The sequence below is a fragment of the Serinus canaria genome, chromosome 4, assembly GCF_022539315.1.
Source record: "Serinus canaria isolate serCan28SL12 chromosome 4, serCan2020, whole genome shotgun sequence".
NCBI lineage: Eukaryota > Metazoa > Chordata > Aves > Passeriformes > Fringillidae > Serinus > Serinus canaria.
The window spans coordinates 26,771,483-26,913,942 of NC_066317.1; the positions used below are offsets into that span (position 1 = coordinate 26,771,483).

Genomic DNA, 142,460 nt, shown 5'->3' on the forward strand with positions numbered 1-142,460 from the left:
TTATGGGGTTTTTTGTTTATTTTGAGTTCCTTAGACTTGGTGTTTAATAGGTGCATGTCCCAGTGAGATACCTTTGGACTTGGTTGACTGCTTTTTTTTCTGGCTTGGTCAGTGGATCAGAAATTGGGGGAAGACCCTGAAGGTTAGTCTTACAGGATTTAAGAGCAGCTTTTCTTAGTTTCTATACACTCAGCACTGGTTGAATACATTTGGTTCTCCAGTCCCTCTGGGTTTAACTCTGACCATGAGTTCATTTGCATTTCAGATTTTTTGCAGATGCACCATGACAATTTTCATCACTTTTTCTATCTATGGTCATAAGTGAGGCCTCATCCAATGATTTGAGTGAGCTTCTTCCAAATTAGTCTGTGTCATTGAGGTTAGAGAGGATGGGACTATAAATCTGCTTGTGAGAGCTGCTGACCTGTATAGGTTGTGTTTCATGGGAGACCCTTGGGATGTGTAGTGATTGCCCAGAGCTATGCTGCAGTTAACCAAATGGGTCTTCTCAGCGATAGCAAGGAGGTACCATGTAGCTTACAGTTGAATGCAGCCCTGAAATGTGTACCAAAAAGATCCATTTGTCCATTAGGCTAAAGAGCATCTGGTGATGATGAAAGATGGATAGGAGTTATGTTTGGGAACAAGTGAAGGACTTTGGCACTGGAGGGTATTAACTTTCTTATTCCTGAGACATTTTCTAGGTAGCTCCCTTAATTGCCTGTGATGGCAGGAAAAATTGGCTACTCCTAATCATTGAGTTTTTTATGTTGCTTACCTTGTCTGCAAGTTCTAATGCCACTTCTCCTTCTAGGCTATAGTGTTAATCAGCTTCGACAAGCAGAAGTGAGAATTATAAGTACTGAGGTTTGTAATAGGAGACAAGTGTATGGTGGAGCGATAACAGCTGGAATGGTGTGTGCTGGATACTTGGATGGGCAGGTGGATGCTTGCCAGGTAAATCTCTTTATTGGTAGGAGTAAAAAGGAAACAGGTGGGGTGGAAGGTGATGTTTTCTAGAAATAAAATGTACTTTGGGCAATGTTTTCTAGAAATAAGATGTACTTTGGTACTTAAGTTTATGAGTTTCAATATCTTGATAGATACAAATTAAGAGCTTCAAGGCTCAACGCTGGAGTCTGCACTTCAGTTTGAAGTTTCACTTCAGCATGAAATTTATATACAATGCATAAGTGAGAGAATGCAGATGTGAGGGTGTGAATTAGACATAGTCTGTGATCCTCTGTCTTGTCAGTAAACTGTGTGAAACTTGAATTATAGCTGAGGTCTACAGAAAAATACCCACCAATTGTACCAGAAGAATTTGAGAATTTGAGTTCATGGCTGTTTACTTTTTTTCTGTCTGTTGACATTTTTTTCCTTAGGGTGACTCTGGTGGACCACTGGTGAATGCGAATTCCAGAGGAATCTGGTATCTTGTGGGAATAGTGAGCTGGGGAGATGATTGTGGCAAGCCAAATAAGCCAGGAGTATACACACGAGTGACTTACTATAGAAACTGGATCAACTCCAAAACGGGCATCTGAAACATGGAGCAGGTTAAGTCATGTGGGCTGTGTACAGCTATTCCTCTGACACATCCTGCTCTATGGTCACCCTCTAAGCAGCTGCTGGCTTAGCTTGTGGTCGTGTATAAAGTACCTGTAAGCTTGGAGCAGTCTGGGACTTGAAATTGATTTGGCCTACAGCCAGACAGGAATGGACTTGATCCATGTGACATTTGTTTGTTCAGGAAGCAGTCTGTCAGAGGAACAACTGCCTTCATCTATATGCAATATATTGACCTTTTTTCCTACACGGCCACATGTCTTGGCCCCAGCTTTTATACCCAAGCAAAGTGTTTGAGTCCAAACAATCATCTACCAGCATCCAAGACAAGCTTTAACTGAAACCTGGCCTATCCATTTCCTGTGTGCTCACAAGGCCCTATCTATCCATAGAAAAGCTATAATCCAGGCCCTGACTCCAAGGCTTCTGTACTTCTGAAATCTTGAGCTTTCTCCTGCATCATTCCAGGGAGTGCACTATAATGAAGAATGGAAGATGGCTTAGAGAAGTTCTGGTTCATAATATCACATGGGACTATTAATTAAGTGAATTGAGAACTTTTCCTTGCCTGAGAAAGAAATCAGTGGGAAACACCAGCTTGTGTCCACCTTCTTTGAACAAGTGAACATATGCCTGTTCGTCGTTTCATATAAAAAGTCTCTACCACAGCACAGTGATTGCTGGACTTAAGACCAAACACCACCTTAAGTTCATACCAGTTTGTTGCCATAGTACAATATTTGGCTGAATTAATTTCCAGTTTTATCTTTCCAGACTGTATTTTTCTGAATAAAAGTCCTTTGCCTTTTGTGCAGGATGGATGATTGAAACAATCTTAGTATGACCTTTGTAAAAAAAACTCAAACTTCTTATTCTTGTGAATGCTGCTTTCAAGTCTTTATAGTTTTATATGTACATCTTTAGCTATATTCTATTAAAAAACCCCTAGCTTTTGCATTACAGTGGAAATATCCAGGTCCTTCAGAGCAACAGAACTGACAGACCCAGAAATCTTATGTACAGAGCTCTCTCTTCTCACAGGAAGTAAGAATTGCCTGTGTTGCATTGCCAGACTGTAGCTGACTCATTTGATCTCAGCCACACAAACCTCACATTCTGTCTGGCTTCATGTTTTCAGGAGCCCATGTTTCTGTCAGCCAGGTAGATATCCAATGTCCGATGCTTTCTTCAACCCAGCAGCAGAACACACCTCTCCTTGGTGGGGATGCTCTCCTTGGTGTGTCTGAAAGCTTTCCAATTTCATGTGGATCCTGATCCTAACAACAGCAAGTGCTGTGGGTTTAATTGCTGGATAATGAGCCACTCAACTGCTCTTTTCTCCCTCTGTGGTCAGAAGGGGAAAGAACTGAGGAGAGGAGATACTGGCCACACTGCCAAGATTCAGAGCTGGTCCAGCATGGCAAGCAGGAAAGAAGAACCTTCTGCCAGGCTAGAAAAGGCAAAGAGCAGGCTTTCAATGTGCTCTTAGTTAGAAGGGCTGGGGGAAACAGCCCTCGGTGGTTATAGTCTTGGGGTCAGAGTGTCATTCAAGTTGAGCAGCAGTCAGCTGGCAAAGTCAATGGCAGCTCAGGGATCCCCTCTGGACTGTGCAGCTCACTGCCAGTGCTGCCCAAATAAAGCTGTGATCCCTACAGAGCAGTGATAACAGAAATATTTTGATTACATGTCCTGTGATCTGTTTGTCATCCAGAGAACAGTTTTTCTAGAGCCTCACTGGAGGTACTGGAATAGTTGGAAACCCACAGAAGGTCTGTAGCTGTTCTGTGCTCTATACTTGTGTATACCTGCCACTTGATTTTTTTTTTTTCCCCCTCCAGGAACTTTTCTTGTGGAATGCTGTGAGCTTCAGAAACAAACTTGGTGGTTTAATTTCTACATAGGGAATAAACACTGGTTCTATAGGCCTCAGCCTAACAAATTTCATTTCAACTTCTTTAGCTGAACATGTCTTTGACATATATTGCTTGTTAGAGGAAGCTTAATACTGACATATGACAAATATATATGAATTTTTTTTCTTGGTTGTAGCACTTGTCTTGCCAGGATGGTGAATGAAATTTTATACTTCATAAATATCATTACAAAATACTATGAATTTTCAGTTTTCAAACCACTTTAGGCTTGGGTTTTCAAAGGACATCATGGTTTTTCCATCTGCTGTATTTCATTGTAACTTGCAAACTTCACATTTTTAGGATTGCAAATACCAACTTTCTCACTGATTCCCCAAAATAGGTCCAAAAAATTAACTTTGAATCTGTGAACTTCCCAATTTGCTTCTTTTGGGTACTATATCAGAAAGCCTTAAGCATTTAGCTCAGTCTCAAGGGCTGTAGTAAATCTTATTCTCCAAAGTGGTTCAAACAAAACTTTAAAACTCAACTTGTCATTTGCTTAAGGAACTGCCATTTCTGAGGGTCTACTTGTAGAGATACAGTACCTGTTCTCCCTTATTGCTGAGTACCAGCACAGTGCAGCCAGGAGGAGCAGGGTTTAAGAGAATCTGGCATCTACTTGGTGTATGTTTTGGAAGGCTTTATTTTGGACTACCCTCTGGAGATTCTCCTTATGGGACCTGGAAATTTTGGTTCTAGTTTCTTCTGGAAGAATGTAGTTCACATGCTCTGAGGCTTCTTGGTGATGCAAAGCAGTACAAATGGTGACAATCAAGAAGAGCATCTGAAAGAACAGACTTCATTCAAGAGAATATTGATGCGGTTGAACATGATGGGCCTGAATCCCTTACTTGTGGCAAAAGTACACTGATGACAACCTTGTCTGGCTTTTCATGAGGGAAATTAAGGAAACCTGAAGCCAAAACTTTTTATTTGGTTTAGGTGGTCTGGCAAACTTGCATTTCTTTGAAGCTGCATCTTCACCAGTTTGTGAAGCTACAAGCTGCAGTTTCTATCAACCATGTTTTTAGAGCAATTAACATCTTTACTTAAGGCAGAATGGATATATCTAACTATACAATCATTCATGACACACAGGAATGTAATTTATATGTAAATTTATTAAAATCTGTTAAATTTACCTTCTGTTTCATGTACTTACTAATTTCCTGCATCACACCAACTGGAAGTTGGAGACTCCTCTGTTTTAGAACCTTATACTGATTCTATATAATGGATTTTTATGTGCTGGCTTTTATGTTCTCTTAATCATCTGGCTTTTTTGATTGTTAGAAGCTGTTAAATGAGTAAAATTTCATCCAGACTGGGACAGATTTTGCCTACCTGGCCAACGGTAACCCAAATTTATGTGCAGGTAAACAGCTCCTGTGTCATCCACTAGAGGGTGAATCGCATTGAACAAGAGCCTTACAACCGTGACACCTGGTGGTGCTCTGCTTCAACTCACTGGAGAGGAGCTGGAGGACAAGGCACTGTGCTCCTGCTGCCTTGAAGATGCAGATGCTACACAGTTTGCTTGCAAAATCTGGGGAGGCTCCAGCTGCTTAAAGCTGGAGGCTTTAAGCACAGGCATCTGCAGCACCACAAGAGTTTCAAGCCTCTCCCACTGGAAAGCTTGCCATCCCTCTCTCCCCTCTAAGTGTGTTAAATGCAGCAGGCTGTGGCTGTGAGAGCAAGGGCTGAGCAGGTTTTGTCTGCTTATCTGCAGCAACAAAGCCAGAGCTTTGTCCTGGGAAAGAGTAGACTGGGAAGGCACATGGTCAGGTATTTTTGGCATTGTGAGTCAGTTTTCTGAGCTTATCAGCCTTATTGCAAACAAGATAGCAGAGCAGCAGTAATTTTGAGAGCTTGATAGGATAAAGATAGTGAGGTTTGCAGTGGCATGCTTTGGTCTCCCATATTGACAGCTCCCAATGATTCTTGTAGATTGAAGGCACTGATCAGATTTCTTCTCGTCTGTTTCCTGTCATAATGGGAAATTGTACACGGTACCAATTGTACCGTGTTCTGAGCTGGAAGGGAACTACATGCTGGAGTTCATCAATCCTGGTCTATAATACCTAACAGACAGCAGGATGAACTTGGAAATTGAGGTTATTTAAGAGGATAAAAAGGAGTTTTAAAGCAACAGCTTTAATGCAGTATTAGAGGACATACCATCTTGGCTATAGATGGTAAGGTGGCCATTTGTTTGAAAGAAGAGTAGTCCTTTTGTCACATTTTACTGGGTTTACAGTGCAAGAAAGGGAGTGTCAGAGACAGACTTCTTAAAGGACATAATTTTAAAAAATATTTTTTATGGCTTAGAAAACAGCTTTGTGCTGATTTTCTGACAGAGCCTGTGTTATGTATGAAACACATAAAGCATTTATGAGCATTTAGATACATGGGTAACTGTGCCATGACCCAAAGATATGCTCAGCTGGTGTGGTTGAATTTGGCTATGTGGGTAGAGTTTCTGTCAAAGGGTTTGAAGTGAAGAACTGAAGAGAGGAATAATTCTTATGAACTTCTGTATGCATGGCTGAACAGCATCCTTCTATAAAACAAAGCTGTCAGTATTTCAGCTTGCTGAGTGTCTGATCTATTATTGCTGCAAAGAAAACTTTTCAAAACTCATCTGGTTAGAAGACTTCAGAAATTAATAGAGCAAATGGCAGTTAATCTGCTTTATCTTTAATTTTATATCTAATTGAAACCTTTCTTAAATCACACTTCCTTTGAAGAACACTTTGTTTGTCATTCATTGTTTGTGGCTTTTTCTCAGGTGCAAAAAAAAATGTTTCAATTAAGAAAGAGAAAAAGCTTTGAGGAACTTATCACCCAAAAAATGCAGCTTTATCTTTTATATGAGCATGCATAAGTCTGAGAAATACATGGCATATCTCCAATTCACTTGATTAGCTAATGAATTCCTTCCTCCCTGCAGTAAACCAGAGTTGTGCTGGCTATGTGATGTTTGTCCCTTCTGTGCCTGTGCTTTCCACCTTCCAGTTGTACCACTGGGCTGGTCCCTTACTTGAGGAAGGACTTGCCATCAGCCTGGCATCCAGAGCCTTTTTCAACCACAGATTGTTATTTGCAAATCAATACAAACAAGCAGCAATTGTCACACATCTCTGACCTTCACCAGGCTCTTGGGATCACCTGCAGCCTTTGGAGCTGTGACTCAGACTGTCTGGCACTGTTCTCCAGGTCAGCAGATGACCTGCATACCAAAGGGGGCTGCTGGTGGCAACATTCCTTCTCCAGTGGACAGACCAGATGGAGGGACTGTGCTAGGAAGTGATATCCCCTATGCTAGAGCATGATGAAAACGTAAGAAAAAACTTATTCACCGTGAGAGTACTTGAACTTTGAACCAGATTGTCAGGAGAAGTTATGGAGTCTCCATCCTTGGAGATACTCAAAACACAATTGGACACGATCCGCAGCACCCTCATCCAGCTATGCTTGTATGGAGCAGTGGTTTTGGGCTAGATGATTTCCAGAGTTCCCTTTCTGCCGTAGCTGCTCTGTAATTCTGTTCTCTCCAAGTGCCTTAGCAGCTTCAGGGAAAGGCACATGGCCATGGCTGAGGGGTGGGTACTCTCTCAGGTGAACTGACTGTCCCCCTCAGCTGTGTCTGTGACAGCCAAGTTCTCTGGTAGCCAGCCTAAAGAAGCCTAAAGCACCAGGTCCTTTTCATGCTTGACCCTTAGATGCCATAACAGTGCTCTTGTTCCAAACAGTGCCTGGCACTGTTGCCTTTGAATAATCAATGGAAACAGCAGGGCCTGGAAGGGAAAACAATCCATTCTGTGCCACCTAAGTAGGAAGAAAGTTACCCGAGAGAGAACTTAGACAGAAGGTCTCACAGGGAGGCAGCAAACCAACTGGGACCTTCATTTGGTACCCTGAGGGACTGATCTCCTGAACTGTGGCTGAAAGTACAGCTAGAGTCAAAACAGCTGCAGCATGGAGGTCTTGGACGTGATTTTCATTATGTCAAATTTAGTCCATGGAGCCTTGAAGGCTAATGCAGTGTATGATAAATCAGGAGCCCACCGACAAGAATGCTATGTAGGATCCTGCATGCTGCGGCAGAGTAAACTGGAACAGGTAATATCTGTGGCAGAAAGCATCTCAGACTCTGACTTCTACCAGGCAACTTATCTGCTGACAAATAGTATGAGATCAAATCCAAGCTACCTATTTTCTGGGGATGCAGAGATGTAGGAAAAGCCTTGTTTTGTGTGTACTGCCATCTGCGGAGGTCTACGTGCTCCCAGCAAGTCCCTCCAGCACGTCAGATGAGTGAAACAATGCTGCTCTTCCTTTCTTCATTTGGAACTGTGTCTATAAAAGATTTATTTGTATTTTAAAGTGCTCTGTTTCTTTATAGGCCTAGTCTATGCCATGTGAAGACCTGCTGTCTCTTTGGAGATGCTGTGTGCCTTAACAGGGAGTGAAGGATTCATGCACTGGATGTGGAGAGAGGCTTGTTAGCCTGACAGAAGAAAATGCAGGCTGCCCTGTTTCACTGCACCAAGCAGCAGCTCTGTCTGAGCAGTGGCAGAGGGCAGGCACCCGTGTGCCACCTTTTTGCCTCAAACAGGGTGATGGGCTATGAATTTGTTTTCAAAGACTCTGGCATTGGGGGACATCTGTTGTTCAAGGGCGTTGCTGGTATTCTGGGCTGGCCTCCCTGGCTGCAACTCAGACGGGTGTAGCAGTTTCTGTTACAAGGGCCTGGAAAGAGGGACTGTTTGGAAAGCAGCCAGGGCAGGATCTAGCATACTTCAGAGCCTGAGGCCATTGCTGCAGCATCCCAGAGTCTCCATGCATTCAGTATCTCAAAGCTGCATGGGCATGTAATAAAATCTTGCCCCAAGTGACTGTTCAGGGCTCAAGAAAAAGGCCCCCAGCCCTCACACTGGCAGTGGAGAATATGTCTATTTTTTTAATGGATTTTCTGCTTTTGTTTTTCCACTTATCAGTTATTAACTGCCATCAGTTATCAAAAGCCATGGCTGCAATTTCCTGTATCACAGGAAAGCATAGGATAATAAACTGGTGACCTGTTTCGGTCAAAAGAGTAAAGTTGTGCAGCATGTCCACAGCTGAAATGAAAAAGTATAATGAAATGCAGCTCATTTAGGGCTTCTCCTGATTTTTGCAGGCCAAATGCAAGATATTTTTTGTGTTTTTCAGGAGGGAGAGGCCTGAAGCCATAACTGAGCTGTCCAGGTGTGCTGATGGAAAAAGGGGTGGGCTTGTCCAAGGGAAGGATTTCCTCGCAGTGTACCAGTTTGGTCTTGTCAGATGCTCACAGAGAATCACAGAGTAATTTAGACTGGGAGGGATGTACAGAGGTCATCTTGTCTAACCCCCTGCTCAGAGCAGCTCTAATTAATTCAGGTTGTTTAACATTCAGGCTGTTCAACAGAGCTTCTGTCAGTTCTGTTAAACATCACTGACGGGAGCACTCACTTCTCAGTTTAAAAGTAATGATTGACTGCTGTCTTTGGTCTGAAATTCACGGCCTGGCTTGAGGAACTGCTAGACAGTTATGCAAAACATCTTTGCTTGTAAATTCCGGAGAAGTTATTGCTACAGGACTGGCCAGTGGTCTTCTCTGAAGGTGTTCTTTGTCTCTGGAGCCCACGAGGCTGTGTGAGTGTGCAAACACAAACCCGGGTACTCTGTCATTACCCTTCTTAGGCAAGCAGTCTGTCTGACCGGCTGGGCTGACTTTGCAGGGTTAAACGGAGAGAATGGTCATTACATCTTTTTACACTTTCATTCACAAAATCCTGTGCACCCACATTCTTGGATTTCTACCCCACGCCTTGATAGCTAGTTTCCGTACTGCTTCCCTAGTATTAACCAAAAAAGGTTACTAATTGCCTGGCTTACTGAATGACACCCTAATACCAAACACTTTGCAACTTGATAATTTATTGTGAGGAATATTATTTGTTAATTATTGTCTTTTCTTGGTCTGTCTGCACCATTGTTCCTGGGGCACAGGTATGTGTAAATTGATTTTGCATCATCTGAAAGAAGCAAGTGTATTTCCTTATTTCACACTATTTCGCAGGGCAGTTCATTTTGATGTGTAATTAATTTGCAAACAAAGGCAACCTACCTAAAGTTTTATTAGTCAGGTTACAAAGTATTCTTGATTGTAAGAAAATTAAATAATTTTTTAGGAATATCTTTGTTATTCATACTGTGGAATAACAATAGGAATAGTCTGTCCTAGCGTGACCTGAAAGCTACCAGAAGTTCATTCATCTGTTGTCCAATTCCTTTTCTCTGGCACTTCCTCCTGAGAACCTTTGCAATTCCAAGGAATGTTTTTCATCCTTGTTTCAGGGCTCAAGATTTCAGATAAACGATGTATCAAAATCTAGCTGTTTGCTAAAACCTGCTTCTCCTGTAATACATTTTTTACTTGATCCAGGTGGTCAGAGTTTGCCACTGAACCTCTGCACACATCAGGGAGGATTCTCTGCAGCTCACAGGGTAAACACTTTGAGAGCCACTTTTTCCCAGCATAAAAAAGAAAAAAGAAAAACCAAAAACAACAAACAAACAAATGGAAAAAAAAAAAGGAGGAAAAAGATCCCAACAAGGAATTCTAAGGTATTTTCTTGACTTGTGTATTGAAGGAGGAATCAATCAATCTCCATCACTCCATCAAGTGCTTGAGTTCCTGGGGGATGTGTGTGTTTCTGGGCGGAGCAGTGATTCCTTTGTGCACAATCTTTTTAGAGTTTTACTAACTTTGAACAGGAAAATAACAGGGTGGGTGGTAGGGAATGGAAGGTACAGCCCAGGGAGGGTATTAGTGCTTGACATGTACCTGTGTACTCAGTCAGTAAAGCCTCAGGTAAGGCAGGCAGCTGCAACAATGCCCCTTCCCCAGGGAACTCGGAAAAGCCAAAAAACCCAACTGATTTAATCAAAGCAAATGAAGAAATCACTGTTGCAGGAACAGCAGATGCTGCTCAGCAGTGATCAGCTTTTCCAACTATCAAAAGGGTCTGCCCAGATGCTCCGACAATTGCATTGAAATGCCTGTGAATGGATAACTTTGGAAAAAGATGGAAAATGACTTGGTATGTTTTGGTAAAATTTTCCTCAAATTTTCCTCCTGTCTTTTTTCTTTCCTCCCCTCCCTTTATGCTGAGGCTGTTTCTGGAAGAGAGTGAATGTTCCAACAAAAATAACTTGAAATCTTGAGACTTTATGGGAAAATCAAATGCTTCAAGCTTTTTGGCACAAATGCAAGTGCATCAAACAACAGAAAACAGATTTGCTTTCTTGTAATTTTAATTTTTGGCTTGTGATTTTCGATTTTCAATGTAAATGCACATTTTCTCACTAGTGAATCTCCATTTTTCCCCCTTTCCAGATGGCTCTGAAGAATCACGTTTGTGCTGGGAGAAGGGAATTCCAAGGAGATTGGTGGCCCTTTTCACAGAGTAAGCATTTTCCACAGGCGGGGTTATGCCAACCATTAAATGACTAACATGTAATTAGGAGGCTGGATACTTATAGTTGTCTTGTCCCTGATGCCAAGGGAGTCCAGGACAGCTGTGGATGAGTGAGCACCGAGGTAGATCAGGCTTGGCTGACCAAGCTATTTATGTCCATATTTGTTTTTGTGTTGGCTCTCTCAGAAGACAAGTGACTTAGCGTTGTGGACAGTGTGGTGCCTTTCCGCTGTGGGTTTTACATGAGCATGAGGTAGAAGGTGCAGCCACTCAGGGCAAGGCCTGCAGCAGGGATAAAAGCTGGACAGAAAGGGAGTGCTGGAAAAGGGAAATCTCACGCACTTCCTGTTTCGCTGTAGTGAAGAACGAGTCTTCTTGCTTGGGCCGGTTTATCTGCTCACTCCATCTCTGCCTGGGGAGCTCTTTGATGCGGAGCTGATCGGAAGGTTGCAGTCTCCTTATCAACTCCATGCTTACCTCTGTTTGTTTTTATTCTGAAGTTCATTCCCTCATTTTGCAATAACCCACAGGGTGCTGGGTGTTGCGCCAACCGTGCCTCAATGAAGGATCTTCATTCAACAGCTTTCCCTTCCCGTCACACCAGTCAATGCGACTCCTGCGTTTTCCAGCACCATTCTCTGCGCAGCCCAGACTTTAGCCAAGCCTTCATTGGTGGGCAGAAAGGCTACCAGGCCTACCGGGACCTACCATGGGATCTTCAAAAGTAGGTGGCATGTTTGAACCTGGCAACTTTAATTTGGAGGCGTGATGGTGGTAAAGGGTACTGTCTATGGGAAGGCTTTAGGGCTCCAAGGACATAGATCCAGAGGAGAAATCTGTTTTTTCTCTTACCTTTACTGCTCAATGCTCTGTCTATGCCTCTTTCATCATTTTAGAACTGGGGTACATCCTGGATCTGTTTGAAATGTGCAGCCTGAAAAGGGATGATAAACAGAGGGAAAGCTGAAGAGGAAATTGCAGGATGAAAGGGTGGTTTTGGAGGTTGTGGTCTGGATGTAAAGAGTAACATGGCTGGAGTGAGAAATGCAGAAGGAAATCCTTCTCTACCATGGCCAGGAGTACAATGATTTGCTGTCTGTTTAGAAAGATGATGTCAGGTTGACACTTATCTTTTCTTCCTTCTGATCATCTTAATCTGCCTACAGAAGAGCAGTGCAGAAACCAAGAAGCTCTTTTGTGTCAAAATCAAGTGCTAGTAACATGATTTTTGAAAAACTTGGGGTTTAGTCAGGTGTAGTTGCAATATAATTTGCCCCCAAATCCTGCAAAAAATCCTGGTTAAATAAGTGATGGCAGCACAACTAGATAAGGGGAACACTGTACGTGTTCATCATTCTGGTTTTAACCCTTGTATTTTAACAAAGAAGCCATGATTTTCAGGGAGGACTGAGTAGGTGGTTTGCATCAGAAAGTATTTCAGGCAGTCAGAGGTGCTGGATATCCTTAGTTTTGTTTTACCATAACAATATTTCAGACAGCACTGGAAAGTTCAGAGTATTTTTACAAAAATAAGTCTTCCAGGTGCAACACTCTACTATTGTCTCTTGGGTTAGAAGAGAGATTGGGTTCTAGATGTATAGGAAACATCTTGGAATTTGTAATTTCTGTTTAACTCACTGGGTTCTGTATTCCTGTGGCAATAGGGGAATGCTCAGTCTCCCATGAGTGTGTTTCTTGTTGTTGTCTTGGCAGTTGATGAACCTTAAAAGTATGACCTCAGGGACAAAATTCAAAATAAATTGAATTATTTTTTAACATCCTAATGATTTGGCAGGATGGTTGAATTTTTGTGTGGGATTGTTAAAGACTACAACATTAATCTTCTCTCTGTGTTGCTTTGGGCAAATGGCTGTGGATGATTGCAAGATACTACTTATTTTTTCCATCCTCGGTATTTTTAAAAGTTGGGGTTTTAAAATAATTTCAGGCCATGCTGAAATAGAAACATTGTTTCTGGGTGGACAAAATTTATTCTTTGTGCCCACTGAAGTGTTGTTCTCATTTTGTGGAAACAATATCATTTTAGTCAATAGTCCTGACTTTGCCAGGAGAGGATGAAGTTCATCTTTGGGCTCTGTGCTGCTTAGTAGTACCCTGTTCAATACCCAAAGATTTTCTGCCCCATTTAATATCCATGACATAAAATATATGCTACTCTATCTGTCTATCTGAGAAGGAAGAAATCCCCATCAGTTGTGATTACCAGTTTGTGTTTGTTACATAAGCAGGGAAAACTAAAAGAGAGTTCTCCACCTAACAGAATTGAAAAGCTTTTTTTTTTTCTAGTTAGATGTAAATCTACTTGCCATGTCCTTGTGATATCAGCAGTGGTGTAAATAATTTTAATGACAGTATGCTAGAGGGTAGTTAAATAACCTCTGAGTACAGTTTGCTTGCTTCCTATTTAGGAAAGGATTTATTGTTTAAATGGTTGTTTAAATTATTGTAACATCTAAAGTACATTGGGGAAAATCTGTGTTGAATATTTACATGTTTGGGAAGGGATGAAAACTGCCTAGTCTTAATCAAAGCCTCTGTGTAACCAGAGTTCTTTGCTGGGCAGGATGTGGATCTGAGTGTGGAGCTGTAAGCTTTTCTGTTTGAGCTCATCGCCCTCCACCTTAGTCCCTTGTAAGAGTGGAGTTTCACTATTAGCTCTATCCAGTTCCAAGATGCCTCTTTTTAAAACATTTCAAGCTAAGTTGGAACATGTGCCCTGTAAAATCCTTCAGGAAGCAAAGCTGCTGAGGAAAACTGGGTGGAGTAGACAGCCTTGCTAGTCTTGTCCTGCTGTTGTGCTGTGTCCTGCACTCTGGGAAGCAGGTGCAGTGTCCTCTCTGCAGCTTCCTTGTGAAGCTCCCGTGCCCTGGCAGGGTGAGGTGCAGAGAAGCTGGTGTGGTATACGACAGTCTAAAAGTGAATATGCAGGTGGAAATGCAGTGCCACTTGCACCAATTTGTCATGCAGTAGGTGGGCAAAATGAATGCAAATTACAGGCTGCTGAGGTGTAGCAGGAAATAGATGCCAGCCCTGGTGCAAGGACACTCATGTTGCACTGGCATTAGTGGGAGTTTACCTCGATTATTGCAGGAGGCAGATGTGGTTCCTGCATGGTGTCAAAGAGAAACCCATCCTGCTCAGTTTGTTCCAGAGCAGATCCTAAATTCAGGAAACCCTAAAAGAAATACTTTTGCTTCTGGTACACAACACAGCTGATTTGACTGATATGGAATTGGAACCATTGATGTTTCCTTGCTGATTTCCCTCAGTTTCTGGCCAATTTAGACAGGAAAACTAGAATGAGACAAAACCTCCTCCTGAGCCTTAAAATCTTGTCATCTTCATTCCCTCAGCAAGCCTCAGAGTAATCCCAGCAGCTTTTCTGGCCTCTGCTTTTCCTTTGAGAGGGTGTTTCCAAAGTGTTTCCCTTTATTGTTTTTTCCCCATGCAGATTTTATGATTGGGCACGTTGGGTCAGCACAAGCTTTGCAAATCAAGGCATTCTGCTTCCACCACATGCTCCTTCCGTGTTTGTGGGGTTTTTTTATTAAATATAGACCCTCCTTTTGAATGAAGCCAAGCTAACACAAAGACTGGGATGGCTTAATTTGACATGCTTCTGATATTAGACAATCTGAAAGCTTCATGTAGTCTGTGGACAAATTTGGTGATAACAGGGAGACAGATTTTATACAGAATTGAACACAGAAATTATCCAATTTCTCTGCCACTGGAGAGTTGCCTGGGGTTTCAATATCAGCTGAACCACCTGTCTAGGGAGTTTTCTCTAATTTAAACAGCATTTTTCCCATGAAGACATTTGTCCCCATCTCTGTCCAGTGAAAATGCATTGCTAGATTACATCATTTCACTGTTTTTCTAGCCAGCCTAGCAGCTGTTTATTATATATTGTGGTTTAACCTCAAACACCAGCTAAGTGCCGTGCAGCCACTCACACCCCACACATATCACTCCTCATCCCAGTGGGATGGGGAGGATATTTAGGAAAGAAAAGGTAAAAAACAATAGGTTGAGATAAGAGCAGTTGATTAATTGAAATTCTTATTATTAATAATAGAGAGGGAACAAAATATCCATAATCTCAAGAAAGACAACTGATGTACAATACAAATGCTCACCCACTGACCAATGCCCAGCCCATGTTACAGCAGGGAATGGCCCCTTCCAGCCAACCTTCCCCCCATTTATATACTGAGCAGGATGTTCTGTGGTATGGAATATCCCTGTGGCCAGTTCAGGTCAGCTGTCCTGGCCATGCTCCTTCTCAGCTCCTTTCACATCTGCTTGCTGCCAGAGTGTGGCAAACTGAAAAGTCCTTGTCTGACAGTGAGCACTACTGAGTCACAACTAAATCATCACTGTGTTACCCACATTATTCTCACACTAAGCCTAAACCACGGCTCTGTACCGGCCATTAAAAAGAAAATTAGCTGTATCTCAGTCAAAACCAGGACATAAAGTATAAAGCACAGAAATAGGCATTATTATCCAGAAATATGAGCATTTAAACTACAGAGGAAGGTGGAGGCTTTGGGTCAGGTTCTGAGTCCACATAAACTGTCACAGATGCAGACCAGCAGAAGAGCTGTATCACACTTGCAGAGCTCCTTGGGAGAGATGGTAAGAATAGTTTTCATGTACCAGTAAAGAGATTTATTTCAGCAAACAAATTGAAGCACATCACTGTCCTACTATTTGTGTATTTGTTTTATTACATTACATTGCAATGTAATATTTCAACTACTGCTATAGTGATTTTTATCTCTTTTTTCCTCAAAGCACCTTAAGAAATAGATAGTAAATGTGTCCTAAAGCAGTGGTGAAGGTTTGTCAATCTAAGCATGCCTCTCTTATAGGAAGGACTAAAAGCAGAGGATGTGTAATAGTCCACAGGAGATCATCTCTAGATGACTGGTTTGGGTTTGGCTTTTCATCAGCCTGTCCTGTCAGCACCTTTCCTGAGCAGCCACTGCCAGTGGGTGGGTGCCAAAGTAGAGCTTGGGCTCTCTTTCCTGGTGCATGCTGACTTAGCTGGACACTGCCTCTGGCACAAAGTTCACTGCATATAATGGAGGACCTCCACTGGTGCTTCCAGCCCTGCTGAGGAAAACCTTGGAGGCTTTTCCTCTGAAGCAGACACTTTGACTCCTAGATGGCAGTTTTAATTCTGCTTCTTTGCAAGAAGTCAATCTGAATTTCAGTAGGTAGAAGATACTGATTTCTTCTATAAACTAAGAGTTTCAAGATGCAGTGAGGCAAGCGCATTTATGATTTATTTAATGCAATGTTTATCATTTGTTTATTAAACATCCTTAAAAACCCAAGTTAGGATATTAGGCAATATTTTAAATTTCCCTTTGAGACTGACATTTTTCTTTTGATACTCTTCTGTTACTAAGAGTCAGACATAATTGTGTCCTTTTTATGCCTTCTGTAATGCAAACAGGAGGGATCTCTCTGGCTCTGCATTCATTGGTGTGAGCTCCTTGTTGAGGAAAATGTTCCTGAAAGGCTTCTTAGTGCATGATGTGAAGGAACCCAAGTATGGAATGCAGGGCTCCAAATCACATACCATTGTTCAGGAAAGGTCTCAGTGGCTATTTCTGGGAAAATGTCAGCTGAATTTCAGTTGAAAAAGCTGAGACAATGTTGGGAATTACTAGGAAACCAAGAGAGGAAAAAGAAGTAAAATCATTATGTCAGTGTAAAAACTTCTGTGGCAGTTTTTGTTGTTTCTCTTTGCCAGCAAGTATTTCACTCCTCTTCCTCACTGGAAACATCTTAATCTGAGACATAGCAGTCTTCTGTCAAGAAATGAAATCCAGTCCTTGTTTGCAGTGCATTTAAGATTACAGCACAGACACAGTTTCCTGTGAAAGAGCAGAGTTCCTGGGGAAGAGGGACAGGCCACTTAAGCTGCAAGCAGAAGGGACCTTGTCAGAAAGCCCTCTGAGGTCAGTGGGGAGCTTTCATCTTCAGGTATTTGGTTCAGGCATAGAATTTCCACTTCTACTCTGGAGGACTTCAGTGACTTTCCCAGCTGGAGTGCTTTTAATCTTAGTGTGCATTTCAGCCCCTGCTCCCTTGCTTTGAGCACGTAGCTCCCATGGAGTAAGCAAAGACTGCTTGACTCTTGGTCTGAGAAAAACAAATTCAGTGTTGAACTTTTATCAGCTCTCTCCAGAGTGTTCAAGCCCTGAGAGGTCATCACATGGATCTCACTTGGTTCAGTCCTGGCATAGTTCTTTCTCTTGTGTGCACTGAATCCCTGTAAGTGCTGTTCAAGTTTACAGAGTGTCAGACATGTCAGATAAAATAATTAATTTTTGAGGAATGAACCTTAGAAGGTACAGCAAAGCAGTAATAAAGTTCAAAGTTAATGGGAATAAAAATTATCAGTTCAATAATCTTTGTGGGTTTGTCTCATACATATCTTTGAAAACCTGGATTAAAAATCCTCTCAGTCTGCAGCATGTCTATTTAAGATGTTTATCCAGATGGTGCAGCCTAACCAAGGATATTTTGCTCAAAAATACCTTTTGTTTTTAAAACTGATTTTCATTTTTAAAATAAATTTGGAGTGGAGGATAAAATTTAACAGCTGTTTCTTGTTTATATATAAAAGGAAGGGGAAAAGTTTAGGATAAAAATCAAGAAAAAGGCATCCAAGTCCCAAACAGCACCTCCTCCTCCCTTTAAGTGACTTTCTAAGATGAATTTGTCAAACAGCTTCTTGTTTGAAGAAATTCAGTTTAGAAGTTGGTGCTGAAACCCCTCTGCACCTCTTTGAAATGATGTTCTCAAACAGGTTTCATGAATTAGGTGAAAGTCATGTGTGTGAGTAGAATTACATGTGTGAGTAACTGTTGTGGACTGGGGCTTCTGTTTCTTAAAGATAACATGCAACTTGAAATAGAAGAAATAAAGAATAAGAGTTACAAAAAGTTTTACACTATATACCAGAGAATGCTGAAAAGGTTTCAAATTTATAGTACTCTATTTAACTGTATCCCAGCCATGTTACTTCTGGTCTGAAACTGCTGTTTCACTGATATGATAGGCAGTAATTTCTTCAGGCTCACCCTATTGTGGTTCAGAGGTGGCATTCAGCCTTTCAAATGGGCTTCTCTAACCCAGCATTTTGGTTTGAGGTTATGCCAGGATCATTACAGCTGGAAGATCTTCCAAGTGTTTTGTTTCGGTGCAGCCTAATCAAGACAACTGCTTTTTAAATGAGAGTATCTACAAGAAGACAAGAGTAGGTTGTCTTAAGTTAAATGCATTTTTGTGTTTGTTTTGTTGGCTTTTCTTGTAACTCAGTCTCATTTCAAACAGAACAGATACATTTGCAAAGCACATAAGCCATACAAAAGACTTTTACCTGGAGCGAGGGGGAAAAAACCCAAGAAACCATAAAACAACAAATGCATGTTGAACTCACCACTGACTTTATGATTTCACCTAAAAGCTACAACTTAGAAATATTCTTGTTAGTGAGGTAGAGTCCTGACTATTTATACTTCCATATTTTTTATTTCTCCAGTTGAAGTTTTAAGGCAATTTTCATACTGTAGTCTCAGGAATAATTTTGGAGGTGCTCATCTCTGAATTGTTAACAGGACTATTCAATTTCAGTCTTTGTTTTTTTGGGGCTCTTCTTGGTTGGTTGGTTGCTGTTTTTTGTTTGTTTGGCATTTTGGGGGTGGTTTTTTTTTGCTATGGAGTCACCAATGAGTTTTGACGCAAACTTGATGAGAGCTTAATGGCTGTTATAAAGGATAGCAGGAGGGAAGGAATCACTAAATAGGACATGCAGAACAAGTCAGAACAGATCCAAGTGACAAATTATTACTCCCATTTTCATTCAATCACGTATCATGATATTTGGCCTGAGTCAGTTGTTTTCCAAGCCAAAGTAATAAGATTGTAATTGTAAGGCATCACACTGGAATTAGAATGAAATATCAGGATCTGCTTTGCTATTTATGAGCCATGCACAGTTCCTTGCTGTCCTTTTCCCGTGCCAGCTGCAGGGGTCACTTGCAAATATTTCAACTTATTTGAATGTATTTAAACTTTTGGCTCATGGGGTGTGTGCTCTGGGAGTGAGCTGTGTGTACTTTGTGTGTGGGAACTCACTGAGGCACCTCTCCACACCCTGGAAGGTGTGCAGGAAGAGGATCCCTGCAGCCTGCTTTCCTGAGGTGGGCTAGAGTAATGTATCTTAACCTGAAGGAGTGCATGTCTGCATGAGTGAGGTGTCTGAAACAGAATGAAGGACTCTTTACAAAAAATAATGGCTTCTTGTTCTGTGTTTTGTAATGGCTGATAATAGAAAAAATGGCTTTAAGGTTCTTAAGGGGTCTTTGAGTTTATAGACAAAGACAGAATTTGCTGTAACTAACTTTTTTTTCAGGGAGTTTTAAAAATAATACCTACTGTCCATTTGCTTTCCATGAGTTAATTTGGACTAGTACCCACATAATTAAGAGCACAGCAGAAAGAAGAATCTGGTGAGGTTCCTACTCACATGTCTTTGCCCATCCCTGTCATTCTATCACTGTAGCAAATATGCTTAAAGCAGTATTTTCCTTTGTGTTTAGATTCAGTCTGAATAACACAGGAAGCAGAGGCTGGCCCTCTGAAATCTCTTTCCCTTTTTGTTCAGCTCTGTTTTGAAGGCTGAAGTGGACTGAGCAGCTGGAATAATGTATAGATATGTACTATGCAAATTATGAGGTGCTTTTTCCCAATTTTACTGCAGAAAGCAGTTTTGGGAGCTAAGGTGCCAGTGTGTCTGATAACTGATTTGCTTAACCAATTGAAAGCTGTTTACATTGCTGTGTGAAAGTTCACCTAGCTGAAAAATTAATTTTGGTCTTGCAAATTTCTAGTTGGGAGTCACATGAGAATCTTAGTAAGACTCCTGTTTGATTTGGCCCTAATAATACCTAAAACTGTCAAACCTGTCTGTGTTCTTTGACTTTTAGCACATCCCAACACCTATTTCAAAATAGTCTTGTGTCATGGTTTCATTTTCAAGGGTGTTGGGTGAAAAGTCAGTTGGTATTGCTGGGAAGAATCAACTGATGTTGAGGGAGAAAACTTTAGCTTAATTTTTTTGGGGAGAGATGGGGGCCTTAAATAAAAGGGGTCTCTTAATAATGTCCCTTTGTTATTATTTTTCCCCAGAATTCATCAGTCACCTATCAAAATAAGACATCTTGAGCCCTGGAAAATTGCTGTGATCGTTATTGGAACAGCAGTGGCAGCAGCTATCACCATTGGTCTCCTAGTTTATTTTCTGGCATATGGTAAGTTTTGCACAATGTATCACTATTTCTATGCTTAGTGAATTTCTTCTGTGCCTGTTGTGCCACATGACACTGTGAGTTTTCACCAGTCTGCCTAAAACTTGTTTTGGGGAAAAAACACTGGCTTCTCTAGAGCTCTCTTTCCTTCCTCATGTAGCATCTTTTCAGATCTCCTAGGAACACTTCCTGCTCTGCAGGGTGATTTAGGGCTGTGGTTTCTGTTGGTTTTCATTTACTTTCCCTCGTTTCACATTTTTCTCATGATCTACTTCTGGGATGAAGTCAACACACAAGTGTCTGGTCTCCCTTACATGAGTGGCAAACAGAGCTTTCTGCATGTCTCTCTAAGGTGTTTCTCTGTTCCCTTTCTCTGACCACTAGGAGCTTCCTGACAGGGCTTGATGTAGAGTGGACGGGCCAGGAAGGAAGGTAACCAAGCAGCAAGGTGCAACTTGTGATTCTGTGTGAGCCCCAAGTGCTGTTGGTCGGCCAGAAACGTCACTGCTGGGAAAACTTGGATTAGATCACCTAAATGAATCAAGTGATTGTTCCTAGCTTTTGGAAGCTTTATTTGAATGGGTTGGATACAGGTGAAGGCTCATCCACTCCCTAGATGTCAGGATATCAGTCAGTGCCAGGTGTTTCTCTAAAGTTCATTCATCCTGGTACTTTGAGTATTGCCTGTTCCTCTTCTTTCCCTTACAGATCAGAAGCTGTTCTATTACAGTGCCAATGTAAAAATCACCAACATCCGGTACAAGAATGAATTTTCCAGACAATCCTCAGGGAGGTTTAGAGACCTGAGCGAGAGGGTTGAGAGACTGGTAAGTTTGGATCATTGTGCCTTTCCATTAAGGACTGAGTGAAAATACTAGAGTCATTAATGTCAACAGCACACTCGGAGACCACAGGGTCTGGTGTACCCTCAGTCTAGTCCCCTGGTGGGCAGACCTGGGAAATGGATAGCAGGAGAGGCATGATCATACCTGGCACACCAGGCGCTTGCCACTTCTAGTCTGTCACTTCTCTCTGTCTCTGCAGTGGTGAAGCAGATATTCAAAATAATCTCAGCTTCCTCCTATATCACTGATCATAGGATCACAGAATACTTTCAGCTGAAAGGGTCTCACAAGGACTGTGAACTCCAGCTCTTAAGTGAAATGCCCATACAGTGATTGAACCCACAACCTTGGTGATTTTAGCAAGAGGCTCTAATCAGCTGAGCTAATCTCATCATTGGTGCATGTTCTGTTTCCATGCCCTAAGCCTGGCTTTGTGATTTATGTCCCATTGTCTCAAAGGAAAGCATTCTTTTACACCCTCTCCTTTACAGGGTGGAGAACTCTACCTGTTGGGCTGTTTCTGTGTGTCGAGAAAACAACACACAGGCCCTTTTCCTGCGCCTTTGGTATGTTTTGTTGGGAAACCCTCCTACAAATAGCAGAGGTTGCTGAGAGGCTCTCAGTCATACAGTAGCTATGGAAATAAATAGACACACTGCAATTTCCTTTCTTGTTTTCTCTTTGGGACACTACCCCAGAGATGCTAATTACAGAGTTCATCTCTATACAACAATAAGCACGTGATTGTGCTCGTATCTTTTTTGTGTTTCATTCATCAGAATCCGATGCATATCTCTTACCTCCTGTTTGGCAATCATGTACAGATACCCAGTTAATAGGACAATGCTTTGCCCCTCACTATAATTTAATTTAGGGCAATGTCACTTTCCACAACAAAATGTGAGCTGTGCTGGACATTGCTCTGGAGAAGTAGCATGCTGTGTAGGGACTTGACATCTCTTCACAGCTCCACTGCTGAGGGCTTCTGTGATCTTAGTCAAGTTTTCCTCTTCTCTGTATGTGTCTGTTCTCTTTCTGCCCTCTTTGTCTAAATCTGGGACCCATAGCAGATTTCCCAGGATGTACTTCTGGTGCATATCTGTATGCATAGAGTCTTACACGAGCTGTGTTTTCTTAGCTGGTACCACTTTACAGCTATTGCCTAATAATTGCAATAATTTTCACCTTGTGATATAGGACCTTGGAGAGGGAATGTTCTCCCTGACCAAGAAGACACAGTGTATTGCTGAGGGGGAAACGAAGGCAAGAACTGAGAAGGAGTCTGAGGAATGATGCTTCACTGAGTATAGTTGTATCCCTTCCTCCCACTCCATTCCTTCTTCATTTCCTTTAAAAAACATGTGCCTCCTTTGGCAAAGAAACACTCATTTTAGCTAAGGAGTCCTTTCAGACAGTGTCCAATGCAATCAGATTTCCTCTGAACATGGCTATCAATTTAGATGCTTGAATGGAAGCCAATGCTTTAGAAACCCCATCTCCTCTCTGGGTGTTGAGCAGTTCTGACAGTAGTGACAGTAAATACCAGTGCAGGTTGAGCAGTGAGAACCATTATATCAGGGCATGTTAATTGTACCTGATAAGTGACACCATAACAAACATACACAGAACTGTGCTGTCTTTCCTTCATTCCTGTAATCTTTCTTAAGAGCTGTCCTTAATTCAGCCATTAAATTCTATGTTCCTCTCTGAAATTTTATGAATTCTTTGCTTATATAAATGGTCCCTGCCATAAGTTTGACGTTTTGTGGTTTTAGTTCCAGGCGTTCCATTTAACAAGGATGTATGAGATGGAGAATTGTCTGTAACCTTATTGAAAGCAACTCCATACAGTAATGAAACAATGTGTTCCTTGTAAGTCTGATTTTATAACAGCAAAACTCATCTTGTGGTGATAAAAATCAAAGCAATCTTTCCAAACAGATGTATCCTCTTGATATCTTGACAGACAGCTGTCTCAAAACAATTGCATTTTTACTCTCAGCATCTTCATAGCAACTCTGTGATAGAGGAGGAGAGACTTGAGTTCTTTATCACATTTTCTAATTTGTCTGGATTTACCAAAACCCCTTGCAGTCTTTCCCTGGTTGGTTTTGGATGTCCAAGCCTTCCCATTGTCATAGTAGTAACGATACCTTAAGCTCACATTGTGAAACAGTGAGTCAGTGCAGATAAATGCAATGTCTTTCTCAATACTTGGTGCAAAGTGAACAGAAGTGAATCATCTCTGATAATCAGAAGCACTCAAATTACCTGAGTTAGTGCAACTCCCTGCCAAGTGTTCCCTTGTCTGACTCCTTCCTGATGAAGCCCTCCTTCATTTGTCTCCAGAAAGACCCAGAAAAGAGCTCATTTCAGAGCTGGTGTTTCACCATGAAAAATGTTTTTGCTTCCATATGGAAGCCATATCATGACTTCCTTGAGACCTGCAGCAAGTGCCCGATGTTTGCTTTGGTTTCCAGATTTGAATAGTAACACCCATTGTGTGAACAACATTCCTGACTCTTATCTCATTGAAGGTGGGAGGGAATGCAGCCAGATCATGCCAGAGAGCTGATGAAGCTGGTGCACCAGTCAACATCTCAGGGCTGACTGGAAAGTCTGGAAAATGTATTGTGGGGTGGAGCTGGGGGGACTGAGGAACAGATGATGAAAGGTTTTTGCTCCTTGACTGGCTTCCTGTAAGTGTCTGTGAGTGTTTCCTTTGTGCTCTCTTGAAAAATCAGACTTGAATGAATGCCACTAGGGAAAGAGAGATTCCAGCTCACCAGAGCCTCCTCACTTTTCGAGTTGGACCAGTCCCTCTTCACTTGCCAAGCTAAAATGCTCTGTGCCAGACTGTCTCTTAACACTGGATAAAAAGGGCATAGTCACAGCCTTATGGCTCCTTCTCCAAGGAGCTTCTGGTTTATAGTGGGTTTGCTTATTGTGTGGCTCATCTGCACAACTTTTACACATTGTTTTTCTCCAACTACTTCACCAGACTTGGATTTCTTTTTCTTCTACCACAAAATGTATTAATTCTTTTGGATTTCCCAAGAATGCCTTGGAGACACTAACTACCCTCTTACTAACAGTATCCTGGGGGAGATTTCCAAGGCCCTGCTTTAAGCTTTGCTTCTTCAGCCTCTCTGGCATGCCAAAGAGGGGAGGGAGCTGTGACAATCAGATAGACCCAGGTGACTGGGATGATCCCAGTTGCCTACTCTGGGCAGCTGCAGTAACTGCCCTGTGTGCAGGAAAAAGGGTGTAGGGGTGTTGTGTCTTGTGTAAAAAGTCATCTTTGACCCCAAGGGAATGGGATGTGCAGTTAGGAGAACTTGAAATGAGTGCATCAGTCTCAGTGGAAGTTGTCTCAGCTGAAGGCTGGCAAGTTTCTAGCTGTGAGAGAAAGGTGGATATCAAGCAGCCACTGGTTGCTCAACAGAAACAGACATCAGCTTTTATCAGGGGTTTGTAAATGTACCTGTTGGCTCTTTTTTGCCACTACGATAAATTTCTGATACTTCCTCCTAGAAGTGGTGGGCTTTCCCCTCTTCAAGGAGAGCCTATGCAACTCTTCTCCTTTCTCAGGCACCTTATTATCTCCCTGTCTCCTTCTCTGGCCAGAGCTCTTCCCAGCCCTGCTGTGTGGCTGCTTCTCCCTGTCTGAGTCTGTATGTCTCTGTGGAACCTTGTGCTGGACACTGTACCCTTCCCAGCTTCAGGGGCTTTGTCCTGTCATTCCCTACTCACTCCTGCTCCCATGTGCTAGTAAGCCTGGCTACAAGCTGGGTGGATGGATGTTCCTCAGGCATGAGTGTAGCATGGCTCCCTCCTTAGCTGGTTGGGTGGCTAGGGAAGAGTTGAGGTGTTTGTTTTCCCTCCTGGAGTGCCTTGAGCCATGGAATGGACTGACATGGTTTTTCCCTTTTGTCTCATAATCCAGAAGGCACCTGGACTACCCCCTTGTCCTTCCACCATCTGAAACCAGCACAGAACTATCTGGGTGGATCTGGGCAGAGGGGTTGGGCACTATATTAAAAAAATACCTGGACATGTCCCCTGGGAAACTACTGCCTATCCAAATATTTCTATTGAATTAATGGAATTTAATTAATAATTTTCACCTCAAAACTCAGCATTGTGTGCCAGGACATCTCCTTTAAAACAGATGTCTTGCTTCAGCTACTTCAAGTGATAAGAGAATCTTCTATGTCCTTGGGTACAGGTGTTGGGGGAAAGTTTTTAATTAAGACAGCTCTTGAAGTTTGTCCTATCTGGTAGAGCTAAATTAATGTGGGTTTAATTTAATGTCTCTACTGGGTATTGCAGAGGCATTTGAGATTCCACTGGAAAATGCTGCACAACAGTTCTGGTAATGGTGCCTGTTCTCAGCAGGCTGAAGGGCTCACTGCTGAGTCCCTCTACTGAGGCTTTTAAGACACATCTCTCACTATGAATTGGGTGGAGAAGAAACAGAGGAGCAAGCAGGTGTCCTGCACCTCCTTCCCTCCCCCCAGCTCTGACACCTGATAACCCTGTTTGTTGGAGGGGATAGAATCCTGTAACTGGTGCTTGTAACTGAAAGGCTCTCTGCTTTATACCCAGGGATAAGCTTGCATCTTCCCAATACTGGGAAGTATCTTGGATCCTCTAAGTTGTGAACAGATAACTGTCACATCTGCAGGGCCAAATGGACAGTCAGAGTTCTGATTAAGGTTTCCATTTGAGCTGAGCTATCTGAAAACACCAAGAACACTGGTGAGTGAGGAGATGAGGCTGCTGTTTTACAGCACTTGGCCTTTTAGGGTCACATGTGACTCAAGTCTTCCTGGGGAGCAGAAGTGTGTGTATTTGGGAGAGAGAGGGTGGTGAAATACAAATCCCTTCAGAGCACATAGCTGCGAAGCCAGGTGAAACTGTGCATGAGGTGTGTTTGTCACACCTTCCACGTGGGTGTTTAGATAAAGCTCAAAAGTCTGGGGCTTGCTCCATCAGTGCCTCATGGTCCTTGGGTCGGGAGGTTAATTCAGTAGGAGCAGATCCCCAAGGCAGCAGGTTTATGAAACACTCCTAAAGAATATTTGTTCTGTGAGACCAGACAGTGAGGATTGTTTTAGGGATGATAAGTAAACATGCCCTGAGAAAGGGAGTATGCTAAAGTTCAAGGGAGTCCAACATGACTCTCATTTTTACAGCAAATGGAAAAGTGCAGGTATCTACAAGTATCACGTAGCTTCATTTGCTGTGTGTGCAAAACCCCCACTTATTTTCCCCTCCTAGCCCCTAAAAACAAAGAAAATTTAATATAAATTAGCCAAATAGGAAATGATGGTATCTGCAGCAGCCAGATCTTTCCAAGGACTTCTCAGAGTTTTTCAGCACCCAGAACAGAGTGAGTAAGAATGTTCTCTATGTAATAAATTTCAAAAGAGATTTGGTAGTGTTTACAGATAAAGATCCCCAAATCTAAAACCTAAGTCTCTATTTAAACTCAAGCATTCCTAGGCTTTATATGTGTTCCCTCAAGTAATTACATAGTACCAATATGAGGTGAAAAGAGTAGAACTTTTATTGACAGATTTTCTTGTTCATCACTAAAGGTAATTTTATTTACAAATGCATCTCTAGTACAAAAGCCAGAATAATTAAACTTAAAATTCAGCTTTTGAGAGACTTTTAGAGTAATAGTCTCCTTTTTTTTCTTCTGAAAAACAGTATTGTAAAATCAGGAAAAAAATATTTTATCTATGTAAAATATGTTATTTGAGGAACATTTTGAGAAGAAAAGTACCAAAATAAATTCAGGGGATTTGACAACTTCTGCTTTGTAAACTTAGTTTTAAGGGAATGACTCTCTCAAATAGGAAGGATTGTCCTTGGACTAGCGTCGTACAATCGGGGTGCCCTCTATGGGTGGCTGGGGCTAGAAACAAAGCAGAAAGGATTTTCCACGGTAATTCAGCTAAGAGGGAAACAGCAGCGGATCAGTGGCCAAGATGACAGCCTGGCAACATGTTTGTTTAGCTCTGGAATTAGAGGGTGACAGCACACTTGACTGTCAGTATGTATATGTACAGGTGTAAAGAGATGGGTGAAATGCTGTACTCTGAGAGCAGAATTAACTCACAGGAAACACCTGCATCTCACTTGTGATGCTGTTTTTAGAAGTTCCTACTGAAATTAAAAGAAGAAAAAGACCATTGGTGTAGCTACAGATATAAAAACAGCATAGATTTAAAAACTGGCATGCTTTCTTGCTTTTTCATTTTGTTTCCAGTTTTTCCTGTTTACATAGATCACATGGAAACAGGAAAAACTAGCACAGGAAACTAAATATTGAAGAAAATACAAAGCACTTTTAAATGCTGGTGTGAGTTGATGCAGTGTAGCACATGGGCCTATGTCTTAGTGCTTTTCATCACCGCTAAGAGCTCAAACTTTCAGTGAGCTCTACCTAAATTTAATTAATTTTCAAGATGAAATCATTAGTTATCAAAAATATGCCTAATATCCAACTTTTTTCCCATGTAAATTCAGTGATCCTTCAACTTCTTTCATTCTTTGACTTACTAATGCAATACAATTTTCTCAAGTAAAAGGCATGAAAGCTGATTTTTCTTTTTCATTTTTTTTCTTGGTTCATCAAAGCAGAAGTTGTAATATGCATGTACAAATCCAGAAAAATCATAAGACACTTCACCCCCAATAAACAAGTAACTTTAGCACTGATCCAGTGTACGTGATGAAAAGCTCTAAAATGTGCACAAAGAGAATGGATGTGGAAAAAGGAATTCAAAATGAAGCAAAGCACAGCTATCGATAGTGCGTGTGATTAAGGGTAGAACCTTATCTTAATTACAGACTCACAATCCAGAATTACTGCATTGTTTGCAAGTAATTATATCAATGAAGTGGTTCAAGATGCAAACCAGTGATCAAAATCTGGCCAGTCAAGAGAGAGGCTGCTTAGATCCTGGTGTTGTCCAAAGGCAGAATCTAAATTCAGTACTGAGGATGTGTAGTTGGTGGTATTTGGGCACTTGTAAGCTGAACACATAACTAACGATTTTCCTTAGATTTCACAAACCTGTTATTTTCCTAAGAGGTATTTGCTCTTGTATTTCCACTCCTTACCTCTAAGTATTATATAAAAAAAATCCAGAATGCACATAATAATTTTCCTGAGGAAAGTGTGCTCTTTTGGGAAGAAGAAAATCCCCAACCACTAAGCCCTTCTCTGGATATTGGCATAGATGCCTTTCGTACCAAACCTGATTTTCTCTCCCAAAGTTGGAAATCGCCCCCCTAAATGGACAAAATTTTAATAGCTGCGTGAAAGTTTTAGGAAGCTAATTATGGATAATTGAAAGCAGGGAATAGGAATGAGAATACTTAGGTGACCTTAATTCCAGCTGTCACTAATACACATAACTATAATGAAACACCCATGTCATTACATGCCTTTGAAATTGGTTGCACCAAGCATAAGCATGGTACTTTAAATCCTGACGTTATCCCATGTATTAGTCCTCTTAATTTCTTTTATCCGAAAGACCAATCTTTTTAGGAACTACAATTGTACAAGGATAATTATTCCTCTTTTGCAGATGTGGCCTCTGGGAGCCATCCAGCTGAGCTCCTTATTTCAGTGCAGTCAGGCAGTGCTTACTCACCCCTCAGCTTTAGCAGCCCTGTTAACTTAAACCCCGTGAGGAGTTTGTGATGCCGTTTGCAGATGTTTGGGATCACACAGCTCTTGCCCACTGTGAGACCTGCTGTCTTTGTGTGTGTGGTTTCTGATGGGCAGATTTCTGGTCCTCTGGTTTGCTGGAGACAAGGGGACAATTGCACTTGCTCTCCTTCAGGTCTGTTTTCTTCATCTTAGGCAAGGACTGTAGGGTTGTGGTAGTAATTGGAATGTCTGTTTCCAAGGAGAGTATGATGTCCACATCCTGGTTTGGAACAGTGCCACACTCTTTTTTTTTGCTGTCCCTGTCAGTCTTTCTCCCTGTGTCCTCTCTCAACCCCTTAGCTGAATGCAGGGTACTAAAAATGTCAGGTTCTCAAAGTAGCAGCTACTGGATTTGCATTATGGTCAGCTCTAGGGGTGTCAGCATGTTGAGCTGTAAACTGGGGAGAATCACTGAATCAAGTGGTATGTTACAATTTCTATTTATGGTCAAAAAAGCTTTAGATATCACTAATAATAGGCTTCACATCCTAAGTAGCTACTGAGGTAAGAGGAAGAATGTGGTATGAGGATAGCTGTTGAAAGACTAATCTGGCAGCAGGCAAAAAAGCAATACTATTGAGCAACAAGAGGCTTTGTGCTCCCATGCCTACTGAATGCTTTGGAATATCCCATGCAAATAACAGTGCATTCAGCAAATATTCCTGAGGAGAGTTCTGCCAAACTAGATTTCAGATAACTTTTTGATAAACCCTGTGACCCAGTGTGCGGTGGCAGAGCAGCGTGTGGTGGGAGAAAGCGAGGGCTTGACACAGCCAGCCTTGCTGGGTCACTTCCAGACACAGCCACACATCTGGGCAAGGCCAGCTCATGTCAGTTCCTACTACCCTGGAGCAATGGGATCCCTGTCGTGACCTAGTTCCAGAGCTTGGGTATTTTTTGAGTCCCAGGGAGGAAGGACATATTGTGTGACTCTGAAATAACAAAGACTTTTACAAAAAGAATCACAAAGATTTCAGTAGATTACTCATGGGCCTTAGGAGGTTGAGCATGGTACCACACAAGAAAAAGAGTATGATGATGAGATCTGGAGGTTTTTGAAACAGAATAGGAAAATAAGTCCTGTTCATCAAAATATAAAACAACTTCTGGCTACAAGGAACAAGGAAGAATTTCTTTTTTGTCTGGGTTTGTACAGGTGGAAATGTTTTGCCCTCTTACTGCATTTGCAGTGCTAGCCACTATTTGTTACTGTATTGGATGGAGCAGCACTCAGGAACAAAGTCCAGTTTGTCTAAGAAAATTGTTCTGCATAGAGAGAAGTGTAGTAAAAAGATTTGGAGAATATGAAATTAAACTGAGGAAATTAGAAATGTCATTTCTAAATAAAGACTGTCAGGAAAATGCTTCTCACTTGAAAGGAGCAGGACTTGGCACTTGGTTCAGAATGCTCATAGACCTTGGCTCCAGCAACAGCTGTCACAGTTGAGCTGGTGCTAGACAAGGGCCAGGAAAAACAGTGAGATGCATTTAAACAGTGGTGAATTTAAGGGATCTGGTCACAACAGTGTCACTTTTGAGGAGCTGTAATCAAAGCAAAACATTTAAAATTAGTTTAAATGCTTCTCGCAAACAGGACCAGGCCACACCTAGTCACTGGACAAAGTCCTAGTTGCTTTTGCTCCAAAGGTTGTGACTCAAGCTGAAAAGAAAGCTGTTAGCAGGCTGGAGAGAAAGGTTTTCTGTTTGGTGTGTGAAAGGCTTCACCAAAAAAAGAACTGTAAAAATATAACTGTAAAAATATAATTAATCTCTGAAAGTTTTTATCTGACAGCATCTTCCTACATACTTTCCTCTTATAGAAACTCAGTATGAATATAAAAATAACTTTTAATAATTCAGGTTACCAAAATCATAGTTGAAGGAAAGAAAAGATTTGGGTCATATTTGCCAAATTAATTCATCAGCAGGTGAGCACTAGGCCACACTGCAGAGGTTTGGCTAGGGCTTCTTTCATGATAAGACACAGTAGATTGAAAAAGTAAAAAATGTTTTTTACTCACATTTGAAGGTGTTAAAGGCCCTGCGAGGTTCACTGAAAACAAAGCCACCCTTCAGTTATTTTTTTGTCTGTGGAAGATATAGTGCTAAGGCAACTCTTAAGGGTGGGAAAGTTAGTGACAATGTGTAATGGAAAAAGTGTCTACTTTCTCATTCAGATATGAAAGTGTGAAAGAGGATGGAAGTAACACAGATTTGGTATAATTTTAAATCATATGCTTCCTGTTCTCCCCATGAAAATAACTAACACACCTTCTGGATTGAGTGTTCTGAAAACAGTGTCTGTTGCTGATAGTTTAGTTGTGATTGGACTCCATAGATTCTTTTAGTTAAAAGCACTGTGTGTAGTTGTGTTTTGTGAGCCCCCACTGGAAGTCTTTGTCTCTGCTGCAGCACATGGAGTTCCTAATCAGACTGAATGGAACAACTAGGAAGTGGTCCAGGCTGAGGAGAAAAGGAGAAAGCTGAACATGTCTGGAGTACAAAACCCACTATCACACAAGCTGCTTAGGCTGTAACAGAGACACACATGAGAATGGGTGATAGAAGTAAGGATCCCTGTATCTGCTGCAGAGGTGCAGGTGGAAAGTGTAGCAAAACCACTTGACATCTGAGACAGTAAGGTATCTTGAGAATCCAGCTGTCAGGAGGAGATAAAGGATTTGGGAATATCAAATGGACACAACCCTCTCTTGCAAGGGATTGTGAATTCCTGCCTTCTTCACTCCCAAGCTGAAAGTCACTCTGCTTTCACTGTGCCTGTTAGCAATGCAGCAGCTTGAGGTGTATCTCAGCCCAGCTCAAGGCTCTTTTTTGATTGCAAAGCACTCCTCAAAGAAGTTTCTGTCCCAAAGATCTCAAAAGTTCTCAAAAACAAGGCAGCTGAAGATAGCTCATGCCACTGCATGCCACAAAGCTGGCAGTGCTGCTCAGCCACATGCTTCTGCTTACCCAATAACTGGTGCAGCAGTTAACACTGCAACAGAGATGATAAGCAAATATTATCATTAAAGAAAAACAAAGCAAACCCCCCCCCTTTTTGTCTAAGGGCAACTGCTTCCAATAATCAGGGGAGATTGTGGTGGAACAGGATATGGAGTTATAGGAAATAAAAGTCTTTTTAACTGGATGCATCATAAAATGCAATGATAGCAGCTGGCAATCTGCAAAGTGAGGGGATTAAATGCATTCTGCATATCTACAGCAGCTTGTTGAAGTTGACATGTCTTTTTCCATAGAATTTTGTGCCAAACTAATTGCAGATAATTGCCTGTAAGAGCAAGGTAAAACACCAGCTAAATGCATGACCATTAAAAATGTTTCTTTTTTTCCTTACTAATATAAGCTTAAAATCACCTTAAAATAATAATTTTGCAGTTTTCATCTTATCCTTATTCTGCTTTAATATCCCTGTGTAATGCCACAAAGTTTCATCTTGTGACAGCCAAGGCTGGAAAACAGGGGGTTTGTGTTCCTTGGGAGGAATCACCCCCAGATTTCATACTTACATGCTTGTTTCTGTATCTGATATATTTCAACATATTAATAGTTTGAGTACCATTATTTTTTCCTTTCCTTTGGGAAACAGAACATCTTGAGACTTGGCTAAAATAGACTGCCTTTAAGGGCTAAAAACTTTAAAAAACCAGTTTTCCCTGTAATGCATTTGATGTTTACAGGATATGTTCAATTTACTGGGTCTTGATGGTAGGAGGAGTTGCTGCATAACTCACCAGTGACTCTGCTATTTCTCAATCCTCCAGTGATCCCGAGCCATTCCTGGCAGAATTTCATGCCATGTTATATCACACTGAGCTGTCTCAGACTGATCCTGCAATCTTGAGATGACATCCTGACAGGATGTAGTTGAGCAGGAACTGGTAAAGATGTTATTTGGGGATCGATTCCTTAGGAGTCCTGGATTTCCAGTTTCCAATGAGAATTCCTTGACGATTGTCCAAACACGTGAAAAATCACAAGGGTGATGGGGGAGCATGATAATCGAATAATAATTTGAAATTATTAGTGCCTTTGCTATAGATTTCTATAAGACCAAGGGTAAATGCTGTGTCAGAAAGGACCCCTACAAGAGACGCTGAGGGCACTGCAGAGCACAGCATGCTGCATGTGTTCTGTGGGCAGCCTTTAGGAAGCTGTGCTTTGGAAGAGTGCAGCAGTGTATTCCAAGGATGTTTATGTATTTCTCATTACGCCTGGGAGTGGATGAGACAGCACTGCAGTGGCACACTGATGTAGCTATAGGACATTTAGAAAAATGAGCCAGCTTTTTTATGATATGCCTTAGGTCAAAGGGGAAATGGTTAGAAAAGGTCTGGGACAAATGTTATCTAGAGGCTGGGCTGCATTGTGTTTCTTGGCTCTGTAAGCTGTGAGTCTGTAACTGAGTGCTGTTTTCTGAATGCTCCTTCCAGCTATATGTCCGCTTCCCTTCTTTTTTGGTGTTATCTTATATTTTTCTTTTTTCAACAGATCGACAAGACATTTTACAATTCCATTTTAAGGAAAAAATACATCCGTTCACGCTTAATCAGAGTGAGGTATGTGAGATTATAATAAATGCAAGCAGCTGAGATAAAATTAAATGTACACCAAGCCCAGCTAGATCTGATTCAGCAAAGTGTATTGTGTGTAAAACCAGAGCATAACCCCTAACTGAGCATAATCTGGTTCTGAACCCTACTCTCCTTTGGATCTTAATGCAGAAGATACCCTTCAGTCAGTCAGTCCAAATTCCAACAAGTTTGTGTTCAAATCCTGAGCAAGCTTTAGTTATTAAAGCAGAGATAACTAAAGCTATCTAAAACCAAAAGGGATTTCCAAAATGATTTCTTACAGTGTAATGCAGATGTCATTTCTAGCATTGCTATTGCACTGGGCTTGTCAAGTAAAACCTGGCTGTGCTGGCTCAGAAAGTCCCACTTATCACTGTGGCTCTAAGAATGGGCATAAGTAGGTGCCCAGGAAACAGTAGCAGCACAACAGACCTGTGATAACTACTTCTTGGTATGCTCCCTGCCTCCAGGTATTTACCACTTGGGAGTTCTTGAAGTGGTTGTGGTTTGTTTAGCAGCCCTCGCTGCATTATTTCCCAAGGACTTGTCTGGTTTCTCCTGGGCTCTTGAAATCCATGCACCTTGGTCCTTTAGGAAGGAGACACTTGTGAAGAGCCACCTTCTGCAGATCATTCAATGACCCCTAGCTCTTGTGCTTGAAGAGATGATAAAAAGTTGATCACTACCCCTCCTCTCCATGCAATTACTGATACTGGATGCTCCCATCATATGCCTTTTCTCTCTTGTATTCAATAAGATCCACTCTTTTTTAATTTTTCTTTTTTCAGTTGGAAATCCCAGTCTACTCAGCATTCTTTGCATTTCAAACTGCTTCTTATCATCCCGTTCCGTACATCTCTCAGGTCTGCTGCTCCTGCTTTTATGAGATGAAGGGGTCAGACCCATAGTTGAGATTATCACTGAGCAATGTGGAGCTTTTTTTCCTTTTTTACTCTCTGTTCAACTGCCAATAATACATAATGTTTAATTTGATTTTTTTTAACCACTGTTACGTGCTGAAAATGATCTTTTTTTATAACAGTCTATTGTAGTACTAAGATCTTGTTCCTGAGTGACAGTGCCCAACACTTTGCAAATAAATCTTGAATGCCTTCATAATCACAGACTAAAGCTGCAAGACTAAGATCTAGAGTGCTGAATGTGCTCCTCTTTGTTCTTGCATGGTTTGTGACATCCTGCCTCTTCCTCTACCTTAGCTTAATCCCCAATTACACACAAGCTTTAAGGATATTTTTGATACTGACTAGAGTGTTGCAAGCCTAGGCAGGGTGATTTAGGGATCTGAGAGGCCAATATGTAGGGATAAGTGGTATTTTTCATTAATTTCTTTTTCCCAAGGACAGACTGAGGTACTTGTGATGCTTGCTGTGTTGGATGCAAGATTTGCATGCGCCAAAGCTTGTTTGCTTTTTCAGATATACACTCTTTATGCCTCTTCAAGGGCTCAGACTGCGTGTTCTTTTGAGCAGGGTCATGGTTGTGAATTTACTTGGAAAGGACTGTGCAGATCTTTTGGCTCAGTATAAGCAATGCATTAATAATAATGCCCACTGCTCACTGAGAAAGACAATACTGATCTTGACGAAGTGTCCTTGGCTCTGGATCTCTGCTATATAATAAGTGAATCAGGGTGGGCAGGACTTACCTGAGGGTTTCGAGAGGTGTGGTTTGCTTGCAAGAGTTGATATGGTAATTCCAGTGTGGCATAGCACAGGAAGAGGAGTCGGGGGAGAGGTGAGGGAACACCTCAGAAATGCAGAGCAACACCCACAGTTGGATCAGATAATATCTGGAAAATAAACCAAGTGGCAATCACGCTGAAGTTGGAACAAATGGAAAAAACAGTCTATTGAAAAGTTCACATGTGCCTTCTCAGTCTCAATTATGAGATCCTCGAGGCAAGTAGTGTGTCTTTCTGCTTACCTACGAACCACTTGGCATGCCTTGGTGTGCTTAAAGCATTTGGCCTTTTCTTTCCCTTCACTGGCAATAGCAGGAATGTCTGTTTCAATCTGGCATGCGTGCCTTTCAAAGACTAAAGCCTGATCGCATGAGTTCTGTTTAAGCTGTCTGTCTTCTATTTTTCCTTTATGTAATTACAAATTGCCAAGACAGTGAGATATAACTAGAAGATCTTCTCTTTTCCTTTCCTATCTAAAAAAAAAACAACCTGCTTTTAGTTTTTCCCCTGTATGAAGTAACTGTGATTTCATCTGTTGGGGCTTGGGTCTCATTGCTTCTTGGTTCAGGTGGGAGGAGGCACAGGAGAGAAGGTTCCTGGTGCAAGCTCTCACCTTCCCTTTGTGATGACCAGGGATAAGACATCTGCAAGTACAGAGCAAGATTTACTATGCCAGATTAGTCAGTTTGATGTTTGTAGTCTATTATTCCATCTCGTGCAGTATCTGATGCTTTAAGGAAAACGAAATACAACTACCAGGTGAATTCAACCTGTTACAAGACTTTTGTCCCTTTTCTTTCCTCTGACCTTACATGAAAACTGTGGAATTGTGTGTCTCAATGTGTGTGCTGCTTGCTCTTTTCAATGAGGTGTTAAAGGCCCCTTTCGTGATCCATCTCTTTGACTTTAATAAATATACTGTGGGTATGCTGCCAAGTTTCATTTATTGTTGCACAACATGAGGTTATTAGGAACATTCTCCAAGAGGTTGCTACGGTGGAATTAGGTTGTGTGGTCTCTCCCCATCTCCCAATAAGGTCCAAGTATCTTTTTGATGATGATTATAAATTTTTATTCTGCGTGTGTACAGGGCCATTGAAAGGTCTGTGTAGATTCTGTTAATCACCTGAATCATGTTTCTCAATGATGTTTATCCAGCTTTTCATTGCAATCAAGTAAATTCCTTCCTCTCTTCTGTCTCAGGCGTGTAGTCAGTGGCTGCTTTTCAGACTCTATTATAAAATTGGTCTGGCCATTTGTTCACAGAAAGCACCATGCCACCTTCTAGCCTATGATGCATTTGACCATTCAGTGTCCTTGGATTTCTTTTAGTAATTCCTTCTCACAAATGTTTGAAAATGTATCTAATCTTGTATGTTACATTGCCATTGCTAGAGGAGCTAAGATAAAAGCTAAGAAATGCAGAAGTGGGCTGGAGGTAATGAGACTCTTTCATTGGTTTGTAGCCCAGATACTGATGGTGTGATGGCAGAGGCTTTGCTCACATTCTGGTTCTCCGCTACGGATTCTAGAGAAGCACTGCGGGAAAGAGTTGGGAAGATCTTACGGAGGGGCCTGAAAAAATACACAGGGCCTCTGCGGATCAATGTCCGATCTTCTTCCGTCTCAAGTAAGTATATTATAGTTCTTTTAAAAGTAATTCTTTCCATTTTCTGATGGATGGGACTTGGTTTTTTTCCTTTTGAAGACAGCTTTTGATGTTACTGTGTCTGAATGACATTCTTTCATGCTCCTTAAGTTAGACCAAAATCAGCGGCAAACCCCCCAAAATCTTTAAAAAATATCTTAAATATGGATAACTGGGAGCAGTTCCTTGGTTGTTTTGCCTCCAAGTACAGCCTCAGCCTTCCTCCAAACTGCAGTACCAACTTTATGTTACTGTCATGGAGCCTGAAAGTGCAGGAAGTATACTTGGATGACAAGAAGAAAGAACCAATGCAGTGAAAAAGTAATATTTGGTGTGAGGATCAAAATCCTTGCAAATTCCCCACAGGAAAGGAAAGAAAGGCATAATGTTCTTATCTACATGACTTCTCAGCTAGGGATTCTTCTCAGCTAGGGATTCTATCCCCTTCTTCACAAAGCAGACATAAATTTGCAGGGTATGACCATTAACTGCACTACCTTCTACACTTTGGTTCTGCTACAGAATTTTTGTGCAGGCTTAGAATTTTGTCTCTGTCTTGGCTTCAGTCATATATAGTCAGCAATTTTTCTGTGCGTCAAAGTTTTCAAGGATGAGTTGCTGGTTGACAGCTAGGCACAGATACTTGCTCCATTTGTTTTTGCAGGACTGCTTGCTCCATGTGCAAGGGTGACAGTACAGTAAGAGGGTGGGTGCTTGCTGCTTGCTCTTCCACACTCGACTACTTGAACCAGCAGAAATCTGCAGCAGTTAGACAGCTGTATTTAGAGAACAAGATACCTGGGCCAGATTCCATACTGGATGGATCCAGACTTCCTCCCACTCAGAAATGAGTAGAAGTAACTTCTTGTTCTTCCTCTTGGTGCTTGAACTGGGCACATATTTGCATTGTGGTAATGCAATGAAACTCAAATATGAGCTGTCACACTCCCGTTGTTTCTTGATGGGCCAACCAGCCTTCCCCTTTGGAATGGCTCAGGATGATAGGTGACATCCCTCTGGGCAAGTAATCACCATTTCTCTGCAGTGTTATTTATATGCCTGTAGTTCCTGTTCAACAAAGTGCACATGTAAATTCTCCCAGATAAAAATACTGTGTGGATATCAGAGAGATTTGAAGAGATTTGTTTTTGTTTACAGAGTTGGGTGATGAGTTAGTGAATTTTGAATCTTCAGTTTAATTTGATGCTTTACATAAAGGATAAAATTGGAAAGAGTACAAAAATCATTGTTAAAAAAAGCCTGTGATCTTATCTAGTCAAGCTGCTTTTATTCAGTCTGGTAAATATGGGAAGAGAATCAAAATTGTTTTAGTTAACCTTGAACTGCACCAGGAATGTTACAGTAATGCAATAATAGCTAATTAAAAAATTGGCTAATGCAATTAATTGCAATGTTTTCATTAAATAGTCTCACTAAGAGATGGCATCTGTATTACTTTATCAAAGTTGTGTGACAAACTTTGTGTTGCTTTTCTTGGCTTTCCCAGCCTAACCATAAAACACTGACTGCACAGGTCAGCTACTCATTAGAGGACTAGCATTGTGCAAGTGCTGTGAGTGACACAAAGGAACATAAACAATACCTTGGCATTTCTAAGAGACAACAATAAAAGGATGTCCAAAAATTTTTTTTGATCTTTCTTTGCTAATAGGATTTCAGCAGTGGTATGAAGCTTAGGCCAGATCCTATATGGTGCTGACATTTCAGGTGGACTCAGGAGAAGAGTATAGAATGGAGAGCTCCTGTGCTGTTAGTGGAGGTGCTGGTCTCAATTTATAAAACCCATTCCTCACACCTGGGAGAAGTGACAATTTTCAACAGATCCTGGAGGTCCAGAGAAGAATCTAGGTTTTGCATTTTCTACTTTTCTCTCCCCTCCTGAAATATCTTGTCAACTATTAGTACTTAAGCCATGGGACCTAAGAAGCCCTAGATTTTTTCCATGCTCTGCAGGCACCTTTCTGAATATTGCTTCATAGTACCTTTTTGCCAGCTGGAATCCTTATTTATCCTAAGGCATTTTCAGAATGACATTAACATAATGGCTTGTAAAAAATCATTAACCTGTTCTTCGTAACCACCTTATCAAAATATTCTAATTTAGGGGCCATGATATAGCTCACTTTAGCAAAGCATAGCTCACTAGTTGAACAAATCCAGGTCAGGCACTTATTTATATCACGTGCTAGGGGGAGTCTGATAAAGGGAACCTCCTTAAATCTTCCTCCCCTGAAATAATCACCTTGTTGTTCAACACCATGTCTCAACCTGCACTTCACTTACAAGTATTTGCATTGAGAATCAGTTCCAACACACTCCTCCAAACTGGGTGCTACACTTGGGACCTTCAAGCTGCAGTTAAGGGTAGAACTACAACATTAAGCAGTCTGCCAGTCCAGGGGTAGAACTTGCTTTGCCTCTGCCTTCCTGAGGACTGGGAGTAAAGAGGGGATAAAGTCTACACGGACAATATTTTCTTAGTTTTTTTGGGGTTTTTCCTAAGAGAGAAGCCTGATCATACACATGTGAGAAAATAGAAAATGTGCAGAACTTCAAGGAAAACAACATAATATTGTCTCTGTTTTTTCTGTCACTAAACTGTAGATGTTCTTTACAAAGGACTGCAAAAATACAGTTTTGTCAAATGTATTATTACCTTCAAATGTATTATTACTGAAGTTCCTGCTTTCTTATTTAGCCAGACATCAGAGTCCCCTGGTCAAGGATTTTATATCCACACATTTCCTCTTATTTAGATAGAAAATAAGAACTGATAGAATTCTTTGCACTTGTGTACAAACCCCACTAGAAGCCAAATTTTCAGTGAAGAACTAAGCAAACCTTCCCTGAAGAGCAGTGCAAGGGCAATCAAAGTGAGATATCAAAGTGTCAGATGGCTTGGAAACACCCATGTTAGGACTTGCTCTTCCACTGGCACTAAAAGAAGATGTTGCAGTTTGCCTTCTGTATAGTTCTGGCAACAAAGAGTTCTCCTGCAAGGGTGATTTATTTTCCTGAGGGTTTCTTGGTTAGAAGTAGAGTCACCTGACAGGTGACTCTGGATCCGTATTAAGTAAAGTGTAGAGCAGCTTGCCAGACTATTTCCCTTTGTCAGGTAGGTTGGAAGTATCCCAAAATGTATTTTTGGGAATGTACTTCTGATGTCAGAAAGAAGCTGGTTGCAAGATCACTGGCACTGTTCAAAGTGAGTAGGAAGGATTCCCATCTGTTGCACAGCCAGAGGTTTTGACCATGAATAATGAGTCATGAATTGGTTTTGATCAGCAAGCCAACTGTTATTGTTTCTGTTCATCTGGAATCTGGGGCTTGCTAAAGCTCCTAACAACTACAAAGTACAGGACCTGGCAGACAGATTCTTACTTCTTTATCAAGTCTTCTGTGGGAGTCATGCAGATGAGTGGTTGACAGGGTTGATGAGGAATGTTCCATTTCAAATAATGCGTGGAGCAGTCTGGATATTTGCCTTTATCAGCCACAACAGCATCTCTGGGGAGTGGAACTGAACATGCATCTGTACATTGGGAAACAGTGGAGATCTGATATTTCTACAGTTTGAGGTCACTAGTGTGGCACAAGGTGGTACATTTCAGTAAGAGTCTCGAGAGAATGATTGAAATGGGAGGGACTGAAATGTATTTTAAAATTAGTATTTTGCAAGGATATGCTTGTGTAAAGGCATTAAGCAGAAAGTCATCTTGACCTCTCTTCTCATGACCCAGATACATTAATTTAATTGATTTTCTCACTCAAACCATGGTTTTTCCCTGCCTTGACTGCGGAGGTTGAGAGCAATTTGGGCTGCCTTTACTGTAGTAAGACATTGATTGCAGCTCAGGCATGAGTGTAGGTCAGGAAGAAAAGAAATGCTAAAAATTTTATCTGTTTTGATGCCTGCTACAGAACTGGTACACAGTAGATTCCTCCTCAGACTGCAGGACAGCCAGACGGAGTTGTGAGGTATGGACCTATGTCTGCCTCATGGACAGAATTAAGATGCTGATGGGGGACAGTGGAGGGAATCACAGATGTGAGGACAGGTGCAGTGAACATCAGCAGGGAGGGAACAGCTGGGTGACAGGGACAATTAGAGGCACAAAGCAGTTGTCATGTCTCTGTCAGGTTACTCTACTCCATTGAAGGAATCAGCATTGCATCACCTGTATCTAAGCCATGTTTTGCTGCTTTACAAGGGTGCAGATCTGGAGAGGTAATTCCCATTGTGAGCAGTGAGAATATTGGAAGGTTAGTTGAGAGATATTTTAGGATGTATATGAGCTATGTAACCACAAAAGGACGTACCTTTCCTGCTAAACCCTAAGCTCATGTTTTGCCATCTTTCAGGAAACTCCTGCAGTTCCTTTAAGGTACACAGTTTTTGGAACACAACTGAATCTGCTCCTCAGCGCTCTTATTCCCATTTCCCCCAGTACTTCAGACCTTTCTGGTCTTCACCATAAGTAAAGAGCATAGGGTACAGCTATTATCCCCACCTCTGTCTGCTCTGCAGGACATGCACTCTGTGACATTCCTCTCAGCTGCCCAGTTTGGTGACCTACTAAAACTTGCCAGTGATCTTCTCTTTTTCTGCATGTGCAGTTGCTACCCTGCATAACTCTGGATGAGGCCCCTCTTTCTGATGTAGCTGAGATTTTTTTTAATTTTCACTCTTCAAGAAAGTTGTTATTAAAATGTGGTGAAGGACAGTGGGAAAAATGCTTTCTCTGCTCCCTGGTGCATTTCCCAAACTTTTGCTTCAAAGGAATTTCCAAGAATGTGTTATAAGTATGGAAGAACATACTCTTTCATTTCTTCCATTTATATCCCTTTTAAGATAATCTCTACCTTATATTCTGTGTGAAAAAACATCTAAGCAAGATGCAGGAACTTGATACAATAGAAGATGGAACATGCAGTTTGCTTTTGAGACTAGAAGTTATGTTTTCACATCTAGAAAATCTTTAAGTGTAGAAACCTATAAAGAAAATCAAGTTTCTTATATGAATCAGCACCTGTGAAAACGTATGTAATTCGGTAAAATTTCATCAGTCTTTTAAAGCATGTGTCATCTTTAATTTTGCAGCCATCTCTGGCCCTTTCTATGCTGAAAATGCATAATATCCCCTAATAATTCATTTGGTTGCCTTGCTTGCACTATGTCAGTATAATGTCTGATACTCTTATGTCATAGAGTTCTGTCTGATCTCTTCCTTTTAACATAAACACTGTGCTCTGTAGATAGAATGAAATGAGGCAGTGGGCACATGACTGATTCCTCTGATGCAGTGACACTGACAGTATTTGGAGATGTAGCAGAGTGAGCACATTTTTCCATAGGAACCTCTGAACCCCTCACAAATAAGATCTCCCATTCACTCTGCAGTTAACTATGAGCATTTCCTTCCAAGTTTACTCAAACACATATGTTGAGGAGTAAAAGTTTTTTACTGATAATTTATTAGCCTTAAATAGTAAGTGCAAGTTAATCAGAAATTAAGAATTTAGGTGTGTTTTAGAGTTATTTTGTTTAATAAATATATAAAAGAACTATATTAACAAAATTGCTTGTCCAGTTGGAGAACAGAGCCTTCTTCTGAGAGATGGAATCCCTAAGCTGCATTTCAATAGATTGCTGCCATTTTAATTTAAACATTTGTTTTATCATTAAAGTTAAGTAAGCTTGAATTCATTAGCAAGCTCCATTTTACAGGTATTCAATGCAGGTTCAAGTCAAACTTGTTTACAGTAGAATCTTGAACACTGTTTTCCTAAATGTGGCACAAACAACTACTTTTGCAGCCATATGCGGTTGGGACAAGACATGACACTTTAATTGTTACTAATTGATGCCTTTTCTTGGTAGTGCAAACAACTAGGGCAACTAGTAAATGAGCAAGGCAGCAAAATTTTCTCTCGTGCCTTACAAGTGACTGCTTCAAGGCAGGGCTTGCAACATGTTGGCTGGCACAATATGAACATCTGTGCCCTTCAACAGGCCAAAATGTGAAGCTGGTAAGAAATGAAGGCAAGCCCCTAGCAAGGTAAACCAGTTAGCAACTTTATTTTCAGTGGTATCATGTAACCCAAAGTGCTCCCTGCTTTTGATCTACTGTGGGCTCAGCTTATCTGAAAATAGGGTCAGTTTCTTCAGTTTTGCAAACACGTGCATGTGTTCTGCATTTGGGACCCTACCCTAGTGAATACAGCACTGACTTTGCTAACAGTAATTAAACCAGGGTATCACTGGCTTTTTTCCTTCAGCAGTGGATGGGTAGGAGAGTAGAGCAGTTGCATAGTAGTGATATATTATAAGACATGCCAACATTTAGAGCAGTACAGACTGGCAGTGTGTGCGTGGAAGGCTTGTTTCTCCAATTACACAGAAGTTGATCCAACTGGAAGCAATGGGTAAAATTTTGCCCATGTGAGGTTTGTACTTTTTTCTAGGTGCCTCATAAAAAGGCAAACAGAGATCCATGCAGGTGCCTTGCAGAGCACCTGTGACTCACAGCAAAACTCGATGCAGTGGGAACATGCCAGTTGAATTGCTTCCGGCACTGCACTTGAACAAGCTGGTTGCTCCCTTTGTCTTCTCAATGAGCTTTGCAACATAATGTAAGTGATAATAATTGGCTGCAGGCTTTATAATTATGAATTATGAGGTAAATGTCTCTCCACCCAGAGAAAAGCTAAAAAACATTGTTGTCAGTATTGCACTTAAAGGCAAAAGGTCCTCTTTAATTGTGAATTCTATTGTTGGTTTCTTACCAGTTTCCAGATATAAAGTATTGATGTGACTCAAACGATGAACTAGTTCTGAAGGTTGTATGAATTTCTAGGAAAACACTGGATGCTCACCATAGTTGAAAGAAACAAGTAGGGCCAGATTTTTCAAAGCACTTCTAGCTAACATAAATGTACAGGGGAAGTGGCCAGAGCCTTAGTACAGTTTAGCAAACAGTAATGTTTACATCACTGCTGAATCCCTCAGCTGACCTAGCTTTTGCTCTGTGGTGTTATTCCATTTTGATATAAGGGTTCTAAGAGACAACCAACCATACTATCCAGGGAAATTCACTGAATACAATTAGTGTTACTGAAATGCAAAAGTACATGTATTTTCAGTGTTTTCTTCCTTTTTTCATATGAATTGAGAAAATACAAATGAGCATTTTTATTTGAAAGAGGTCCTTGGAAGTTTTGTCTTGCCCACCAGTGAAATGTAATTATCTTCATCATGTGAACAGTTCCTGTTCATAGTGAATAAGACTTCAGTTCCTTCTATAGTGATTAGCCTGTATTGCTATATAAATGTCCAATTTTAACCCATCTCCCATCCTTATAAAAGAAAGCAGCTGTTGCACACACACATGGCAGCCCTAGAGCTGCCTTTAGTCTGTAACATTCCCTGCAGACAAGCTGTACATATGCTGGAGTTCTGCTTGTTTCCTTTTTTCTGTCACAATCTGCTTACTGTCATATTAAGAAATGAGTGACACATGTCTGGTACTGGTGGATTGCAAACAGATAATTCATCCAGCATACCTAAGGGAGTGTCAAGCCTGCATGCAAAACACATGTGAGACAAACCCAACAGGTGACAAGTGTGAGCCAGAGCCCTTTGCATTCAAAAGAGAGTCCTCATGACTTGGTGTGGGTTTGGCTCAAAACTAGGATATTATTCTGTGTAGCAGCAAAGAGAAACAAAGGAATTGGATAAGGATAGGAATTTGCTGAGAAACCCTATCCAGACTCAAAATATGAAGTTCTTGACACTAGTATAGAATCACTATATCATTAAAAAACTATATTGAAATTATGATTTTTTAAGAATTAGTATTATTTTTTAAATTGTTTTGAGTGCTGGAAACTACAGTGGTAGCTCTAGTGAAAAACAGCATTCTGGAAGAAAAGGGATGGATTTAAACCTTGAGCCAATGCTTGCTATTGTCAGCATGGGCATGCCGTATTTTCAGTGAACATACAACATGCATGTTAAAGGAGGGAATGTATTGCTAGAACTTGCTGTGCCATGCAATAAATTGCTATGAACTATCTATTTTAGTATTATTAGTGTACCAATAAGATAGGAGAAAGGAGAGTGAGCCACTGCTATTGTAAGCTTCCATTGCTGCAGTGAAGTGAGGGCCTTCTGATCTTGAAGAGGACACAGAGTACCAGCTCTCCTCCGACCCTCTGACCCTCTCTTGGATGTAATATGTGAACTGTGGAATTTTTTTTTTTTTTTTTTTTTTTTTTTTTTGTAAAAAAGAGGAGCTTCAAAAATTTCCACGATAAAAATTTCTCCCCAACAAAATTGCAGATTTTGAGTAATACGAGGCTTGTTTTGTCCATACTGCCCTCCAGAAACAGCGGGGGCCAGCAGGATGGGCTGGATGAGTGCCTGGTCCTCAGACAACGCCGACTGCAGAGGAGGCCAACAGCCAGCACTTGAACATGGACACATATGAGCTACCCTGGTTTCTCTAGCAGCTCCCTCAGCTATGCCTCCTGTGTGCCCTGTGCTCAAATAGCTGTTGAGGGGATGACCATGAGGATGGGGAACCTTGTCTGTGCTGGCCTGGCCTTACCCTGATTGTTTCTTTGTTTCAGATGTGGAGCCAGTAAGAGCAGAAGCCATCTTCAATGACAGTAAGTAAGGCTTTTTTTAAACCTCAGAAATCTCATCTCCAACTGTTTAAATTAACGTTAGGAGTCCCTGAGCACTTTTCCTGGCCCTTAAGAGCCTTTTCTCATCCTTCTGTCTAATGAATGTGACCTTGTACTCTCAGAAACTGGGAGTTTGTAATTTTCTTTAGCACCTATTGAAAGGAGAGAGGTACCACAAGGAAATGTATGGAAGTTACATCAGCCTGTGATTATAATCAAAATGTTCTGGAATTTGGAATGGCTGACAGCACAAAATTGTTCCTCATGGAAATACATGGAAATGTGACTGGTCTTCTCAACACATTGCTGTAGGGGTTAGATAGAGACAGCTTGTTTTAGAAATGTTTTTTAAGTTTTCAGAGAAAGAAGTCAGCTTGCTTGGAGATAAAATAGTCATGAAAGCTCTCTTTGCTTACAAGTTGTGTTTCATTTAACTCTGAGAAGGTTTGATCAGTTCCTTAGCAATAAGCTGTCAAACAATGGAAGATTAAATTACATCACTTTTGGGGTCTGATGTAGGTGCTGATGTTCTGGGGCACTGATAGAACTGAGTTTATTCCCTGTGTTTTGAACATTGACTGCTCAGGTGGTCGAAAGGATTGTGCAGTTTTAGGACCAGTTACTGAGGATTACAAAGAGCTTTCAGGAGGGAAAAACGTTTGTTCAGACAGTCTTATGAACTATGGTATATTCTGAAGTTTGTCTTTTACACAAAACTTTTGAACAGGTACATTAAGGTTTCACTTATTTCCTTCATTTTGGTTTTAAATATCAGAAGAGGGCAGACTCTACACTGAGCTCATGAACTCCTCAATGTGGTGTAACTTTTCTTCTTCTAAATTATGGACAGCTTTCAGTCTGCTGTGGTGTTTCTCCTGCTTTTGACCATGAAGTACTGTTAAATAATATTGTGTAGATCCTAGCAGGAAAGGGATGAGATAACACTCTCTGTGGCTCCAGCTTTTCACTTCTGAGGACTTCAAGGGCCCTGGGGCTGGCAGCTCCTCAGTGATGAATTACCAAGTTCTGGTTTGGCCCCCTCCCAGGTCACTGTCTGGGAGAGGAGCCATACAGCAATGGTTTGGACTGGGTGGTCATTATGCAAATAATTCTCATCTCTGTCTCTTTTTCAATTAATTGGGATAGTCCTATGTGTCAACTTTCCTAATGTCTAGCTGAATCTGGGACCTGGATGAAAACTAGTGGGTCTTGGTCCAGGTAGGATGGATTTGATGCTATTTGGATGGGAGAAGACTGCTGAAGTAGGTCTGTTCATCAAGGAAGTTTCTAAAGCTATGCAGGAGCTTCAGCTGCTCCTGAATATCCTGAGTTTAGTAGCTGAAACTATGGATATTTCAGTTTCTCTCTGGATTTGGATAAAAATGCTCATTTTGTGTCATGGATGCATGCCATGCTGGAGGTATCCATGTCTTTTGTCATCTCTGGTTGAAGTAGTGTGATGCCCTTTGCTTGAAGTGCTTCTCCAAGTCCACTTGCAGACTGCAGTGATCAGTTGCCTGTCTCCAGGTGACATCTTGCTTGATGCAATCTGTATGCATGCACGGTAAAACCCCACGACATGGATCATTCCAATTCTAGATTTTGCCTTTTTCATATTTTATCCTAATGAAAAAGACACTAAAGTTGGCAATGTCTCTATTTGGGAATTGTCTTGGATGCATGGTGAAGGTTTTGATTCCTGAGTCAGGCTGCTCACACAGCTAAGCTTGAGTGCTTGACCATCATGGCTTTCCATGATAGTCCATTGTGCATGGGTTGTGCATGAGAAGCTCGGATTTGGGGGCACTGGTGGAAGCTATGTTTTCTTGTTGATGTCAAAAATCTTGTTTATTTTTTACAGAACATAGGTGGTGTGGAATTTTACACGTTTTCCACAGCCATTCGCAGGATTTACTAAACAGAAGAATAGCTAATACTGTCTTTGTCCTTCCTGACAGTCTGTGGGTTACGGCAGAATAGATCAGTCAAGTCCATGGCAAAATCCTCATCGCTGCGAATCGTTGGCGGATTGTCTTCTGCAGAGACCGGGGACTGGCCGTGGCAGGCCAGTCTGCAGTACAACAACATCCATCGCTGTGGTGCAACACTCATCAGCAACACATGGCTGGTGTCTGCAGCTCACTGCTTCAGAGAGTAAGTTCCCACCTTAGAATCTGCAGCAGAATGTGGCCCTTCTGTATCAAGTTGTGTGGCTTTCCATGTTTGCACCACACCTCTGACTCTTTCCCAGACAAACAATTTTGGAAGAGAAAAGTCAGAGTTAAGTAGGCCAATCAGCTGGATGTTTCAATGAGAAACTAAAGACTGGCTCTCAGGAGCAGAACTGGCAATTTTATGAGTGAAAATCAATAGTCACTTGGCATACTGACCAAAAAAGTGCAGAAAAGGTAAAGTGAGTGAAATGGTGGAGTATTTGTTTCCTGTTATATTTTACATTTCTTAAACATATGCCTTCGTGTTACAATGGGGTTGCTGCCACTGCAGACTGCTACCAGCAGCTACCATCCCATGTTCCTGTCCTCTGCTCAGCCATGCACACCCAGCATTTTTTGTTTAAAGCATGGGAATTGTGAAGCTGCAAGGTACTTTAAGATGGAACAGTTGATTGAATAGACTACCAATGTGCAAAAAGAGTGAGTGAAATGAAGAGTTGACAGCAGAAGAGCTTTTGGATTTGATGACACCCTATGGCCACACAATGGTTAGATCAGGGACAAGGAGCAGGGGAAGAGTACAAGACCATGGCTGAGGAGGGAATGCAGGAGTGCCCTCTCCTAGCAGCAGCCCACAGGTCTGTTATGGAAAGTGATGGATGCCACAACTGTCTAGTAGGGAGCTAGCTTGAAGGAGTTTTACAGTAAAGATACTCTGCAAATTTAAAGCCCCAAACACATATTTACAGCAAAATTCTTAAAGCACTCTAACCTTTTTCAGCATGACTCACCCTCAGAAGTGGACTGCTACTTTTGGAGCTCTTTTGAAGCCACCAAGCTTGAAGCGATCAGTCAAGACAATTATTATCCATGAGAAGTACCTCTACCCAGAACACGACTATGACATTGCGCTGGTGCAGCTCTCCAAACGAGTGGAGTTCACGAGCAGCATACACCGGGTCTGTCTGCCAGAGCCATCTCAGACCTTTCCCTACAATATTTACGCTGTCATCACAGGCTGGGGAGCTCTCACCAATGATGGTGAGTTCTGAGTCTGCCAGGTGACCTGCATGGTCCATAAACAGCAGCTCTGAGTGAACTGATATGACTTCTGTAGCCTCATGTGGTATGACAGCAAGCCTAATGTTTGCAATAGGTTTGTTTAGTTGTAGGCATCAGTTTCTTTTTCTAAAACTTGAGTGGATAAAGACAGAACTACAGTCCACTGGAGAAAAAAAAAAAAAAAGAAGACTCCTGTTTTCCCAGCCTTTCCATTTCATATTGTAAATTCTTTAGACAGTAGTCCAGCCATGTACATGTTTATATAGAACCTAAAAAACTATTTTGCCAGCACTAGTCAGAAGCTACAGATAACTGTGAGCTTTCAGGTAAATGTGCAGAGTGAGTTGTGAATTACCCAAGCTCACACTCTTACCAGGCCACACTGAGTACATTAGCAATGGAATCAAGATGTCTTCATTTTGTATCGTCTCCTCAAATTGCTAGGGAATTTGTGTTCCATGGAACATGTGTAAAATATATGGCTTTACACTTAAGGCACTGTGTACCAGTTTTAATGGTACAGTTCCATTAAGTGAGTCTGTGATTCTATGTACATTCTCCTTAAGGGCCTGACCTAGGCAGATCAACAAGCAAAACCTCCATATTAAACCAAGTCATGCTGGTCCTCCATAAGAGGACATTAAACACTCCTCCTGTATATTAACTGCTGCGAAGTAATTATGTTGATAAATACCCAAACTGTATTTTCTCTCAGGTCCAGCCCCAAATGCTCTTCAGGAGGCAACAGTGAAACTTATTGACTCAGACACTTGCAACAGAAAAGAAGTGTATGATGGGGACATAACACCCAGGATGTTGTGTGCGGGATACTTGGAAGGAGGAGTAGATGCTTGTCAGGTAATTGTAGCTGAAAATTAGAAAGGAAAACTATTTTAATGCTGACTGCAGTATCTGGTTGACCACATCTTAATGGACAGTGTATTAGTCCTTTAAATAAGCTCCATTCAAACAGGAATTTAGGTGTAAAGTGAAATAGCATTTAGCATACATCATTTAGCACTAAATGCTGTTATACTAATTATGAGCTAAAAATCAAATGTCTTAAGTAGCTAACACCAGACATCTGTAGAGATGAGAAGGAAGAAGGTTAAGAATGTTAAGTTACCAGAAAAAATGCATTGTCACTCACTGAAATTAAATTCTGGACCGGATCATATCATAACAGATCTGTTACAATGTGATCTTTGGTAACAGACTTGGCTCAGTGACAGGAAAACTGTCTGAAACAAAGATAACTATAAGGATGGTAGGTGTAAAAGAATGGGAAGGAAACATGCATGCTGCAGGTTTGCAAATGTTGCAGGAAATGCTTATGTTCAAACAAAAATATTTCCATAGCGACAACTTTTAAAAACGTAATTTCTATTTATGTTATTTTTAAAGATTTTACTCCTAAAGTGCTGATTTAATACAGATTCTTCCCTTAGTCCTAGTCCTACAGATTTTTGTCCAGAGACAAACTCCCTGCAGAATAAGCCTGGGTAGCTCATTCCTCTGTTCCTGGCTCAGCACAGAAAAGACCTAAGCAGAAGGGTTCAACTGCTGTTTAGTTCAGTAAATAATGTTGGTGAAAGTTGGGAAATTTGGTCTGTTTTGTGAGGATTGCCTCTCAGTTTGTAAGGTGTCCAGTTTAATTATTATTACCATGTCATGCTATTAACGGTATCAAATTGAGCCTTGGAAAGTGGATAATACCTTAAGGAGATATCATCTAGCTAGAAGACCAAGTTCTTGATGAAAGCTCCCAGCAAAAAGGAGCTATAAGCTAATTTTTAAATGTTATTATGGAAAGTGACTAAAATTGTTTACTTTAAGAATATTATAACCTGTTAAAAAAAGGGTTCATTCTCTCTTAGATTGCCGCCTATAGCAGTGTTTCCATACTCTGTACAAAGAAGAAGACAAGGCAGGTGGGAAGCAGTGTATCACTAAACAGAACAGATTTTGTTAGGTTTTTTACCAAAACAGAGGTCAGGAGGTCCCCTGGCAAATAGCAAAATGCCACAGACTTCTGACTCAAGTTTCAGAAACAGCCTGGATTCTGCACAAATGGCTGCTCTTGAAATACTGCTTGTTAACTTCTCTTATAGCATAGGCCCTCCTGTGTGTATGGAGAGAATTGTATTTTTTCTTCAATTAAATATTTTTTCCCCCTCCTCTTTTTCTAGGGGGACTCTGGGGGACCACTGGTTACTCCAGACTCTAGACTGATGTGGTACCTCGTGGGAATAGTGAGCTGGGGAGATGAATGTGCCAAGCCAAATAAACCTGGAGTTTACACACGAGTGACTTATTTCCGTGACTGGATCACCACAAAAACAGGCATCTAATGCCAAAGTAAAAAATGGATTTAACTACATAGACTACATATAACTCATATTTGTCTGTAATTCTGAAAGGTTATTTTTTTAGTAGATATATTCTTATGTAATTTTGGTTGAAGCAATCTTAGTCCACAGCAAGCACTATCTTTGCTGTCAGAGACACTAACCCCTTCTGAATTCATGCTAAATGTATGAAATTCTCTGCCTCATCTTTGAGCTGTGAAACTTTCTCCCTTACCAGAAATTAGGAACTGACATCATTAAAATTACATTTAAAAGCTACCAATTTACCTGCTTTATAAATGCAAACATTTTCCAGTGGGAAAAAAAGAAAAAAAGAAATTTTTCTTCACCATGGGCAAGGCCTGCAGCTGAATCTTCCTCTTCCAATGAAGCAAATGCTGCCACAGCTGTGTTTCTAGCAAAGTGGATCTTTGATGATTATTCTTGTTAGAGACTACTATCTGCACTGACTCCAGCAGAGAACCTGGATGCTCACCTTGCGCCATGACCTAGGTAACTAAAAGTGGATCAGCAGGACTGAGGTTAGGTCCTAGCTAAGGAAAAGTAGGATTTCTGTGCTCGCAGTAGGTTAGAAGGGAAAGAGAAAAGCTTGATGTTCTTATTGCAAAGCATATTTTAAACAGGAATGTTTTTGTGGATTCTGTGAAGTTCAAGTTGCTTGAAGTTGCTATTGTGGAAGTGCTTCATCACAACATTGGGCTGCTACCTCTGTACCTGTTGTCTTCTAGATCCACTCTGTTCAACACAGAGTATGCTTAAGATGCAGAAACACAAGCTCTACCCAAACTGTTTTGTTTTTTTTTTAAAGTGTGCTCCCATGAACAATCTCACTAGAAATAAATATGGCATTTAAATTTGTTCTAAAGGAAAAAAAAAATTGCCACAAATGAACTGGGAATTACCTTTTTTGATCAAGAAACAGCAAGCTTTTCCAAGGGCATGGCAGCCAGCAGAAACCATCTCACTGCAAACCAAGTGATTACTGATACTTCACTGATAGATTCATCTCTGCCATGAATGAATATGATCCTGAATATGAGTGTCTTATGAGGATGAAGAGTAATTTCATACTAAAGAACAGTCCCAGTAAGAACTTCAGAGTAAATGCAATCCTTACACATTGGTCAAGCACTTTTCCTAATTCTGTGCACAACCTCTCATGGAGTGTTGGTGGAAGGGGGTCCTTTAGAGCCAAGGCCTTCAATGTGGGGATCCAAAATGTCACCTGTAGTCTTCAAATGGCCACTGGACTGCTTAGGCTCTGAATGCAGGACTCACAGGAGTCTGTACGAGACATGAATGAAACTGCAAGTGCCACAGCTGCACCTGCTACAGCTGAAAAATCTGCTGAAGAATCCTGCCTCCCCCACTGCTCAGGACTGGATCTCTCCTCAGCCTTCCTACTGTACAAGCTCTCCAATAATCAGCATCCCTGAGAATGAGATGTTTGGCATTTCTTGAAAACTCACACCCTGAATTACAAGTCTACATATGAATGGAAAAACCTATGTTTAAGGCTTGGTGGTGTAGGAGGGGTTGTCTTGTTATTGGGCTACTTCCAGTCATTCTGTATATCTTTTGAATTTTGGTAAAAGACAAGTTGCCTTATCTCAGAAAGAAATCTACTGAAGATTTTAGATTAGTTTTAGTTTCAACATAGTAGTACCTTTATTCTGATTTTCCATGTCATTGTAAAAAGAAAAGGATCTTGGGACAGTTTGGAGGATGGTTAGATGCAGCAAATCCATGTCCTTAATTTATTGATGAAGTTTGTAATTTATGCACTTTTGAGTTGCTGCTATTTTTCAATTAAGAATTTATTCCAGGCAGGGTTCAGTTACAAACCAGAAACTTCATGGAGCTTTGAATTAGATAACCTGAACACATGGTTTTCTTCTAGTGCTTAAGTCCCCTTTTTTCAAAGGCATCCTCTGGGGAAAAACAAACAAAAGTTCCATCTAGTTTTTTGTGCCTCCTATTGGTTTGAGGGTGAAAATCCTGAGAAGTGTCCTTTACAATCAGCTGATGAATTGTGATTGAAAATAAACAGTAGTTCACTTTCATAGACAGCTAAAGCTTTGTTTTGCACTTAAAACTCTTTTTGCATAGCAAATGGAGGGGCAAAAATAAGGAGGTGAGGCCCAGATACAGTCCCTAGAAACTGGTTCCTACCTCACAGAGCAAGGGACATGTAAATGCAATAGCTTTAAAATGAGAAAGGCAGCCTTTATTTCAGATTTTCTCATGAGTGGCTAAATAGCCAAGAGGTGTGTGGGAGAATGTCTACCTTACTCAGGGAGTCCTGAGCCAGCCAGGTGCACTTTTCATAAACTTTTTAGCAAACTGTCTGGCCTGGGTTTGTCTTATATTCCATGTCAGTGTTTTATTTATGATGACTCTATTGGTTTTCTTAGAGTAAAACAGTGAGGCTACTGTGTGATTAAAGAAAAGGTTTTTAAAAGCCTTTTATTATTGTTGATGTTAAGATTTAGCAAGGATTTAAACAAAATAAAGGCAATATGTTTCATAACATTAAATGTATTTAAAACCAATGGATCTTTTTCTGTCCTTTTTCTTTGCATAATAATAAGCTAAAGTTTGAATCTAATGCAAAAATAGACTAATCTTCCTTATTTTATATAAAACTATTCTAAAACTACAGTTTGCTGCCCATTCCCTGTCCTAGGAATCATTTTGTTATTAACAGTGGTTGAACTTTACAGGTGTTTCAGCGAAGAGAAGGTAAGAAATTTGCTTTTCTAAAATATTCAGAGGTGAATTTCAGTTAAGATAGTACTATGCAAATTTGAGAATGGATCTGAAGCTTCATTCAAGGATTCACCACCTTGCTTCTGCCCTTGGGAAAAACACGTGTGTGATGTTCCATCCCTGCAAACTGGCCATAGGGAGCTCTGGTACCAATTTTCCTGAGATTTCCCAGGTAGATTTAAAGCACCAAGAAATGTGTTCCAAACCTCTGGTTCTTCCAGTTGAGTTGTCTGGGGCTTTCTCAATGCTAATTTTCAGCTTGGAGCCGAAGTAGGAAAGAAAGAAGAGGCTGATTGCACAAGGCCTAATCATGCGAGAAGGTCTGTTTGAATTACATCAATCTGTCATCAGGATTTCTTATGTAAGTAAAGCTTGTAGAAAATCCCATTCTGTATTTGGTATTCCTGTTAATAAATTAGATGAGCTGAGAGCCAAAAGTCATTATTTAACCCAATGAATGTTTATCTGGCAACTTGCAGCCTGTGCTGCAGATTCACAGGCGTGGAAAAGCTGGCTCTTCCTTTGGAAATGCATTCATACACATCTCAGTGTGAAATCAGCTTAGGTAATTGGTGCCCTTGTTTATCTGGAATTATCAACATTATTAACATGGTTTCTAGGAAGGTGTCACTTGCTAGAGCAGCTCTAAGTGGCAAGATCCTTCGGCCCATCCTGCTGGGAAGCTCGAGTCCTTTTAAATATGCCATCAAAACACTCCTACACAGCATTGCCAAAAAGAGGAGACAAAGCTTTTCCAGCCAGAACTTTGCTCCTGCGAGAGCTGAGGACAAGCTGCAGTCTAAGGAAGGACATTTGGAAACCCACTGAAAGATGTTGATGTAGATTTATGGTAACTTCTGGACTGGCCTGTGTGCTAAATTGAACTGTGTTTGCCTTAGTATTTTCAAATAACACATTTTAAGGGAAAAAAACTACAGGAGTTTTGTCTGCTAATTTGCTTATTAACTAAATCAATCAGGGAAACAAATGTATGTCCCCAAATCTCCACTACAAAGTCCTCACTAAGAATGTGAAATTGCCCCTGTAAACCAGGAAATGAAAGACTAAAAGTACCCAAAATCCAAGTGGCTTGGATTTTCCTAGCAGATGGAAAGGAGATATACAGTTACTTCAGCTTCAGCTCCATTTGAAAATACTGGCTCTAAAGAGATGTATTCAGTACCTGGATTCAGAATGAATCCACAGTGGTGCACATAAACTGAAGTTGAAGATATCTGGGACATGAATAGGCTCAAATCTGGAGGTGGTGATGTTCTCCTGGCCACAGTCTCATCCCACTTACTGCTTCAGCAAGTCTGTAAACTGACAGCTCTGCTTCCTACCTCAAAGCTATAGCTGACTTTAACATGATGCAAATAAGGAGCTGGGATTTCCTTTAAAATTAATTTATTTACCCAAATTTACTAAGGTTTTAATGTCATATGCAGTTTTTAAGAAGAATACTATGGGGAAAAAAGTCAAATTACTCCAGGTGTTTCAAATTTTGCAGTCTTAGAAAGGCAAGGGAAAACCTGTATGTTGTTTGATTTGGTACCATCAGCCTAGAGAGTTCCTGAGGACACCTGCTAATTGATGCATTTGGGAAATTGTTTCTTTGGCTTCTGGGGTAAACAGAATCTGTGCATTTCTTTGTGGCATTTTATCTTAGAAAGCCCACATTTATGGATTCACCAATTGTTAGTGTTTGCCTCCTTACTGTTAAAGGGTTATGTGAGAATTAACTGAATGTTGCTGTTTCTCCACCTAGGCAAAAGGCTTGTCAGTATTTGCTGTGACTATGCAAAATCTGTTTCATGTGAGATGACTGTATCAAAGTCGACAGGGTCTTGAAAAATGACCTGGACACAAAGACGGTAGGTATCAGACTCTTTTAGTTATTATTATTGTTCATAACAGTTTTGATGGGTGCTTGAAAATAAGAATGGTTAGGTTTACCTTGAAAAAAAAAAAAAGTTAATTTTTAAGGAAAGAAATCACAAATATAACGGTAAAAGTTACCGACAAAAAATTATGCAAGTGACAAAACTGAAGCTGACTTTTTTTGGTGTCTTTAAACTCTTCTTCATTTCCCCCCCCCCCCTCCCCTTTTGTCACTGGGACTCCTGTTAATCCCATTCATTAAATATATGCAGTGCTCTTTGAAATTACTGTGTTGAAATAATGAAAGTAATTCTTCCATGTTCTGATGTCTATGTATTATGTGAAAAAGCTACAAAGCAAATACCAACCTTAGCATCAATTCATTTACTGGTAGGGATCGCAGTGGACATCCAGAACGGCTTTCTCCTATTATCCCGTCTCTGAGTTCGGCATTCCAGACTTATAGTGGCCTCTAGTGGCTCTCACATCTTCTCCAATTATTTCTGCGTGTGTAAACAGCGGTGTAGCAGGCAAGAGCCTTCACCCTAATTCTGCCGAAGCACAGCCCACGTTTGAACGAGAGCAGTGTTGTCCAGCTGCTCTTAATCTTTGTTAATTAAGTACAAAGGCTGTGTGCGCTCTTGGATTGAGGTGTAAATCTTGAGGGTTGCTAAAATTCCGTTAAAAGAAATGCCAAAATAAGGCACTGGATGCTCACAAAGAGCACAAAACTTGGGTCTTCTTGCCCTTACAAGTTCCCCTTAGTTGGTTGGTCTGTTTGGGTTTTTTAAAGTTGTAAAAATTTTAAAATGCAAGGTAACTATTCTTTATTTACTGTATTCTTTATTTACTTTTGAGTGCTCGAATCCCTCCCATTCTAGACAAGATGTGTTAATGGTATCAAGAATGATTTAACCTCGTCTCACCTACTCCAGTGATCGGGGTAAGAAAACCGAAGGCAGGGTTCAAGGTGAAGGGAGATTAAGCTGGAAGATGGGAAGGTGGGCTGTGCTAGGGTCTTAATCAAGAGTCTGGGAAATGGGAGAGAAAATATTGATGGGAGGAGATGTTGGTTTTACGGGGGTGGTGTCGAGCTGGTGGTGCAGGCAGCGCAGTGGCTGCCTCTCTGCTGCTTGGCTTGCTTTCTCCTGCTTAATTACCTGGAGGAAAAGTTTCCACAAGCCTATATAACACCCGGGCATGGGCCGTACTTTGGTTTTGGTAACTCTTTGCCAAATCTGCTCTGCGGCCTTGGCTACCACCTCGTATTTCGCAGTTGGCTCCCCAGATCCTTTCAATAGAGTTCCGCCTGTTTGTGCGGTAGGTAACATCTGCTGGTGCTCTCCTGCGAGATACACAGGCAGGCATCGCAAGAGCAAGGCCCGGGAGTGCCCTTCATCGTCTAAACTGGTCATGCTTGAACATAAGGAGGATTTATTGATTTTATTATTTCTTAACAGCACGGTGTGCTACTTTTCGGGCAGAAAATGGCGAAGATTTGTGCGGCCGAGGGGCCTCCGGCCGGGGAAGCCAACGCGCAGCTCCTTCCGCTGCCGAGTCGCGGCGGTCCCGCCTCCTCAGGGCGGCCCCGGCCCGGCCCGGCCCGGCCCCTCATGTCGGCGCAGGCGGGGAAGCGCCGCGGCACCGGCGCTGCCGCTTCCCTCCCCTTTCCTGCCTCTTCCCCCGCCGCCGCCGGCTGCGCTCGGGCCTGGATCGCCACGCCAAGGCCGCCGCGGGGTGAGGAGAGCGGGCGGCGGCGGGGTCGGGGCCGCGGAGGCGGGCGGGGCACGGCGAGCCCGGGGTGGCGGGGCGGGCGGGCGGTGGTGCCCAGCGCCGCGGGAGCGCCCCGGGAGCGGCGAGTGGAGGCTGCCGCCGCCAGGCTCTGCTGCGGTCCGGGTGGTTCTGAGGCAGCCCGTGGGCTCTGTCGGGGCTCCCCGTTGCAGATCCGAGCTGTCGGTGTTCCCGCATTAGTCCGGCTGGGCAGGAACTGGGTTTGAGCTTCCTCTTTCTCTCCCGCCGACTGAACAGGGAGTCTGCATCGGCTGGGATCAGCCGCTGGAAGCTCCGGGTAGGTGGGATGAGTCCAGGCCTCCGTGCCATCCCAGCGTGCTGAACAGCGAGTACTTAACACTGCTTCAGGCTGCGCTGACTCGGAGGTGAGAACACTGTGAAAGCAGCACACCGCTACAGCTCCTGTGCTTTTGCTGCTCTTCAGAGCATCTCAGCCCGTCCTGGTAACATTAGCTTCTCCGTTTGTCCCTGGGTTATGTCATGCAAGCAGCTGAGGCTTTAAAATATGAAGAACATTACTTAAACTGTTAAATACAAGGCTGACATTAAAACTGATAATGTTGGCTTTTAAAAGGAAACAGACAAGTGTGTAAATGTTGAGCCTCTGGTAAGAACTAGGACATAACGTTAGAATGACTTTTTGACATGCATTTCTTTGAAACAGATTCAATACCGGTGGAACAAAAGGGAGAAATAACTTGAATGCAGAAATACATTAACCAAGTTTGTGCTATGATCACTTGATCATAGTGTCATTAAATCCTCCTTGTGGAAGGAGGTATTTTGCTCTACCTGATGGGTGCACTGGCAGCATCTCAGTGCTGTAACTATGACTGCAGGAAGAGAATGGGGAAATGAAAATTATGTTGAAAGAGCCACTGTCAAATGAGTCTGTGTGAAACAGGTGGCTGAGTTTCTCCTGCCAGTTGATCACACGTCCTAGTTTTTTACAAAAGACTGTTTGGGAGGGCATAGAGATTGAGATGGCTGTCACCAACCACAGCAGTGGAAGCTGGGCATTTTTATCCAGGGGTGGATCACCTTCCCCATCTCAGTACTGCAATCCTTTTATGTTGTGTAGTCCCAGAGTGCCAGTGCTGTTTGTGGAGGGTGATTGTGGAGGGGCAGAAGAGCTCTGATCTACTTGATGGCTTGCTTTGAAGGGGACCTCCAGGCTTGTGTCTCAGGCAGTAGCTGAAATGAAGGCCCTTATTTAAGCAGGGACTGAAGCCTTTGACTGTAAGATGTGGTGTGTTGCATTCTGGCTTGAGATCTGGGCTCTAGTAAAATGGTCATTGCTTGTCTTCAGCCCATGTGGTGTCAAGGGCATTGGAGCTGCTCTGAAGTGGCTGGTGGTGTGGGCTGTGGTGGAGCTGCCTCATGCTGCCTGCCTTGAGTGCTCACTGAAGTGCAGGAGTTAATATCCACATGGTGGAAGAGTTTTGTGGATGAGATTTGTGGCCTGTGTCCCATGTAACTGCCCCTTGCTGTGCTATTTCAGTACTTTCTAAAAACCAAAAGGATGAATTTTGGGTCAGAATGTTGCAGTCTCCACATTGTGACAGACTGCAAGTCCCATACTTCGGAAATGTTAAAATGTTTACCAAAGTCACCTGAACAGTGAATAGGAATAATATTTTGGGCAGGTTTGGAAGCTATTTTAGGGTATATCTGATATCTGTGCTCTTAAAAAAAAAATGTCCTTAGTATGTCTGGGCCTTTACTTTTCAGTCTCAGGAGAGAGGGTTGTCAGCTATTGTGTAGTTTCCAAGGCAGTTTGTAGAAAGCTGAAATAAGATATGTGACCCAGAACATCAGTTCCTATCACTACTGCAAAAGTACACACAGGGTCTATTTTGGTCATCCTGTGTTTGGTGGCTGTCACCTGCCAGGTTCAGGAAGCACCCCAGTTCCCAGTGTGCATAAGTAAGAAACAAGGTGCCCAGGGTCAGCTTGTTCCTAATCCTGGTGCTTATTTATCACCAACTTAACAATGAAAACATCCTTGTTGATGGCCAAAGGCCTTAATAGCAAAGATTACGTTTTTTCTTACAGTCCTATCAAACTGTCTAACTGCAATGTCTTAATTGAATGTTGCAGTAATTCAGATCTTTGGGTGTTGGTTTCTTCAGTTAGCTGAAACACTTGTTTCTTAAGGGTTTTCAATTAATCTAGAAATAATGCAGCATAAATGTCTATTTCTAGCTATTCAGTGATCTTCTTTTCAAAAAAACCCACTGATCAGATGGATGCAAGTTGATCAGCTTGGAGCTCTTAATGTAAAAAGAGCTGCTCTTTCAGTAAATCTAACTGTTGCAAATATAATGAGTAAGACTTGCATTTCCTCAGTGGGAAATTAATGTCCATTTGTATTTTGAAAGTATTTATTGAAGATTTTTGCGTTTTTGTCTTCTGGCTGGCGTGTGTTTTCCTTCTCCATGTCCTGTGATGCTCCACAGGCTTCTTAATGTTCAAAGTGATTCCTGTGTAGCATCACTTTTTTATTTTTCAGTTCCTTTAATGAAGAACTGAGTGGGGCAGGGAGGGGGTGCCAGCTGCGAGATTGCATCTAACATAACCAGCTCATTTCTTTTTCTAACCCTTCTAGTGTACACAAATCACATTGAATCATGGCAGCAGACTCTATGGAAATTGATGATGCTTTGTATAGGTAAGATTGTCTGATTTTTAAGCATTGATCCTGACTTTTCAGGAACACTTACGTTTACATGCAGTATTGTTACATTTTCATTCATCCCTCAGTTTTTGCCGTGCTTCTCGGTCCTCATCCTCAATATCTCTGTTATCCTCCAAACCTCAGGGTGTTGGATTTGAGGTTTTTTTTGTAGATTAAAAAAAAACCAACTGTTTCTTTTGGTTTAGTTTTGTTTTAATTTATTAGCTGGGAATGTCTTGAGATCACTTGGCATGGTAATTGTTCAAAAAGTCTCTCCTGGGACAAATGGTATCCCAATGGTGGGATTAAAAGCTTCTTTGTAAATCAAAAAGTAAAAAATAATTTTAAAAATGCTTGTATGCAGAACAAATAAGGCTTCTTTTTAATTCAGTGCAGTACTTCTGGTGTTGTGTCACTTTACTTTTTGGCAGTAGCCTCATCAAAGTTGTTCTTTTCCTTGATGAAAAAGGTGATGTTTGGAATGGTATAAGTTTAATTGTGCAGATTGATGTTAGGACTCTCCCAGATTTTAGGATCTGACTACATAAGCTGTGTCACCCTCTGTTTTGAAGATTTTTGGTAACAAAGAAATTCTTTTGCATGCATGTGTCTTCATCAGTTAATTCCAAAAACTGTGTTTATCCTGAAAAAGTTTTGCAGTGGACTTTATTTATCATCTCTAAAACCTGGCACTGACAAGGTCTGACTAAATGCATTTCACTGTACGCATTGTGAATGCAAATCTTATGGTTGATTGATAAACATTTCAATTTTGAAAAAGTTTTTTAATGACTGGGAATTCTTGACTTGTTTTAATATGCTCTTGACTTTTTATCTTGTTTTGATCTGAATTTGTCTTTGGTGTAGTCGCCAGAGGTATGTTCTTGGAGACACAGCAATGCAGAAGATGGCTCAGTCCCACGTATTCCTGAGTGGTATAGGTGGCCTTGGGGTGGAGATTGGTAAGTTAGGTAACATTTATTTAAAAAGACACAAGTGTATTGTGTAAACACACTGTCCCAGAATACTTGGAAACCTTAAGTTTAAATATAATAAGCATGTCTGAACTGTCTGAGTGAGTTTATGTGTGCATTATGTATATTACTAACATTGCAGATGCAGGAAAGATCCTGGACTTAAGTTCTCATTTTACTAGAACAACATTTCAAATTTTACTTTAAAATGTGCTTCCATGAGCCAGATTGCTTTACCCAAATCTTGTGTCCTGGGTGAAGGTTTAGGGTAGGTAATCCAAGTTACTCTTTTAGGCATCAGTATCAATGAATGTATTACAGGACTAGCTATAGCCCGCATTTTTCCCAGGTGTGAAATGGGAGGGTGTGTGGGAGAACAGAACTATTTGGTGAAAATGCATAACTGCCCTGATACAAGAGACTCCTTAACAATTTCCCTTACTCCTCATGAGCAAGATTTGTTTTGGGTGGTTCGTGCCTGGGGTGTTACTCCTTCAGTTGCCTCTAGTGGTTCTGTGCGCCAGATGGCAGAACAGAGTCATGGGGTTTTGCAGTTTGTCATTTCTGTCTCTGTAATCACAGTTGTGGGATGAACAGCTGACAAATGACAAATGTAGAGGGTCTTTTTAACCTTGCTTGTGTTATTTTGCTTTCTGGGGTGCAGTAGAATGCTTGAGCCAAATGTAAAAGAGAAAAAACCCTTAAGCTATGAAGTTCTTAACACTGAAATACTGTTATTGTCCACCTGAAAAACTATCCAATTACAGATTTGCAAGTAACCTGCAATAATCTCTCACTCTGGTTTTGCTTTGTTCTTGCTTTTTCAGCCAAAAACATCATTCTGGCTGGGGTAAAGGTATGTAGAACAGTTCTGTTGTTGGGTATTCTTCGGTAAGCATGAGAAAAAGGCAAAACACTACTAACTAATTAATCTAAAGTTTCTGAATCTGTTTTTCAGTAGAAGGGTTGTGAGAACCTAGGGGTGAAAACCTTCAATAATCTGGATGTTCTAGTGGTACTGTTAGAACCTCACATTAATGTCCACTGTGCTCTGAAATATCTCATAAAATATTTTAGCCAGCTGCTGATTAGATACTGAATTCTTTTTCTACAGAGTGGCTTCTCCTAAATGTAGTGGTCCAAACTCAAAACCCAGACTATTCAAAATATCTTATCTTATTTTGTCATCCATGAGAATCTTTTTGTGTAGACATTAGAATGGTTGGGTGTTTTAATCCAACAACTGCTTTTGTGCTGCTGTGATTAATTTTATTAGCAAGAAGCCTTTTAAAACTCTTCTTTCCAACAGAAAAAAATCAAGTGAGTCCATTAATTTTCAGATCACAATTTCCCCTGTATCACAGTCTGGCAAAAATGATCCTTGATATTTAAATGCTGTCTGTTATCACTGCAAACTGGGAGGAAAATGCTGAATGGAAGTGCATGTTGCAGATGTGTTTTGCTCTCTCAAACAGTAAGAGTTTTCTTGGGAAAGTGGCTGGAAGAGCTTGTTCTTATATGTACTACAACTAAATCTTCTGCAGTGTTAGTCCTCCAATATTTTATGGGGATTTAATCCATCCTTTTGGGTGCTGTGACCTTGTATATTTCTTCCAGCAAATGCTTTTTGACAAACTTTCTTAGGCTCTTACAGTTCATGACACCAAGCACTGCTCAAAATGGGATTTGGGGATCAACTTCTTCATCCATGAAGATGATGTTACCAGTCAAAGGAACAGGTTAGTGAAGTCTTTGGAGTGAGAGAGGACTGAGCCTGACGGTCTCATCAGCATCAAAAATAGCAGTTTCTTGTCCAAGAGCTGGTAGTACATATCAAACCCCTGTTAAACCCTTTCTCTGGAGTTGCTGGCTGTGAGTACAGTACCCAGGTAGATGTTAGAGGAAGTCTAGACTTGGGACTGAGGTTCTGAGTCATAAGTGTCACTGCTTGGTATGCAGATTGATAGTGGGGGCCAGAATGCATTTCTTCCTTGGGCTTTCTCAGCCACCTGTACAACTCTAGACAACAGCCATGATAGCAGAAAATTTGTGAGTCCTGTGATATTGGACACAGCAGTTTTCCTCAGACCTGCTAGGAATTGAGGTGTAAGTTAATCGGTTGTTGTTATTACCAGGAGACATTGTGAGGGTCTCTTGTAGGGCATTGTTGTATGAAAATCTATGTTGAAAATACAATTTTGTAGATATGTAAAAAATTGAAAATTGCTTTTCTTTCAGGGCTGAGGCCACACTTCCTCGTATTGCAGAACTCAATCCATATGTCCATGTAGCAGCATCAACTGTGCCACTAGATGAAACCACAGATCTGTCTTTCCTAAAGCACTACCAGGTATGTCACTCTTAAAGCAGTTGTTATGTGTATTTGTGTATTCTGTTCAGAGTGTACAACTTGGATTTTTTATGTAAGTAAACGGAATGAAGAACTTTGAAGTATATGTTGAGATGGTGTAAATAAAAGAGTAGGTCTTGTATTTAGACTGATGAAGTGCTGTGCTTTTTTTTTTCAAGTGGGTTTGTGTTCCCACCACTTTCTTAGTACACTTACTATGGAATTTGCTATGACAATAAGTAGCTAAGTGGGGTTGCTGTACAAATTTCTTTCTTTGAAGGTGAAGCTTTGACCTTTCTTTGCAGCTACATAGCACAGATGTTCTGCATATATTCTGTGTGCTGTATTTGAGGCAGCAGAAGCTCAGGCTGTATATTTAGATGATTCATGTATGTATGTGCCTCTGTGGTGGAGTGAGGGCACTTGCAGTTGTTCAGTCAGCTGTCTCCTGCCTGTGTGCATGGCTCAGTCTGAGTGGGGAACCTTTGCTGTGTGGCTGACATACAAGCACACCAAGTTTGTGAATGTCCCAGCTACAGCAGGCCAGTGTAACTGAATGGGTTGCAGTGCACGTGCCTTGGAACCCAGTACTGTCCTAGGCATTAAAGGAATGTGTGTAGAAATTCTGTGTCTGCAATTTGATGACCACAAATACTGGAAGCCTGTGCAGACTTCTTGGTGTGCACTGATGAGTGTTATTTATGTTTTTTTGCTAGCTTTGATCCTAAAATTCAAAATCTACATTTTTGCTGAGATTATCCATAACTGTTTTGGTAAATATTCAAATTGGGTATTGAATTCCACAGCTGCAGTCAAAAAAAAAAAAAAAAAACCACAAAAAAAACCCAACAACAAAAAAACCATACAAACAAAAACCCGAGAATTTGCTGTTCCTGTTCTTACTCATTCATTTCCAGAACCTGTGGGGTGGTAACCAATCTGCTTTAATGAAAAAACTTCCTAAAGACTGCTTTCTTTTAAGAATAGGAGTCATGACACTTAAATAACTTAGTCTAGGTACCAAGTTTTCCCATAGCCTGAAGATAATGATTGCTTTCAGTGTCTTAAAAGTATTTCTGTTCTTGTTCACAGTGTGTCATATTGACTGAAGTAAGCCTCTTGCTGCAGAAGAAGATTAATGACTTCTGTCATGCTCAGCAGCCACCTATTAAGGTAATAGAAAAAATGCAACACATGAATAATCTGTACAGTGGGCCTTCTAGACCTCCAGGGTTTTCTTTCTAAAAATGAGAAAGCTGGTTATGAGGTATATAATTCAATGCAGATGAAATGTTGGTGCAGCAGCAGGAGTTCTGGGAATACAGTGCTGCTACTGGTATGATCTGGATACCAGCACAGGTAACCACAGCTTGGTCCTTTAATTAAAAAGCAATCATGTTAAAGAAATAGTTTTCACTATTAACTCAAAATTGTTCTGAAAGAATGTGCTGAGACTGAAGGATGTGCTGAGACTGAATGTAAGAGAAGCACAAATGGCAGCATTTCACTGTGTAGTGGTGTTGTGAATGGGCTCAGAAATGCTCCTGCAGGTTCAAGGTCTGTTGTTGGTGCTGGGCTGTGTAGTGTGTCTCGAGTACACAGCAGGTTTCCACTGTAGAATCAAACCTGCTGGCCTTCAACAGCTCCAATGTGAGGCATCATATCTTTGGCTTGTACTTTTCTAGGGATACTCATGATGTTTACTTTCTCTTGTAGTTCATCAGTGCAGATGTGTATGGAGTATGTTCACGTTTGTTTTGTGATTTTGGTGATGAATTTGAAGTGCTGGATACAACAGGAGAAGAACCAAAGGAGATCTTCATTTCAAATATAACACAAGTAAGGGATAAAAGTCAGTGTTGCTTTAACTGTGTTTACAAGGACTCATTGTTGGCTCTTAGAAAAGGAGAGTGGCAGAGTGCTTTGCTTGAGCAGCCTGCTAAGCAATTTAAAATTGGTGTTATAGGAGAAGCAAAGTTACTTTGGTTACTTTGTTCTTATCCTTGCCTCCTGGTTGTTACTTACTATGTAACACACAATAATGATTTTTTTGATTGGAGAGAGAGCAGGAGGAAGAAATGAGGGGATGTAGAAAGAAGAAATGTAATTTTGGTATGGGAATAGGGTAAGTCTTGCAAGGAAGCGTGAAAATAGGCATGAAAAGAGCCCTTTTTATAAGAAACTGAAGCACTTACAGGCAGACTACTGGAATAATCAAGGGAATTGAGACCATTTTTTGAAAAGACATTTAAAGGTTTATTTTAACCTACCAAAGCAGAGGCAATGAGAAACTTCCAATGCAGAATGTAAGGATGTCCATTTAATCTTGTATTATTGTTTTATAAAGGAAAATTACTTTAGGTCCTTTTTTCAGTTCTGGAAGTCCAGACAGTAAGCTCACTGATCCAGCAGCAAGTCCTTTGTCCTATCTCCAGTCTAGATATAAAATAACCAATCTAGGAGGGGTTGTACAGCAGGTTGGGTTTGGTCTGGATTAAAGCTTATGATATGATGATTTGAGTAGCCTGTTCCTTGGAGCCATTAAAAGGGAATGGATGATTTGATTGTTCTCATTAATTACATAAGGAGTACACAGCTGAGTTTCATGGCTTGTGCTGATTACCTGCCAAGTCAAGGAATGAATATACATTTGTATACATGCCTTGTGTTTAATAATCTAATACTTGACTTTAGTTGTATCTTCTTCCACTCTGAAGTGTAAAATTAATGAGAATTAGAACTCAATGCCATCAAGTGCCTGTTCTTGTCCCACAGACAGAGTCAAGGTGGCACTGGTGTCCCTAAATCAAAGCAGAATTTTCTACAGTCAACTCCTTTGCCATTGTTCATTGTCCACAGAGAATGCAGTCCACTGTAATTAAGTTCTATGCTGCTTAGCTGGAATCTTTCTTGTACTGGAGACTCAGAAAGGGATGAGAGGAGACTTTATAGGCCAGACTTGCTTGCAAATCCACCAGGTTACAGCCTGAGGTGCAGCACAAGGTCTTGATGATCTGTGTTCAGACTGCAGTGAGGTCTCTGTGTGCGTGGCAAGTTGGCATCACATCCCCTAACAGGATGAGATGTTGTCTGAGATTCCTGCAACTGTAAGCTTGTCTGTGACCTGCTGAAGCTGTGTCTCTCCTGTATGTTGTCCAGCTTTTTAAGCTTCCAAACTTTCAAGAATGAGTTTGGATGTCCTTTCTAAGGATATCAGTCAGAAAGGAAGCATGGAGTAATAAGGACCATTTACAAGACTTTATTTTTTTAATGCCTCTGAAAATTTCTTTGAACGTGGGGACTATTTTTAGTTTGGAAAAAGGGGACAAATCTGCTACTGTTTTAGAACATAACAATGGATCTGACTGCTGAGAACTAGCAAATGCAGTTTGCTAACATACTGAGAGGTGAAAACAGTAAAAATGAGAAAGTTTGTGTTGTAAAAACACTGTTAAATTGAAAATTGTAGGACTGAAAAAGTTGCCATGACACAGTTGCTGTGACAGAAACAAGGTGTTAAAAGTCTTAGAGACTGCGGTTTCAGTAGACAAAAAGCTATGTGCCTGCAGTACAATGTGACCCCTATGCACGAGAGACTTTCCTCCTTGCTGACTGCCATTTTTTATTGCAGTCAAATCCTGGTATTGTCACTTGCCTTGAAAATCATCCACACAGGCTTGAAACAGGACAGTTCTTAACCTTTCGGGAAGTTAATGGAATGGTGAGCTTGAATGGATCCACACACCAAATAACAGGTAAACTGCTGCTGACTCATTTGCAAGGTACTTACCTTCTGGTCTGATTTAGCCACTGCAGTGTTAGTTACCATAGTCAGAGGAGTGCTGGGTTGTGCAGACCTCCAGTGAGCTTGCACAAAAAAGTTGCTTTTTGGTACAAAGGTCTTCCTGGTGTTTTTTTGATGGCATTTAGTAAAGTCTACCTGAACTCATCTTGCTGCTTAAGGAGCTGATGGAATTGCTCAGCTCAAACTGTGGAATCTAGTTAGCAGCCTCTGAGCTGACCATCGTTCATCTGATGATGAAACTGTTTTGTTATTTGGAGGGTCCCATAATGCCTGTGGTTCTGTCATGGTTTTGGGTGCCACTTGGTGTGTCACTGTTTGCCTTGTAGCTTATTTGGGGTGACCATTTAAGTGTACAGGGATGCATTGACAATATTCTAAGAATGCTTTTACAATAATTTTCATGATTTACATCTACCCTGCTTTGTTCTACTTTATTCATGTCTCAAGGCATTCTTCTTGGTCCCTGTGGATGCTGGGGAATTTTTCAGTTCCCAGATCTGAATGTCTATTTGTTTGGAGCAGAAGAGAGAGCAAGTGGGTGGGGGTTGGTTGTTCGTTTTTTACTGTTTTGTGGTCTGAGACAAAAAACAGTACCCTTGAAACATGTGCTTGAATCTGTTTCCTCTGGGACCTTGCATTTTGCTAGAACTGATGCTGCAGTCAGTTCATTCCTCCTATTCATTGCTTAGCTTTTGCTTTTAGTTCTCCATGAATTAACAATTTTTCTGTCTTTTTGTCTTGCCTGAATGATGCTTCCTGTGTATTAGGGGGAAGATGTGACAAAATGCTCCAGCTGCCTTTTTTGATTACCTGTAGTTCTCATCACAGGGCTAAAGTTCTACTCAGAGCAGTTAATACTGGACATTGCTGTGCGTGTTCTAAAGAAAATGATTTCATTTTTGTTAAAGAGCTGTGGTCATCAGAATTCTTGTTAAATCTGCTGCCACTTAAAAAAGCTCATTTCATAACAGATCATGTGAAACTGATGCTTTGTCCCTCTGCCAGTTTCTGGGTTAATCCTGTTAGAAGGATCAGCAGTGCTTATGCTTTCAAAATAAGGTTGCCTACTGCAAATTGCAGCACTAAAAGAAAGGATAGGCAATCCCCCCCACCCTTCATTGTATAAAGAACTGTAGCATCCAATGACACTTTGAATTATCTGTCACTGTTTATTTTCTCCTCTTTTCAGTGGTGTCACCTTACTCCTTCAGCATTGGTGATACATCAGAGATGGAGCCTTACCTGCATGGAGGCATAGCTGTGCAAGTGAAGACGCCCAAGATGTGTTACTTTGTAAGTGGGTGCTTACAGAACAGAGCTGGGTTCTCAGGCGTTAATGCTCTGAGCACTGGAAGCAGAGTTCAGCACATACATGTTTCCTAGAATTATAGAATGTCCTTTGTTTGGAAGGGACCCACAAGGATCATGGATTCCAGCTCCTGGCTCTGCACGAGCCAGCCCCCAAAATCACACCCGTTTAACAATGAATCTTACCACTAGGATGTGAAACATCTCTCCGACCATTATTGATAGAACTCGCAGTAGATGATTGTTTCTAGCATCTAGTATGGTATGAATAATGAAAAGAGCAATGGCAGTGCTAGTCAGAAAGGATATGTATTTCTTAATCTCTGTAGGAAGAATATTGTTTTGTCAGGTAGCAGTGGCTGTTGTGTCCTTAAGTAGTTGTTGTCATGAATTCTGTTTTTCCAGGAACGGCTGGAGAAGCAGATAACAAATCCATTATGCCTTGTTCCAGATTTTAGCAAGCCTGAGGTAATTAGCATGTGGGGATTTGGGCATAAGTGCTCTAATAGTAGAAATACATGAAATGTAATCTGTAACTTTATGTTTAACATAATATAATTTCTACTTTTTGCCCTTAATGCTGGGCTTTGTTACTGATGTTTGGCAAAATGCAATGCATTATAATGCCTAGTTAAAAGAAGATTACTGCACTTTGCAATTTTAGCTCTGAATTTTTTTGGGGACTCTTCAGTTGGACTTAGTTGAAGTGGGTGCTGAATGTGTGTAAAGGGTCTTGCATTACTGAGCAACACTTTTTAAAAAACATTATTAAAATGTACTTAAAATTCACTTTTTAAGGCCATTTAAAAACTTTTTTTGAGTGTTGTACTTAAAAGACAAGAAATGAAATGGTAACAGAAGAGTTCAGATAGTTGTTTTTGTTTACTTCATTTCTTTCTAGTTTGTAACTGATCAACAGCTGGTTTTGTCTTAACAGGCACCTTTGCAGATCCATGTTGCCATGCTTGCCTTGAACCACTTCCAGGAGAACTTTGGTCGTGGACCCAACATTGGGTAAAGCAGCAGTTCTGTGTTTGCCAAGCCTTGAACCAGACAGATCTCTCCTTTTTGTGTAGTTCCTGGATGCCTGTGCAGCATGGCACCTTTCCTGTCTGGTACCTGATAGACCATGTAGAAATGGAAAGATGAAAAATGTTACCTGATGTGTATCTCAGTGTGTAACAAGGCTTTCCCAATATAGCAATGACACTTTCTGGGCCCAGGTAGACAGGAGATACTTCTGGAGGGAGCCCTTCTGTGTTCTAGTTTTTTTCACATTGTGGGACTGATAAGTTGTTTCAGTGATCCTGAGTTATCTTGTAGTTCATGGATTAAAAAAAAAAAAAATCTGAATTATTTGGGTTTAATTTTCAGTGTTTTTCATTTGACTGTAGTTCTTGATGTGTGTAATTTTGAGTTAAATGTGACAAAATTACTTAAAAAGTATAAATCTTAAGACTGTGCTTGCATGTGGGCTTTTCTACTGAGACTCCTGTTCTTGAGCTAACCCAAATATTTAGAAGTACATCTTGAATGCTCACTGTTAAGGATTATGTGAGACACCAAGCTTCCTACTGTATCCATTGCTTTTTTCTTCCATTGATTGTGTTTCCAGAAGAACTCTGGAATGTTAAAGTCATCATTATTGTTTCTACCCTGGTGTCTAGATGCCTTCAAGATGCTGAGGAAATGCTGAAAATAGCCATTTCTATAAGTGAAACACTGGAAAACAAAGTGAGTAAGGAACCATTATCATTATGACTTACTTTTTAATAATTTTAATGCTTATTGACTAGCCTAAAAGTCATGCTTTAATTTTTGGTCCCTGTTCTGGCCTTTCAGTCCATATTTAGATAGATCAGCTGGCTGTCTGAAAGCCATGTGAGGAAACAGAATGGGATTTTAGCATGGATTCAACTGAATGTTGACCTGACATGAAGGCTGGTCCTCTGGTGATGTGAATTCAGTTTTTAGACAAATGCATGTGATAAATACAGGGTATATGGTGGATCTATCTTGGCTGGAAACATTTTACTAGTTAGAGTGAAATAATCTGTCTTTTACTGAAAAAGAATGGTCTGTGAAATTGTCAAACACTAACTTGTTCACTTAGTGGGTAAACCTGTTCCTGTGTCTTATTTTTCAGCCTCAGGTGAATGGAGATGTGGTGAAATGGCTATCTAGAACTGCTCAGGGATTTCTACCTCCTTTGGCTGCAGCAGTGGGTGGTGTTGCTAGCCAGGAAGTCCTGAAAGCAGTAACAGGAAAATTTTCTCCATTGCAGCAGTGGGTAAGGCTGTCTTGGTTTTCGGATGGTTATTTTGACATCTTATGAATGGATGGTTGTGTGTAAATGCTGTATGATCAGAGTAACCTGAACAACTTCTGTGACATGGAACTAAAAAAAAAAAAAAAAAGTTTGAGACTATATTTAGAAAAAGTAGTGGTTTTATGCATATAATAAAATTATAGCCAGTTTGAGCTAAAATTTTTGTATTTGGGGTTCAGATAGCACATTGTTTTTCCACCCTAGCAAAAAGAGCCTTGGCTTGTCACTGTGTGGATCTAAGGTGTGATATAGTGCAAATACCAGCTTAAGCTACTGTACATAAGATCAGGCCTTTCAGACTCTCAGAATAAGTGTCAGAGGACAGTTGGATTGAAAAAAAGTCACAATCTTCAGAGTTACCTGTGGAGGGGTATGGACTTCTAACATGCCTGTCAGAAGTCAAAAACTTGTAGCTCACCTGTTTGAGTGAATGTTTATTCCCCTCTGTGTCTAAGTGATTTTTCCTGTCCACTAAAATTGTGAAGTGAACTGTAGGGTACCAGATGCTGTGTAGTCTTTCAGTGACAGTAAAATCTTAGTGCTCCTACATTTCCAGACTCTGTTGTTCATGCAAAGTAGTTAGTTTTTAAATTAAAATAACCTGAATGTTTTTCACAGGTTTTTAATGGATTTTTTTCCTTTTTTTTTTTTTACATTTTTTTACAGCTATATATAGATGTTTTAGACATTGTAACACCTCTAGAGAAGGTGGGCTCTGAGGAGTTTCTCCCACGGTAAATATAATTGCAAGCTGCTGTCTTATGTAATGTTCACATCTGAGTCTCAAGCAGGCACAGATGTCTTTTAAAGTTAATTCAGTGTTGTTTGCTGGAGGGACAGGTTGGGGGTTAAGAATGTGTGTCCTATTTCAGCATGAGCAGGACTTGTAGACTCAGTCTGACTTTCTTAGTTCATGTCCAAGTGTAGTTTGGCATCAATGGTGCTACCATGATAAATAGCAGCTTGAAGTCTCCTGTTTTGTCTCCTGTGCCTGCTTAGGGGAGATAGATATGATGCCTTGAGGGCTTGTATTGGAGATGCTCTGTGCCAGAAGCTCCATGATTTGAATGTTTTCTTGGTGAGTATGACTGACACTGTTACACTGTTTGCAAAAGATTTGTTGGTACTGCTAATGCTCATTGTCCTCAAAATACATGAGGGCAGCTCTGTGATGTGCCACTGCAGAATAAGTGGTCCAGAATTGGAATGGGACTTGTCCTTCTGGTTTCCACTTATATTTCTCATTCTACAAATGTAATGTTCTTTAGGTTGGCTGTGGAGCCATAGGCTGTGAAATGCTAAAAAACTTCGCACTTCTTGGTGTTGGTACTGGGCAAGACAAAGGATTGGTAAGTCACCTGTTAATCTTACTTCTCATTAGAAGTAGGTGACAGGGAAGAATTAAATAATTAGACTACTAAAATTGTTAAAAGCCTAAATCTTATTTCAGGTTGATCTCTGTGCAGAGGATACGGTGGCCTTGGCTTAGAAATGTGTGCAAATAGAAGGAGAAAACACTTGAACAGTCTTGCTGTATTTTGATTTTAAAACAAAATAGTCAGTCAGTGTAGGCAGAGCTTTGGCCACAGTGGATGCCAATAGCAATGATTTGTTTTGACAAGTGTTTATAGAAGTTTCATCAAGATTCTTGCTCAGTGTTACACTTAAATTGTAACTTCAGCTGTTGCTTTTGCCCCTTCTGACTTAGGTTACAATTACAGATCCAGATTTGATAGAGAAATCCAACCTGAACAGGCAGTTTCTTTTTCGACCTCACCACATACAGGTAGGTTTTCTTATTCAGTAAATTTTCTGGACTATTGTGTTATGTCCTGTGTCCCTACAGAGAGCTGAACTTTTGAGCGTCTGTACTCCTGTCCAGAAAAGACAGGGGTTTTTTTAAACAGTGCCTGGAACTCCAATGGCATCCAATTCATCACTAGTATCAGTTAAGTAAAATTGACTTGTCTGGTCTTTATTTTGTACTGGTGTTTTTGACTAATGAAATCTCTCAAATTTGACAGTTGGATTAGTACTGACTTGCTTAAGAGCCTGCCATGTGTTACTATGTCAGAAATGCTCTACTATCCCATTGGTATTTGGGGAAAATAAAACAACAAAAAATAGACAGTGCTGGCAGAAGTGTTCTTGATAGAGCTCAGTAGTGCTGCTGATGACACTTGACCGAAGTTGGTGTCTTCTGACTTAATTCAGTTTTCATTAAGCTGGTAATTAGTTTTGAAAAAGCCCAACATGTGCATTCAGTAAATGCTTAACAAAGAAGCTGTTAATTCCTTAGACGCAGAGAGAACATCCTCGTACTTGCAAACACAGCACAAAATAAAAAAGGTGGCTTAGATCATGACAGCAATGTGGAAAAAGGCTTCCCCTGCCCAAACCCCAACAGTTGAGTTTTCTGCCTCCTGTTTGTGTAGCAAATCTGGGAACAGATTGCACTTTGGATGGATAGATAAATGGAAGGTGAACCCTGAAAGCTTTAAGAAGCCACAGGCTTGAGTGCTGATCTCTAGATAATTGTGGTATGGCTAGAAGTGTTGGGTAGGTCAAGAACTCTATTTCAGTTTAGCTTCTGAAATTGGTTTTGTGTGGAATGCCTTGCAGTAATATGATTATTCCCAGGTGCTTGATGTCTGTGCTGCATAGACACAGTCAGACTTCCTGATGGGTTTATCCTCAGACAGTCATGAGCTCCTCCCTTCTTTTCAAGAAATTCTTATGAGTGGCAGCACATGGCATCAGTTTGTTACTTGATAAACCATTTAACTGCTCCCACCATGTAATCTCTGAAACACTAAATAAAACAAAAAATAAAACTAGATCAATAAGATATTTATCACTGAGGAAAGTATATGAATAAAAAAATGTTGTTTATTGTATGTTTTGCATACTAACATTTCTGCCAGTGAATTTTGTCTGATCAGTAAATGAAGTTGCTATTTCTGTGTCCCTGATGTTCTTTATCTGCATATTGCTGATATCTGTATTTATGCTTTCAGAAACCTAAGAGCTACACTGCAGCAGAAGCAACTCTGAACATCAATCCTTACATAAAGATTGATTCAGATATTAATAAAGTTTGTCCAGCCACTGAGAACACTTACAGCGATGAATTCTACACCAAGCAAGACGTGATTGTGACTGCTTTGGACAATGTTGAAGCCAGGAGATACATTGATAGGTAGGGGGTGGAAGGGAAGCAAGGGCAGCTGTTAACTTCTGATGAGGGTGAGGATACTCTATCAGTTTTAAGATTATTAAAGCATAAAAATATGCATTTAAATGTAAAAGTAGAGATATTGACATTTACAAATAATTTCTAATGCTCATAATCCATACATGCTGAGATGTATGGTATCCTGATCTAACCTGAATAGCTCTTATTTAATCTCTTTTTTCCCTGAGTTTGTTGTAAGCTTTCCACACTTCTGAAAGTGCCTAAAGACAACTCTAGTTGCACTTCAGTAATGTTTGCAAGGCGAGAATGTAGAGATTGTTCTGTACTCTGATAGTCTGTGTCTTTCCATGTCAGTCGTTGTGTAGCAAACCTGCGTCCTCTTATAGACTCTGGAACTATGGGAACAAAAGGACACACAGAAGTTATTGTGCCCCATCTGACAGAGTCCTACAATAGTCATGTAAGTCTTTCAAGACCATTGCTCACCTTCTGTAGCTTGTCCCATGATGCCCTCTGATTCTTTGATCATTTTTATATGTCTTTCTAAAATAAGTGGCCTATTTGAGCTGCTGAAAGACAGTACTGTTAGGAAATAACCACTTCCTTTGTTTCTGAATTAAAACTCACAGGAAATAAAATTTGAGTAGTTCTTTACAAGCACACATAATAGTTTGAATAGGAAGGGGGAAAATGAACCTTCAGGCTCTATTGCTGATAAACACTACCTGCAGTATTCCCTCTATTTTAAGTTCTTGTGGAGAAATTCATTGGTTGAGAACACCATGAAATAGGGCCATGTGGATACAGAGACAGGATTTGGAGCATCCCAGTTGTCTTGTTAGGGTCCATAAAGAAGTCTTTCTGGCCTTGAGTGGCAGGGCATGTTTCATGTTGAAAGTGTACATGAATGCCAGGTCCTCATCTTGGAAAACCTGGCTGGCAATTTCATCTGTTTTTTGTGTTTCAAAGTTCAGTTTTGCTTTCCAGTGTTGAGTTTAGACTATTCCTCATAAAGAAGAACTGACAGTACTAGTGTTCATAAAAGATTTCTAAGCATAAAAAGCCACTTTGTATTTTATAACAGCAGAGTTTTTAACTTATGTTGTGTACACATTCTTTGTGCAATTATTAACAATTAACCTGGATAAGCCTGCATTGACATGCAAGCCTCTTTAATTACAGCGGGATCCACCAGAGGAAGAAATACCTTTTTGCACCTTGAAGTCTTTCCCAGCTGCTATTGAGCATACGATACAGTGGGCAAGAGATAAGGTAATGAATTAGCCTTTTTGGCATTCAGGACAACTCCATGTGTTTTTGGAAGGGTAGGCATCTGATACTCTTCTTGCATAATGCCATATTTGTTCTTTTTATTTTACAGTTTGAAAGTTCATTTTCTCACAAGCCTTCATTGTTTAACAAGTTCTGGCAAACCTATCCGTCAGCAGAAGAAGTTTTACAGGTAAGGGAATCTTGCCAGGGTAAAATAGAGGGTTTAAACTACTGCTTTATGGATTTTGTTTCTATTTAAGGCCAGTGAGATTAGGGTTGTTTCTGACTTTTTTCAGAAAACCTGAAGATTAACTTGGCCAAGTTATTAGTTGATCATATGAACAGTAGTTCTGGGGTGTGACATAATTAAAAGCATCTCCAGCTCATGGGCTCTGTGCACGATTTAGAAATACCAGAAAGACTGAGACACTGCTAGTGTGTGATTAGTGTGTGTCACACTGATGTGTAAATAGCTGGGAAAAATGAAAGTAAGGCTGAGTTTGAAGCGAGTTCATGTAGTAATAAATTGGATCGGAATTGTTTACTGTCTTTTTCTTTTGAGTCTGTAATGGCCTGTGGTCCAAAGGGTGGGGAAGTAAATGGGGAAAAACCCCAGTGGAAAGGAGCACATAAAGGATAATATTTCTTGAAGTGAACCTCTGTTTCCTCGTGCCTGTGGAATACTACAAACATATTTATTGTTTGACTGGATTAGAAGGAATCTTGTCTGTTTTAACATTTTCATGTTTCTTTATCTAGAGAATAAAATCAGGAGAGAGCTTGGAAGGCTGTTTTCATGTTATTAAAACTCTCAGTAGAAGACCCCGAAGTTGGACGCAGTGTGTAGAACTAGCAAGAGTAAAATTTGAAAAGTATTTTAGCCATAAGGTAGGTAAGACCTATAAGTGAGGTAGTATGATGAGGATGATGAAGATTTTAGAAAACCTGGTGGCTCTAATAATGAAGTATCCAGGTCTTCACATTCACTTCCATCTCTTGATAAATAATGAACTATATTTGAAACCTAAAAATGCTGCATCCCTTTCTACTGTAGGACTTCTAGGTCTTGTTTATTAACTCACTCTTAGTACTCTGTTCAGTAGTCTCCATGCAGTTTTCTTGGCATTTTTTCATAGTTTTCCGAAGTATCAGGATTATCCGATGTCTTTTATTAGGCAGTAGGTTTTTGTTTCCCACACTAAACTCCTGTTTCTGAACTCACCTTTGTAACCCTGATTTTCTCAAAGACTTTTCGGAAATAAGAGCCAGTTGTTCTGACAGTCTGGTCTACAATGTTGCTTAAAGTATGTGTGTAATTTTGTAGGAAAGATGGGATTTGGTTGTTGTGGGTTAATAAACATTCCTGTGCATACAGAATCCCTGGTGGTAGTTGTCACATTGAGGAAATACTGCATTCCAAGTTGTGAATCTGTATGCAAGAATTCTAAAGTGACAGTAACGTGGGGGACAATGCTTTGCTGCTTGGATTAAATGCCTTCCTTGAGCTTTGTACAGATGAGGTGACATTGTCATCTCTGTTCTGTGAATGAAATGGGCAAGCACTCTGTTTAGTAGTCCTTGTCTTTAAGCTGTCCATCTTGACAAAGGTGTTTGATTTTCTTAACTCTTTAAATTACTTCAGCTAGTCAGGCTTGGTTTAGTATGGTCATGTGACAAATGACTAAAGCCTCTCTGGCTTTTCCTCTAGGCTCTTCAGCTCCTTCATTCATTTCCCCTTGATACACGATTAAAAGATGGAAGTAAGTACAAATGCCCCTTTATGCCTGTTGAAAATCCATGACATATGTCATATTGTTGCTGCTCCTGGTTCCTTAGGATTTCATCTTAAGCCTGTTTTTCTACCAGGTTTGTTTTGGCAATCACCAAAGAGGCCTCCTTTCCCAGTGAAGTTTGAATTTAACGATCCTTTGTAAGTATGGTGCTGTCCCAGATGAACTGTATAGCATCCTATAAAGCCCACCTTACAGCAGGAAGTGCAAGGCAGTGGCTTTATAGCCTGGAAGTTGGACTGGAATCAATAGCTGTTTGTGCACAGTCTTATCCTGTGGCAGATTTGGTGAGCTGCCAAATACTTTCACTGCAGATAACTTAACTTTCACTGATATGGAATTGGAGGGTGCTGTTCTGACAACATCTAATGTGAAATGGCTTTGAACAACCCATTCATGTCTTATATGGCTGCAGAATTACTGAGTTGTTGCTGTCACACCTCCCTGCCTCCACTGTCCACATCATAAAATGCAGGATGTGCCAAATGACCTAGTGAAGAGACTACTTTTCTTGTTCATTACAATTTGGGTCTTATCTAGATGGCTTGGGTATTACAGATAATTTTAAAAATGGATGTGGTTGATGGATTAAAAAGCTTTTATGTGCTGTATATGTACAGTTGCTTTGAGAAACTGGATCACTGTTTTTAGTTTGAGTGAAAACTGACATCGTGGTAAATATCAAAGTAATTCTGAGATGAAGCTTTTTATCATATTGATGTCATATGAGCATTTGTAATTGTTTGCTTGACTGTAAAGAATAAGGAGACATGGTTTTCATTAAATAACTCTCCACTCATCAAAATTAGCTTAGTTTTGGGGACAACTTCTAAGTCACTCAAAATGTGCTGTTTTGTACTGTGTACACTGAAGGATGGAAATTCTGTTTCTCAGTATGTTTGCTCAAGATCTTGAACATGAATGCAAACCTTTGGGCAACTGAAGTAGAAAAAACAACCAACCAAAAATAATTCTTTTTTCTTTAGGCACTATGGTTTCATCGTGAGCACAGCAAAGCTCTTTGCAACAGTATACTGTGTTCCTTTCACAGAAAAGGTAATCCAGACTCTAACAGTGTTCTCTTAACCTAATTTGGTGTTCAGTTTGGGCCTATGTCCAGTTGACAGCTCTTTTCAAGGGCTGAATAAAGTGTTTCTTATAGTAATCTGTCTTTCAGTACGGTCTGTTTGGCAGCTGCTTGTAATTTCTTTATTTAAATCCCTAACCTGGAGAAGAAATGAGTACTGTATTGGATATTTTCAGTAAGCACTGAACTTAGTAATTATTTTGATGCAATATAACTACTGAACTGAATGAAAATCTCTTTAAGGCTTTTTTAAAAATTGAGTGCCTTAGGCATGCTATGGAGGTTTTTTTTTACTGCTTACAGTCTCTGCATTGCTTATCCCCTTTTTTTTTTCTTGTTTGTTTTTTAATTGGACCTTCCTGTAAGTCAGGTTTGCACTTCAGTTCAGTTTACAAGTGCTAGGCACTTCACACTGCTCTGGTTTGCTGTGGCAAATGAAGTCACTTGGTGTTTTAATGATGATGTTTAGCTAAAACATCACTGAATATCTGTGAGACTTCTTGGATCTAGTATTCTTTGAAATCCTGTTGGATTTACAGTCTTTTTGTGGAGGCCTTTTTGAGTTGATATGAATTTAAATTGTTTTTCTTCAAAACCATAACAGGACTTGTCAGAGGAAACCATTTTGGGGATTATTTCATCCGTGAAGGTACCAGAGTTTAGACCTTCAAACAAAGTAAGTGTAGTATTTAATTTAAAGAAAAAAAAATCCTCAAGCAGTGTCCCACATCTCCTACTACTGCATTGATGCTAATTAGAAATAAAAACAAATTTTAATGTGTTTTGGGGAAATAAGTGTGTTAAGGTTAGAGGAAACCCCTGAAGGAACACCTAGTTCAATCCTCTTGCTTAAACAGGGGCAGCTAGAGCAAGTCATCACGGACTGTGTCCCACTGGGTTATGAATATCTCTGAGAATAGAGACTCCGCAGCCTCTCTCTGTGGCAGTGTTCAACCATCCTCACAATTTTTCTGGGATGCTTTTGTTTGTTTCTTTTTTTTTTTAATGAAAACATTCTTTGAATGTTTTCTTTGTATGTTTGTATGTTTCTTAGGGAATTTTATGTGCTTCAGTTTGTGCCCTTGTGCTGTCACTGGGCATGCTGTGCTGTCTGTACTTCCCCCCATGAGATACTTGTAGACATTGATAAATCCCACTGACCCTTCTACTCTGAAGATCCTTCTACACTGATCTTCTCTACTCTGAACCATCACAGCTCTCTCAGCTTCTTCTCACATGAGAGATGCTCCTGTCCTTTAATGTTTTAGAATCTCTTGGCTGGACTTGATCCAGTAAATCCATTTCTTGAGCTGGGGGGGGAAAGTCTGCAAGGAAGACAGAAAATTTAGTACACTTGACAGCTGCACTCTATGAAGTTCATGTATTTTATTACTCAAGCACTGTGCACACACACAGGTTGTACAGACTGATGAAACTGCAAGAAAGCCAGATCATATACCTGTCAGCAGTGAGGATGAAAGAAATGCTATTTTCCACCTGGAGAAATCTATACTATCTAATGAAGCTCTGGAAAGTGAGTAGTGCAAACCAGTGTCATAGTTTAGTAATATCCTGCATTTGCTATGAGTGACATTTAGGTCTTTGGATGAAGCAGTTCTGGAATTCTGCAAGAAGTGGAGCTGATACCTAAAGCTTTCTGAAGTGCCATGCAGATGCCTGTCCTGTTGCTTGACATTATCCTATGGTTCTGTATTTCTGAGATTCCTGGAAGTTTCAGGGCTTTCTGTTATACTTGCTTGTAGTTACAACACTGATGACAGAGAGCAGGCAGCAGTGGGGAACTGAACTCTTAAGGAGGGGAGAAGGATGCTGGCTGGATCCCAGATGGACTACAATTGATTTGGGCATGAGAAGGCTGAGTGTCATCACTTAGAGCTCTCAATCTGAAATGATCCTAAATTGTAAAGACTGTTAAGAATCTTCCTCAGTATCTTCTGGATTTAAAATGAGGATGCTCGCATCCCATTTTGTGCCTGGCCACATGAAGAGGCCACTAGGCAATAACTACATGCAAGCTTTTTTTAGCCCATGAATCCAGAAGAAAGATTAGCTTATCCCTAACTCAAAACAACCCAAAACACTGATTCCAATGCTACTGAGTCCATATTTTGAAATTTTTGCAGGTAAACTAAGCTTTAAAAGGGAGCTCTCTCAGAATGGACCTTTAGTGACGTGGGGTGTATGAGAAACATCCATAGGGATGGATGTTCAAAATCTATTCTGGTGGTGAAAGGACAGTAAAATTATAAAGCTCTGTTGATGTTTATTGCATTATTCACTTTTAGCAAGTGGTATTGAGAGGGGCGTTTCCTAGCATAGGAAAACAAATAAGGCACCAAGCTCCAGGATGTGAAATACTTAATTTGTTAAGGTTCTTGTTCCTTTAAATTATGTTTAGGGCATCCTCAGTTTTCTAATAATAATTTGTTGCTCTTTTATATTTTCTCTTTTGTGAGCAGCTGACTTGCAAATGAAACCCATCTCCTTTGAGAAAGATGATGATAGTAATGGGCACATAGATTTTGTAACAGCAGCGTCAAACCTGCGAGCCAAGATGTACAACATTGAACCAGCAGATCGGTTCAAAACAAAGCGCATTGCTGGAAAGATTATTCCTGCCATTGCAACAGCTACTGCTGCTGTATCAGGGCTGGTGAGATTGATTTTTAAAATGCTTATTTCTTTCTCTTACTGTTTCTTGCCTTAAACTGCTGTTGTCTGGGTATTGATTACTGCTACCCTGACAGAGGCTCATTTAAAGAAATGGATTTATTTCATAGGTACCAATAGCAAAGGTCATGCTTGATTCTAGATGAGGTTGTTGAGGAATGCATATAGTGCAGGTAGCTCAGCGTGGAGCTGCAGTGCCAGCAGTGCCAGCTGAGCTCTGTGTGGGAGCCTCAGGCAAAAGGTCATGAACTGATGCTGATGACCCTTTGCACAACAAAGGGCACAGGGACCTGGGGACTAGCCAGGTGACCAGACATTCAGGGACACAGCAGGAGCTGAGGACTCAGCTGGAAGACCCTAGAACTGTTGGGCACAGACACTGTAAGGATACAAAAGCCCAGGTAGTCCTTTGTTCAGGGCCCCTTCTCCAAGGCACCAGCTTGAGTTGTTATTCTGTTGCTACATCATGATAAAATTACTCAAAGAACCCAGAAGTCTGAGACTCTGCTAAGGAAAACCCAGGGTCCAGCCAGCAAGGAGACCTTGTCTGGCTGTGAGAGTGGGCTGAGTAGTGGGGTAGTAATTGAGAAGCTGCCCAGTGTGAAGGAGATTCAGTCCCAGCAGTGAAAGTCTTTGGTGCTGTGAGTGTGGCTGCTGGAGTGACTCCTGAATGGTCAAAAAGGGAAGTTTCCTTAACATGTTCATTTGGTGTTTTTATATTTGATTTGCAGCACAGAAAGATGGGTTGGAATTCCACATTTTGGGTTGTTTTTGGCCATTAGTACTAACTTCCATTAGAATGCCGCTGCCGAGAGTGGAAAGGGTCTGTTCTGTAGTAGTTCATGCTCATGCATCTCAACAGAACATCATGTTTGTGGAGTTTGCATGAACCAAACAGTTTTAGAAGAGTACTACATTAAGAACAGTTTTGAATATTTTAATATTTCCCTTGGCTGCAACAGAATTTGTGGCATAGTGGGTTGCATTTCCATGTTATTTGCTGATTGGACAAAGGCTGAACTCATTAATAACTTCCTTGGTAGTTGCTGGCCTCTTAACTACACTAGAGTTGATACCACTAAAACCTAATAAGTAAATTCTAATTTACTGCAGGTTGCACTGGAACTTATCAAAGTTGTGGGTGGCTACCCAGCTGATGCATACAAGAACTGTTTTCTGAACCTAGCCATTCCCATAATGGTCTTTACAGAAACTGCTGAAGTAAGAAGAACAGAAATCAGGTAGGAAGGACAATGGAAGAAGGGCAAGGGCAATCTTTGGAAACCTACTAATTGATACTTAGAACTTGCTGAACCATTCCAACACGTGTGAAGTTTGACTAGTTAGTAATTCCAGATATCCACATTAAGGCCTTATGTGCTCACATAGCAGAGCTGTGATGGAACCACAGCTTGTGGCCATACTCCAGTTTAACATTCTAGATATTCATTTTTGTTGTTTAAACTTGGAAGATGATGAATTGCTTCATGCTTGCTATCAAACTGCTATTCACTGACTGTGTACTGCTAGAGGTGTAAGTGATCCTTGTAACACTGCCAAGGGTGTCCCATAATGCGTTCCCCAGGAATTTCCTGTTTGGAAAATGCAGTCCATATTCATCTGTCCTAATTTAAAAAAATAGTGGGTTTAAAGGCTTAGTTTGGTTTTCAGTGGAAGCTGTTAATTGTGAGATTTTAAAAATCCAGAGAAGGTAGATGCTTGGCATTATTCTTAGGAAACATCCTGGACACGCTTTTGCATCTTGTTCAATACAAGAGCTATTTTTTTGTAGGTCTGAAGACTCAGTAACTTCATTGTCAGATACCACACTTACTTACTGTGTCTTGTGCTTAGCAAGGTCAGAGGGCTGGAGAAATGGCTGCAGAGAGGGAAGTGGTTTTTGCTCAAGATTAAACAGCACATCAGCAAGAAGACATGGCAATTCTCCAATACACTTTTAAAGGGAATGACTGAGTTCACATTCTAAAGTAACAACCTTTCACTTTTTAAAACAGAAATGGGATATCATTTACCATCTGGGACAGGTGGACAATTTATGGGAAAGAGGATTTTACTCTCTTGGACTTCATAAATGCTGTCAGAGTAAGTTATCTACTGTCCTGGGTTAATACAAGACAGGAGGAAAGGGGTTTCATTTTTTGGGTTGTTGAATTGTGTTTTGATTTCTTTTTTATTTCCATCAAGTTACTGTTCAAACCAGAATAATTTTAGTAATAACTAATGTCAATGGGAATGTCTCTAAGTAAAGGCATCCAAGCCTGTTTTCAAATTCCTTGTTAATTCAGTTGGCTCAAATGTATCTTAATAAAACTTTCTATCAGCATCCATGCATTACCAGGTTTTCTGGTTTGGATCCTATGGATTTGAATAACTAGCTGTAGTATTTGCAACAGTAGTACCTGCTGGTTTGGCCAGCTGTTCTAATCTTTTAACAAGTTTTAATTTGTGAATTCCAGGAGAAATATGGAATTGAACCAACTATGGTTGTACAAGGAGTCAAGATGCTTTATGTTCCTGTGATGCCAGGCCATATTAAAAGATTAAAGTTGACGTAAGTGGATGGATTTGGGGATGCAAGTGCACATACAAATTATGTTCATTGCTTGTATCAAAGGATGTGTGTCTGACAGCAGTATTTTCTCTCAGTGGTTTCTAGCCATTAATACGTTGGGGGAAAAAAAAGATAATTTCTTACTTTTTGTTAAAAAAAAAAAAAGTGTGAATTATCTTCTGTGATGAGAAAAGGAGACTTGTAAAATGCTGCTTTAACTGTTGAATACCAGAATGAGAAAACTAAAGAAGCCTGACAACAATTTCTTAAAGGGGAAAGAATATACCACGGTTCAAGCAGAACAAGACTACTAGAACCTTTTGAAACTGGCTTAAAACTAATGCTGATATTTAGCAACTAAGCTCTGAAGGAATAACGTATTTCTTGCAGTTTAAGATTTCCGTAAGTCTGTTCAATTATAGTAATTGCTTGAGATTCTCCATCACTTCAACCCTTTTAAGAATGATGACGTTCAAAAAGTCTTTGCTATGCTGCTTACAGACAGGAAATTGAGGTATTTCACCCTGGAAGTTTGGCATGATGTGAAGGCAGGGCATTGGGTTTTGACTGAAGGCCTTTGCAAAATAACAGCTAGATCTCACCCAGGTTTAGTTCTGCCTTACAACTGTGGATTGAACTACTCTAGTTCAAAAATCTATTCCTTACAGCTCCTGTGAAGTGTGTGGTAGTCAGTGCTCACAGGCTTTGCTGAAATAAGTGGATGCACTGATCAGTACTGTTTTGAAGGCCTGACAGTAGGTATCAGGCAGAGAGGTATGAGCAAGCTACTTCAAACTCCTGGGGAGAGAAGAGCTGCCAAGCTTTAGAGTGCCTGGCATACTAAGATGAGAATTTACAGCCTGTCTCCAAAAATATTGCTTATATGCTTTCTCTTACAGCTGTATAAATAATTTTGAATGGGTGGGGTACGTAAGGAAGTCAAAGTCATGGTATGAAGCTGCCTTCTTGTGAATATCAGGATGTTTTACTACTCTGAGACTTTAATGGGCTGTGTCTGTCAGGAAAACAGAATACTATCTGCTGAAGCTCAGGTGGAGGATCAGCTTTTGTGTGCAATTTAGAGGTGGTGTATTCTCTATTTTAATTTGGTCTGTAGTATGCTGGGCCAGTACATGTTGCTAGCAGTGAAATTCCTCCTGGTATGGTCCTGAATTCTCACTGGTGCATTTATGAACTGCTCTTCATTTCTTTATAGGATGCAAAAGCTTGTGAAACCATCAGCTGATAAGAAGTATGTGGATTTGACAGTATCATTTGCTCCAGAGACTGATGGAGAGGAAGACTTGCCCGGGCCACCAGTGAGATACTACTTTGTTCAGGAAGACAATTGATGGTAGAGACACAAAGTCACTCATGGACCATTTGTTCTGAAAGGAGTGTGCTAATTTTCAGCTATTAAAGATGGTACTATATATTTCTTTTTGGTGAAGCCTTAATTAAATGGTGAAAATCAGTGGCTTTGCACTGAAGACAAACTGGATTTGTTTCTTCTGCTCCTGTATTCTTCAAGTCTGTTTTCTCAAAGGAGGAATGGTCACTCCATGAGATGGAATGTCCAGTACAGTCCTTACCTTAAAGGCAAGATTTGTATTGAGGAAAGCAAGAAGAATGGTGAACCTAAGAAATGGTCCCCAGGTGCAAATTAGGCAATTTGCATTTGCTTAGGGAAGAGTGCAAAAAATAGGAAAAGCACCATTTTATGATACTCCTGGTGTTCTAAGAACATCTCAAACTCATTTCATATGTTACTCCATTCTCAAACAAGAATTTTATTCTTGCCATCTACACGTGAGATTAGATCCATCTGAAAGGCTTAAACTCCCATTTAAAGCAGAGGAACTGCTTTCGTGTGTGGCTGCTTAGTGGTGCCGTGGTCAGCGCAGCTATCGTGTCAGACTCAACATGGAAACATGGGGAGGGGGTGTAAATTGTCCAAGCTCCCCTCAAGTCCAGAGAGCTGGAATTGTTGATTATCTGCACTAAGACTGTTCTTTGTGGAGTACTGCAGTATGGGGAAAGTGAAAACCTATTGGAGAGCCAAATTAGCACTTTCAACAATAAAACTTGGTCTTCAACAAAGAGAAAAAGTCGTCGAGCCTTTCTGCCCTCACCAAGTTAAAATCACTATAGCACTTGATGTTAAAGGGAGGAAAAGACAAATCCCTTTGGATGTTTGCCAAAGCAAACCATTACCTCAGCTGCTCCTTTTGGTACCATTTCCCTATAGCAAATTGTTGTGCTGTACACCTGTCCTCAGAACAAGTCTGAACTGCACTGAACCGCAAGACTTTACCCTCACTAGTCAGTTATTGGGATATCTAATTATAAAATTTCTGCTTAATTGGAAATCATTATGGACTAGTGTTGCTGCTGTGGTGAGGCAGAAGTGTGTTACAAAAACATGATCATTTAACGCATTTAAGCCCTGGGTACTTGAGGTAGTACTTTTTTTCTCCCCATCACAGTAGAGCAAGGCAATATTAGAATAAAAACTTATAAACTGAAATACCTTCTTATATATTTCAGCTTTAGAGATTGTTACTAAACATTATGTCCTGCAGCTGTTGCAACAGCTATTAACCACTTAGCTGTTTATCCTCAATCATTGTTTATTAAGCTTTAGGGATGTTTTTACATTTAATTTAATGTGAAGACATTAAATTAACACTAATTAGTGCTAAGGATCACTTAAAGGTTTAGGTCAACAAGAAAACACTGTCACCTCTCACAGTTGTAGGCTGGGAAACGAAACTTTGCGTAAGTATAATCTGTTATGTTAGTGTGGTATTAACATCATGCTTTTGCTTTTGCAATAAGCAGCATTTAAAAATAGTCAAGTCTCAGTTCTGTTCTAGAATGCCATATGACTGTCCTCAGGGTTTAAAGTAAACTGTCAGAAAGAATTCATGCCATGGCTTTTACTAATGACAACATGTACACCTTTGAGAGCCTTGTAAAAAGTCCAGGTCAAGGCTGGCAGGGATCACAGCCTGAATTTACAGATATTGCTTCATCTTTATGCTGCTCTTATTGTGTGTGTCTGTTGGGTGGATGGATGCTCTGGGGGTGGGTTCTGCTCAGTTATAAAGTATTTATGGAAAAACTAAAAATGCAGAATGGCTCTAGATTTTTATTAGCACGCCTTTAAAATTTTTGGATATAAATTAATCTAGGTAAAATCTCAGAACTAGGAACTTGAAGAGGACTTTCTGTAGAAGAACTTGGCATGTCAAGTGACTCATTAAAACTGTTCTTCATGCTTTAAACATTTCTCAATTTCTGACATTGAGAGTGAAAGTGTTTATATGGAAGACTGTGGAGTACACTGATTCAGTGAAGGTGTTTATATGGAAGATTGTGAGTACACTGATTCAGTATTTGTGTTTGATAGAGCCTGTTTCTCAATCTGTTCCTGCTTTTTATCAAAAGTCTCTCCAGGTGCTCATACTAAAAATGCTCTGGGCAAGTGAATTTTGGGGTGCCAAATCTCCAATGTTGTCACAGTGCTACCAAGCTAGAAGCTAGTAGCATTACCTGGAACCTGAGAACTGCGTTATCTCTTTTCCTTTTATTTTTGCTCATGGCAGTGAAAACTTGTATTTGTCTAGGACTGTTTGATGCACAATTCCTGTGGAGCAGCTAAAGCTTGCTGTCTTCCTGCCACAATGAAGAACTGTCTTTCCACTAGAGCACTTCAAATAGCTTTCTTCCAAAATATTATTCTTTGAGAGAGCAGTTGATTTGCAGGAATGATGTTTTTATCAGTAATGAAGATCCTTCTCACTCAAATGCTATCTTGAAGAGTTTGCTCGTACTTGTACCAGCTTTCTCTGAGTTTCTATCCCTCTTAATAGAGGCAGTTAATTAATTTCTTCATGCCAACTATTAAGCAGCCAGATCAACTTTTCTCTGGTTAATCATCATGTATCTTTAATGTTAGGAGTAGTGAGGATTCTGTGTGAGGTCTCAATAATGTTAACAAGACTGCTTTGATTGAACAGATGGATTTAAAACATCTACTTTTATTATCTTAACGGCAAGTAAAAAGTAGATGTTTCCATATTATTTTCCCACCCTTTTCCTATGTACAGTTGAAATATGTGACTGCTTATTAAAAAGATAAAGCTAATCAAGAATAGAGGTATATAAGGAGAGCAATTCTGGCACCAGATAGGCTGTCACCTCTTCATGGCTTTTCACATCCTGAAATAATACAGGTTTGAGCTATGCAGAAAGTTCATACACCTGTCAGACTTGTCATCAAATACAAGTAAATGTTTTAGATATGTTTATGATCTTCCTGTTTGTAATTTTCCTTGTGTCTTTGAAACAATGTGGACGTAGGCCAGTAGTTTTAGGAAAGGAACTGAATTTCAGCAGAAGCCGAGAAATTAACTTGAAAGTTTATCAATCCCCGTGCAATTACAGAAAGCAAATGTGCAGCACTCTAAACCTTTGTTCAAAAGTTGATAAATTTGACCAGAGACCTTCTGAATATCAATTTTAGTAAAGGTATATTGTGTGTAGATGATTAAGTAGCTGGTGTAGATGCTTATCCATGGTGTACAAAGCTTTAAGGAGCTGGAAGTGCCATAAGCATTCTATAAGCATTGCTAGCAGCAGAACTGCTGGTGCTGTGAATCTTTTTGTATGGCACAGGTGAGAGACAGGGAAGGAGTGTTAAGTTGCCACTTGTTCCAGCAGCTAACAAGTTTAAACTTCATAGGGAAAAAGCTGCAGCTCTCATCTGATGCATACTGAGCAGCGCCCCCTTCACAAAGTGATCTAAACTATTTTTATGAAAGTGCTTACCTCCCACATTATTATGTACTTTTAAAATAAAATAGAAAGGATAGGGATAAGACCTCGTGTTCCGGTCACATGTGATAAAAATCATCACTTAAAACTGGTTTTGGGCAGTGTTTTGCCGCCACTGTAAGGTATTGCGACCTTACGTTCTCAAGCCGTTGTTTTTTGCTCCTTGTTGAGTTCTTCAGTAGTATTTTAAAGAAAAAATTGCAACGGCCCGTGGTGACAAGGGATGCTTTGTAGCGTTTGGAAACCCGAGGATTTGAAGTGGCGTTTCCCACGGGCGATATAAAAGGACGGGAAGCATCCCCCGCCCGTCCCCTCAGAGAAAGGCGGGCAGGACAAAGAGGGGGGTAGACGGGCACAGCCGCTGCTTCTGCGCAGGCGCAACAGCCGCGCGCGCCTAAATGAGCTGCCAGGCCGGGCGCGCGGCGGCCGCCGACCAATGGGACGGGGCAGGGGGGGCGTGGCCGGGGCGCTGCCTCCCGCCGTCCGTGCGCGCGCGCCCGCCTGGAAAGGCGCGCGAGGTTCGAAGGCGGCGCTGGGCGCGCGCGCGCGCCGGCCCCGGTCCGGGATGGCGCAGGCCTTGGTGAGAGAGCGCGGGAGCGGCCGCTCTGTGTGTCTCTGTATGTCTGCGTCTGTCCGCGCGTGTCTCTGTGTCTATGTCTGTCTGTCTGTCTGGTTTGTTGTGGGCGGCGGCCGGGCCCGTCCGTAGCGCAGAGGCGCGGCCCTGGGCGCGCTCCTGAGGGGAGAGAAGAGGGGTCGGTCTTTCACTTCCTCCTGAGGAGAGCGAGGCTGGAATTGGGGTTCCGCGCTCTCTCCATGTGCGGGCGGTTGACACAGGCCTTTGTGCTCGAAGGGCTGGTCTGTCGGGTGCCCCGTTCCCCTCAGGCTGCCTCGGGACTTCCACGGGAGAGTGAGCACATCAAGGGCAGGACACTTGTGCAGGCACGCTAGAATCGTGCTTAAGTTTTAAAATTCTTGATGTGTAGCGCTACAGGAGCACAATAATAAGTGAACTGTTAAAGGCTCTTTTAGGTCCTTGACAGGAATTTTTAATTTCTTTAGTGCGTAAGTTCACTTGCCAGTGCATTGTGCTGCACTCTGCTGCGAAGGAAGGGGGGTTTAAGTTTATGTTCGAGTGCCGGATTGGCTGCGGAGTGTGCTTCTGTATAATTCCGGAAGTGGTGGCTTTTGGTCAGTTGTTTTCTCGTGTCACCTGTATCTTCCTTCTGCCACTTCAAACCGATGTTGAACATTTGCAGGGAAATCTATCCGTATAGAGTAGGATTATTTTTGGTACCGGAAGTAACATCCAAAAGGGAATCACAATGAAATGCAAAGTACTGTCAGTGTGGCAAACTTCAGAAAAACGTGCAGAATTCTCTTGTGTTAGGATTCCATACTCTCCACATTGCTAAATATTCTAAGTTTACATGAATGAGGAAGAGGTTATATTTGTTTTTCAGCTAAACATTTACATCTTTTTGAGATATTTTCCTGTCACATTTGTGAAGAACTTTACTCTGCTTTGCTATTGAATTTTTCTTGCCCTTCATTCTCATTTTATTCTCTACAACCATTGCCAGTTCCCAGGTCAGCAGCTTTATTTGATTACACAGAGAATGTGCTGCTGCTTGAATTATTACTGCTCTAGTTGTGGTAAATGAGTGGAGTCCTGTCTGCTGTTTGAATGACTAGTTATACTTAGGTTTCAAGTATATGAAGAGGCACTGTGGCATTCTAAGAAAAACAGTGCTGCAATAACTCCCACTCTCCCACTACAAGATGTCTTGAGAAACCTCGAGATCTGCTTACTTGTTTTTCTGACAAGTGTCATCATGCTTCGTAAAAATTGATTCTTATTTCTTCACAGAATCGTTTAAAAAGAGACTACAGAGCAAGATTCTGCCACGGAGGAGGGTAATCTGCATTTAAACAACTATTCTTAGATTCTGGAAAACTTACCTTGATTTTTATCTTAGAGCTAAATGTCAAAACGACTTGATGTACCTTATTAAACTGATGATATGATGTTTCCCAAATTTCTTGTTTTTCTTAGTGGTAAGAGGAGCAAGCACTGTGGGGGGACAAGGCTCTGAGGTTTTCCTTTGCTGAGGCAGCAGACTGTGGGGTCACTGTACCTAAGGTACCCCTAACTGGGCTGCCTGAGTAGGGAAGCAGTAATCTGTGCCAACATGTTGCCTTTCAAGGAGTAGAGAAATGAAGCCCAGGCAGAGTTCCAGAGTATTTGGACCTTGCTGGTAAATGTAAGAGATGAGTTTGAGCATTTGCAGTGCTGTGATCTTCTGTACATGCGTGTTATGAGTCTGTGAGGTTTTTGTTGCTGAAATCCATTTCTGGAAATGCATTTCATGAGCTTACCAAATGTACACATTCAGCTGTTTTTAACGGTATATCATGATTGTTATGGGAGTAACCATGGCTTTTTTGTTATTTTGTTTTTGATCAACACTGTCTGACTGGTGAGTCCCTCACTTCTGCCCTTTCCATTTGTGCTGGTTTGAAATAATAATCCAACCAGCTGAGCTGCTCACTTGCTTATGGATAGGATACCTCAGGCCTGGTTCCGACTGCATCGCTGCAGGCAAGATAGCTCCAAGTCTGATTTATAAAAAAATTACTCATTCAAGTGAGACTCTAGTCAGCCTAAAGCTCATTTACCTCAGGGCTGTTGCAGTAGCTGCATGTTTTCTTTAATGTAGATAGAATTCTTTATTCTTATTATAATCTGCGGGCTTTTTTCCCCTGGAATTCCTGCTTAGACAAATGTCTTTGCAGATATTTGTTCATGAAATGCCAGGTAAAAATGTATTAAAGTTTGAACTAGAACCTAAAATATTTAGAAGTGAAACTTTGCTACTTTATTATTTGGGATAAGAGCATTTGGCATTTTTGATTGAAAATATTTTTCTCTCTTCTGTCTAGAAATAAGATTGATCTACAGCCAGGTCAAAACGTACTGAAACTCATACAGGATTGTTTTGAAAGTAAGCTCTTATTTGGTGTTTTGCTTGATTTGCTGACAAAAGAAAATAATTATTTTCTTCCTTGAGTTATATTTAGTGGTAAGTACATAGAAATAAAAAATAGGGATAAAATAGATAAAAATAGAACTTCTCAGAGTTTTTAAGAACGACCCCTTCTCAGCTTTTTAAAACTGTGTCTTAGCTGTCTTAAAATCTCTTTCTCAAGCATCTGATTCCTTTCTTGTTTGGATTTACATGACCTTAGTGAGCCTTAGAACTTGTTAAAATAAATAAAACCTCGACAATTCCAAGATTCCCATATTTACTGGTTTCTTTCTTCACAGGTTGCAACAGTGATCTTACAATAAACTCTCCAAATTGCTCAACCTTTGTTTTGAAAAATGAGAAGACAACTTCAATCCAGAGACAAAGGGTAAGTTCTGTCACTGTCATAGTGTAGCACTGGATACAGGTTCATGTGGGTGCAAGTTCAATTCTGTAGCATTTAGTTGTGTATGAGCACTGTAAAAGTATGTAGGCTACAATTTAACAATCTATGATAGTTGTTGATAATGTGTGTTTTTTCTTAGTTTGTTGTGCTCTAATAGTAAATATTCTATAAGTAGAATTATTTAGCGGGTTTTTTTCTTGGGTTTTTACTAATGAAAGCTTCTTCAGCTTTTTGTCCAGAATAGTTAAATTTCTCATGGTCTGAGGCTAAAGCACACTGCCACACATACCCACTGGTGGTGGGTATGGCTGTCTTGGACTCTACTAGAGTTAGTTGCCAAATATATGGACACAGTTCTTAGCTATCAGATGGGCAGTAAAATGTAAAGGGGATTCATGTAGAAAAGCAGCTGGATAACTCCTGATAGTCACCTGTACAATAACTTCGTGTGTCTGTAACGTTGCTGATGAGTGGAAATAAGGTGAAGGCCTTGCTAATGTGTTACCTGATAGGATGATGCCAATAATCTAGACTGTATATTTAGTTTTAATATTTTGATTTTGCTTTTTTCTTTTAAGTAGGATATTCTATTAATGGCAGGGTTTGGAAGAGGCAGCCTTATAATGTTGTTTGTTTAATTTAGTCTGATGTTAGAATATAATCTCAAATCAATTCTTCTTAGACCTCAGCCTGTCTTAGTAAAGGGTAATTAAATAGTTTAAATGAATTCATTCTAATGACAATAATAAGTAGTTTACCTCAAGATTAGCCAGATGTCTGGTTAAAGCTGCATATAGATTTTTACTGTACACAGTGTTTTACCTGTTGTTTGAAATTTACAGTTACTTTTAGAGAGTTTTACACCATAGAAAGTTGAAGTGTTTAGGTGAAATAGAACTGTGATTTGAATGAGTATGAATTAAGAGAACAACATGAATTATATTCATATTCTATAGAAATATATATTCCTGTTAAAATACTATTGCTTTATCAAATATTTTACTTCATCTCATTATTTGTTACCAACTATGACAGCCCAAGGCAGGGTCAGCCAGCTCTGTGAAAAGAGCCCGTGAGTCTGCAGAACCCTCACCTGCATCACTGCTAAAACCAGTCAGCAGCAGAGGTTGGTCACACTATTACTGAATTAAGGTTTTTAAAGTAATAGTTCTTGGGATTTGGTAAGGTTTTAAGTAAAAGAATTAAACCTGTTCTATATATGTGGCAGGACTGTCATATGAATCACACCTGAAGCCTGCAACACCTGATTACGTAGCTACTTCTAAAAAGGCAGAGTCTTCTGTGTCTAAAAGTGAAAAAAAAAATACTTTAAAAGATGTTGAAGCACCGTGCCAGTGTCCGGCTGTGCCTTTGGACCCTGAGAATAATTGTGGGGCTGTTGGATCACCTTTTCCTGTGGAGGAAGCAGAAACTTCTCCTGTAGTTAAGTAAGTAGAGCTGAACTTGGTTGTGGTGTCATATTCCAGGTGTGCCCCCCACCTCAGGGTAAATCAAGTTTGGATTGTGAACTCATAAAAAATAATTGAAAGCTTTTAGGAAGTTCTGTATCTGGGTTTAGAAAGGGCAGAATTATATTTTATTTAATATTCTTGTGATAAGTGCAGTTCCCAAGTGAAGGAAGCCTGTCAAAATAAACTTAAACTCTTTTTTTCCAGGAAAGTTCTCCAAAGTATCAGCTTCTCAGATCATATAGACTTCTTCAGTGAATCCTATCCTAAAGTCAAAGCGTTGACTTTTTAAGTTAACAAAAATTTGTTAAAGCAGAAATGAGCAGTCATTGTTCCTCTCACTCTAAATATACAAATGCTTTATTCAAAGTAAAATAGCTTCAGTTGTGTTTATTATCTCATTGTTGGAAGAACTGAAGCTGAACTGCAGCACTGGCCAGTGTCCTGGCCACAGTTCTGCTTTCCTGGAGGACTGAATCTCTGGGGTAGATCATAAAGATGGACTGACACTGATCCCATTGACTCCCATTGATGGAATGAGATTGGAAAGACAGTGCACCTACAGTCTAGGAAACCTGACAATTTCTCAAGCATATCCTCCTAAAATTAGGAATTTGTCTTGCTGAGCAGCCTTTACTTTGATCAAGAGTCTCATACTGACTCCATGTTACCTGTGGGCACTTGCTACTATACTGGAAAGCACTACTGCTAACCTGTGTTGCAACAATTTTCCAAAGGGAGGCTCGTTCATAGGAAGTGAGATGCTGTCAGCAGGAGCATCTGTTCATCCTCACAATACTTTATTGTGCACTCAGAATTTATAGCAGCATATTTGAGTGCTGTTTCTCATTCCTAGATTGCATTCTGATAACTGGAGTACACCAGCTGCAGCAAAGAACCATGGAGAAGTGGAAAATTTGGAAGGACCTCAGCCTGGGAGAGATGAGCAGGTTGTTCCTGTGCAAGGAACAGAACGTGTTACTGCATCATCTGCCCGGACAGAGAAGACTTTCTCTTCAGCTGTTTTGGCAGCTGTAGCAACAAGAACTCTTGGACAGAGGTTTGTATGGAGTCTTAATATGGAACATATGATGGATGAACTTAATAATAATTCTTTTGAGGAATGTTTTGTACTGTGTCTAGGTGTGGGGAGTTGCCACTAGATTTGGAAGACTGAAAGTCAATTTCCACTCCACCCTGATTGATATGAGTGTTTTTTCCCTCCTTTCTTTAGATACTCAACCTCCATATCACCACCATCACATCCTCCTGTGAAATATCAAGAAATAGAAATAGAACATGAGTGTGAATTTTTAATTGATGAATCAGGTGGTGCATCTTTTACTTCTTGGATTTCAATACCGACTAAGAAAAAAAAATCAAAAAATGATGGCTCTGCAGCTCCCATTTCTAAACCTCAGCCCTCTGAAAAGGAGAAGACACAGAATAAGAAAGTCAAGAACAGAAAAGTACATGCTAAAGCACTTACTAAACAGAAACTGGATCATCTGGATGTTGGAGATTTTGACTTCAAAGAAAAGTCAGTGTCAGATCCAATACCTCATAGTGAAGAAAATGTTCTTACATCTCAAAGCCGAAAGAGTACTTGTGTGGGTAAGTTACTTAACAGTTCTTCAGACTTTTCTTTACAGGTCACATTGGATTATTTTCTGGTGATTTATAAGAAAATTATAATAAAGTAGATGATAGATATCAATAGATTTCTTTTTTGGTGTTTCAGTTATGCAGTTAGATTTGGGTGAGACAGAGAGGCAGTGAGACAGTGACTTCACTTTTTTTGCCACATCCTTTGCCTTTCCTGTTTGACCATTAACAGTTAAATTAGTAGTGTTGCCTTTTTGTATGAAGAGTCATAGAAAGTAGGTGCCCCACAAGCTTTTGTTCCTCTCGCCATAGAAAGGCAGTTATATTTGGACAGAAAGGGGATTGAGTTTTAGGAATTCTTTGTGAAGAGTTTTGTAGCACAAAACTGAAAAGCAGACTGAATGTAACATTTCTGCCCCCTTTTTTTATTAGGAAATACTGGAAGTACACCAAAAAGTTTTCTGTAGACTATAGTTTAGTGAAAGCCTTCTTTTAACCAGTGGCAATAAAACTGGTTTTATGATACTTTTTTTTTTTTTTTTTTACCTTCCCCATTTTGATTCTTTGGGGTTTTTTTGTGCATTCAGATGTTAACATATATCTTCAGGTTTAATGGGAAAAGGTATTAATGTTCAAATACTTTGTATATTGACAGGAAAGACTAAAAGGGATGCACTTAGACAAGACTCTCCAAACCAGAAAAAGAACACATCCTGGAAACCAGAAGCTGAAGAACTGATGTCGTCAAGGTCTGGATTGGAAACAGAACCACCTGGTGAAAAGCAGAGTGAAACAAGTATGCCAGGTGAGGATTTGTCTATGGCCTCATCTGGGCATCAGGAAGAGCAGACTGTGTCACTGAAAAAGTCTCTCAAGTCTTCCAAGAATCTGCAGTTGGCTTCTAAAGCTTCTCAGCATTTAGTTAAGAAGAAAGAAACTGCTAAGCAGAAACTTCCAAAAGTCAAATTAATTAAGACAGGGACCGTAACTCCAAGGAAAAAGCTTAAAATATCTGTCCAGAAAAGTAGTAATAAAAAGCCTCGGTTACAAAGAGAGGAGAGTTCTGACAGTGGACGTGGTGAAGAAGAGCTTGAAAGAGAGCCCGTAGAACTGAATGAAGTGTGCCCCACATCTTTGCATCAGAAATTAGAGACTCCTGTGATTCAGAAGTTAACTAAGCCTGAAAAGCCTAGAAATGTGTTACACACGCCTGAGTCACCTGGTGATGCCAGTAACAAAACTCCTCTAAAAGCACTCCAGCATCCCATGGAGAGTGTGAAGAATCCTGGAAAGAAATGGTCTGCCAAGTCTTCAGGGAAGATACCCAAAAAGATTCCACGTAGAACCAATAAAGCTCTTCACTCGAGCCCTGAAGGCCCTGAGTCTCAAACAGATTCTGACAGCTCTTCTGTACAGGACACGGCAAGGAGAAAACAGAAGTTACCAGATGTGAAAATCAAAAGTAACAAAAGAAAACGTAACAGACGGCATGAACCACAGTAAGCTTTTTGTGTGATTCTTTACAAATGTGGTATATAACTTGGTAGATAATTAAATACATCTTGTCAGCTTCTAAGCAGTGATGGCCCAGTTCAAGTACTTATGGAAGTTTGAGGCCGGTTAGATAGTTAATAGAGAAACTAAGCTGTTTAATCAACATTGTTTTCTCAAAGCTGGGTGTGCCATACTTGGTGTCTCCTACACGAGGAGACTTGTTCTAGTTAAAGTCTTCTTGTGACGCTTGCGGAGCAGATCTAGTTTAACACAACCCCACCACCCACGGAATAACTTCACCGTCAAGTTTGTTCCTTTTTAAAAATAAATCTAGATAATACAGCATTTAATTCTTCAGCTATATTTATTTTTGTCAATCTAAATACTAAGTTCAAGTGGTCTAAAACCTGGTTGATAATCATTGGTCTTTGCATTGCTTTTTAATTTTTTTAAATCTTTTTTTATAGCTTTGTTCAGGACATAAAGTTATTGACCTACATGTTCTGTTCATTAAGTTTACTTAACACCAAATATAAGAAGAATATTGTTTTCTTTTCTAGGGATTCCTTTGTAGCTGGGAAGGTTGTGAATTGCGAAAGGTAATTTCCTGAGTTGTCTGAAAAACGTTACTTTAATCCTGCTTCTGCCCCAAAGAGATCCCCTGAGACTGGGCAGCTGGTACAGCTGCTGTGTTCTGTGCCCTACTGTTGAAACACCAAGTAGAACAGCACTGTGATTACTGCTTGAAGGCTTTAAATACTGTGCTAATGCAGTTAATAAAGTAATACAATTTTTCTTCCTGTCATAGATAGGGGGTCGTAATAAGCTTATTGCCTTTGGGGATTTCTTTCCTTTGAGGCTTGCTTCCACATTAGTGTGTAATTTTTGAACAGAAAGATCAGTGCTCCTAGAACTTATGACAGCTGCACTAATAAAATTGATGTCAGGTAGGGTATAGAACTCAATCTACAATCCGAACTCTTTGTGCATGTACATAGGCATGTATCTTCCCCTTTCATGAGATGGAAACTTAATAACGAAGCAAGCAGGAGTGGCAGTCTGTGAATTTATTAAATTCTTGTGCAGCCATTGTACTGAAAATGTAGGGGGCTTTATTTCTTAGGGGAACCTACTGCAGACTAACTTGGACAAATTTGCAGTGTCGATTTGCTAACCTAGATAATTGAAATGCACCTTTTGGAGTTGAGGTGGATAACAGCTAAACTTCATTGGCCCAGTAAAAGCAGTGATGCATAGCTTCAGAGGGAGAAGAAGAAAAGTCAAGGGTACTGATTCTAAGGCTGTAGGAGAAGTTCTGTTACAAGCGGCTTGATTGCTAGAGAATCTCTGTTGGAGTTATATGTGTAAATTGTTGCCATTTTATGGGGAGGATTTCATGACAGGCTACATATTATTTTACTGTCCTTTCCTTAGAGTATGCAAAACAACTCTTTAAAGCGCTTTTATAGTTATGGTATATGGAAAATTGTAAGGTAATGCTACAGAGATAGGGAGAAGATCTGTTCTGGAATGGACAAGAAAGAAAAAGTTTGGGCAACCTCTTTAGAGAGGAGGTGTGAACACTAATTGTCTGCCTGATGACTGAGTAGGGGAGTAGTTCATGAACTTCTGACCTGTGAATTTTAAGGAGTTGTCATTTGCTTCAGTGTCTAATTGGTATAGACTTGTTTAAAAGCAAAATAGAACACAGCCCACATGATCTGAAAAAAACTTTAATTCACCATTCTTGGTAGTGCTGTAATGTTCCTTTGACATGTTCAAGCAGGTGTATTTTTTTTCCTTTGCAGTGGGCCTGTTCTAGAAGATGAACTTATTTCCAGCACTAAGTCTCCTGAGCAGGATGATATAACTTCAGGTAATGTTTGAACTTTGTAATTCCTTGCATTTTATGTATAAGCTTCTTAAAAACTGTGACTGACAGTTCAGTAATTCTGTTGTATTCAGCTTGTCCAGAAGAAAAAATGCAGATTTTATTGGCTGTGGTTACATTTCTGTTCAAGTGTGTGGTACGGCATGCCAGCTTTATGTGGTTTGCTTTGGGAACACAGCCCTCCGTGTTTTGGCATCATGCATACCAGGAAAAAGTTATTCTTCCTAAAATACTGTGAACAAAATTTTCAGGCTCAGTTTGTACCAGTTTGATGTGTTGCCATGTGATGGTCCTGTATGCAGTCACTTCAGGTAAACCTGAGCCAAATTACAGCATTGATGGAGTCATGGCCTGTGCCCCAAAGAATACTTTGGTTTGGTGTTTTTTTGGCGGAGGGGTTGTTTGTTTTTTGTTTCTGTGGGTTTTTTTTTGTTTGCTTTGTTGTGTTAGGGCTTTTTTGGTTAGTTGTTTGGTTTGGTTTTGTGTTTGGGGCTTTTTGTGTGGGGAGGGTTATTATTGTTTGTTTGGTTTCAGTTTTAAATTTCACCGCATAAGTTCCACATGTCGTAATGAACATGAGCCCTGGAGATACAAAGTCTTTTCCTTAGTGTTTCAGAGCCAGATGTGAATGTTATTAGTCCATGCAATGCTTTTTTCAGATACCTAGTTTTGTGTGTGTTCTGGTAAAAAAATTTGTTCTGAAGTTAGGTTTCAGTGATATAAATCCAAATGACCTTGCACTTTGATCAATAAAATTATGTGTATAGTTTATAATTTGTCAGTGTTCACTTTATCAAGAAGGATAGGTCTGAGGAGTATTTACTTGAATATATAATTTTCAAGTAATTTTTAAGTTTACTCTGTTTAAAACTAATTACTGTTTATCTACACTGTTTATCTACACTGGACTTCATATATGTTTATAACAAAAGGTGTTGGTGGAAGCACTATCCTTAGGACTTCTGTTTGTGTTACTTTTGGTTTCTTCTAGTCAGCATATTGAATAAAAGTCAGGAATAATAAATGCCTTTCGTAATGGGTTTTTGAATGTGTTTTCAGATAATTCTGAAGACTCGAATTACAAATTAAGACATCTGTTGTCAGATGAAATAGCAAAGCATAAAATAGGTAAGAGTATTTTAAAATATCATCATGTAAGTGTGTAAATGCAAGTCTATTTTTAACTTGATGTAAATGTTGCTGAAGGAGACACAGACACCTAGAAATGGGTTCATCTGTTCATAAGTATTTACAGATAGGGTTTGTTATTTCTTCAGGCCTTCAGCCCGTCTCTTAATTTGACAGTTATTTTTTAAAACTGCTAGTGTTTCTCTTTCTATTGCTCCATTCAACAATTATCTTTATAACTCCCACACTTCCATTTTTCGTGGTATTGTGTTAAGGAAACTTTCAGATCTAACCATCCAGGAGCCACTCTGGCAGTCACACTCCCACCACCACAGACTTAAAGTCCTGGGACTGACACCCCTTTACAGCGGGTGGCTCCAGACTACACAGCCAGACAAGGTTTCCTTCCTGGCTTGACTCTGAGTTTCTCATAGCAGAGTCTCAGACCTCTGGTTCCTTTAAGTAATTTTATGGTGTACCAACAGAATATCAGCTTAAACTGGAAGAAAGGACTATCTGGGCTTTTGTGCCCTCACATTCTGCGTTCTTGACAGTCTGGGTTCTTCTGGTCCTTCCAGCTGAGTCCTCAGCTCTGCTGTGTCCCTGAGTGTCCAGTCACTGGGCTTGGCCACAGGTCCCTGTGCCCATTGTGGTTCAAAGGGTCAGCATCAGCTCATGACCTCTTGCCTGAGGCTCTCATGCAGAGCTCAGTCTCTGGCTGGCACTGCAGCTCCACACCCAGCTGTGTGCACTGAATATATTCCTAAAAAACTGAGTCAGGACAAACTCTTAACTGTACAGCGAGAACATTAAGAGTTTGAACATTGAGTTGGTTTTATGCAGTAAAACTGAGGGTGCAAATAACCTCCCTTCTGTGGTGGTCTGAGTCTGGGATAGGATGGAACAATGGTCATGCAGTCAGTTGTAGTCGCACGCTTAGACAATTTTTACATTGTGGGTGTTTTTTATTAGCTTCATTGTTATTTTATGCACAACACTTCAGTTGTCTGCCTTCGGAAACTGTTTCAGCAACTGTTTTGTATTTACCATTTTTAACATTTAAATATTCTTGATTAATTTGCTTTGAGATCTTAAGGGGCTTTTACTCTACTTACAAACACTAAAATATCATACTGTATTCATATATGGCATCTTACACAACTTCAAAGTTGAGACTGTGTGATTAGTACATCTGAAGATAAATATCTGAGAAATCCTGGAAATGTGTGGTTTCTTTTTGCAAAAGTGCTGCTCTTCTGGATCCTGGAAACAGAACTTCTGAATCTGGAAGAGAAGGATGTACTTAGGCAGTCTCTGTTACCCTCCCCTTCCCATAACTGAGGCAGTGCCTTTTCATGGTTGCTAATGAAATCCCCCAGATTCAGGCAGGATTCTTAGTCTTTGTTGAGAGCTTTGTCTTCATAGAGGTAGCAGGTTTGCTGTCCTTAAGCTTGAATTCCTAATGTCTGTGTATCAGTGGTTCACTAAGATATATAGAATAAAATTTAATGTCAAGTCAGGGTGGTGATTGTTTAAGGAAAAAGAGGGTGAAATACTGATTTATGCAAAAGAAGGCATTTGGTAATACTTGAATCCTATTTTCTTGTCATGATAGCAATGGGATAAAACTATCAGCTGGGAAGGGCTGACCTGCTTGTGGTACAGAACAAGAGGAAAGAATACTTAATATTTTCTGTCTCTGAATTTTCCTTTCATACTTAATGACTTCATCCTTCAAATCAGTAATGCCTTCCAACACACCTAATGTTCGTCGGACAAAAAGGATACGGCTGAGACCTCTGGAATACTGGAGAGGCGAGCGCATAAACTATACTATGAAGCCTTCAGGTATTAGTTCCAAAATACCAATATTTGCTTCCTTCTGATAAAGCAGAAAAGAAAAATCTGAGTTGATCTTGTGCTGTGCAAGCCTTGAGATGCTTACTATGGAGTAGCTTTTAAAAAAAGATTATTTGTGGTCTCTAGTTACATAGTCATCTCTCCATGTAGTTTTCTTCTCTTCTGACACTTCTGTGTCAGCTGAAAATAATGTCAGCAGAGCATGTTAAGTACTTTTGCCTTCACCATTCAGGGAAGAACAGAACAATTTCTCTGTACTAGTGGGTTTTTTATGTCAGATTGTGTGTGATACTGGAAAAAGAGACACTCCACTGGGTCATTCATTGGAGCATTTCTTTTCCTGTGAGGATTGCTTTTGAGAGCAGATACCATAACATTTTATAGTCTCAGTGTTAAATACCCTAAGTGAGAAAATAGATCTTGTTCTCAGGAGTATTTTTTAATGACAATTCAGCCTATTTTAGTCCTTTCCTAATTAATTAGTTCACTCAAAATAGTATTTTTTTGTGTCTGTAAAAAGTGATATTTTGTCTTAAAAAATTATTTGCATGTCATGGCTTTCTGAAATGTTCTTTGACTGAAATTTGATCAAATAATTTTCAAAATGTCTCAAGTTGCACTGCACTCCAAAGTACTTAATGTTAAAAAGTTTTTTGTTTGTTCTGGCTTTCTAAAGCCATCTGAAAATTCAGCATCAAGGAAGTCTATTCTCAATTGAAATGCTGCTTGGTTGTGCAAGTTTGCATTCTTTTAGATTTACTATGAGTTAGTGGACTTCCTTTTGTTTCAGGAGGGCTTGTGATTAGTGGACTTGTGCATCCAGAAACAGAATCTCCCAGGAAGAGTAAAAGGAGGAAGGATTGTCCCAAGCAGAAAACAGATAAAACAGGTAGGAACAAAGACTTTTTTCCTTTGGATACTTTAAAAAGTCTCTTTAATCAAATGCTCTACTGCTCTAAGATTTTTATCCCATTAACACTCAGTTCTCTCTCTGGGTGAAAATAATTTTTTACCATAATTTATAAATGTGATCTTATGAAGAAGAACCTGCTCCTACTAGACCTATAGCAATGCTGTACATTGTTGTAGTAAAATTGTTTACTTTTCAGCATAAGAAAGGAAGAAATGCTAGACATACCCAGAAGTGCTGTTGTGCCTTTACAGCAGAGGCTGTAGAGAATAAACTGTACTCATTTTGTGTTCAGATCATGATGCTAGTGTGCATGGTTAAGGTATAAAAACTTGTAGACATTTTACTGATGCCTGTAATACATCTAAAAATGCAGCAGAGAGTGTTAGTAGGGCTTCAGGCTGTTGTAGTTTCAATACAAAACTACAACATGTTAGGTGAAGAGAGAGCTTTAAGAACAGTGCATAAAATGGTTAAAAGTGCGCAACAAATCGATGTTTAAGCAAACTGAGACTCACTGGCCAGTATATAATAAACATGTAAGTAGTGCTCAGAAAAGAGAGTCAAAGTCCAAAAGCCAAATTATCTTTGCTGTGCTCTCTGGAAGATGTTGTAATGCTATAGAGCCTTTCTTTATGGAGACTGTCTAGAGCTTTTGTTTGAAGCTGAAACATTTCTCTTGTGAAATTATAGAACTATTAAAACAAATACTAACAAACATGGAAAATGCCATATGGTTCTAGTACTAAACTAATCAGGACTGACATAATCATCAGAGAAATAAGGAAGAAAACAATACCTGTTGGTGCCAATTTCTGATTTTACATGTGTTTCTTGTAAGTTTTATTCCTTACCTCAGAAGGATAGTGGTAGGACTAGAGAAGGTTTAGGGAAAGCTCATCAAAAACCTAGAAGGAGTTCTTGTGGTGAATTCTCCTCAGCCCTGAAAAGACTACTATGGAGGCCTCTAAGGAAGAGGTCTAAAAACACCTCTGAAATCATGAGTGACATAGAGAAGGGAAATAGAAATAAATGGTCTCGTTGGGGTTTTCTGCTTGTTTTTTTAAAAACAAGAACTAGAAGGTATAGAAGGAAGACAGTGAGAGCTGGGTTATTCAGCAAAATAAGGTGGCCATTCTCACTGTGTGCTTCCTGCCCATAATATTATGCATAAAAGTATTTATGTAGTTTCAAGGCAAGAACCAGATATGTTAACAGGAGAGTTAGTAGCTCTAAATAGTGTGGGAGCTCCAGGTTAGAGTTGGGAAGTATTCAATTGAATATATTATACTGAGTATATTATTATGGCATTTTGAGGAATGGAAGGAGTATTTGCTTTGGGCCACTGATGGGAGACAGGATCCTGGTATAGATCAATATTTGATCTAAGTACAGTTTAGATTGTAATATAAATCACTTGCAGCCCATAGGAGCCTGAGCTGGTAGTGACTGTTCATATTGTATCTTACAAGAACTATTGGTTGCTTCAAGTGCCTTTGAACTGTCTTCCAGAAGTGATTGATTTCCTCTGTGGCAGACATTCATCCTCAGAGATAGTCTTTCACTCACATCTTTGAGTCTTAGTGATGCATTGTAAGGCCTGTCAGCCAAGTAAAATTTCTAGCACAAATTCTTAAATGTTATTGATACAATAAAAATTCTGGTTTTATAGCTATAGAGTTGTACCTGTTGCTGCTACTTTTTATAGAGAGATGGTTATGTTGGAACAAAGTTGTTCAAACACAGTAACTTTATTCCTCCCCCTGATTATCTTACCGTAAGAGTATTTAAGCTGCCATGAGTGCCTACAAAGTGCTATAGCTTGCCTTCAGCATGCTTCTTCTCTCTGTGTTTAAAGGAATTTCCTGTGCATTGTAGAGCTAAAATTGTCTGCTTAAGAGAATTCTGCAAGAGAGCTTTGGGATATTTATTCTGCCATGACCATTCTAAAGCATCTCTTTTCTGTTTGAAAAGCATAGTGTTGTCATCAATTCGTAGGATATTTCTTTCTCTGGAAAAGTCCTTTTTATTACAGCAATAGTTCTCAGATTTACAGCTTAGAGTGAGATTCCTGTAATGTTATTTCTTGAGAAAAGGAAAATTGGACATGTACTTATCTTTGAACACTTTCTCTAAGTCCCCTGATGCCTATCAACAATTGGTTGAGCAGAACCACCTGTTCTTCCCTCTTCATCATGTATTTCATATTCTCTCAGCATCTGTTGCTAGAAAAACACTTCTCTCAAAACATAGAGTTTAGTTTTGAATAAATACTTTTTTTAATAGCATAGGATAAATAGTTGGCATTTCCCCAGGAAATTCCTTAGGATTTAGAGAGTGTTCATCTGTAACACACGGAAATTATTTCAGTGAAAAAGACATTATCAAAGAATTGTTATGGATGGTTTTCTTTATTTGAAGGAAGAGTGTTCAGTCTCTTTAGTCACTTATTAAAGGAAATTTAAGTACTTAATGTGTGACATTAGAATTGTGAAAAAGTTGTGGCTAAATTATTAACTTTTTGAAATCTATATTGATTACTTTTTTGGTCTTGGTTTGGTTTCTTTGTATCCTCAGATAGAGGAGAGATACCTGCAAGTTTGGACCACAGCATAGCTGGTGCATCTAAGCCAATCATTGTACTGGACCCAGTAACAAATAATGAAGTGCATCTAGGTAAGTTGATTGATGGGACCAAGGAACTTCCTGAATTATGTAGACTTATGAGAAAAAAAATGTTCATGCCACATTGTGCATAAGAAGGTGAAGCTCTGAAATGTTAATTTCTCTTCTGGAGAAAGTTCTGAGGGAGACATAAGAAGTGTCCTAATTTTTCAGCTAAATGTTGAGTCTAGCTTTTGGAGGTGTTGCACTGAAACAATATGTATTTTACTGAACATGTAGCAAGACTAATTACGTGATGGCATTAATGTTAATCTGGACATTTTTTTGTAGATTGTATAAACACTGCAGACAGTCACACTTTCTTCTTCAAAGATGAAGCAATAGAAATACACAAAACTTTGAATACGTCTCTTTTTGCAACTGGTAGATTGATTCTGAAACCATATAAAGAAAAGGGGCAGCAGTTTGTCGACATGGATACACTAGTAAGTGTGCTTTTTAAAAATTTTCATGAAATGGACTTTGTGAACAGAAGATCTGTTGGGGTGGGTGGTTAGCAATAACATATGAAGTTGAGAGGTCTGCCCCACCCCCCAAAACAAATGAACATTAATGAATTGTTTGCTGAAGGTTCTTTGCATGCACATTGCCCTGCTTTGCTTTGTATTAAATCTGTATGTCCATCTGCTCCTACTTTGTGAATCTTGCAGGCAAGAGAGAAATATCAGAAAAATAAAACTGGACCCCATCCCCCTCTTGAGTTGTGCATCTTATTTTTCATCAGTATGGGGAAAAGAGATTGCAGCTCTGCTGGCTGATTTGGGTTTTTATCTTTGTTATGTGTGTGTGTTTTCTTGGATATCTTCCTTAAAAGGTACTAACCTTAGACCCTTTGGCTTCCATTAAGGCTTTCCATATTATCCATGGCAAACTTATGGTGACGTTACATAACACATCGTATTACATGTCTGCAGGGGACTGCTTCTATGTTCCAGCAGGTGAGTGTGTGTGTCTGAAACCCATTTGTTGGGGGGTGCAGGACCCTCAATCAGCATGCTAGGAATCAAAACCAAACAGAATGATTGAATAGGGAATGGGACAGTATGGGGTGAGGAAGAATGGAATGTGACACGACGCTGGACTTCAGTCTAATGGTTGAATGCAGGGATACACATACCTCTTGTTTATGTTAGTTGGCCTCAAAGTTTTGATGACACTACGAAGTTCTTAGACTAAATTCCTCTTGGTTTTCTGGTTCTGCCACTAGCTGTAATGTTGAGGAAACATCACAGACAGCCTAATGTTACTAGTAATTAATAGAATTGTTTCTGTTACCATATGCTTGCTGCTTTTGTCCTATGTAAAATTATGAAAATCCATTTGGATCAGTTCACTGTATTTTGTGCTTTGTGCTTGTAACTAGAAGGTTCAAACTATCATGTTGAGTAGGTTGCAACTTCATATGTTTTCTTGGGAATTTAAAGACCTGATTTTGTCCTTCTGATATAAAAGTGGCATGAATTCCATAAGGGAGGCTGTTCGTCAGTGGGTTAAGACACTAGTCTGGAGATTTCATAGTGGTGTTGAAGCAGGCTGTACATGAAGCTGTAGAGAGCTTTTGTATGGCTTTCTTGTGAAGAAGCTTATCTTTAGAAAATGAGGAATTAGCCCATTTTTTCCCTGTTAACTTTTCAGCACAGTGTTCTGACTGAACAGTCATTGCTCAGTTAATTCTTGGTGCTGTTTTTTGGTGTTACAATCTTAAAAGTCTGGTGGGTCTGCAGAGGCAATTTTGTCATTTGCTTTCTGGGAAAGCAGATGATATAAAATGCTGAAAGTTTTCTATGACCATAAGGATCTACACTTCATTCTTCCCTGCTTCCTTATGGCCAGTCTCAGTATGGCTGGATAGGCAATGCAGTGTTTGTGGCCAGTGATCCCAGTAATTTGCCGTGTGGCTCTATATGAATGTGAGGATATTGTTCATTCCCAGTGTTCAGGTCCTATTAGATAATTCTATTTTGTGGTCATGTTAGTGTGCAAATCTTGAGTGAAGATCTGCAGATAAGTTTCCATGTGCAGTTTTTATTGATAGTTTCTGTAGGAATAACTTAAAGTAAATTCAGTCACCTTAAAGTTTTATTGTGGCTTTTTTGAGCTGAGAGCTCATGCCTGTTACATTCTTCTCAGTAAAAATCTTTTAAGCACAGATGAAAGTTAATGACATTAGGTGTATTCCTTGTCATGTCTTTGAAAAGCACTGACCTGCCTGTAAGAGTGGCATCGTAGATTAAGAGCTAATATTCCTTCTGTTAAGGAATATATAAAATGGAGCTATACTTGGCTGAAGACAGGAGAGGACTTAAAATATTGCCAGTGGATACTAAGGAAATCTTAATGTGTTTTTCTTTGTAGGAAATGGATATAACATACGTAATCTTCTGAATGAAGAAAGTGTTCTTCTCTTCACACAACTCAAAGACAGGTGAAGAACTTTCTGCAAAGAAGTTTACTTAAACACTTGTCAAATTTTTGTATGTTCTGAAGTCCTTTTTACATACAAAAATGTTTGAGTGGGCCCACCCTGACATTACAAATGAATGCAGAGCAGCTGAAATCAAGATAAGAAGAGTTGAGGGAAAAAAACCAGAAGAATGTTGGTAGTTTGCTGTCAAACTGAAATGACATACTGAAGGGCCTTGCTCTGCATCAGTTACTGTTCTTGTGCCATCCAGTGACAGAAAGATATAAGTATGAAATGTGCGGGTGTATTTGTTGTTCTAAATTGTATCAATATGCTTAATCTCCCTAAAGATGCTTAGCACTTGAAAAAACGTTGGCATCCTCAGCTAACATCTGATAGATAGCTCTAACGACTGCCTGGTACAACCTGCTTAGAATAATCTCTGTTTAAATGACAAACCTGCTGTTTGCATTCCAGTAATTGTTGTCTAGGAGATGGGCTGCTGCAAGGCTGCTGTGCTGGGGTCCAGCTGCCTTCTCATATGTTAACAACAGGCAACTCTTCCTTGTCTGGCAGCTGGATGATTAGTGCCTCCAATCTGAATAGGAAAATAGGAGCTCTTAAGTAGGAGCTTATCAGTTGTGTCTTTTGTGTGGAAGCTATGGCCTGATTAGCTCTGAACATTGTTGATAGCTTTATTTTGTGTAACAGTGATAGGTCATTGCCAAACGTATTACTTTAATATCTCCTTTTGATTTGCTTGCTGTGTTCCTGGATAATAATGAGGACCTTTGGGAAAGCTGTAATTATACTGTATACTCCAGAAGCCAAGTCTAGACAGCAGATGGTATACATAGCATTTGTCTCCCAAGCTCTTCGAGGTTCCTTCTGGCTGAAGATAAGGATAAACTACAGCTATTCTCATATGCTGCTTTCTCTCTCTGGTCATTGCTATCCTTGAAGAGAAGGAGATAAGGAAAATTGAATTGGAACCCTGAACTCTTAAGGACTTGAGGATTGAGCACTAACCTTGTAACCAGTCTTGGCCATGATCTTTATGCTAAATCTAGAGTATACATAAAAGTAGGAAAGAGGAATTGGCTTTCAGATGTCAGCTAATTTCCTGTGTCTGTGAAAGGTCTTGGACACCAAGATTACCATGCCTCTGTGAAGTTCCTTTGGATTGGGGAATTTGAGCTAATACTTTGTCATTCTTTCAAGCAGTAGTTCCTATGGTTAGTGCATATATAGACTGACAGTGGAAATACTTGGTAAAAGTTGTGTGCTGTCTTTTCATTCATGGCAAAGTCGCATATAACTGAGAAGATTAAACAGGAACATGCCTATTGCTATTTAGTTATGTCTTGAAACAAACTATTTACTTTCAGAGTTCAGACTACACAGAAAGTCCTTTCTTTTTTTCCCAGCCTCAACTTTTGTAAGCAGTTTAAGAGTTAAAAAAAAAAAAAAAAAGTCATGTAGTCACTAGACATAAATTTGATGTTGGCAGCTTTTCTAAATTTTGGGCTTGGGTTGGTCTCTTCAAGGTCAGCAAGATTCAAATGATGTCCTTCCTGTGCTGGAGCCATACCAGCTACCAGATGGGCACACATGCTGTCTCACTGCTTGAGGGGATCCCACCCACTAAAACGTTTAGTTTTTAAGTCTTTCAGCTCCTCAGGCCTACAGAGATCTGGAACTTTGCCACTTGGAAGAAGTACAGGGCTAGGACTAAACCTAAGACTCTGCTTCTAACCAAGCAGGTCTCCCAGCAGTCATGCCATGGATGTGATGGTCTCTGATCCCAGCAGCAAATTGGTTCCAGTTAAAAGTGAGAACAAGAAAACTTTTCAGTTGTGTTAATAGCCAGGGAGTTCTGAACAAAAATGCCCTGCAGATTCTTTTCTGTGTTACCTGTCTGCAGATTGGGTAGCAGAAGGATGGATACTTGAGGGGTTAGTGTCAGTAACTTAGGTGTATGGACTACAGGGCTCGTGATCCTAAAGGAGAGTGTGGGTAGATGCTGTGGCAGAGCTCAGCAGGCAGTTGCTTGCCAGGGATGTGTTTTCATTTGGTGGGCTGGGATGAGAAGTGATGACAATGTAATATCAGGCACAGATGTGTCTTTGCCCCCTAAAACTTGGCAGCAAGATCATGAGGGGGTTTTCTTTTGAGTCAAGAGAAATAGTTCTTCAGGATGCTTTCTAAAGCAGATTTAATGTGTGCAGGCCTTTTCCTGACACAGGCTGGAAAGTAGAGATGTTCAAATGCAGGTTTCAGGTCAGCATGCCTGTTTGTGTCTTCCTAATTCTATGGCTGAGAGTGTCAAGGAGAAAAAGGCAGATTTGGTAAAGTCTGTCACTTTTTAGGCTGGATGGCTTTGTTGCTCTCTGGCTGGTTGGTTTCTTGAGAGAAATGTCCTGTGTACTTTGCAGAGAACATTTTGTAGCTGGACTACATCTGCATGTTTGTGGTTTGCTTTTTTTAAGAAGCAATATCAGGTTTGTCAAGGGATGTTCTCTGGAACGTTGCTCTGGTTTAGCAACAATTCCATTATTTGTCAGTAGATGGGGCTTCAAGCACAGCTCTTAGTCCTTTGCTGGCCTCTGTGCTCATTAGGGTCTGGTTTTTGAAAGGCAGGAAGAACAGTGTGTTCGAAGTAGAGATAAATGTAGTTGAATTCTCTTGCAAGGAGATGTAAATCAGTTGCCATTCACAGTAGGACTTAACTACTGAAGATTGCTAAGTTTATTCAGTTACATGGATATTGTACTTGTTGCAGCCGCTTGCACAAAATTGTTCTTTAAAACATTAGTACACAGCAGGACCTGGGTTGTTCACTGTTGGTCTGGATTGCATTTCAGATTTTTTTCTTTAACTTGTCACTTGTTAGAAATTTGCTGCTGTGTCATTAGCCTAAATATAGTGTGAGGAGGTGCAGGAGAATCTTCTGAGTGCCAGGACTCCTATGGCTGCTGAGTTCTGCAGTGTGTCAATCAATAATCAGTTGCTAGTCAGAAGCAGCAGCTGATGTTTCACCTCTGCCTGGTCTTGTTTTGGTTCCTGCTTCCTACATTTTTGTGTACAGCAGGCCAAAGAGCATATTGCAAAGAAATAAGCCTTTTCTGAAATGTGACAAGTTAGTGTTCTTCCTGCGAGTGTGTGATTCTTTTTGCCAGCCTGTTTTCTGCTCTGCTGAGTAATCTCACTTCCTCTGGCTACTGTGGTTTAGCCAGGTATTTGTGGAGCTAGGCTGAAGTTGATTAACCAGTGTTACATGTTGTGAAGTTGGGATTTTTGTGTTGAAGGAGATAAAATGTGAGATACACTTACTGTTCCTGGAGGATACATACTAATATCCTAGTGGGTATCCCTGTTTTTCAGTATTTTAATTCATTGCTTTCTATCAGCAGTAATTGAGAGAGCTGCAAACAAAAGCCAAGTCACATATTTCAGCATTGTGTTAATAGGTTCGTGTATTCTATAGCAGGTAGTATGGTAACATCCAGGGGCTTCTTTTAAGAGGCTTAACTGAGAAGTCATGCCACAATAAAAAGCCACAGCTATGAAGGCTGTGGCTCCCTTCAAAAAAATTGCAGGTTAGTAGGTTCTTTTGCATATCTGTCTTTTTGTAGTTTTATTTTGTTGGAATGCTGTTCCTTTTTTTTAAACAAAGCTTTTTGAAGCTTAAATTAGCAGAAGAGTGATTGCAGAACAGTCAGATGTGTATGCACATCCATATTTGTACAGCTCTGTAAATCTAAAATAGAAGATTGTGAGCTGAGTAATTACAGACAAAATAAACAGGACCAATAAAACAAACTGTTGAGGCACATGTACAGCTTCTTGTATTTTGCAAGTGCACAACTAAATTGGTTATCTGCAGATGATTTTAAATTAACATTTGGGGAATGCAATAAACCTAAAGAGCTATTTCCTCATCTCATAACAGTTGAAAAGACATTTCAGCATGAAGGAATATTTCTTATATTTCTACTGCTGTATAGACTCTGCATGATGTCTTTTGTAATACAGGATTTACTTTAAGTGGTGATTGATTGCAGGTGATACATCTAACTGAAGAGCATGGGCCATGCCTCTTTAATGGTATTGACAGCTGTTGTAACTGAATACCTTAGTTCTTCCAAGCTGGTACATTTCCTTGGCAGAATCCTGTCATTTCACAGATGTTCACAAATATAGTCAGAAGAGATCTCAAAGGGTTGCATGGATGAGCTTCAGTTAGGATTTGACAACCAAAGTGAGTCCTGTGGTCCAGTTCTAAGATGAAAACATGGTTGATTATCAGTCAGAACAGTGGGCTGTAGATTATTAGGAAACAAATATGTTAAAAGGTTTGTCTGCAGAGCTGCTCTGTGTTTTTAAGTCCACTCATAAAGCTCCTGTTCTGATCTGCTTCATTTGAGCTGCTGTGCCCAAGTAAAGGTACAACACAAGGAGTTGTAAAACCACAGGTACTTTGCACTCCTTCTGCAGTCCTGTTTGGAGCAGAGGAGTAACAGTGATTGAAACAAGGAGCTGCAAGAAACAAAATGTTTACTTTGTCAGCTTGACTGTTGAGATGCAAGTCTAAAAGTGTTCACAGAAATAAATATTAATATCTAGAATAAGATTTTTTTATTTCTCTTTGCATCTTGATAGGTAATGACTTTTAAATTTGAAAACTAAAGAATTACAGTACTCTTGACAAATATTTAGGAAATTTATTAAATGGTATAATAGCTGTTAACACACATTATTTCATTCGGCTTATTAAATTTTTTCACTCTGATGGTGTTTAAAGATGACTTTTCCTGTGTTTTCAGTAACAGTATCTGAAATGAGAATTGATCAAGATGGCAGATGCATGGTAACGCTGTGAGGGTGTCTTCTGGAGTCCTTGCTGTAAAGAGGGAGGGGAAAGGAGTGATGTGAGAGGTGTGAACACAATGAAGAGCTCTGTGTTAGTGCTCAAAGGTGTTACAGACTGACTGGTCTAGGTTATGCAAAGCATTCTCAGTGAAGCTCAGTAACTTTGAAAAGATTGATATGGGAAAGGTTTTCTGGTGTTCGTGCCACAAGGACACAGCTGTCTCTGCTGGTAACCCGCACTCCTGGTTTGGGATTCTAGTAGTGATCTGATCACCTGCATTTAAGAGCATTATGTCATCTTATCTAAAACTACAGGGTTCAGCTAATGAGCATGATGTATAATCCACCTAAGAAGACGCCTGAATTTAATGAATTTTACCCTTTATGTTAGCAACACTTTTGTGTTGTAGTACAGTGGGGGTAATTACAAGAATTGAAAGTTAATTACAAAACAGTTTTTTTCAAACACTATCTGGACTTGAAATTTTATTGCTGACAAAGAGGGGGCTCCCCTAGGATGCAGTAGCCTATTCACTGAAGAAACTGAGCACTTCTATATTTCAGTTAATGCCAAGTGAGCTCTGAGGCTAATTAATCAAAACAAATTCACAATTAAGCCTAGGAAGGAAGACTAATTAAGTAGACAGTTAAGAAAAGTGCTGAAGAAGGGAGCAACCTTAAGGGGAAAGTATGAGACCCCCAGTACTGGCCCATGAAGGACAATTAAGTGATAATTGCAGAGGCTTTTTTGCATCTAGAAAATGCTGTCTACCTTTTATTATAGCTGATTTTCTTAGTAGAAGCAGACATTTGCCTGATGAGCAGCTAAGCTCTACTATGCACTTTTAAGGTAATTCACAGGTAAAGCAGAGAGGTTGCTACGGCTAAAAATTAGAACACAGCTCCCAGACTTGAACAGTATTTTAGACAGTGAAAAAGCCTCAGTGTTTTAAAGACAAACTAAATGTTTGCTTTATTTCCCTCTTCATTTTGTGGCATACCAAGTCCATGTTAGCATCCTGTTTAACCTTTCAGACAAATTACACCGGGTGAACTATCAGAATTTAGAATAGCTTCATTTGTTCAGTTGCTCACCCCACTGAAGATCACAGAATCATTACCTTGTCATGAAACGGCTTCTGCTGCTTATGACCTCATATTGGGTTTGTATGGCCAGGTTTTGATAGTGGGGGGGGGGGGGCGGGGGGGGTGGGTGGTTACTGGGATGGCTTCTGTGGGAAGCCAGTAGCAGCTTCCCTGTGTCTGACAGAGCCAATGCCAGACTGCTCCAGTGCCAACTTGCCACTGGCCAAGGCTGAGCCAACCAGAGTTGGTGGTAACTACTCCCTGGTAACATTTAAGAATGAAAAAATGTTACTGTGCAGAAGTAATTATTGCCAGAGAAGAGAGGAGTGAGGATATGTGAGAGAAACATCACTGCCCACACCCAGGTCAGTGCAGAAGGAGCCAGGATGAGATCCAGGCACTGGAGCTGAGATTTCCCTGCAGCCTGTGACGGTAATGGGTGAGTGATCTCTCCCTGTCCTCATCTCAACCCAGGAGCCTTTCCTTATATTTCCTCTCGCCTGTCCAGCTGAGTGATGAGAGTGATAGAGCAGCTTTGGAGGGCAGCTGGCATCCAGCCAGGGTTATCCCACAGTCCTGCATTCATGCTGCATGATACATTTGTGGGTTTTGCTGGAAAAAAAAAGAGGAGGAACCTACAACACTGGTATTGTTTTAACTGAAAATATTTTAAATTTTCTTCTGAAGAACTTTTTAAGTTAGCAAAACTAATCTCTGATGAGATGCTGAGGCTTTAAATGAGGTGCAAGCCCCAGATTTCCTTCATCCCTCCTTGCTCATTTCCATTGGCCTGTGATGCTAATGAAGTACAAAACCTCTCCTAATATATTTGACTTAGCATGGACTATAGATTTCTGTAAGTGTTCCCTTTTTCGCCCCCCTCATATCTGGAATTTGAATTATTACAGAAATTACAGTGGAGAGGTCTCCTCAAGTATTTACTGAAATGTTGATAATAATTTCCTTTTTTTTCATGAAATTCCACGTGAGCACTATGCCACTGTGATGTACTGTGTCTTTATATGCAAGTTGTCAGTTGTCTTCTTGAAGTATCTGCCCAAAGTTCACTTTTGTCTCTTTTTTTTCTTCCTTCTCTTGGTACAGGCTGCAGGATGAGGCATTCACCTGCTGCTGTTTCAGCTCAGCTGTTCCATTAAGTTTCAATCTGCTCCTTCATTTTTTGTCTTGCTGCCTAAACTAATTTCCTGCCCTATTTGGATGCAATTTCTATACCAAAGGTTTCTTTGCTGTCTTTTTGCCACTTGCAAGGATTGAATAATTTTTTAGCTCAGTTCCAAGTGTTTGAATTATTTCAGAGGTGTTCTTGTGCCTGTAGGTTCCTTTGCTACCTCTCCTGCAAGTTTTGTATAGGGCCTGGCATAGCTTCCAATTTTCACCCTCAGAGAAGTGGTGCAAAGCTTTCTTTGGCCTCTGTTCTTTGAAGGACTTTCTTGTAGATTTAATCCCAAGAAGGCTGGCTTAGGATGTCACTGGCAAGGTGTTTATTATTGTCATCATCTGCCATTGTCCTGGCTGCAGAAGCAGAACTGAGACTGCTTCATGCCTACTTGGTTGCCCTTGAACCTCGTCCATCTGCTGAGGCTGGGTCTGCAGTGCTGGAAGAATCCATCCTAGCACCATTTCCCATGGCCATACTTACCCTGGAGCGCCGTAGTATTGTACTTTTTGCTCCTCTTATAGCGCTAATTCAGCATGCTGGTGACTTCCTTTGCCTTGGCACAGTCTTGATGTGTGTCTGCCATCAGTTAGGCACCACGCCATACCCTGATTTTGTACTGGTAGGCTAGGCCAGGCATTCACCTGCTCTTACATCTTCATTCCTCTTGCCAGTGGAATGCCGCCTGGCACCAGCTGGTTTTGGCACAGAGGTGTGCCCATTGCTGCGTGTGTGGATATGGATCTCTCGTGCCCTCTTACACCCTCTTGCTGCTTGACTCTTCTGGCAAATTCCAGGAGAAAGTTTCTGCAGTGTTTAAGGAGCCTAGACTAAAAGAGCTGTGTTGGGTGGCCCTCAGGATCAGCTTCATACATTTCTCTTGGAGATAGGGCTGAGACCTGGCCAAGCACATGTGACATACCCTTCCATGTGGAACAGTTCTGTCCACAAAGTTCAGATCCCATCCTCTCTGTTTTGCCACTCTCAGTGCCATGGGTGGGAGTGTGTATTTGCAAAGCACATCAGAGTACACACTTGGCATCCTCATTTTTCTTACTGTGTTTACTGCAGAGAGGTCAAGAGGTACAGAAGAGATCAGGGAACACAAGCTTGTGTGAGGGGAAAGAGCTTATCTGAATCCAGGGCAGCCAGCTCTTGGTGGTCGTTATTGAGCAGAAGTGTTGGATCAAATGACTTCCAGAGGTCCCTTCTGACCTCAGACATCCTGTGAAGTTGTAAGCTGTGCTACAGAAGCTGCTCTTCTATAAGTTTAGTTCATGCTTTTGCTGGGAAGACCCTTATTTCTGTACCCCTCAAGTGGAGAGCAGTCTTTTCCATGTCACACCAGTATTGCCACCAGAGTGTGGATGTGTCTGAGCCCCAGCCACTGCCAAAGAGCGAACCACTGCCATCCATTTCTCCACACTAAAGGAAAAAACTCACACATTAAGTAGAGTCACAAGGGTCAGCTTTAACCTCGCCTTTCTGGTCTTGGCTCTGAGGACTCCCTCTAGGGCAGACACATACCTGGGTTTGATGAGAAGCCTCCTGCTCAGTTTGGGCAAATTAGCTAACACTTTTCTGCACATACACCCCAAAACATTTTACTGTATTTAGATAGTGGCTTATTATTTTCACCGGCAGGTCTTAACAGCAGTCTTTATTCTGTTCATGGGCTTTAAACCAGTTGAAAAATCAGCATCTTGCATAGTCCAGGCTATCAAGTGTCTGCTTTTGCCATATAACTCTATGTGTGGAGTAGCAGTACTCAGCTGTCACTTATGTGGGGAATTGCATCAGTTATTATCCTCTCAGCAAGCATTTTAGTTCCTGGTTATTTTCCCTACTGTCAGCAGCTTTTTGTGACCTTTGGAACTGCGGACCAGAGATTGTGAACCATTTGTGTAAACCCAAGTTAAAGGGAATTCAAATACATCAAATCTTGGGTTAAAGGCAATTCAAAGATCTTTGAATTCCCTTTAACCCAAGTTAAAGGGAATTCAAAGATCTTTATAAAAATAACAAGAAACTCCCGTGCACATTAACTACTGAGGCCTCTTGGTCCTTCACAAGTTATATTTTTTATTTAAAATAGCTTAGGAAAATACCCGGAGAGCAAGTGTCAGTGTCACAACCAGGTGTGGCTTTGACAGCTCCAGGTTTTGCACAGATGAACACATTTGTCAGAGACCACTATTAGTGAAATTAAATTAGGCTAATGTGCTCTTTTGAGCATAATTGAAACGATACTAATGTTTTTATTGATTTGCCACTAGAGTAGGTGAATGTTATGATGTCCTTGCTGCTGTGAGGACAATTTGCAGTTGTTCGACTTTACTGTCTTGTAACTCCCCAATATTTTGGCACAGGTAGGCCTATTTTTAACTGTGTTAATTTGAACTAATTGCTGGGTTTTTTTATAATTTAGAGCAAAAGCAAGAAATGTGTTGTTGGACACCTCTTCCCCATAACTTTACCTGCAAATTGAAGATCATCTGATGCAGAGGAGTTCTAAAGAACATTGAACATTTTCATCGCACACCCCAGTTTTAGGGGCATGTTGTTTCATTGATCTTAAAGATCTTTCTTCAGTGTAAATGGTAAATACATAGTTTGTTATGAATTATCTTTTCTTTTGTATCAATAAATATTAAGTAATGCAAATCAGTTTTAATTTCTTTGATTTTAAATAATTTTGGAATCACTTTTCTAGCATTCCATGTGGTTTTGAAAATGCAGATAATTGCATGAGTTTGACTTGTAAATATTTGTGAATAAATATGTGAGTTATCTTGAGTGGCTTCAAGGATGTCATGAACTGAAATGTTTCACTGTTTCTTTGGAATTGTTGAAACATTCAAAGGGAGTTTGAAAGTAAAGTAGTTTTCAAAGGATAGAGTCATAGAATCGTTAAGGTTGGAAAAGACCTTTAGAGAACCATCCAGTTCAACCACTAACGCAGCCCTGCCAAGTCCATCACTAGACCATGTCCCTGAGTACCATGTCTTTTAAATACTTCCAGGGACAATGATACCACGTCCCTGGGCAGCCTGTTTCAGTGCCTGACCACCCTTCCAGTGGAGAAACTTTTCCTAATATCCAGTGTAAACTTCTGCTGGTGTTAACTTGAGGTCATTTGCTCTCATCCTGTTACTTGAGAGAAGAGACCAAGCCTCACCTGGCTACAGCCTCCTTCCAGGTGGTTGTAAAGAGAGAAGATCACCTCTGAGCACTTGGCCTTGTTGAACCTCAGATGGCAATGGAGGTGAAATTTGAAAAACAGTTGACAGTGGCTGCAGTAGCGGTTTGAATCCCTGATGTTCCTGCCAAACTTACACAGAAACATCTGGTTGGAATGGTGCAGAATTATTCTGGTTTTCAAGTAAATCATAATCAGAGCTACATTCTGCCGCAACATGGGATCATTCAGAGCTCTTCATATTTGGTATGTACTTATGCTCTCCCCCACATTTTCTACAAAATTTTCAAGGTGTTTCCAGTTAGGTGGAGATGGTGTTCACTGAGAACAAATCTTGCCTAGTCATCAGAGTGAAATAAAATAAAAATACTTCCCATCCCTTCAAGGAAAATATGGTCCATTAGTTTTTCATTTGCCGGGAGCATCAGTTTTTAATGTTTTTCCCTTTCCCTTTATCTCCTGGGAATATCAATCTGCATAGATCTATTATTAATTCCACAGCAATGAGCTCATTTTCTCAAAAGTCTTTACAGTGGTAGTAAAAGTAGATCTCCCCAGGAATTATTTAATAACCAAATTGAACTCAAGTGTCCTATGCATAGTGCTGGGTGGCTGTTGTTGTGTTTGGTAGTGGTGGTTGGTTTTTTTTTCCTAAAACATCTTTGCCTCATCTGAAGTCACTGTTTTCTATGATAAGGTGAGTATTGTAGGGTTGTCCAGCATTTAAAACTCGGGAGTCTGGATGAGTATTAAAAATAATTCTGGAACCAAAACAATTTTTGAAGGTGGAAAGGTAAGGAAAACCTCTTGAATAGCAGCATACTATGCTATGAATGATAGTGTATTGTTGTATAAGCATTGCAGACAAGGGAGCAAGAGAGGTTTTCCACTCTTGGAAAGTTCTGGAAGCTGTGTTTGTAGCGTTCATTCCTGTCAGCCATGCCCCAGGAGCAATGGTGAGCATTTTGCTGGCAAGAGCCTTGCTGGAAGGCAATGCTTCCACCTGCAGTTCTCGTGGTTTTCGAAGTCCTGTCTCAGTTCCAGTAAGTATTTGCCATTCACTGAAGCAGCAGAGAACCTGGCTCTACAGCTCAGCCTCCTGTGGCTTCTTCTGAGCGCCTGGGTAAGCCCACACCCATCCACAGTGCTTGGTGTCCCTGGGCTGTGCAGGTCAGGAAGGGGAGGGTGGTGCTGGTGTTTTCCAGAGACCCCAGACCTGGTGTGCCCTGAGCGAAGTGTAGGTCACTGTAGGATCCCTCCAGGGCAGAACTGGTCCTGGAGTCTCTCTTTCCTCACCCTGACTCACTCAGACTGAGCTCTTTTGCTTGTGGTCTGACATGAGTAATGAGGAATGGTTACTGCTTATGTTCTTTGGAGTGTTTAGGAGATGCTTTCATTCAGAGCAGTCTCACAGTTTCTTGTTGATTGGCTCAAACCAATGCATCGAACAGAAACAGCAATAGCCACAAAGATCATGTGCTGTGTTTTGATAGTCAAGAAGATTGTCTTTTTCTTTTACCTGCCCTAACCTGGAAGAATCAGAACATTTGCCCTTCGTATGCCTGTTAGACTCAGTCATAACTTCATAGGAGGGCAGTTCCAGTAAAACCTGCACAGTAACCCAACAGAAACTTTTTGTAAGCAAGGAGCTTCTTTGTCTGTTACATGGATGCATCATTTGGAGTTTGTCGTGTCCCTGGAAGGTCACAGTTTGAGGAGCTATAAGAAGTGATAAACAGGTGAGGTGTGCACAGTTCTTGGGGGCACATTAGAAGATGAGGTTGAATTTTTTTTTTGCATGTGAAAGAATTCAGCTTAAATCTTTTTATTTTAGGGGGTAGAAAGCAAAGTGTGGGTCTTAAAAATTACCCCACTGCACAGCAGGAGGAGGTAGGGTTTCCTGTGGCTTATACCAAGCAAAGGTGCTGGTGTTTATTCAGTAGCCAGTTTTGGGCATGGCATGTACCACAAGCCACAGAGTCACTGCTTGGGGATTGCCAAGGCAGTTCTGAGCTCGTGTGTTTGCTTGTGCTGTGACATGTGGTGGGCATAAAGGCTCATGCTTGTACTTGGGACTTGGGAGCAGCATGGAAGCTTCACGTTCAGTGGTGGTAGAAGAGATTTTATTAAAAGTCACATTTATTGCACATCTTTGGCAGCTCAGTATTGGTTTTACCATTTGAGTCTCTTGCGTATTTTCAGTATCTTGAGTTAAACAGTTTCTCTCCTGTAGGAAGCCACTTGGTCACGCTGGTATGTGGTCTGCTGGTGCACATCTGTGACTGCTTTCTCATCGGATTCAGCTGTTGCTAAAAAAAGATTTTCATTCCTCTGCAGATAAGCAGGTTCAACTTGTCTGTTAAGGATAGTGTGATTTTTTATTTTTATTTTTTCTTCTTTTCTGTTTTCAACTGAGTGTTATCCATATGCATGCTTAACTGAAAGACTATATATCAAACCAGTGCCAAATGTTTTGCGGCCCAAGGAATTAAGATGACAGTGAGGTGCAGACAGCTCTCCTGGCTGCCTCTCTTCACAGTGAGGAGAGCTTTCCTGTGCTACAATAGCCTTGCTTTGCTTCAGGTGCTGCCCCAGCCTGCTGAAGCTCTGCCACACACCAGTCCTGCTGCCATTGTGTATGGTTGGTACTGCTCTGAGATCCCAGTCTGTGCAGGAGACACAGAGAAGCCTACTTCTAGCTCAGGCTGATTGTATTTAATATTTTTTTTCTTTCCTCATGAAGGAAGTAAATAGAACTAATCTGTGGGATTTACAAATGGGAGTTCAGCCAGCCCTGATGAGGATTCATGGTCTTGAAGTCCTGTGCTTGATTATTTTACATTTATGTCATTAAAATCTGGCTGCTTTAGGTTACTCTGCTAAATGTTGCAGAAAAAAAGGCACTTGAACCAGCACTGAGCCAAGGATGTTTAAACAGAAGGTAGCCTGGTAACTTCCCTACTGCTGGTTGCACTTCTTCTGCACAGGCACACAAGATAGGGGTGTGAACACTTCTGAACTCACAAAAAGTATTGAAGTGGTGGCATTTGGATGTTGGTCTTTTTGCCTTCTCTCCCTGAAGGAAATGCAGCCAATGTGACCAAAACAAATGAGTCAGAAGATTGCATGTGGCTTTCAAAATAACCTTTTTTTTTCCCCCAGATTTTTTATGTAGCTGACATCACCCTGCTCTGAATGAATGAATGCTGTGTTGTTTTGGCATGGGGATTGTTTGCACTTTTTTTGGCAGTTTAGCCTCCAAACAAACTTCTAATAGCAACTCCCTGTGACCTTGGCAAGCACAGAAACTGCTAATATGAATGCAGGAGCAAGTGGACATAAAACCCAGTCAAAATACACTCAAAGTAAGTTTTGAAGAATTTTTTTCTCATGTTTGAGAATGCCTGTTGCTCTTTTCCTTATTCCTGTGTGTCGCGGTTCCCAAGGGCCAAGCATCCGCAGAGGATCAAAGGCACATCCTGGGAGCTGGCAGCAGGACCGTGCCTCTGCTGAAGGCCAGCCAGGCAGCCCATTCCACATGGAGGGTGGAAGTTCCATCTGCCTTCCACCATCTCCAGACTGCTGTGGCAGATGCTGTTTTCCAGGGAGCAAATCCTGCTGCGTTGCCCTGGGCTCCAGAAGGCAGGCGTTGGAGGAGGCAGGAAGCCAAGCCAAGCTTACGGAGCGGTTGGAGGGATGCAGAGGGATTGGACTCAGCCAGAGGAGGATGGCACCAGCACCCCTGCCCTGCTCAGGAGGATCTGCTCATTGCTGGTGTGCACAGTTCTGCTGGGGGCACTGTTTGCTTTTTCAGCTGGCCCTGATTTTGAGGGTTCTGCTCTGCCCAATAAGATGTCTTGCTGCTGTCTGTTATCCAGTAGCTCTGCACTGAGCCTTCTACCCTCCATTCCCTCACCTTCTCAGAGGTTTATTCCTGTGATCCTGCATAGTGCTTTTTTTGATTATTGTTTGTATTTTTAATGAGTTGAGGAGAGGTGTCATCTTGTTTATATCCATGGAAACTGGAGCCATGGGTTTTGAGTCATTAAATTTATACCTAGGCAGGACTGCTGTTGCACTCACTGCCTGCTGCATACAGATATATGCTGTCATTTTGAGAGCTTGTGTTTAAAGAAGACAGCAACTGAAATCCTGGTTTAGATTGTTCGTTACAGCCAAGCTGCTGTGGTCTGAATGCTGCAAGAGTTAACTTTCAGTGGAGCACATACAGTGGTATCAAGTTTCTAGCCCAAATGTAACAAACTTAGTGCCTCTGCAGGTGAAATTTTATTTCTTTTGTGGCAGACAAGATAGGAGCTCACTAGAATGGGAACATGTATAGAAAAAAACCAATATTTAACTCAATCTCTTCCCTGAATGATAGCTAAACTGAGACTCTGTACATAGCTGATACAGAATAGTCATCCTTTTTCATCAAATGCCTTGCATTCCTTCACCAGGTATGTAGTCAAGCTCTGTGTGGGCAATGGTGTATTTGTCTGTGTTCTGTAAATGAAGTTTTGTCATCACAAGACATAGCTTCTGTTTTCCACTAGAGGCCAATGAAGTGCAGGACAAGGCTGCTGCAAGGCTTTCATGGAAAACTCCATCTTTTTTCCCCTTCCAGACCTGTTGCTGAACAGTGGTATCTCCATCTTGATGATTATTTCTTTTTTTTAGGAATGGTTCTCTCTCTAATGAAGTGGAATTCAGTTGCTGTCTTCCTCACAGCATTTTGTTCCCAAAACCTTCAGGAACTACAAGTATTGGCGTTTGATTCGCTGATAGGTTTTCCTTCCACGTTTTCAATTCCTAGCTGTTAACTGTGTAGCAACCTCCATGGAATAAAGGGCACATTGAAAAGGCAATGGAAACAGTGAGTAATGCCAGTGCTTGGGACTTTTAGGGGTTTCAGGAAATGGTTCATCTGGAGCTACTACATTAAACTGGGGAGCTTCCTCAATTTTTTGCTTACAAGTGACCGGGGCAATGACATCCCATTCCAGCTGAGGCACAGTGTCTTGTCCCTACTCTGACATCATTCTGCCTGAGTGCCTTTGCCTCTTGACTCCTCAGCTCATATCTCAGAGGTAAGTAATAACACTGGTCTTTTACAAAGTTTTAATAGGTCCAGAACAGCAAAAGTCCTCAAATGTGATGCTGCTGGTTGCGCCAGCTCTGTGTTAGAGACAGAAGAAGCCATCTGGGATAATGTTTCTTTGCCTAGGAACTACCCCACATTTTCTGTCTCAAGTAAGTGAAGAATAATGCTGCCTAATGTGTTGGTTAAAGCCCAAAATGTTTACAGTAAGACAAAGGCACTGCTTGGGTCATTAGCTTGGAGGATGGTTTAGGATTTTATTGCTGCCTGGCAGGGGTTCCTTGTGGCTGGCACGTATGTGTGACCCCCTGTGGATGCCACATTTCTGGGCCTGGTTAGAGCACTGTGCTTTGGCTGCTGATCCTAAACCTGTGAGATTTTTCTGGGAGATGTGGGAAACCTGACTTTAGAGGGAATTGAGCTTCTCCTTTGGAAGGATATACTGCTATGAATAGGCTGCTATGGTAGGAAGCAAACCTAAGGTGGGATTGCAGCTCAGAGGGTTGCCTGAGCTACCTCTAATCACCTGCTGGCATGGCTCAATGCAGCCCTTTGAGCTAGGTTACACCCATGGCCCCCCAAGATTTATCAGGATCTGCAAGCCCCTGACCCAATCTATGCTGCAGCCTTTCTGTGGTTAGAGAGGGGAGGTCAAGACCAGGCAAATGCTGCATGAGACAGGCTGTAACCCATGAGGTGTCTCCTCCACTTCATTCATCTGCTGTCTGCAAAGGATTTCCTAATGTGGCAGGATGGGCTGCTTTGAAGTTTATACCACAGAATATGGTGAATATACTCTTTCAGAATAAATGGTGTTTACAGTATTGCACTGTTTGCTAGGCAGGGGCCTCTGGAAACTGCCTCTGAGTTGCCAGTGGCTTCAGTGAATATTGAACACCTTACTGTCAACTGCAGAAAGCTGATTTATGACTATTATTTACTCCTCATTAGCACTGATGTAACACAGCAGGGAATCGAGAGCAGCAGCAGCTTCCTGGCCGTTATCTGACGCTGCTGATGGCCATGTGTGTGCCGTGCTATGGTGTTGTGTTTGTGCAGGACCTGAGATCAGGGTGGGTAGCAGCTGGCAAAAATGGGAAAAAAGGAAGAAAAGGGAATCTAGCTTCACTTTATTTATCCCCTGGTGCAAGTAGTGTCAGAAACACTCATACGGTGTATCACATCAATTGAAAAATAAGTAGGAAGTGAGACTGACATATCAGCTTTTAGTCTAAAAGAGTCTACAGCTATATTTGCAAAAGGAGCAGCTTTGTGTATTACCAGTCACACATGCTGTTTAATTTTCCTTGTTTTCCTGCTGTGCATCTTCCCTTTCTCTCATAGGTGGATGTCAAAGTGTCACTGGGAACCAATGTTAAATGCTCAGTACCTGTTTTAGAATAGAATCACAGAATCATTAAGTTTGAAAAAGACCTCCAAGACCATTGATGATTGTAGACCTAGCAAAACAGTGCACCTGTCCAAGCCATGACCAGCCAGGAGAATGCTGTGGGAAGCCCTGTCCAAGTTTTCACTTGAAGTCCAGGTAGATAACATCCACAGCTTTTCCCTCATCTACTAGTCAGGTTGCCTGGTCACAAAAGGAGATCATGCTGGTCAAGCAGGACCTGCCTCTTGTAACCCTGTGCTGGCTGGGCCAGCTCCCCTGGTTGTGCTGTCTGTGCTGTGTGATGGTGCTCGAGATGATGTCTGTAAACTTCCCCAGCACTGAGGTCAGGCTGACAGACCTGTGGGTGTCTTATTTTTTCACCTCCTGTCAGCTGGGGCCTCCCTGATTAACCAGGACAGCAGGTCAATGATGGGAAGTGGCTTGGTGGGCTACTTGGTGTTCAGGTGTACCTGAAAGATTAGGACTTTATGAGACAGTGGGGCTGCCCTTATAAACCAAGTTAATATTAATAATTCTCCATTTTCTGAAGAATGGTGTTACAGGGTGACTGCCTTGCTGTAACTGAAGCACTGTAAAGCAGGTGTGTAGACAAAAACGTGAGCCCCCAGTTTCTTGGTGGAGTTTCAAGACAAGCACATCTCTTTGCTGAGGTTTGCCACATCAGAAATGTTCAAATGAGAAAAGGGGCTTAGGGCATTTTCTTAGCTTTAACTGCAAGGTGCTGTTTCCCTTGGCAGGTGACAGTGCCTTCCTGCCCAGCAGTTTCACCCTCATGTAAAATGGGTGATTTGGAAACTTGCACTTTAGCAGCAGTGGAGGAAGATCCTTGGGTCTGACAGGTGCCTAGCAGAGGCAGTGACTCTTGCATCATTTGTGATGCACAAATGGGGAATACTTTTAATGCTTCTTAATATGTTAAATTAGAGGAATGTTCTGCCCTGTTTTCTTGGTGCAGGTCTTAATTCTAGAGGTTGATTTTGTCCAGAGAATAAGTTCCTGCTCCTTACAGCACAGGCTGACTTTGGGTGGAGCTGGCAGCCCTGCAGCTGCGCTCAGGCTATGGCACACAGAGGTGGCAGTTCTGTGTTTGGCCAAGGCAGAGATGCTGGCATCGACCCTCAGCTGCCATTCAACTCAAGCCAACAACTGCATCAGGGTGCACTTCAACCTGCTCTGACTGGGAAAAGAACTATTAGATCAGTGCATGTTGTATTTTATACTAAGCCTTTTATGCCATCCCCAATATCACAAGTCAGTGGGATGCTTGAGAATGAGCAGGAATGTTTGATCTGGGCCTGTAATTTTGTTAACCGTTTCCCCTTATTTTAATTTACATTTGGGTGATTCTGTGAGAAACTATAGCGGAATTTAATAACACTAATATTAAAAAACCAATATCAGGTCTGCATATTTCAATCTGATTAGTAGTTTTTCTCTTGATTAAATTATGCATTTTTAATGCAAGCCCTTCATTTGTCTGCAATAACATGGCACTGTAACCCTCTGTGTAAAGCGAGCACAATTCAGTGCCCTTTTTGCTCCTGCTGGTCCTGGATGCAAATTTCCTTGTTTCTCAGTAATCTTTTTCTCTGTATCCATCATAGTGCTTACCATTGCTTGCCTAGAATAAAAGGTCATTGTAAATCCTGATTACTCTTGAAAGTTGCTCACACATTTATTTCCTAGGCTTGATATATTTCATCCTCTTCCACGTCAGAAATAGATTTAATCAAACATGAGAATTTGTCTGGGAGAAACAGTTCATGATTCCTTTTTTTTGTGTAGCTTTTTTTTTTCTCCCCGTATAAAATGGTTTCCCCAACCCCTTGAATTTAAACTGTTTTTCTTTTTAGTTTGGAAAGCTGACGCAGAATAATTATTCTTTGTCAGAATCTTTCCTTTTTATTTTTATTTTTTCCAGGGGATACAGACAAGAATTCACTCTGCACCTCACTGTAACATTTCAGTGATTCTCCAAAGTCAAGCACACCAAAGTGTGGTTAAAATGGTAACAAGAGAGCTCAGGATCACATCGCAGTCATTAGCAAAAGGAGTGTTGGGTTCAGGGACACCAGGACATCATGCTGCTGGGGTTATTTGGTAAGTACATCTTGTTCCTGATGCCCTCAAGGTTTGTTTGGTGTATATTTTTTAATTTTTTTTTTTGTGAGAGGTTGATTGCAAGTTTTGCCTTTTCCACATAAAGAAACAAAGCTGGTACCCAGTTCACCTCTTTGTGACTGTCTCATCAAAACCTTATATTGTTCTGGAGAGCTGTGAAAAAGGGATGGCTGGGGCCTCAGAACCAACCTGACCTGCTTTTATCTTAATTTTTAAACAGTCTTATAATTTTGTTTTTTAATTTTGCTGCCTGCTAGGAGACAACAGTCCTGTTTGCTACTTCTCTCATGTATTTTTCACTACCCTGTTTGCACAGGAGTAAGCCAGCATGATGACCATCAGCTACCAGTTTTGTTTTAAAAACCTTATAAGATAATGCTATTCTCACAATGTAGTCTGACTATAATTTTCCAAACACCAGGCAAAGTGCTGGGCTGTGAACTTAAACCCACAGAGAGAAAAAAAAAAGAAAAGAAAAATATGTTCCACCAGAAGATTCACAGCCAGCTTTAGTGTTATAATAATTTGATATCCTTTTTACCACGGATCCATGGTTTGTTTGCTTTTCCAAGCAGGACTGTTTCCCCACCTCTTTTTCCTTATATTCTCTCATATTCATGTTTATCAGTTACACACAGAAATAAAACTGCTTTATGGTGAATACCCTCATTAATGTGCTTTAAACACTGTTGACTTTAAAATGATCCACTCCAGAGCTCCAAAGGCATTTTCGAGATTAAAAGTATCATTCCCCTTTTAGCACAAACAATGTGAAGGCACCAGGTAGAAGGCAGAGATAGGGGAAAACCATTTCCAAAGCTGAAAGGGATTCAGGAGATTTAGCTGCAGCCTATCCGGCTTAAAATAAAGTTACAGCCCTGTCCTTTCCTGTGGCTCACGTCTCTGACAGCAAACGTCATTAAAGCCGTGGGGAGAGGCATTGCTACTTGTTCTGAATTGCTGAAACTCAACGACCAGGAAAATAATGCCAACTAATGCATCCCCTCTGGGGCCCAGTCCTTTAGTGGATTTTTTTTTTTTTTTTGCCTCCATTTGGGCAGGGAATACTGTGAAGGGGAGGCTGTGCATCAGGAGGAGATGTCTCTGGGTATTGGATATACATCTTGTCAAAATTTAGACCTTGCCCTGGCTCGGAGAATTCAGGTAGTTTTCTGAAGGCACTAGGTGCCATTTAAGCTTCCAGATGTTTTAAATCAACTTCCCAACGTGTACCAGCATGATCTCCTACCTCATTCACCTGCAATGAGCCTTGAACCTAATTATGCACATGGATATGCCTGAACTGCCTTTGCTTTTATGTTCAGTTTCACTCTTACTAAGAAAACAAAAAGGCAAATTATTCCCTTCATTGTCAGACCACATTTGGGGACTTCCATACCCAGCCCAGCTTTACTGCATAGAAGTCTCCCTTCTTTTTGTGTTTGCAGAAGAACTTGGCTCATCCTCCTTTTTGCAAGCCAGAGCTCCAGGCTCCCAAAAACCCACCTCTGCTTCTCTACAGCTGGAATTCAGGTGCCTTCCAAAGCCATTCTATCAGTCCCCTCCTCAGCTGGACAGGGAAGAAGAAATATATCAAAAGCCTAATGAGTTGAGAAGACGACAGTGAGAGATCCACTCAGCAATTACCATCACAAGCAAAACAGATGTAACTTGGAGGAAAATTTAACATTACCAGTCAAATCAGAGTAGAGTAATGAAAATAAAAACTGAATCTTGAAAAGCTTTCCCCCATCTTTCATCCTTCCTGGGCTTTACTTTCCACCCAAATTTTCTCCCAGCCATGTGGAGGGATGGGATTGTGGTCAGTTTATCACATTCTCTCTGCTGCTCCTTCCTCTTCGGCGGGAGGAGTCCTCTCTCTCTTCCCCTGCTCCAGAATGGGGTCCCTCCTACAAGAGACAGTCTTTCATGATCTTTTGGCAGCATGAGTCTTTCCCATGGGCTGGAGCTCTTCACAAACTGTTCCAGTGTAGGTCCCTCCCATGGGGTGCAGTCCCTCAGACACAGACTGCTCCAGTGTGGGTTCCCTGTGGGGTGACAAGTCCTGCTAGCAAACCTGCTCCAACACAGGCTCCTCTCTCCACAGGGTGACAGGTCCTGCCAGGAGCCTGCTCCAGCGTGAGCTTCCACAGGGTCACAGACTCCTTTGTGGATCCACCTGCTTAGGCATGGAGTCCTTCATGGGATCACTTCTCATCCATGTGCCTCCCATGGGATTCAAGGGCACAGCTGCCTCACCATGGGCTGCAGGGGAATCTCAGCTCTGGCGCTGGGACACTTCCTGCCGCTCTTTATGCACTGACCTGGGTATCTGCTGGGCTGTTCTCACATATTTTTGCTCCACTCTCTGGTTGCAGTTGCTCTTGAGGTCACTTTCTCCCCTTAAATCTGTCATCCCTGAGGCACTACTGTCACCACTGATGGGCTCAGCCTTGTTCAGCAGTGGCTTTGTCTTGGAGCTGGCTGGGACAGACTCTATGGGACATGGGGCAAGCCTCTGGCAGCTCCTCACAGAAGCAATCCCTGTAGCACACCCTCCTACTGTACCCTGCCCAACCTGGCCATGCAAACCCAACACATGCAATAATATTGCACTTTTATGGGTTCCCTGCCACCTGCTTCTGGTTTTACCCCTGAGCCCCGGTAGGTGAGCTGCAGAACCATTCCTGTGAATCAAAGCTGCCCATTCCCATGGCTGCTCCTGGTGCCTGCCATGCATGCCCAGAGCAATAAGGCAGCTGTCAGTGGCAGCCAGCCTTTGCAGATTACCCACACACATTTTGTTCCCGTAAAGCCTCTATTAAGGATGCCGTTCCGCGACACATATTTCAGTCAGTATCTCGGCACCACGGTCGCCTGCGTGGAAGAAGCCGAGAAACTATTACTGTGAAATTGCCTGCAGCTCTTGAGCACAGGAGGTAGCAACTGGTTAATGGTTTCTTAGACAGCCCTGGCAGATGTGTCAGGTTGCTTCGCAACTGCGCACCTCGTGGGAGAGCGGCGCGCGCGAAGCTCCCTCCTCCGAGTGTCCCCTCCTGTAATTACTCCATGGCATCGTTTCTATTGTGTCAGTAGCAGCATATGGACCAAGCACTATTTTGCAGGACTAGCCACAAAGGAGGAAGACTGCAATTATGTGTCTGATGATTCCCCAGGGTAGGCACAGGTCGTTTTGTGGAAGGCAAGAGAGTCTGAAAGAGGTGGGATTATGATGAGTGTGGCCACGGAAGATGAAACAGTGGATAAAATTACCTTTCACCTTGTGCAGTGCTGCTGTCTTATGTGACACTGCTTCCAGTCTTGCCTACAATGGGGATTCAAAAAGGGCAGCTGCAAAATGAAGCATCCATTTGGCATTCAACTCACCAAGTTGCTCACTGCATGGTACATGTTGAGTGAGCAGATAAAGAAGGGTGCAAGGCCACATTACTTTGATACCAAGAAAACAGCCCCCTCTTCCTTAAGCTTGTAAAGAGCTCCAGGGAGTTCCCAGTCAGAGCTGAGTGCCTGGACTTTTACAGATTTAGGTTTAGGTGGAAAACTCCTGTAATTGTCTTTTAAATCCTATCCTAGAAAGAGAGAAATATTTTTTAAGACAGCCTAGCCTCTCTAACCCTGTATTAAAATAATTTTGCTGCCAAAGCCCTATTTACCAATAATCTATTTAATTTCTATGTTTATATTAAATGTATAATCAGATTATTTATAAGCTGATTTATTCAAGGAGACAACTGAAAAAGATTAAACACTTGTGTGCTGGTCATATCCACATTGCAACAGAAAACTCATGCCAGAACCCTATAGGAGAGGTAAGCAGTCCTTGTGCTGCCATCAATAATGCCAAACCTCATTTGTCAGGGAGACACTGTGATGGCTGTGCACTGAGCAAGTCATGTCAGCTGCCTCCAAGGCTCCTAGAAAATCTTACCAAAAAGACCCAAATGAGAGTTCCTTCCCTCCTTCCTTCCCTTCCTTCCTTCCCTCCCTCCCCTTCACCACTTCCCCACTTCATTCCTCCCCCCAAATTTGATGTTTACCAGGAATGATTTTGTCACCACTTCAAGGCAAGGGAAAAGATTTTATACTTAAAGAATAATATCAACTGCTTATATTTGATTTTGTCTTACAGTAATGGTGGAAATAAAGCTGTTATGATCTCTATGACAGTCACTACTGCTAATGCCTATCATAAAAGCCAGTAAAGAGGCAGATATGTTGATTTATCATGCATTGCTGCTCCCATATATCTACTTTCTAATAAAAATCTGTGGAATTATTGCTTACACTGAACTCCATGTGCCCAAATTTGTATAGCTAACTTCTCCTGGAAGATTTCAAAGCTTTATTTATGGGAGGCTTTTATCTAGCTGTAAGAAAAGCACTTGCAATGGGAGCATGCCTACCCTCGAGACTCAAACCCGTTAAGCGTACAGATTTATGCCACCCAAATTCCCCAGTGGAAAACATGCTCTTTATCTGAGCTCTCGATTAAAACCTGGCTCCAACACATGTTTGCTGGCACTGAGGATGCTGGCAACCAGGGATTTTTGAATGAGCCCCAGCTAAGTCATCCAGCACCATCTCTTCAGGCAGGACCACATGTAACACCTAACATCAAGCCTTCCCTCTAAAGCCCCTAAGGGTTATTTCACAGCTGTGGTTTTTTCCTCCCAGAAGAATTGCTTTCTTGCCTGCTTCTTAATCTTATCACAAAAGGATATTTTTTTTTAGTTTTGAAATTAAATTGTTTGTTTTAGAGTTTGCTACCTGCACACAGCATGTGCTGAGAAGAGCAATGTGCTATTTTGAGCCAAACCATCTTAAATATGGTCTTTGGGACAAGATGTCTCCCTATCTTTTCTCTACAGTTCTTGCAAATTATGATGAATTTTGACAGATTTAAGAACCAAAGAAATATACCAAGTGCCAAGGTTATATACCTCCACAAGGTTGTGAGATGAAAAAGGTTGATGCCTTGGAGAAAAACACCTGTTTAAGGATGGAGGTGAATGCAATGAGGAGCCAAGTCCTGTTTCCAGCAGGAGTTTGGAGCTGTGTCCATCCTACCTTGCCCCTCTGAGCCCTTGGATTCATGCTGAGAGTATGTATTCCCTTATGCCCAAGTGGCATACTGTCAGAGCTCTGACTTGGATCATGGGGAGGGATCAGCACACAGTGCTGAGCTAAAATGACTTGATTTTGGGCAAACATCCCAAACCAGACCTGACTCTGGAAATTTCTCTGCACTTGTGTTTTTCCAGGTTTGGGACACCATATCCTGTCCGTGTTTTTGCAAAATCTCAGCAATCATACAATGTGTAATCCCATGGGCACAGCACTGAAAGTGAGATGCAAAGGACAACATTCTCAGTACATGGCATTCCTTAAGGGACAGGTTTGTTTAGCATCCAGCAATAGTGATCTTCAAAAGCTAACTGCCAGTCTGTTTCTTACCCTGAAACCAAATTGCATCCTGTTAAACCTCTCCTGATTTTTTGTGGACCTGTTAGTGAAGTGGGAGGTAGCCCACTACATAGCTTCAAAAACATATGAAGAAAAATTGATTGGGAACTCTTAAAAAACCCCAGGAACTTCCCCATTTCCCATCCTGCTTTAGACTGAAGATTTCAAACTAATTTTCTTCTTTACATTGAAGCCTCGTTCCTCTTTCTCCCTAGTAAATATTTCTTCATTTTCAAGGTTATTCCAACTTTCTTTTTAAAGACATGGAGATGATCTCCAGCACTAAAAAGAAGTTAGCAGAGCAATCAATGAGAAGACAAGGCTTGATCCTTTAGACAAATTGGGTCTGAGCCAGTTAAATATTTATATGGGAAGAAAGCAAAACTCTCCTCACATGTGTCACTTGTGCTGGACTGAGGGCTGTGTTTGCTGTAAGAATGCAGTTTGGGCTGATGCTCTATTTCGAAGTCTGTCCTGGAAGCAGTTTTGCGTGAAAGAAAGGACAGATTTTTTTCAACTAGTATATGGAAACATGGTGAAATTGGGAAATAAAAAAGACATGCCCCAGTTTTTAATTCTGGGAGCAGTTGCTTTCAGCAATATGAAAAGCCTGTCCTCAAACATGGAGTGAGAAGTTTCATTTTGAGTCAAACAAATTGTTTTGGTTAATCTGAAATGTGTCATATGGTACTGCTCACATTTTATATACCATGGGTCCTTAATAACATGGAATAATTTGGAGGATCATTCTACAAGTGGAATAGATTTTGTAAAATATTTGCTACCATATGTGGCTTCCCTTGCATGAGAAGCATGCAAATAAGGAAATACATTCTGAGGAGCTTTATGCAATTTTCACCCATCATTATTCTCCTTGAACAAAACAATTCTTCACTATATAACCCTAAGCATCAAAATATTCAAGCAAGTAAGTAGTTCTGATAAAGTTGGGGCATTTGGATGCTTAGCTTGTGATTGAAGATGGAGATGACAGGCCACAGGTGTTCACCAAGGCATTTGTCAAAGCCTGTGTAAGTACAATGAGCCAGGGACCATGAGTCTGTGGTCTGCACCATTTCTTCTCTGTGCCACAGAGTGCCTGGCCTACAGCAGGATCCATAGTGTGAATACTTTTGCATTGGTGCTTGGTGAGTGGATGCCCCATGGGTCTGTTTGTAGGACCCTTCTGCTTTCATATTTTGTGCTGTCACTGACTTTGCTGGTATGTTGGCTCAGGTAGACCAAAGCACTTTTTTTCTGATCTTCTGTGGAGCATTCCCTGTGCAGTCAACAGCTAAGCAGCTGTAGCTGTGTCAGCATTAAGCCCAGGAGATTTACACTGCAAACACTGGCATGGTGATGTTTTTGCAGCTGCCCCTGGAGGCTGTAGATTCCTTAGAGATGCCTGGAAGAAAAAGAAAGACTGAGATGAAGGGGAGTTGGAGAAACAATGTCTTCAAGATACAACACTAGAAGTACTCCATGGGAAGCAGTGTGGGTATCCTGGGGTGCTGGTGAGAGACTGATGGAAGGTTAATTTTATTTGCCCATCCTTGGACTTTGCGAGCTGCAGCTGAATTGCAGATGGGTAGTGCTTCCCATGCTGGAGCTGAGGAAGGCCGTTTCCATTTGGTCTGATAGGGCCACAGAAAAACCTTCTGCTGCCTTGCCTGAGATGGTGTTTAATTTAAAGGAAAAGGTCTTTCTGGTCAGAATGAGTGCATCCCTCCCCTTGGGCTGGCGTTCGGCCGTGGTATCAGATGCTGCCTAAGAGGTGGGGATGTAAAAGCCATCTGTAGTCACAGACACGTGACCCGTGGTTAAGTAATGGAGCCACGTGCCAACACAGCCGGCTGCTGCTGAGATGTGCATCCAGGAAAGGTTTGATTCCAGTTTTGAATTGCCTTGCTGGTGCTAAGTGGAGCTATTGCATTACCAGCAATTAAGGCCCTTTTCCCAGGCTGGTTGGCCCCAGCCCATCGCGCAACGCAGGCTCACAGAGCGGGCGGGCTGGGGAAAAGGGAGAATGATGATAATGGAAAGGTTTCCTTATCCCGCTGAAAAATGAGCCTTTTTGGAACGTTTTGCAGAAGTGTCTCTGCACCCTGGGGGGCTGCACCCTCTGCAGGAAGCTTTCTGTGGAGTGTGGGAAGAAACATTGATTCATGGAATGCTTTACTTTGAAAGGGACCTCTCCAAGCCAGCTTCCCTGCAATGAGCAGGGACATCTTCAATGAGATCAGGCTGCTCAAAACCCTATCCAGCCTGACCCAGGCATGGGGCACTTATGACCACCTGTCTGGACAACCTGTTCCAGTGTTTAACTGTCCTCATAGTAAAATATTTCTTCCTTGTATCTAGTCTGAATCTACCCTTCTTCAGTTTAAAGCAATTCCCCCTTGTCCTATCACAACAGGCCCTGCTTCAAACTTGCCACCCCGGGCTGGCTCATCACCCAACTTCAGTTGCAGACAGACTTTCTCCAGCCAGTTCATAGCATCTGCAGCACTTATTGCAATCGTTTATATTCAGCTCTTTTTAAAGCATGCTCCTTTCTCTAGGAGAAGATAGGTGAAATAATGGTTTCCCAGACTTACATGTAATGAACATGGTATTTCATATGTGCCTTAGAGAGTTAAAAAAAAGGGGCTGGTTGAGTAACCTGTGTGTAAGCAGTTTTTAATAAGGCATATTCATGTGCTGAAGTGAATCATTCTGGTCCATTGAGTAAATATGTATTAAAGTAATTTTCAAAATAGTTTCCTGCAGCCAATGAGCTGGAAAGGGTCAGTCCAACCATGCATCATTTTTCTATGCATACATTTATTCATGGAATAGAAGGAGAAACACAAAATTCTTCTGTTTACCTGCCTAGCCAAATGCATCTTTAGTTTCTTCAAGCTTATCTATAATGTTTGGAAGCAGTGCTCTTTCCTGGTGTTGGGATTGCCCAGTGAAGGGGTCCAGATTCACCACATGAAGACAAGAACTGTGACCACATCTCTCTCTCTCTCTCTCTCTCTCTCTCTCATACTCTCTCTCTCAGCAACAGCTCCCATTGCTTTTGACATGAATTCCCAGGATACAGGAGGCCTTGAAGCAATGGGTGAGGTGCTCTTGGTTTGAGGTTGTTATTAGGATTGTATGTGAGCAGAAATCCATGGCTTGGCCTTGATTTTTCCAGTATGCAGACCAGGACTGGAGTACCTGAAATCTTTCTGACAATTTTGCGTAGTATGATGCTGTTTCAGCATCATGGTTAGTCTTTGGTCATTTAAATTCCAAAGAGATAATGCTTTAGGAACCTGAATTTGTTTTTTAATGAGGATAAAACTTGGGCAGTACCCCTATTTTTGAAGGTGTGCAGCAGGGAAGTTGGAGCCAGTAGCAGAAGTGTGATTAACCTTGGATTCATTCACATGTTTTCAGATCGATTTTCATTTCACAAGAGTAAATCATAAAACATCTGGGACAGTTTGACATAAACATGCAGGCAGCAATTAGTCCTAGCCTAGGGGCAAGAGGGCAGAGAGGGAGTTCTTGCCAAGGTCTGAACATTTGTGGATTACTTTATGTTTATTGTACATGTGTGGACTTAACACCAGGAAATGGAGGCAGAACAGCAGAAATGCCCATTTTCCACTTCAAGCACCTAAACAACAGAAGCAGTTAGTCATTTGCCTCCTCTGGAGAAAAAGAGCATTTAAAAAATATATCCCAAGCAGGAATATGCATGTGTGCCATATTCTATCATTAATGTATCTCCAGCCAGTGTACTTTATAAATATGCACAGATGGCTCGTGTTGCTGGTTAAGATTTACAAATTAGGTGGTTCATATTTTTAAACAGACCCTCAAGTGCTAAATCAAGAAAATGTCATGACTCTTTAACAATGGGAAAAAAAGTCTAGTTCAAAGGCACAGCTGTAGGACATCATGGGAGTAGAATAAAACAGGAGGTCTTTCCCTTCAGGAGGTGGATATCATGTATTCAAACCACTATTTTTGTGCTTACAAAGAGAAGTCTGAGTCTGGTGTCACCTTATGGACCTTCTGCCTCCCTAGATGACCAGAGGGGCTGGGAACCATGGGTTACTTTGCATCTGTTGTCTCCTCTGAGTGCTGGTGGGTATGTTACAAGAGTAGCCAGCAGCTCCAAGAGAGTTGGGACTGTGATGCTGCAGTAGCAGAGCAAAGAGAGATGCTCTGTCCCAAAGAATCTGCTCCCTGGGAGTGGTTATATCCAGGTTTGTGTGTGTGTGTATGAAAAAATATAACCAGTATACCCACCAGCACATTTAGGTAATGAAAGATGGTGTTAATGGTGATAATAATTATGCATCATTTTCTTTTATCTGCATTTTTACTCACTATTGCAGTGAAATGGACATCAAACTGTTCCTGTCTGTGTCTTCCTTCATACAAACAGCTGGGGGGGCGATGGACCTTTCATTTTAGTTATTATTAAAAAGAAAATACTAGGGAATTAGGTTAAGGGGAAAAAGCCAAAACAACCAGACACTAGCAGTGCTTTAAAGTTACCAGAATTCTCTGTGTGGTGTATTTGAATATTTTTAATTGTTGGGTCTGTGTTAACCTCCAGCTGATCAGTGTGTGAGGTTCCCTGAATTCTGTAAGAAGCAGAGTTGGGAAATGGCTGGGAAATGGCTGGCCTCTTGTGCCAATATGGGGTAGTGCCCAGCTTCTGGTTTCAGTGTGATTATATGTCCTCAAAGAAAGTATGGCTGAATGGCAGTCTTTTAAAGGAGGTGTAAAGTTAAGAGGGTCAGGTCTGTATCAAGCCTCTATGAAGACGCTTCTGGAATAACACTTTGCATTTTTCATGATTGCCCTTCACAATGAAAGATGTAGGAACTTCCCAGAAGCTCTACCCATACCCTTTGACAAAGAAATAACCAGAAAGTGATTTGATCAAAGACTGAATGTAGCCACGTTTTCTTTAGCTAAAGAGCTCTTCAGTCGAGCACACAAGGGTGCATTGAGATCTGAAGGCCGAAAGCTGAGGGCTACAAAACAAAAGGCAGATTTTAACAATGAGGAAATTAACTCTGGAAGCAGCTCACTGAGGTGTGGTGTGTGTCCTTTTGCCTTAAGTCTTCATAGCAAAGCTCTGTGCTCTCTGAAACATGTGGTAGGACTCAGACTAAAAGTTTGCAGCCCAGCTGCAGGAATAGCTGGGTAACAAATTCCCTGTTCACTGTTTGTAGCTTTCAGATCCTTAAAAATCTTCCTGGCTGAGCTTTAGTTTGGTGTGTATGTATGAGGAAAAAATATAAAATCTCCTTTCAATCTGACACTGGGAAATAGTTTCAGAAGACCTTTGCAATCAATTCTTTTTTTAGTAGTTCCTGATGGTTTCTCTTCGTGACTTGAACTGTGCCGAGCTGAGAGAGGTCCAGAAAAGCTGAACTGTGCTGAACTTGACAAGACCTCCTCTCTCTGGATTCACTGCCCTTTGCACTTCTTAATTTGATAGCAGATACCCTGTTAAACAGCTGATAGATAGTCAGAAAACTCTTATTTTATTCACTTGCCCAAATTAACACCATTATTTTCATCATGCTCATCAGATGTATTTCACATCCAAAGTGAACTTCATTTTTGATAGTGATGGTGCTGAACTACTCATTTTCATGGCACTTAGGCTTGCTTAGTCATCAGGAATAATCTTTTAATTGTTTTCCATCTCTCAAAAATGGTAATTTAATGAGGATTGATTTAAATAAGTCACAGCTGTAGGAAATACCCCTCAGTTCAGGCATGGAGCTTCTGCTCCACCGGCTGCAGGGAGATCACCTTATGCCTTTCCTCTTTTTGCTCTCCTCACAGTGCTTTCAGGGCTGATTCCACATTTCCCCTTCACTCCTCACTGTGGCTTTTTGCCCTTTCTCGAGTGCATTTTTGCCCCGAGGCACTGCCAAGGAGCTGAGCAGTACTCAGGCATGGGGCTGTCAGGGAGCTCCACTTCTCAGGCCAGCACCTGCATCAACACAGAGCCACAGGCATGAGGTGTGAGGGCAGTGCAAACTCACTGCTTTTACACCCAGTGTTGGCTAAAAATGTCCTTCAGCTGAGCTTCTCCTTCAGGCCTTGTTTCAGGAGTCTGGAAACACAGGTGTGGCTCACCTGAGGGGCAGCCTGTCTTTACAGGAGGGAAGAACTTGCTGATCTCTCTTGACAAATGTGGTCTTAAGACTGTGAATGGTAGTTGATTTTTAATTTTTTTTCCCTTGAAAAGTCTGCATTATTGCTTGGTTTATTTTGAAGCAAACTCTTCTTCATGTGGTCAAGCTGGTGACTTGAGAAAAAGCAAGAGGGAAATGTGTGCAGCACCCAATGGCCAAGGACAGCCCAGGGTTTGCTCAGGGCCTGCAGTGCTGGGGAGAGCTCTCCCATCCCTTTGGTGCTTTTCCTTAGTTTTCTGACATCTCCTACAAACAGGATCCCTAAAAGGTTTGTGCAGTTGGGTTTCATTTCATTTTTATTTCTCTGATGTCTGGTCTGGCTCTTTTAGCAGCTTGGCATTTCTTTATCTTAATCTTCTCAGTTTGCTAGCAGGGAGAGGAAGAAATGCACAAATACTGGAAAAAGACACTTTGTGGCAGCAGAAGTTTCTCCTGTGATAGCAAGAGCAGCATTACATCCCATTCCTATTGGTGAAAGGCTTTCGTTCACCTCTGGACACTCTTGTCCAGGATTAAATTAATTTTTTCCTTTCTCTGTGCTTTCGTTTTGCCCATGTTCCTGTAAGAGCCAGAAGAAGTTTTATTAAGTTAAAGATGAGTGATTCTACCCTACAAAATTATTTGCTGGGTTAGAGGCTTTCAATAATGCACAGAAGAATTAAAACAGAGATGCTGCTGAGAATGGCACAAGGAAAGGAAGCTGCCTTGAGGGCACATTCAATAGGCTGTGGGAGCTGGGGCACTCTTGGAGACCTCAGAATACCCATCCAAAAAAGCCCCAAGTTAATTGTCTTGCTCTATCTGCCTTTTTCCACCAAGCAAGCAGCAGCCACTGGAACAAATATTCAGTAGAAATGCAGTGAGTGACTTTGTCATTTTTCTGATCCATCTTGTGAGAGGCCCAGGAGTTGAGACTTTTGCCACAAACTGAGGATTTCAGCTGAGCAAAAGCAAGTACAGAGAAAATTGGGCAACTGAAACCACATTGACCTTTGCAAGGTTGTGTTCACCCCATCTTCTGCCACCTGGTGCCATCGTCTGGGCACAGGGAGCAGCTGTGTGTGATCCACCCAGCCCTTGTGTGCCCAGTGTTCATCATGCTCAATGCATGTGTGTGAAATCCTTCTCCATGTCTCCATGTGTGTCTGGTTTTTGTAGCTGCCTCATTACTTGATTTCCCACAGGAATTCCTCATCTCTGGTCTGTCTATGCATCTCCATTCCACAGTAAGCTTTTGCACTTTACAGTGGCTTTACAGTAAACTAAGTTTCTTCGTGTCTGTAGCATTCACCCTTGTCGAGGCTACATGGAAGTCATCCATTTAAAAGCATGGTTCATAGTTTTGTGATCTTTGATTGAGATTTTCTGCATTGAGAATCTGTGGAAGTTCATTTTCAGACAAAATTTGGATTGAAATCAGTGAAAAAAACCAAGGCAGGTTTTTAGGTTCCTGAGTACAAAGTCAGCTTTAAACACAGAGCTCTGCCAGTGTTGTCTCTTGCAGCGCACTGAGATGCACTCACTGCTAATTGCATAATAAATCAGGGCAAATTGCAAGGTGCTGTGGTGCTCTAGAGTGGCCTTTGCAAACCTGCAGCCTCTGCTCACCAAGCAGCCCTTGCCCCGTGTGAACTCACTGTCCTGCTGCTCCTGGAAGCATCAGCTACAATTAGCTACAGGCAGATAGGAAAAGTGTGTGCATGTGGATTGATGAACCAGGGATCCCTGGGGTTTGAAAGCATTAATCCTCTTAATTTCAATAGCAGTGAAGCTTTTTAATTGCTGTGATGGTCTTCCAAACATTTCCTGAGGGAAAAGCTGGTCTTCCCCTGTTGTGAGGTTGGCTGTCTTCCTAGGAATAGATGGAGCTCCTGGGAACTACAGGTAAGGTCTGGACTGGATCTTGGGTAAAACTGTCCAGTATGTTTCAGGGACACATGTGTCTCTTACTGTGGTGGATAAACCTCTAGCAAAGGATGAAACTCATGCAAATGAGAGGCAGCTGTGGCTCCTTGAGCCCTAAGGGTTTTGGGGCAGTGTGTCCTGGCTGCCTCCCATTCCAGGAGCTGTTGCTGCAATGGGGATGACGGTGTGTTGCAGAACACTTGCAGTTAGGTTTCATTTACAAAAAATTTAGTAAGGCTGTTCTGGTTTTGCTTATTTGTTTTTGAAGGGCAGGCCTTCCCTGCTGAGTTGTCAATTGCCAGGCTTCTAGGAGTGTTTCCATCCTTTCATGGTGATCAGAGAAAAAAAGATGAGGAATTGCAGCAGTGGTTCTGTGTCAGTCCTTGGGGATACAGTCCTTGGTGTGAAATGTATAAAGACCTTTTTATATGATAAATCACAGCAGGGACAGGCATGTCTGTCACAAACAGGTTCCTACTCCACAAGATGCTGAACAAACAGGGAACAAAAACCTGGCTATTGTCCTAGCTAGGTCAATTAATTTGTAACCTGAAATCTGTGTGCACAGCTCCTTGCATTGGTGACAAACACAGAATGGTGCTCCCACCACATGTAGATATTCTGAGCTTCAGAGGAGTTCCCAAATAGAGCCAAATTCTGACCCATGCTGCTAAAGTCAGAAAGAAATTTTTATATGACTTTTGAATTAGATTTAGGTTTAAACTAAATTTAAATACCTTTTCCACAAATTTAAAATTTTATATTGTACTTTGTACATTTTTAATGATACCTTTTTTATTACAAGATTTCTAAACAGATGAAGTGAAAAGAAAGAGACTTCTAGAAGCCTAAAATATTCGGTTCCCTTCTTCCTGATATTTTGGGGTTTTTTTGCAATCAGGAGTTCACCACAAATGAACCTTTTTTACAAAAGGCTTTAATTTTGACAAAGTGCTTTCTGATGAGAAACTGTTTTGGTAGAAAATTTCCAGATAGTGTCAGTAGCAAAGACTTAGCCTCTATGGCTTGAATGTTGTTGGTGTGTCAGGGTTTGAAGTTAACTCAAGGATCCAGAATTTTTGGGGGTTCAAAATGAAAAAAGCCCAAAGCTGTAAAACGTGTTCTAGCTTTATCTGCACACAGCTCTGCCCTGTTTGTTTGTTCCTTCTGAGAACGAGTATTTATGTGTGTGTGTGTTTTGTTTAGAGTTTTAGATGAGGGCAACTGGTGAACGAGCCCACGGAGATAAACTATTTCTCCATGAGTTTCAGGCTGAAGCCCAAGCTGATTTATTAACGTTTTTCCCTATTTGTAACAAATGTTTTTCTATTTCCCCTATCGGCTGGTGACACCGTTTCTGTGGTAAATGAACTGACATGTGAAGGTAATGATGACAAGGGGCTGATAATGGATGGTGAGTGGAAAGGGGGAGTTCGGTGCAACAACAGGCCCTACTGAGGTTGATCCAAGGACACCTATCAATCAAAATGGTGACAGCAGTCAGGGAAATTTAATTGGAGATTCATTGAACCCTTAATGATGTGACAAAGAAAAATAAGGAGGCTAAAAAAGGCTTCTGGGCTTTTCTTCCCCTTCATTCTGCCAGTTCTCAGAAGGAGAAGGGGACCGTGGGATTGCCACAGGCGCCTCTTGTCATTGCATCTGGGAGAGGTAATCATCATGCTTTGAAAGGTAGCAAAGCTGAGCCAGTGTACATATATATACATAAAATAGGTATATTACATTGCTTCAGTTCAGAAAGACCTTTTCTTTAACTCATGTGGCAGGCCTACCTGCCTCTTCAATGTAATTGGAGGCGTGTAAAAAAAGCTAACAAGGTTACCTGTGCCTTCCATGAAAATGGGGAAAAGCCACAAACTGGTGTGGCAGTGTTCCCCACAGGAAGCTTTATCCCAACCCCCTTTCTTCTAATCTTGTTTTATCACCAACAAACATGATGAGTTACGTTTGGGAGCATGCAATCTGTTGGGACTCGAGAGCTGAGTTACCTGGCTTGTAAATGACAGGATAGATAAAAGGCTACCATTCCTTCTGAGCTGCCTTTCAAAACTAGCATGGGCATTTAGTGCATATGGATAGCTCCTCTTCTTTGGCTTTTGCATACATTTCCATGAATAATACATTGTTAGTATTACAGTGGAAGGCCCAATATGTGGAATGAACTCTCTGCAGATGCAGAGAATCTGTTAATTTCTTTTCACCCAGCAATTCTCTCTCTTTGAACATGCCATGTTGGAGATGGTTCTTTGGATTGGAAGGATTCTGCTGAGAAAATACTTCATACACATGAGATATTATTTTGTAGTTGTTGTTGTCTCAAAAAACCATTCCCTCCCCTGTTTTGATTCAGCTTGCTTATTTTTGTGTTGAATCTGGGTAAAATGACTGTGAATGGTGTGTTTTATCAGAGAATGGTGAATTTTATCTACATCTTTAGGCTCCCTTTAGTCTGATCCATGAGACTAAGCCATGTACCTGTATCTGTCTCA

The 142,460-nt window shown here is 40.9% G+C and overlaps 4 protein-coding genes and 1 long non-coding RNA gene across 13 annotated transcripts in view; all 5 read left to right on the forward strand.

The window, feature by feature from the left end:
* Positions 1 to 4,605, forward strand: part of LOC103825988 (transmembrane protease serine 11E-like) — a 22,514-nt gene extending 17,909 nt beyond the window's left edge. For all 4 annotated transcript variants that reach the window (XM_050974026.1, XM_030239591.2, XM_050974028.1 and 1 more), the window contains 2 exons: positions 815 to 957; positions 1,386 to 4,605. In XM_050974026.1, the coding sequence (XP_050829983.1) occupies positions 815 to 957; positions 1,386 to 1,547 (305 nt within the window). In that variant the 3' untranslated portion in view covers positions 1,548 to 4,605. The remainder of the gene's footprint in view (positions 1 to 814; positions 958 to 1,385) is intronic.
* Positions 4,606 to 11,062: 6,457 nt separating this feature from the next.
* LOC103826245 (transmembrane protease serine 11E-like) lies at positions 11,063 to 54,023 on the forward strand. 2 transcript variants are annotated; one of them, XM_018926755.3, is made up of 11 exons: positions 11,063 to 11,436; positions 11,521 to 11,714; positions 20,225 to 20,346; positions 21,052 to 21,170; positions 33,433 to 33,500; positions 36,684 to 36,847; positions 45,518 to 45,556; positions 47,533 to 47,728; positions 48,530 to 48,789; positions 49,526 to 49,668; positions 51,000 to 54,023. In XM_018926755.3, the coding sequence occupies exons 2-11, from the start codon at positions 11,551 to 11,553 to the stop codon at positions 51,159 to 51,161; spliced, it is 1,437 nt and encodes a 478-aa protein (XP_018782300.1). In that variant the 5' UTR covers positions 11,063 to 11,436; positions 11,521 to 11,550; the 3' UTR covers positions 51,162 to 54,023. The 2 variants fall into 2 exon arrangements, with proteins under 2 accessions (XP_018782300.1, XP_018782301.1); XM_018926756.3 differs by having other exon boundaries at positions 11,073 to 11,112.
* Positions 54,024 to 57,431: 3,408 nt separating this feature from the next.
* Positions 57,432 to 85,172, forward strand: UBA6 (ubiquitin like modifier activating enzyme 6). Its single transcript, XM_050974192.1, has 34 exons — positions 57,432 to 57,566; positions 57,858 to 57,985; positions 60,229 to 60,291; positions 61,165 to 61,259; positions 62,099 to 62,127; positions 62,916 to 63,010; positions 63,510 to 63,621; positions 64,714 to 64,794; positions 65,338 to 65,460; positions 67,253 to 67,376; positions 68,616 to 68,719; positions 69,140 to 69,202; positions 69,672 to 69,748; positions 70,402 to 70,468; positions 70,881 to 71,024; positions 71,730 to 71,797; positions 72,063 to 72,141; positions 72,332 to 72,412; positions 72,772 to 72,849; positions 74,081 to 74,262; positions 74,614 to 74,719; positions 75,442 to 75,531; positions 75,641 to 75,721; positions 76,291 to 76,419; positions 77,240 to 77,291; positions 77,398 to 77,461; positions 78,308 to 78,377; positions 79,013 to 79,084; positions 79,825 to 79,942; positions 80,889 to 81,082; positions 82,213 to 82,340; positions 83,115 to 83,202; positions 83,577 to 83,671; positions 84,888 to 85,172. Exons 3-34 carry the CDS (start codon positions 60,251 to 60,253, stop codon positions 85,021 to 85,023), a joined length of 3,066 nt encoding a protein of 1,021 aa, XP_050830149.1. The 5' UTR covers positions 57,432 to 57,566; positions 57,858 to 57,985; positions 60,229 to 60,250; the 3' UTR covers positions 85,024 to 85,172.
* A 3,839-nt stretch (positions 85,173 to 89,011) lies between these two features.
* Positions 89,012 to 117,319, forward strand: CENPC (centromere protein C). Of its 5 annotated transcripts, none has more exons than XR_007777535.1 (20): positions 89,012 to 89,090; positions 90,378 to 90,424; positions 91,451 to 91,512; positions 91,836 to 91,924; positions 92,978 to 93,068; positions 93,171 to 93,390; positions 94,268 to 94,471; positions 94,646 to 95,025; positions 95,672 to 96,515; positions 97,071 to 97,109; positions 98,319 to 98,386; positions 99,461 to 99,529; positions 101,273 to 101,377; positions 102,180 to 102,278; positions 104,877 to 104,975; positions 105,255 to 105,409; positions 105,832 to 105,922; positions 107,340 to 107,409; positions 113,646 to 113,785; positions 116,952 to 117,319. XR_007777535.1 is itself a non-coding variant. In XM_050974194.1 (20 exons), exons 1-19 carry the CDS (start codon positions 89,076 to 89,078, stop codon positions 113,734 to 113,736), a joined length of 2,772 nt encoding a protein of 923 aa, XP_050830151.1. In that variant the 5' UTR covers positions 89,012 to 89,075; the 3' UTR covers positions 113,737 to 113,785; positions 116,952 to 117,319. The 5 variants fall into 5 exon arrangements, 4 of the variants coding, with proteins under 4 accessions (XP_050830151.1, XP_030095124.1, XP_050830150.1 ...); XM_050974194.1 differs by having other exon boundaries at positions 113,712 to 113,785; XM_030239264.2 differs by having other exon boundaries at positions 113,646 to 117,319.
* A 6,360-nt stretch (positions 117,320 to 123,679) lies between these two features.
* LOC127059591 (uncharacterized) lies at positions 123,680 to 127,976 on the forward strand. Its single transcript, XR_007777536.1, has 3 exons — positions 123,680 to 124,369; positions 126,156 to 126,334; positions 127,804 to 127,976. It is a non-coding gene; the product is annotated as an uncharacterized LOC127059591 (long non-coding RNA).
* The last annotated feature ends 14,484 nt before the right edge of the window (positions 127,977 to 142,460 follow it).

Bases quoted from the DNA above. Each gene is read 5' to 3' on its own strand.
- LOC103826245 (XM_018926755.3), top strand. From the start codon at position 11,551: ATGAAGGATCTTCATTCAACAGCTTTCCCTTCCCGTCACACCAGTCAA. The intron at 11,715-20,224 runs GTAGGTGGCATG...ATTTTTCCCCAG, and splicing joins CTACCATGGGATCTTCAAAA to AATTCATCAGTCACCTATCA. The intron at 21,171-33,432 runs GTAAGTTTGGAT...TTTTTTCAACAG, and splicing joins GCGAGAGGGTTGAGAGACTG to ATCGACAAGACATTTTACAA.
- UBA6 (XM_050974192.1), top strand. From the start codon at position 60,251: ATGGCAGCAGACTCTATGGAAATTGATGATGCTTTGTATAG. The intron at 68,720-69,139 runs GTAAGTGGGTGC...CTGTTTTTCCAG, and splicing joins CGCCCAAGATGTGTTACTTT to GAACGGCTGGAGAAGCAGAT. The intron at 83,672-84,887 runs GTAAGTGGATGG...ATTTCTTTATAG, and splicing joins ATTAAAAGATTAAAGTTGAC to GATGCAAAAGCTTGTGAAAC.
- CENPC (XM_018926753.3), top strand. The intron at 96,516-97,070 runs GTAAGCTTTTTG...TTTCTTTTCTAG, and splicing joins AACAGACGGCATGAACCACA to GGATTCCTTTGTAGCTGGGA. The intron at 97,110-98,318 runs GTAATTTCCTGA...TTTCCTTTGCAG, and splicing joins AAGGTTGTGAATTGCGAAAG to TGGGCCTGTTCTAGAAGATG.